We start from the raw sequence: 121896 nt of genomic DNA, 5'->3' as shown, positions 1-121896 counted from the left end.
TCCCCCCGCCACCCGCCTACACTAGGATGCAGACCGCGCGGTAAGAAACATTTACAGGGAAAATATTATTACTAAATCAAATAATGACAAGGCGATATATTTATAAATTCAACAATAAAAAACAATAATCCCTAATTCTATGGGCCTCGGTATAACGAAAACCACCCCTGAAGGTAACAAAATAAAGTCTTTATTGGGAAGGTGGCATTTCCTGTTACATATACCGAGGTTTCTATTCTATTAATTATTCAAGAGGCCCCAGGAAGGGCTGCTGAGTTTATACGACGTCCGTAACACAGACAGTAAAACAATAATTGTTTTGGTTTATTTTTTAAATTCATGTTTCCATTTTTTTTGCCTTTGGATGGAACACAATCTATTTTTATTTCTTGCACAATTTCATTCACATTAGAGACGAGCATTTTGTTTTTTTTATTATTATTAGATTAGCAGTAACAGTTACCATTTCTCAAATTAAGCTGTTTCGTGAAGGCGTTAAAAAATAACAGTTTAGTGGAGTGTATGACCCCCCTAGGTATTTTTAAGTTCTCAATTTAAGTATGTAAAATATTTTTTTGTTTTTCCGTTTATCTTATCACTTTAAATATTATGTTATGAATAAAAAATAAATAGAGAAAGTTTTTTTTCGTTGCTCAATTTGTGTTAGTTAAGAAACAGTAAATTACTAATTTTCTAAGACGTTTTTTTAATTTTTGCATTATTATTTAATGCGCTTTATAAGAACCTTATTTTATAGAATAACATTAATATATTTTAGCTTAAAACTTTTGTTAAATACAAATAGAAACCTTTAAATTATTCTTCCAGTAGACTTTATTTCAATTTAAATTAAATGTATACCCACACACAGGCCATGCTTTTGTGGGATATTTTTTTTGTGTTAAGGTAATAGTTTTTTTATATTTGTAACTTAAGTATACCTATTGTAAAATGCAAAGAAAAAATTATAATAAATGAAAAAAAAGTCACAAATTGTCATTTCATTTATACCTATCATTATGTTTTCATTTGGATTATATGCGTATTATATGTACATTCATATTAATTTAACATTTATTTTAAATTACCGACGCTAAATTATCAATATTGTTTTTAATAAATGAAAAAACTAAAACTAAAAAACTATTTTCATCTAGTGGGTAGATGATACAAATAAACAGGAATGATTATCAAAAAGTATAAATTATTATGAAAATAAAACTTTTTTACACAATTTTTACACAATTTGTTACAGAATTTTTATTATTTTACAAGAACACTTCTACAGTTTCGGGAGAGCACTCCTCCCATCGACGGGTGATATAAAACTAATATAGTCAACACAGAATATTGTTCACGATGTCATAGAATTGAAACAAAAAATAAACTAATTGATCAGTGAAACGTTAAGCAGGGGTTTATTCCACTTATCAAAGGTGTTAGCATATGTATGGATAGTTATCTAAAGTACAAATACGAAAAATTTAAAGAAATAAATTCTACTTAATGTTCTTTCCCTCATTGATCATGTTTTCATATCTGATTGATTATTATTATATTGGATCTATTATGAATAATTATTATCTGCCTATGCAGATAATGTATTTGTAATTTATTATCTGATATCACTTATTATTGGTACATCTATTGTAGCGTATCCAGAGATAACTTAGAATTATGAGCAAATCTTGATCACTTTTGTTACATGAAGGTAAGATGGTCAGTTTTATGCTTCAGGTGTCAGTCCAGGAACTATGAAATATTGCCGTGTGAAAACACCATTTTATTTATTTATTTATTTATTTATTAACGGACATTGTCCATGTATACAATTTATAAGGTTTAAATATTACAATAAAAGAGTAGTTTAAAACATTTAAAGGAAAAAGAAAGAAGCATTGACAAACATAAGGGACATCGAGACAAGATCTGGACTATTTATTTAGTGCTCGTTTAAATCGTTGTAAACTTAAACCAAAAAAGTCCAGATCCTGTCTTGAGTTAACAATACGACAAAGGCGGGTCATTTTAAATAAATATTTCACGTCAACCATGTCGGGAATCGAAATCAAGACCTCTTGCATGGTAAAAAAATGCGCTGACCATTACACCACGAGGCCGACATGTAATTATCTAGCATTACGTACCTACCTATATTATTTCATATTATTTATGTTTTGAATATTATGATATAATATAATATTTTCCATACTATTACTATGGAAGATATATAAAATTACACTATCCTACTAGTCTTTTAGTGTACGTAAACAGAAATAATTATATGTTTAGATCCCGTGGAAGTTTTTCAGTGCATTTATTAAGGCATGCACAGTGATAAACAATCAAAAGTTTTGGTGACACTTTTTTTTTTAATAGTTATAATAAATATTATTTTTATATTTATTCATTGTGCGTTCCCTTCGACTTTGATTTCCATATTATCTTTTTCTACCTCGATTTGGCCTACTAAAATTAGATCCAGAATCCGAAATTGCTTCATGATTTGATATTTCAGATTCCTCAGTTTCGGAGATAATGACATTTCCCCCAGATATATTTTCACTTACGTCAGAAGACAGACTTTGTTCTGCCGTAGAATCGTAATTATATGAAGTAGACGGAATATTTGCATTTGTGCTATTGCTAATACAAAAATCTTTTTAAAATTTCAATTGCATTATCATTGGACTCTTTTTGCAAAATGTAAAATTCTAGTATTGCATTATGGACCGTGTTTTAAAATTGAATTACTACCTGAGTGTGTGTCTAACCAGAAGAATATAAATGAGATATTCTCTATCAATTTTTACAATAAATTAAAAAAAGATCCGAAGTGAGTTGGATCTAAACCCCTTCTACAGAGGGGGTTTTGGTTGGATCAACACCGACTAGGATCTGGTTAGGGATTAGTTTGATCTTTTCTGCATATGTCCAATGAGGAAGTTCAGTGGTTTTTTTTATTTGTTAATAGACTGTTAAACTAAGTCAATTTTATTTTTTTTAAATTTTATACATCGTATTATCGGCGCTACGATTTTTCAAAGTTTTGTATTTCTGAAATAATTCCGCGTGTAACGTCAGAGGTTTATTTCCGCTTATTCTCATTCAGTTCTTCCCATTGGTCCAGAAGCGACAAGCAGACCGGAAATCTTCCATAGCTCTCAGATCATAGGTTGATTCATATGAACCAGTGACGTCATTTAAAGTAGTGCGTTTTTATCAAAATATTTTTTTTTATTTTTCCTGTACATTTTCAAGAAACTTTGGATTACAATTGAATGCTCTAATTTTTACCCCGCGTAAGAAAACATTTTTTGTATCCAATTTCCCGTAGGGCTGAAGTTCCTCATTCTCATAAATCTTTAGTCTGTGATTCACATATTACGCTTTGTCTATGATGTATTAAGTATTTTTTTAGGTTATCTTTATTTGTCAAAGTCGAACGCATTTGACATTTGATCCCGTTTGTACCTTTAATAGTGCTTTAATCGAAAAATTGCAATCTTCCTATCGTTCATTTTATTTTTAAAGATATTGAATTTGTTAAAATGTTTGGAAGAATTTTCCCATCTCTATTCAGCACTGTGCAGTAAGTTTCGCCATATTTAATTTGTATTTTATAATATAAGAACACTGTTTTATGATAAAATAATCTGATTTTTATTACAGGCGTTTCGTTCCGACGATAATTCCCACCAGTTCTTTTCATAGCCTAACAGCAGTAGCACTTCCCTCGATTTCTACACCATGGTTATTTACTCAAGTAAGAAATAAAATTCGTTGCTATTTTCCAAGACCGAGCGAGTCAATGAGAATAAAGAAACATGGTTGGAATAAAAGAATGTCTACTACCAGCGGTCGAAGAATAATTATGAGAAGAATATTAAAAGGACGTCACACATTATCTCATTAAGTTACTTACCATAAGCTGTCTTCTTCATTTGATTATTATTGTTGCAATAAAAATATAGATTTTAGGAATTAAAACATTTGAAAAACTCTTTCTTCTTTCTCTATTATATTTTATGACTGACAAGTTATGAATGAATCTTGGTGATTAGCATACCTATGTTTTTATTTGCTGATAGGCATCTGGCTACCTTCTTTTATGTCCACAGTAAAAAAAGTAGTATTCTTTGGGCCTTACTTATAAGCATTTTATAAAGTTATGCTTAGGCATAGTGATAGGATGGGAATGCCATCCTTATCTTAGTGGTAGAATAAGGATAATATTCCCATCGTAATTATACCATAAAAGGCCCTTTGAGTACATCTAACTCGTACCTTAATAAATCGCTCTTGCAGTACCGGTGACAAAACATTTTCATACAGACCCAGGAGAGAAAAGAGAGGCCCTTCTCTGGGTCAATCTCGCAAATCGGTATCGGGATGGCAAAAATATACATCTGTGATTTTCTAAATTGTTAAGGACAAGCAAATAATTCCACCCGCCACATAGCTTAACATGTGAAAAGAACAGTATAAACCCATATTAAAATATGGCCATTTTAAAAGAAGCTCTAGAGTTATGACTCTAGAGAGATGTATCATTGCCTTTTTAATATTATAAATTGCGACAGGCCTCAATTCCTTCTGAAAGGCCCTAATTCTGAGAAACACATACATATCTAAAGTGGCATTGCCAGGTACGCAACCAGTAGCATAGTTTTGGAGGGATATCTGGAGAAAAATTAAAGTAAACATTTAATAACCACTTTATTACAAAAATGTTTTTATTTGCATTACACAGAATAATTTTAACTTAAAGTAAAAAATAATCACATTGGAAAGATTTCATTTATATCATGTTTAGCTTATTATTAAGACAATTTATTAAACTTCACTTTTTACTTTCCTTTACTACACCTATTGCTGGTAAATCATCACACAATAATACATTTGTTGAATTGAATATGATACAACTTACAAGTAATTTATTCATAAAAATAGTACAGAATATCAAATCAAAACTAACAAACCCAATAAGAAAGTTCGGTGGTTTTTCATATATTTTTTCATTTGTCAATAGACTATTGTACTAAGCTTATTTTAAAAAGATATATGTATTTTTACTTTTATTTTTATTTATGTGTTGGATTATCGGTACGGTGATTGTTAAAGTTTTGTAATTTTGAAATTACTCCGCGTGTGACGTCACAAGTTCTTTTTGGTGAATTCTGATGATTGATCAGTTGGCTTCCCGTAAACCGGAAATTTATCACGACACTATCATTGGTTGATTAGGAAGAACCAGTGACGTCGTTTAATGTAGTTCATTTTTATTAAAATCATTTTCATAATTTTTTTCACACATTTTAAAGAAACTTCGCAATTTAATGCTCTAAATATTACTGCACGTAAGAAAAAATTGTTTATCCAATTTCCCGTAACACTGAACTTCTTCTTCTTCTAACACGAAAAATTAAATAAATCTGTACTGAATTCTATAAAACCAATGAGGTTTGGATTTTGTGTTTTTTTTATGAATAAAGTTAAAAAAATTTAGTGTTACTTTACGTTTGCCTCAATCTTTCAATCATTTCCTCTTGGCAATATGTATTGTAATACCTAATAACTTAATAATCGCAGCAACTTGTCTTAAAGTATATTTTGTTAAAATTCATGATTTGGTTATATAAATAATTCAAGATGTCTTCAGTACCATAGTATAAGAGCGATAACTTAAGTTAATAACCAACTGAAAAATCAACATTTAAAACATAAAATAGAATATTTAGTGCATGAAGTGTTATTTTTACTGAATTACTTCGATATCATCTTTTTATTTACAATTTACTTGCATAACATGCGTGTGATTCACACACTACCAAATGTTACACAGCAAAATGGAATTGTACCTACCTCAAAACCGGGATGATTTTGCGCTTGCCTAGTATACATTGCGCCAAATCTAAGACTGTTTTAAATATAATTATGTCTAAAAAAATATTGTATTATTTTCACTACCCCGAGGTATCTATCTGTCTATGGTTGCTTTAATAATGGTAATGGTAGCTATGGTAATGTGTCAATGTTTCAAAATAAATGTTTTAAAACTATTTTTTTTAACCTGTCACCCCGGTTTACCAGTATATTATGTATTTAAACATAGATATGAATCAAACATATGTTCGTTTTTCATTACTTACATTTTTGTATGAAGCATAGAAAGCATTAGACATTAATAAAAAAAAAAGTAAAAAACATGAATTTCTTCATTGAAAACTTAAAATCAAGTGAAAATAAGGTTTAATCCTGAATTTCACATAAAAAAAATGTATGTACCTACTCTTATTATTTATGTCTATGTGTAGCGGGTATGTACGTGTTAATAGTACCTAACTGTATAAGGAACGTACATTTTACAAGCGTTCATTTTATGAGAAATAATTTCCGGCTTTACAAAACTGCAACAAATTATGTTGTTTGAATATTAATAAATATACCCATGTATTTCAAAAGATAATTTGTATACGATAAATTTGGAGTACAATATACATAAATGCATTCTATAAGCAAAAATCAAGGAAAAATATACTAGTTAATCAAATATCTTGTCTGGCTGTACAGTGACTGTTGGGAAGAGGATGCCGTAATAGCCGGTTTCGGGGGAGGTTTTAATAATATTGTCACTTCCGTAATGAGCCAACGTGTTACTTTAATGACCGCAATATGAGCGGCAAATTGCAGAATTAGCGCTCCAAACCCCTTGTACAAACCAACGAATCCTTCTTGATTTATAGCTGTCCTATAACAATCTATAAATCCATCGTAACCTGTCAGGATTGGGAGAACAGAATACCCAGTGTCCAGGTTATCGATAATTGTTCTTGTTCCCTGTAAAATAATAATAATCATCATCATTCCCATTCCCATAGGGCACTGCATTGGTACACCAATCGCCGATATCTTGATCATTTTTGTTACATGAAGGTAAGATGATCAGTCTTACACTTCAGGTACCAGTCCAGGGACTATGAAATATTCTAGTGTGAAAATACCCTTTTAAATCAATATTTCATATTAACCATGTCGTGAATCGAACCCGAGACCTCTTGCATGGTAGGCAAACGCGCTGACCATTACACCACGAGGCCGACAAAGTACAAAATAATAATAATACTTTGTATTAATATCAGATTCGATGAATGCTACAAAATATTTATATTTGTACAAACCTGTAAATGAAGACGATGGAGTATAGTTTCCATTGGATAAAAGACAACATCGCTTATAATGAGGGCTGTGAGAGAAGCGCTTAAATTTATTTCATCATTTTTTGTGTTTTGTTCAGCAGTATTTGATATATCGCTGTGTCCTTTAGAATAGTTTCTTTCTAATGCCTGGATATGACGTTGTTGGAAACGTAGCATTTTACTTACAACACCTCGGATAGACACGCTGAAAATATGAATACATGGGTAATTAAGTAGGGGTATGGGAGAACCTTATTGTAACCTATCGGAACTAATGTGTACAAGTATCATAATTACCTAAAGAGATATTTGGAGATCCCAAATGCTACGGTGGGTATGACAATAGCCCAAAAGGGCAGCATGCGGCCTTTAGAAGGAGCCCCCCAAGACAGGAGTCGAACTGTTCCTTCCTTGAACACATCCAATATCCCGGGTTTATCGCTAGCAATATCACTTTGAACAGTTTCTACAAAACTTGCCGAATAGAAGGGTGTTACGACGGCTATACTGATTCTGAAATAAAAATTAACAGTAAGTAAAATAACACATTTTGAGATAGTAATCAACACTAGGATTTTTATCAGTCTTAAACAACGCCGTATTTATATATTACATATTTTTACACGCTTACAATTTCGTTAATGAAAAAATATCTAGATATAAATTGGAATAATAAGTTGTTGTTTTCAGCAATTCCAAAATGTTTAGTTAGCAGCTTCTGCAGGTATGTAGTCCAGTAGTTTGACCAAGTGGATAGCAATAATGTTTAAATATTTCTTGTATACTCTTGTCCACCATGTTAATGTTCGCCACGCAATAAGAGTATAACTTATTTAAATTTATTTGTAAATACATAGTCGAAATAACTTACGATTTTAGAAATATGTGCTGACAGAAAGACCCAAAAGAGCTGCAATTACTAATATCTCTGAAATAAAGAAAAAAATATTTGGTATGGTGTATATTCATCATGATATACGCACATTGTACAAATTATGTAAACTAGTTATGTAAATATTTTTTATTCACGTTTGTGAGGTATTTTAAGAAACCGAAACATACTTGGGCCAAGGCGATATTTTGGATATGAGGTCCTCAACAGCGAGGGTCATACCACGCACCATACACACAGACCCTATTCCTTTCCAAAGGGTAGTGAAGCCCTGACGCTTCTGGAGGTGAACCACCACTGGAGCCAGAGATACCGGTACCAGGTGGAATCTCTTAGACCCATGATGCACCTGCAGAAACAATACATTCTTATTATTAATTTATATTGATCTATTTTACACAAATAATATAAATTTTTATTAAAATAACTATTGTAACTATAAAATTTTTATGAAATATTGAAACTAAATTGTGACAAGTAAAATAGTAAATATTTTAAAAACACTCCCTCCACATACCCGAAAACTGTTTTGAAGACAGAGTGTCTCGCTATCGGTTTCGGTCATTCTTAAAACAATTTTTTTTTTGTGAAAAAAAATTTTTAAAGTGAATTAAACTTTACCGCTTTTACTGAGCATTCGTCAATTTGAATGAAAGCTTTGCGCCAGATATTGTCATTCATCCTCATAACCATCTAGCAATTACACAAACGGGAGCAAAAATTGTATTTCTTCACTTGTATAATCCTGTTACAAAAATAGCCATTTCCATTGTGACACTTAATATTAATTTAACATCAACAATTTGGATTATTATCATTACTTTGAAAGATTTCTTTACCATCGCCATTCATTACAAGTCACCAAAAAAATTATTTCATAACCATGCAGTTGATACTGCAGGATTGTTAATACTACATTTAACAATTGAATATTAAACAGTTCAGTTTAGTGCCAGAATACGGCGTTTATTGTCCCAAAAAAGGTAAGTTATTTACTTGCGATACAAAAATAAATAATTCAGATAAAAAAGCTTATATAGTTTTGAAACCGGTTGGCAAAAAAAAAAAAAAGTTGCTAAAAACAAAGCTGTTTTGTTTATTTTATTATAATGAATAACCACAATGTTAGTGGTTGAAAGATTTAAAAAATATATATATATAATAACTTTAATTTGTTGCAACAGAGAGGGAAAACATTTTTGAGAAGGGAATATGGAAGTCTAGGCATTTACAGGGCTTATGACCAGTCATTGGCTGGTTCAAATGGCCACCTTACACACTGTGTAAAATTCACAATTCTGCCTATGTTTGAACATCCACATTTCCTCAACTCTTCCATGTGTTGATTTTTGTGAAGTAAAAGAGCTGAAACCTTTATCATGTGGGTGAGATTCATCCGGCTGAACCAATTCACCCACTAGGCAACGCCTGAAAACAATTTGGTTAAAATTGCATTCACAACCCTGCAACCTTGGGTTAAAATTTGATACGATTTTTTTTTAAAATAAAACGATAATTTCAAATGTATTTATTAAACCATGATGAATGTTCTAATAAAAAATTGTAAAACAGAAAAAATATTCTGACAGGACAGATGATACAATATAGAGGTGACGGTGAAGAATTAATATTCCCGGAAATACTTGGATTCCCTATGGTGGTAACATGGTAATACTACAGCAATTAATTATTACTATTTCATTTTGGAATATTAAGATATTACAATTCAAGGCACAACAATTCAGTTCAATTCAATTCGTCCGGCAACACACATTAATTGTATTGTCTCATTTGTATCAACCGCCTTTGGTAAAAAGCAATATAATGTAATTTGCTCTAAAAATATTTAATGATTTAATGCCAAATATAAAAGACTCAAAATGTAAAAACAAATTTTAAAATAAAAATAACTGCACATATAAATAGTGTAGCGAGAGATTTTTTTGAGAAATATATGTAGATTAATAAACATAGTACTTCATATAATTGGTACACATATTATATATTTCATTACTTTGTATTTGTTTTTTTATTAAATATTATACTGTATTATTTGTGTCTAAGTAACATATATTCTTGGCACATATATAAACTTTATATTTGGATAATGATTATTAATTTCTTACATTTGATTAGCTAGGCATTTATAATTAAGCAGTTTTAGTTTTTTTTTGTTATTGTTACATTAGTATAGAACTACTTATGCTTTTAAAGATAAAAAATCTCCATTTTAGAACAGGCTGAGCCATGTTAGATGGAGACTATCCTAAACAGAGAACACTCCGTTTTCATTTTCTATTCACTAGTTTTATATAGATTCCCTGTTATTAAATATGTATACTTATTTTATGCAATAAATTTATAAAATAAATAATGTAGAATTTGTAGACATGGTAATAAATTTCAAGGTAAATTAAATAAGTTAAGTAGGGTAACAATAATGCTAGATTAAAGGTAGGATAGAATTATTGTAACACACAATGAAAATTGTTTTCAGTAAAAAAAACAAAAACTAAAGCGATATTCTGAATAATATTAGTTATTCCAATAATGAGCTAAGTAATGTTACAGTTATTGACATTTTTATTTGAGTGACAATTTTTTAAAATACATTTTATTATTGTTTAGGATAAATCTGACAATGCAACTTAAAGAATACCTGACATTGCCTCCTGAGTACGACAAATGGATGACTAAGAAGATTTTCTACTATTAAGCTCGCTAAGCTGACACCCGTTCCCACATAACGCTTTACGGAATCTGAAAAAATATTCATGTTAGGAATAATAACAATGTTTTAAATTATTGACAGACGTAGACAAATTCTTTGCGTATTTGCAAATTTCGCAATACTTTATATTAATAAGACGTCATTTCAAAAACCCATAAAGCAATTATTTTAGCTCTGGTATTAAACATGATTATTCGCTAACATTATAGAGCAGAAACTCAATTTTCCAACTAACTAATCTCAAGCAATTAATACAATTAGGATTTCCAGCGAAATACACCACTAAAAACCATTTGACTGAAAGATTATTTACCATCTTCCGGATTTTCTTCTAGCACCAAGGCTGGCTGACTTGGAAAATTGGAGGGTTGTGGAGGGAGTCCTTCATATTGATACATGAACTGATTATTGGCGGAATGATATCCATGAGACCGCCTATCATATCCAGAATAACCGGAATATTCACCAAAACCTGCCATACAACTGGAATTAATTTTAAAACTTACTTCACACAAACGAACGAAACGTCAAAGTCAAAAACAGAGGTTACGTAAGTGCTGCCATTGAATAAAAAATGTTATCTAGGCACCAACTTGTAGCCAGGTACTTACTATGATGAAAAAATCCACCAAAATTTTCGTAGAATCGGGAAGTAAATAATAAAAGTTTATTGAAAATGTTTTGATTAATACCTTACTTCCATTCATGACTTCAGTCAAAAACTTCTTCTTTTCCACATCCGCTCCTAAGTGGAGCATGGACATCACCAGTTGCCTCCAGGAGACCCTATCGCCAGCCAGCATTTTTGCCTCTTCCCACGTCAATCCAGCTCCCCTTAATTCCGTCGAATAAGTCTAAAGATCGTCATTGACGGCCTTCCAGGACGGCGTGAGCCCGCAGGTTTAAAAAAGAGAAAACGTGGGTTTAGGTTCTCCTGAGGCATGCGCAGCACGTGTCCAAGCCGGGTCCACCACCCAAGACGCTCGTTATAGGAGGCTGCTGCGTCCGTTCTTCAATGTTCGTTATAAAATGGAACCACCTTATGCCTAATATTCTTCTCAAGCACTTACTCTTAAAACTCAGAGGTCAAAAACATAGGTATTATCATACAAACGCATTTAGGGTGGGACGATAAGGTTAACGAAGTAAGTCATAAACTTTATAGCAGTTTGTACTCGCAGAATTTCTGCATTTTCCATTTAAATTGCAGAATTTCTTGCCAATCAATAAGCAAAAATTAGCCCAGAGCTTACTTCTTCCACTCCTTGATCATGCAGATGTTGTTACCCAGATGGTCATTCTGAACTGCTGGTTAAGTTGAAACGATTGTCTGTATTTGTTACATCCTTAATCTTCGATAATTTGACCACATAACTAAATACCACACGCAACTACGCAGCAAGCTCAGTATCAGGTATAAAAGAAACATTCACATTCTATCACATCTTTACAATATTGTTAATAATCCCACATCGTCTGTTTATCTGAGAGAGCTCCTTTAACCTCTATTACAACATGGGCTATCTCTTTGTCTCCTCTTTCACTTTTTCTTTTCCACTTTTACCCCCTCCTTTGGTCATGGTAAAGTATAGATTTTAAGTAATATATATAAATGTTCTCTTTCATAATAAAATTAGGTGATTATATATTTTTATTTTTGAATGCAATACACCTCCGCTTGTTGAAGATTCCAATGACAATTTTGTATTGATATATCTAGATTATGTCCATATACTATTTATTTTCTCAAACTGAACGGTTTGGGTGGTAAGAAGCTTATAATTAATTGCTCACCCTTATGTGACTGTACATAAAATGTATTTATCAGGACAAACATGTTTAATATTTTATGTTTTGTAATGGATAGTAATATTGAAATAACATATATATTTTCTTGAATAAAGACTTACTATAAAAAATATAAAAAAATTGAAATAGATTTTTTTAAACCTAAAATCGTAAAAGAAACAAATTGGACAGAGATCAGCAGAAAATAACCATACTATTTGCATTATTCTTAGGACAAACTATCATCAATCAATTAATTGTCTAATAATAATTAATAGGTACAATACAAATATTGAAAATAAACACTTATTCTAAATACGTTACTGATAATAAAATAAAAATAATTTTGGCCAATGGGTAATTTATAAATGATGTTAACAGAAAAGATAATTTGTTCATTCATCAAACATGTTATTTTTACAGAAAAAAAAGATGAATAATAATCATAATGAAAGTAATTATAAACATGGTAAAAATCATAATTTCTTTATCTACTATATGTTTTTGGTAATAGATTTTGCTGGATTAAGCATAGTCTGCCTAACTTATTATTATTACAAATTACACTGGCTACGTTTTCCACAGAGCGTTGAATACAAGCTCTGTTGGCTTATTTTTTTTATTTATTTATTTCTTAAGTTAGCTTATATTAAAACTAATATAAACTATTATGTACATTTACATCATCTATATATATTTACATTTCCTTACAGTAACTAATACATTTATTTTTAAATTCTTTCAGACACTTTTCATTCTTCATACATTCAGGCATCTCATCATACATTTTTAAACCCTTATACATCAAACAATTTTGCGACTCAGCTCTTTTCAATAATGGTAGTCTTATTTTATCCTTTTGTCTAGTAGCATATTCATGACAATTTTTGTTTAAGACAACTTTATCCTTGAAATATTTTGGTAATTTATTGTGAAAAAATTTATGTATAAATATCAACATATTAAATTTAAGTCTCCTTCTTACAGATAACCATTTTAGTTCATCTCTCATTTTTTTTACATTGCTGTAATATGTTTAAGTCACTGCACAACTCTGCTCCAGAATATCTAAGGGAACTCTGCATTCCAGATGAACTAGCTGACAGACGTCTTACGCTTACATCAGCTACATCTATGTCGAAAGGAAAAGTTATTATGAAAAGTTAAGTTACCTCTACGCAAACAGCGCATTAAATTCGGCGAACGCGCATTTGTGGTCGCAGGCCCTAAGGCATGGAATGCTCTCCCAGCAGAGGTGCTAAACTGTGAGGGTGAAGTGATGATTTGGAGAAAACTTAAAATGCACTTGTTCTTTAAATCATTTGATGTGGTAACCCAATCCTAAACATGTGGTAACAAAGTACATTGTTTTTCTTAAATTAAAAAAGGTAAAATTAAATTTATATCTTTATAATATCACTTTGTAAAGCACCCTTGAGGTATTATATTACAAAAATGGCGGTATATAAGTTATCCATAATAATAAAAACTGATACAACCTGTTTTAAGGCAGACATTTTTATGCATAGAGCAAAATAAACAAAACACGACTACCTACTTGTTGATCCGTTACAGTTATACAATTAAATTATACTATTTATTATTAATGAATGCGTTTTCATAAACTTTCTGATTTTTCTCTACCCCAAACCCAGCAACTATTTTTTTACAAATTTATTGAATTGAATCTGGGTTATGGTTTCGTAAAGTTCGGGTAGCATATTATTTAAAATTTTGGGACCTGCAAACCTAAAATTTCTATGCCCGAATTCAGAGTTTATAATATTGAATATTCATTGAGATCGCATGTTTACAAAATTTATATTGACATACACATTGTAAATGAATGCCTCGTCACGGGTTATGCCTAGTGAGGTGTTCATTGAAGTTTTATGTTAAATAAATAAAATACATAAGCATTAGATGCATATTATAGATATTGTAAAAAAATATTTTTTAAAGTATTTTACTGCAAAGAAAGGTGTTAAAAAAAACTTATATAGTGTTGAGAATCGGAAGTAAGGACGCTCGTTTTGGCCAAAGTGCTTTGAAAGTTTTCATTATTCGCTAAACAGAGGCACAAGTCGATTTTTCTGAAATCTAGACAGCATGTGTAGTAATGGAATGAATAAAAATAAATAGAACAATGTTTGATTATGTCCAAATGCTTGCAGACTGGATGGATTTCCTCCCTAGGGAGTTGTTCATATTTAAATTTATTTCAACAAAGAGGGAAAACATTTTTGAGAAGGGAATATGGAAGTCTAGGCATATACAGGGCTTATGACCTGTCATTGGCTGGTTTAAATGGCCACTTTACACACTGTGTAACATTCACCATTCTGCCCATGCTTAAACATCCACATTTCCTCAACTCTTCCATCTGTTGACTTTTGTGAAGTAAAAGAGCTGAAACCTTTATCACGTGGGTGAGATTCATCCGGCTGAACCCAATCACCTACTAGGCAACGCCTGAAAACAATTTTCCAATTTTTATACTTCTTCTTTTACCAGGTAGTAATTCAACAATGTTTGACTATGTCCAAATGCTTGCAGACTGGCTGGATTTTCTCCCTAGGGAGTTGTTCATATTTAAATTTATTTCAACAGAGAGGGAAAACATTTATGAGAAGTCAAAAAGTCAACAGATGGAAGAGTTGAGGAAAGTGGATGTTCAAACATGGACAGAATGGTGAATGTTACACAGTGTGTAAAGTGGCCACTTAAACCAGCCAATGACAGGTCATAAGCCCTGTATATGCCTAGACTTCCATATTCCCTTCTCAAAAATGTTTTCCCTCTCTGTTGAAATAAATTAAAAAATAAATAGTTTTAGGTACTCAATATTCTTCTGTGAATGCTATTCTTCTGCAACACGGGGAAGGAGATGCACGAAGTAAAAATCTTTAATGAAATGGATTTATTTGCTATTTGCCTAGTAATCAAATTTTACTTTTGTCCCAGCAAAGGCCGCAATCGCTGGTTTCTTCTTTTTTGCTTCCCAAGAAGGATGAAGTTTTTCTTCAACTCTAGCTGGTTGTCCTCTAAAATTATCTGGTGCGTTGAATTTCTGATTGTTAGATTTATTCTGATTAAGATTTGTATTTCGCCCGTGTACGTTTTCCGCAGTTGAATTGTCATATTTTCGTTTCTCATTATTTTGGTATCCTGGATTATTAGAAAATTTATTAGTATTTTGAGATAACTTTTTGTGACGTGGAGTGGGATCATTTCCAAACATCGCGGCTCGTCTCAGTCTACGGTTCCCCGCTTTCTCATCAATGTATGAACCCGGTTTTATATCTGGAGGTCGAGGGAGCGCAACGGTCATATAATTGTCGCCAGAATCTGTCATAAAAAAAGAGTCCACAGTTTTTTCAGTTTGCACTAAGTCGATTTCATCATCCTCCAAGTCAACAAACATTCTCCTGTCTTTCGGTTTATGTTTTGAAGAAGCATCGATTACAGATTTTTCAAAATGAACATCATCTGATTTTTTAGGAAACGGTTTTGATTTAGGCTTAAAATGAACTATTTCATCTTCTGATTTAACATCGCTACCATCATCAGAAGAATTATTGTCTTCGTGTTCATTACAACTATTTTCATCGACCAAGTCAACAAAAATTCTCCTGTCTTTCTGTTCAGGTTTTGAAGGAGCATCAATTACAGATTTTTTAAAATGAATTTCATCTGATATCTTAGAAAACTGTTTTGATTTAGGCTTAAAATGAACTATTTCGTCTTCTGATTTAACATCGCTACCATCATCAGAAGAATCATTGTCTTCGTGTTCATTATGTTCACTGTTTTCAACAGATTGCGCATTGTCATCATCTTCAGCAGAAATTTCATCGTCAACTTCATCCGAGGTTTCATCGTCTTCTTCATTAGAAATTTCATTTACTTCATGCGTAATACTATGATTTTCTAGACTCCCGTTGGAGTTGTTTGCATTGTCTTCATTTGATGGCCGCTCATTTTCTTCATCGGTAATGGCTTCATCATCACTAACTTTGACCTTAATTTTCTTTTTATTCTTCTTAGAGGGACTTTGAGAAATCCCAGCGACCTCATCATCCGCCTCACACGCTTTACTTTCGGTATTATCTTTTAATAGGGCTGCTTTTTTCTCTAACAATTTTAACTTTTCTTTGCGCTTCTTTCGCCTCATTTTTATCGGATTCACTTCCAGCAATTTGTCAGTAGGGACGTGAGAAAATTTGTCAATAATTTGTTGGAATTTAGGTTTCAGAGATTTATGAGAAAGTAGTTTGGCCATTACTTTTTCTTCAGTAACAATCGGAGTGTCCATAATTTTCATAAGATTTCCAAAATTTTTCATCGCAAACTTGCCAATTTGTAAATGTGTGATTTTCTGTAAAACATAAATATATTAAATTTTTAAGGTTTCATTAAATGGAAAAGCAAATGACCAAGTGAATATGTTTAGACCTTTTATAAGCAGATTTATAAGTATAATTCATTTTTGTATTTGACCTACTAGAGTATTCTGATTATGACTTATTGCGTTTACGTGTTGGTATTTTTTGTATGATATAATAGATATAGTTTTTTGTACTTTTATTTTAGTTATGAAACTGTAAGATGTACTCTAATCTAATTATTATTTTTAGACTGTTATGTAATGACTAAGAAACAATATGTATATTACAAATATGAGAGTACAACAGAGCGTTTAAGAAAAATATTTTTAATGATGACTTAATTGTCTTTGAATAACGCGATTTGTATTTAAAAAAATATTTTTTTATACAGATAACAAATATAAGTTTACAATAAGTATTACTACGAAATACAATTTTAATATTAATTAAATACATATATTTACATCAATGTTTCCCATTATGTAAAAGAAAAAGCAATTCTTGTGTACATAGTGGGGAGTTGATGTCTTACAATTGTTTATTTTAATTTTAATATTTTTAGGAAAACATATAAATTACAAAAAAAAACAAATAAACAGTGTTTTTAATTAGTTCTACTCCCAAAAATAATTATAAATATAGTGTAGTGATTATAAATTTGGGCGGCTTTATACTAACTAAGCCCTTAAAAGTTTCAATTTGCAGCACGGTAGTATATACTATAAATGGAACAATTACTAAATTTTTCTTCAATTATGTAATTCGTATTCAGGCGGCAAGTTTTTATTTGCTGTGTAGTAATATTTCCTATAGATAAACAATTATTTCTTCGTGTAATTCGTATTTAGGCGGCTTAAATTCGAACAGGCGCATTTCGGCGGCGGTATTACGCAATTTGTTTCGGTTATGGAAGTTTGTTAAAACCAAGTGTTCTCTATAAAAGGGGAACACATTGAAAAGACAGTCAGATAGTCGGTTAGACAAGCGGATGGTCTTAGAGAATCAAGGAAATACTTCAGACAAACAACGGTAGGCGGAGAGGATAGAACTTGGTGTCACTCTGTATTTGCACACGGACCTCGCTTCTTTTACATTCATACGTCTTATCTTCGCATTTGACTTCAATTCTTATTATACTGGATACCTACGCCCTGTTAGTCGCTCATCCGAAAAACCTACACTACTAAACTGACCCAAAGTACGAGAGAAAAATATAGTTTATTCTGTTATAAATTTTAAATGTCCCATATTATTGAAATAAAATAAATGTATGTTCTAAAAAGTACCAGAACTGAACTGCTAATGAACAAACGGAAGCATTTTGTATTACTTATGTACTAAATACCTTAATTAGAAGGATTTCTTTCACAATACTTTCAGCTTTATTGTTAAACTTAGCTTTTTCCTCGTCTGTACCCTTACGTGACTTCAATTGTTTAGCTTTTTTGGATAGTTTGTGAATTGTTTGGGTTTTGGCTTGGATTAAATAATTCTTGTTTTTAACAACCTGAAAACGCAATGAAACGCATAACGTACAAAAATATCTGTAAAGGATAAAAACAAATAATTTAAATATTCCCATAACTCACTTCATTGTGGAACTCTAACTTTAGTGGACCTAGTTCAGAATTCATTATTGTAGTTTATGAATACAATTGTTAAAATTATTCAGGTAAAAAAAATTATCCCGAAAAAAGAGACCTCGGTACTCAATTTATTGGTATGTCAAAACCAAAATATAACCTGTATTGAAATATTTTTGACGTAACATGGATAGTACAATCGCACATGTGCAATGCGCATTGGGTATATAAAATAGTAGAGAACTTCTTGAACCGCCATTTTTTGTCATAGATATCCACAGATGGCAGTAATAGTACTAGAATTTTATGAAGTATTTATTGCTAAAAACAATATTTAATTTGTTATTCTATGATGGGATTTAACATATACTCTAAGGATCTAACAGTTTTTTAAATTGGAAAAATGCAGTGTATTTATACTATGAACACACTGCATTTAAACATAAAAGTGTGAATGTGAATAACATTTTTTTTAAATACAGTGTAAAATTACAATATTTGAGTTTATCCAAATTTTCGTAGACTATAAAATGTTTGAAATATTTTTTTATTATAAATACACAACACACATCACTTTCTGTGTTGTCAAGATATTGAAATGATTTTTTGAGACTTTCCTTGAAAATTGGACAGGCTCAGTGGAAAGTCACAAGCACAATTATTTTTGTCCATTCTCAGGCAGAATGGAAGAAGTTATACGGGTCTTAAAGAAGCTACAAGCGAATGACAGACTATAAGCCTCAATTTTACTTTTAAAAAAGTTATCATCTCTGTTGAAATATCTATCAATCATAAACTTTACATTGAGTATAATTTACCTGTCATTTGAACATAGGTGCTCAATATATTATTAAGTTAATTTTTCAAATGATTGATTTATCAAATGAATTAAAGATGGAGTATTAGGTAACTTTCAGAAAAGAAAACGCAACATAGATAAAATACACGTTTTATTAAGAATGAAAATTGACATCAAAAGGAAAATTATGGTATGTATAAACAAGTAGCGGTAGAGTACATATTGTGCATTGATTTTGTAAAGAAAATTTGTCGCCTTGCAAGGAGAATTTAAGAAGAGCAATTTTAATAAGTAAATTATCCATCAGACCATCAACCATATTATGATCTAAATTACAAATATGATTATAGCAGCAATGCTGCGGAATTTTAAAAAGACAAAGTGACCAAGAATGGAGAAAGAAAGTTAATAAATTTTATTTCTTGTTTTAAAAATTATATTTAAACAAATGCTGTACAACGGAAATCGGCATTGACCTTTATATTATTTTGAAAATCAATAAATATTGCATTTGTACTTTAAACTATACTTTCCCTCCCTCGAAGAATTTATGTACACTTTGTCTCTTCCAGAATTTAAAATTTCAACCGACTTTAATTAAAGTTAGACTTATTCTTTATATTGTAGAATGAGTTTTGTAAATGTTTTCATAGACAAAACAATACGAACATATTAAATAAGGAAGTTCAGCCATACGCGAAATTGGATTTGAAAAATGTTTTCTTACGCGCGGTAAAAATTAGAGCATTAAATTGCACGACAAAGTTTCTTAAAAATGTATTAAAAAATATTTTAATTAATAAAATCGAACTGCTTTGAACGACGTCGCTAGTTCATATGAATCTACTAATGATAAGAGAGTTGCGAAAGATTTCCGGTTTACGCGTAAGATAACTTGAGACGTGACACGCGGAGTAGTTTCAGAAATACAAAAAATTAAAAAACCATAGCGCTGATAATGTAGTACACATAATGTAGTATAGATAATGTACTACACATAAAATTTAAAAAAAAGAATTTTCGGCTTCGTTTAATAGTCTATTATTTTTTTTTTTAAAACACCGAACTTGTGAAATTTATCTAAATCGTAAGAAAAATCATTTTAAATATACTACGTATTTTGTCATTAAAATAGTTCGCTAATCATAAAGGAAAACAGAATTTTTAAGAAAAAATCTACTTAAACATTGTAATCCAACAATATAATATAATACTCTCTTACACAAGGTAGTAAAAAAAAACGAAATGGAAAAAAGTAATATAAAGAAGGAACTTTAAGGGTCAAATCGCACTAGAGCATTACTGCACTTTGACAGCACTGCGCGGCAAAATTTTGTATTGAGTGCCACGCAGTAAACCGCAGAGACGCTCTAGTGCGTTTGACCTGAAGATTTACAAATAAAATAAACTCTGTTTGGCTGTTGGTAGTAGAAAAATCCACACGTTTCGTATAACAACTTCCTGGTAAATTTGTAAAGCGGGGATATTTAAAAATCTTGATATAGAAAAAGTCGGCCTCATGCTGGTTGGTGAAGCCAATTCACCAACTAGCAGAACTCACCGAAGAGAACTTGAGACGTCACTCGCGGAGTAATTTCAAAATTACGATACTTTTAAAAACCATAGCGCAGATAATACGATACATAAAAATATTTAGAAAAAATTGTCTTAGTTTGATAGTTTATTAACAAATTATTTTTCTTAAAAAAAACACTGATCTTCCTCATTGGCTTAAATATTGGTAATCAATTGATTATTGACAATGTCGTGCTTTTACGGAAATCGCGATTATTAATTTTAAATTAAGTTTTGAGTTTTAATTTTATTGACAGAATCTGCATTCTATTCGCGATACTTCACGCATTAATTTCGTAAGACATCATCACATATGAAATGAAAAACTTTACAGTGCTGCTTACTTTTATCGTGTTTAAAAAATACGACCATAGTTCCGAGAGAGAACCCTTCCATCAACGCCAACGGGTGTAACAAAACTACACCCGTTCTCCTCCAAAACCAGGGTCGTGCCCTTTACACACAATAAAAAATAGTTGAACTAAAACGAAGTCCTCAATTTCACTACAATTTTGAGTTTTCTCCTGGTACATTTTATTTGTTTTTGGAAAGAGTCCTCTGCTTTTCAGCGAATTCTACAATCTTGTCGTCCACATGGAGACCCTTTCTCCTCCTGACAGCGTCCATATAGCGCTTCGCCCTGTTGGCGCTGTCTGCTTTCTCACCAAAGTGGACATATTCCATTTCGGTAGATGGAGTCCAAAACGGGTCGATGTCGATTGTCTGAAAACAAAAGTTAATGCATTTAATATTATTCACGAGCCAGCGACAAAAACCAAGTTAATATCAAATTACGAGTGTCCAATAAATAAATACACCCCCTTTTCAATAACTCGGGAGTCTTTATTCAACAGGAAAAACATAGGTACAAAATAACATTTTCAGTTTTTTATTTTTTTTTTAATTTGAATAATCCAACAACGAAAAACAAATAAAAAGTTTACAAAATATTTTTTTTTATGTGTATAAACATATTTTACAAAAATGCAGTATTTTCTGAGACTAACATAATACATATATACTTTTATAATAATAATAGCTTTTACTTGTATAGATATACTTTTTTGGGATGAAAAGTAGCCGGTATTGATTGCCAATTATCTAAACTACCGCTGTGCAAAAATTGGATGATCCGTTCGTCTATGGTGACGTGGCATCGTTATTCAGCTTTAATATTGATGCGTTTTTCTGCTAAGAACTTTACCGAGAGTGTTTTTTTTTCCGGGAAGAAAAGTAGTCTTTGACACTTCTGAGCTCTCCGGCTATTCCTAGGCAAAAAATCACGTCGATCGGTCCATCCGTTGTGACGTGAAAGAAACACAAACAAATAGATATAAAAACGTAAAATACAGTAACTATAGGTAACTATAATATGTTTCGATAAACTGCTAAAATAACGGTTTTTCATGTAAACAACGAACGTCTTGAACAAGTAGAAGAGTTTGTGTATCTGGCAAGCATGTTTTCAAGAGATGGAAGAGTAGAAAAAGATGTTGAAAGGAGAGTGCATGCGAGCAACAAAATGAACGGCGCAGTAAGAACAATACTTGCTTATAAAAATATGTCAATCGAAGCTAAACGGGCAATGCACAACGGAGTTTTAGTCACAACACTTATGTATGGAAGCTAAACATGGAATTGGCAGAGGAAGGATGAAAGCCGAGTGAATGCGGTCAAAATGCGATCTCTTAGACGAATGTGTGGGAAATCGATGTATGACAGGGTTACGAATGACGAAATCAGGTGAGAGTTTAGGTCTGAGTCAGGTAAAATTGATAAGATTAAGAAAGGGTCTATGAGATGGTTTGGTCATGTAGAACGAATGGACGACGAAAGACGACCAAGGAAGACGTGGCATGATCAGGTAAACCAAAATCTTAAGTCTGGTCATATCAAAAGCAGACAGAACCGAAGGGCATGTATGACAAGATGTATGAATATGGAAGAAGCTAGCAATGTATGCCAGGATAGACGTGTGTGGCGGTCCATTCTCTCTGCTACCCCTATGGGGAAATGGCGTGATGGTAGTAGTAGTAGTAGTAGTCATCGAGTGCTAAGATATAGATTTGAGTAATAAATAAATAGTAGTGAAAAGCCAAAGAACACAGGCTTTCATTATAATATGATTATTATTATCATCATCCCTCTTTCTGCACCCACGTGAGGGTAAGATGATTAGTCCTACGGTTCGTTTTTACCTGAGAGCAGCCATCGAGTCGAAAACACTTGTTCTGATTCGATTACAATATTTTGTTAAGGAGGTATCCTACAACTTACCGAGTTCCCAGGCTACGATTTAAAGCAGAAGAAACTATTTTAACGTTCGAAGAAAAGGAAACAAATCAACTGAGAGAACAGAACGTAACCATAAAGAATATATTTTTATAATATCAAGGAAGGTACCTACATATTTCTTTTCTGATGTGTTTATGACGTAAAAAAAAGCGACAAAAAGTGTTCATTGAAAAGATTAATTCCAGAGTCACCTTGAGTTGGCTGGCGATTTAATAATAATAATAATAATAGTGATGATGCATGGGCCAGGTTGGGTCCAGAGATGTTATCTCCGTGGAAAACACCTGTCTCTAATTCTGTTAAAGGTCCAACTTGCATATGGGCTTTTTTCTATTATAAAAAATAATGTTCCGGGCCCCCGAATCCCAAATAAATTAAAATACACAGGGGTGACCAAACCCAGGACAAATTTTTTTAATATATTTTGAATTAAAATAATTGCAAAATATATCTTTAATAATCTCCCAATGTTTGGATCGGATTAGTTACCAAAAAACGTAATGTGTATTTCCTTTTATAAACTTCGCTGGCCATCTTTTTTTATCAGTTATATTGATTTTTTATTTGAAAGATAAATTTTACCTTCCCGTCATAATCGAGGCCCTCGTTTTAGAAGGTTGTGTATGATATTTTCTGATATTCTCGTATTATGTCCATGTTTACTACACTTTTTTTCAAGTTTTAGTTCTTCGCCTACAATTACACTAGTGGCTAATTTATAGGTTGTCATCATCATCATTCCATGTCCGCTCCCTAGTTGGAGCGTATGGTGTCCATGAAGATCCTCCAGGCATCTCTGTCGGCTGCCAGCTCCTGTGCATCCTCCAAAGTCAGGTTCGCGTCCCGTAGTTCTGACATGAACTGCCGACGAACAGTCAGCAGTGGACGTCGAGAGCCTGATGCCTTGTAAAGTAGGCAAGCGTGGTTGAGGCTCTTAGGAGGAATCTGCAGTACATTGTCAAGCCAACCGTATCGCCTCCACTCCACAGAGTTTGCTGCTATAAATATTGTAAGCCACGCAAATGCGAATACTTTTGCAGAGCTTATGACCTACGTAGTAAACATAATTTCCTTCTGAAAAAGGTTCTCCATTTCCGTTGAAGTCAATTTACATTACTTCATCATCATAATCATTCCCTTTCCTTACCTAATGGTGCATAGGGCATAATCGCAGCGTATCTTGATCATTTTTGTTACATGAAGGAAAGCTGATCAGTCTTACGTTTCAGGTACCAGTCCAGGGACTACGAAATATTCAAGTGTAAAAATATCATTTCAAATAATAATCACGTGTGAAGAAACATCTTTTTTCTCTTCTTTAATCTTTCCTCCTTTCCTTTTACCTCTTTATTCGTTTTTTACCTGGTTACGCCACATTTATTCTATGTGTGTATAGAACATTTACTAGGTTGAGGCGTTCAAATTTATTTGCTACCTACTGGGCTCTGGGTAAGATGTAATGCCTACTGTGGTTACCAATATTGTCCCGGCCTTATAATAACAACTAAACTGTAACCGTGTGTGCATGTGCTTTTGATATTCTCACCGCGATCGCGAATAAGCTATTTTTGCGATCAATAACTCATTAAATTCACTGTGTCGTGTAATCGCATATTATATTCAAGAAACCACGTTGAGTGCCCCTCCTTCCTGACCAAAGAATTTGATCTGATCCTGACTGTCTCGAGAGAAGTTCCAAACAGTAAGGTGCTAGAACCCCAGTACAAGGTAGGTAATTTCATTCATTGTATTAGGGTTCTGTGGCAAAGTAGAAAAAGATAACGCATTCCACGAACCAGACCATTTCGATCGTTTATCTGCCAACAGGCAAGTGGCGCAATAATTTACCATTGAGTAATAGTATTGATTTAAAGTAATTTGTATACAAATACCATTATTTATATTTTTGTACATCTTTAGCTTTTCATTGTATTTTCTATTGAAAACGTTTTGTAACTGAAATCATATGAATAAAACATGTAATTTTATTGGTTGGCTAAAAGAAATCGCCATTTGGCAATAAACAATTTATAGAACGTACAAAGAGTTGAATAAGTAACAAAAAATAGACTTTTAAATCGCACCTTGAGTGTAAAACCGTAGTATGTTTGGAGATACGAGGGTTTAAAAATTTCACTTTACTCAAAAAACCGGGTTTTTAAAAAAAGAATGCTTTAGTGTTTTAATTTAAACTTAATTCCTATTTACACTTTTAAGCTAGTAACGAATGTGATTTTTTTGTAGTTGAACCTCAAAAATGAGAAATTTGCAGGTATTTTAGTTTGACACTCACGGTGCGAAATTTGCCAATTAGGTACTTTTGCCATTTGAATCTGAATGTCGCACCTCTGATAAAATAGAGTCATAAAAAAAAAACTGATTTTGAGCTAAGCATACAGAATCATTTATTTTAAAAACTTGCATTTGCTAAAAAATACTATTTTGATGTTTTTTTAGATGTTTCTTGATGAAACTCCATAGATAATGATTCAGATAAAATTATCAATTAAACTTCTCGGTTTAATTAAACTTTTATTTGATTTTGACCAACGAGCGCTTTCGCCTAAGAAATAATAAGAATAAAATACTTATGTGATATTATTATACCCAAACCTTGTAACAAATATTATAAAAGTTCGAAATGTTGTAAACCATTTACCAGTCCTGAAGAAGCCTTCTTAGGCGAAAGCGCTCGTTGGTCAAAATTAAATAAAAGTGAAACAAAATCAAGAAGTTTTATTGATAATTCTATTTTTATCTAAACCATTGCTAAAAAATAGACAAAATTCAAACGTTACAATTAAACAGCTTGATGGCTTTTTGATTCACCACACTAACACCTTTAATAGTGTCATATTTTAACTGTTTTCCATGTGATTAACGAGAATTTCTTTAAAATACGTAATAATTTTTTTTGAGACAAATCTAAATATATACAAATATAACACATCGGGTTTTGAAAGGGTGGATAAAAAAACAAACAAAAAAATCAATAGAAAACAACGTGGGTTTAAGACGAGGTTTACAATAGAAATAAAAGACGAGTGATGCATTAATCCACCAATTCGGAACATTCAGTGATCAGTTTCATTGCTTTCGCGACATCTTCGAGACTAGTATCGTTATTTTACTTATCGAATGTTGGGCCACCAGGAACTTGCTGATGTAAAGGTGCCTACGAGAGTAGCTCGTTATTTGACCTAATGTCCGCACCATAAATATGTGAGCTGTACTAATAATATTACATTGTTTATTTTTTCTTACTATTATTTATGTATATTATATCTGTGTAAATTTAAGAATGAATATGTATTATTTTATGTATGTTTTTTAGACACCATAAGTTAAATAATGTAAATGAATGCTTCGACACGGGTTGCGTCCAGTGAGATATTCATATTTAAAAACAAAAGTGTTATGTAAGATGTGAAATAAAAAGAAATTTTAAAATTCATTGTATTTACACAAAAAACGAATTCAATTCAATTACTATTATACAATTTTGAAATCTCTATCCTTACTGTTTTTGTATAGATATATTGATTTTTGTAATAAAGATACCAGTCTCAAAGATGTCGTGAAAGCGATGAAGCTGGTGTTTCAAATTTTTGGATGTAAGTATTACTCGTCTTTTATTTTTTTACAAATAACAATGATATTCCACCAAGAACATTAACAATTTTTAAAAAAAATATTTCCTGCAAATAATAAGACTGTTTCATCGTATGTGCGATGTGTACATTTACGAATAAATTCATTTGCTATAGGATAGCGCCCAGTATCAAGATGTATGTATGTTAAAAAAAATGAACACAAAAAATATAATATACATAAAATTAGGCAAATTTTGTATCGTTAGTCGTATATAACCAAGCAAATCTTCCCGATGGTGTTCCTACGTTTTTCTAAAACACGTGTATGATTGAAAAATAACTGTGCCAAAATACAAGGCACGTTATTTATATGTAGGTACTTATTTACGCTTGTGAGTACATCTGCGAACAGCCAAATTGAAGGCTATAATATTATAGTGGTTAAACATTATTAAGGAGAAGATGCTCGCTTGGAGCTTGAATGGTTTCTGTGAATAATTACATAAGTAGGTAGCTATGAATGGAGTAAACCCGGTAGTTATTTAGCCCCGGGCCATGTTAAACCCGCTTATAATAATAATTAATGTATAAATCATACCAACATGCCTCCATTTTGAGAAGACATTCGATAAGTTAACAAAACAGCGTGAGCCGACGCGACTTTCACAAACAGTAGGTGAAAATACACTAACCGAATTGAATCTATACAATCAAAATTTATATCGTATTGTAATTTTAGACGATTGACTCAGAATACAGGCCCAGATGAATCTACAAACTTACCTAAACTCCAAACGAATAATTCAAACTTTACAAGACTGTTTTCTTCTTCAATCAGACATTAACTCTTTTAACCAATGGTGTAAAGTCAATAAATTAGAACTTAATATTAAAAATTGCAAAATAATGTCATTTCATAGAACAAAACATCAGATTTCCTTCGAGTACCTAATAGAAAACTCCAAAATTGATGTAGTTAAGTCCATCAGAGATTTAGGAGTTGTTTTGGACTATAAACTAACATACAACGAGCACATAGATAATACAACAAATAAATCACTGAAATTACTTAACTTCATTAACAGAATATCCACTCATTTCACTTATGTCCGTACAATCAAAACTCTTTATTGCTCAACTGTTCGCCCTCTATGTCAATAGCATAAATCACATTGAATCAGTCCAACATCGCTTGCTTCGAAAAGTAGCATAGATGCTTGGACTGGATAGAGGTAATTATTCTTATGCTGGTATAAAGTCAATGTCAAATATTTCTAGTCTACAAAAACGTAGAACTTATATTGATTCCATATATATGTTCGGCATACTAAATGGTATAATCGATGTTCCATCATTACTGGGACAAGTAAAATTCAATATTCCGACTCGTAGGTTAAGAAACAAAGAAGTACTGTTCATCGATCAGCATAGAACAAACTATGGCCTTAATTCTCCAATGACCCGTCTTTGTCGTATTGTTAACTCAAGACAAGATCTGGAATTTTTTGGTTTAAGTTTACAACGATTTAAACGAGCACTAAATAAATAGTCCAGATCTTGTCTCGATGTCCCTTTTGTTTGTCAATGCTTCTTTTCTTACTTTTTTAATGTTTTAAACTATTATTTTATAGTAATATTTAAACCCCTAAACGACAATGTCCGTTAATAAATAAATAAACTCTCCAAACTCGCAGGAACATGGCTGACGCCATTTTTATGTATAAAACTTTGAATAACATGATAGATTGCCCTAAGATTCTATCACTTATTAATTTTAGAGTCCCAGTTAGTTACGCAGACCAGAAACCAATATCTTTTCAAAATGTCTAAATGTTCCACTAAATCTTTTCAAAATTCATTTGTAAATAGAACCTGCCATATGTGTAATCAGAAATTAAATTGTATTGATATTAAAAACATATCTTTAACTTCCTTTAAAAGAGAAATTTCCAAAAATAATTCAAGTTATGATGTTGCGCCTTGAATCCGCAGCCAATATTATGCAGGTTATGTGCAGTTCTGTATGTAGGCACATAATAAATGAACACTGTATGGTCAACTATAGTTGTATTATTTATTGTAATGTGCAACTGTGTGACCAATATTCATTTACATTTCTAGTAATATTATAAGTTTTGTATGATAAGTTATTTTATGTTATGTATAATTTTTATGCGACAACATTTACAATAACAGTATTATGTGGAAGCCTCTAATTGGACTTTTTGATATGTATTTATAGTATAATTGTATCTTATAAATTTATAAATGTCTGTTGGCTTTCCAATGAAATAAAATAAAATTAAAATAAAATAAAATATAGAAATATAAGATCTAAATCCACATTTTCTTCTTCTCTTTGTCAAGATCTGTTGATCTATTCTGGCAGAAAGCTGCCACTTTTCGGACTTTGTGTCCCTACACCTTGTAGGTTATGGGCACTGGCAACACCAAGTGCCAGGCCCTCCAATCCACCAAACTAACACGTCACTAGCCGCTACGAAACGAAAATCGAAATAAGACTTTCTTCGATCAGCGCTGGTACTAAACGTATAAAGCAACGTAGTTATTGACACTCGACACAAAATGTAAATTCGTCTCATTTACTGTAACGGCTAAATTCAGTCAGTACTTTCCACATTTCTCATTATTTTAATCTAACATTTGCTTTAGTCAATTAAGTAATAAAACTCAATGCAACATGTAAGTGAATCATTCATTTTAATATATGCAATAAGACTTCTGGCAAGTCCAATTTTAATATAATCATATTTACACGAAAACAGTTTACTACAAGGTGGTCTACCAGGAAGACGATGACCTGGTGGAATTTCCTTAGCTGCAATGTAAGGAATTCTTGAGTTGTCCATTCTATTTACATTAATGTTTTAAGTTTTAAATCTCTTAAATAAGTTCTATTTTAGAACTTGACCGAGTGCCGAAGGAAGTATCTTCTTAGATTGCTCCTAATTAGTACTGGCTAGCGATAGGGTCTCTTAGAGGCGTCTGGTGATGTGCACATGCTCAACTTAGCTGCGGATGTGGAAAAAGAAGAAGAAATATAAAAATATTCTTAATAGAACATCCAAACTTACGCAGTTTTTCCTCAAAAACAATATCTCTCGCATCGCATGAAAGTAAAATACATTTTGAATGAATGGAAAAGAGAAATTGAATCCTTGTTTCTGGCGAACCATCATTTATCAGTTATCACTTATTACTTGTGAGAATTGCCAAGAAAGCATTGGGCGCCAATCTGCCAATGCCCGATCCGCTACCAAACTAATTTGGCAGTTTGTGTGGCACATATTTATACAAGATGAATGATCATTATGTATATTTGTGCGATTGCCTTGCTGTGTTGGATTTGTAAGTACGATCTCGCATTTGTATAAATCGTAGCCATTAAAGTCAACATGATTTTACTTACTAATTAAGGATTAATTTTTATCTCCGATAATTATACCAGTGCAGTACCGAGTTTTGAATACTTATGAAGGTAATCTTATTCTAATACTTAAGCGAAAAATCTCAATTCGCTTCAATTACATTCCATAATGTAGAGTAGTGATGGAACTAATACTGGTTTGGCCGGATACCGGATATCTGGCAAATCCCTAAGCCGGATAGCCAAACAGCCGGATATCCGGCCCATTGTCTAAAAAACAATAACAAAACCCCGGTACTCGAACTTCTCTCATAGTTAAAAACAAAATATTAATATCTATAAAATAAAAACCGGTAATTTTTTTCATTTGATCAAAACGTTTTATAAAATTATTATTTAAATAATTGTAATGGTTTTGGGTAGATATACCCCTTGCGCTTTTTTTCCACGCAAAAACAATATTTTTAATTAAAAAATATATTTTAATAAACAAGGTTTATTTGCCATTTAAAATTAGGAGCGTATAGTAAACACAAACCGGTATTTTTTCAAATAATGAGGGTTACTTCCTTTTTACCAAACTCGGTCGAAATCAATAAATCAATTTTTTTGAATTGATTTCATGAAATTTTCGCAGTTAAATGAATATTGAGTATCCGCTGGATATTAAGTAATAATCCGGTATCCGGCTGAACATAGAGCTATTATCCGATATCCGGCCGGATAGTAAAATTAGGCCGGATAGTTACCGGGTATTTGTTTCATCTCTAATGTAGAGATACATCTTTTAACCCTCTCCAACATGAGGGAACATTTCGCCTTGTGTAGACTCCATTTCCCCGAAGCACTCTCGACCCTGCTCCGGACCAACGATCTGTACAAGATTCTGAGTACACGTAGTTGAGTATTTTCTTTGTATTATTATCTTTATTCCTCTGTACGTGTGATCTCACTGAACTTCTCCTAAACGGCTTAACCGATTTACGTGCGGGTTTCAGTGAAATGCAGATCTTTGCGCTGCGTGTATTCGTAGATGTTAAAATTTTCAATCGAATCTGTAAAAAATAAGTTAGAAGCATAAATCTTCTTTACATCAACCTACCAGGGTTGCATTCGACGAGAATGCAAATGCAAAAAAATGGAAGGATGTTGTTTTTTTGTGTTTCAAATAAGCTTTTTTTAATGTTTACAAATAACAATCGCTTTTTATAAATCCTTATCAGATTCTTTCCTTACATTCTTTATAATTTCTTCCCATTTATTTCTTTTTACTGGATTTTGAGTAATACTAAAATAATATTAACTGACATTAAATACGTTTTTGAAAATCGCATATACGAATAAAGTGCGCCGCTGTTGGTGAGATGAGCCGAGTTTGACATTTACATAAAGAATTCTATATTTGAAAATAAATTATTTTATGTTTTAGAATTCAAACAAACAAATACCTAGGTACCTACTTAAATACAATATTAGAATATAAATAATTTTTAGTTTTGGAATTCAATCATAAACAAGTACCTAGGTACCTACTTATTAATGAAAAGTCTTTTTCCAAGGTAATAGCAGGTAACCCAACGTTCGAGCAGGTCTGTCGGGTTCACTAGTGAATAATTCATTTGATAACAAACTTAATCACAAACATTCTATCGTAGTCAAAACATTATGTTGTAAAAAAGTTAAATCGGTAACTCTACATCAGAGGCGGTTCTTTAGTGTGTGCATAAGCGCAGTGCACTGCCAAGTAAAAACATGTGTAAATAAATAACATTTATAGCAAAAATATGTAAAACAAAGAAACAGGGTTTCATTGCGATATTATAGCGCCAAAAATCTAATGAGATTGGTTCTATCGGACGATTTTATCATCTTGTCTGCGCAAGCGCAATCGTCATTGTGCGCATTCTGTTTTACAAAATATTTTACCCTGAATTTGTATGAAAAATACCATATCTTCCAAAACCGTGATTTGGGCGAGATCGGTGAATCGTGCGTTAGCGGGAGACAACAATATACATACTTAGGGCATTGCCAACTCATGGGCAGATTTGAGGTATGATGTTAGTTTCCAACGTCATGTCACTTTAAACATGCGTAATGGCATAACATTAGTACGAATTTAGTTGATTTAGTTACGATAATGTGCGTATAATGTTAGTACTATAAACGGTGGCGTACTTAGCGTCCAGGTTCCGATCCGCGTGATGTCATATTATTATCGCTTGATCATATTGTAATAATATTTATTTATTATTATACGGTACAAGTGCCTTTTACAATATAAAATATAACAATATAATGAGTTAGTTAGATTTACAAAAAATAAATATTAACTAAAAAAACAATATTAAAACATGGGTGTAAATACTCTACTTGATAGTAGCTATTTGTTAATTCATGTAAAACATATTGTGATTGAATGGATTTAATGAAATAACCTCAAGGAATAAATACATAAAATAATTTAAGTTGCTTACAATTTTTGGTTTATTACACACGAAAATACAAAGATTACACAAATAATATTTTAAAGTAAATTTGAATATTGGTGAAGACAGAGAAGGGCGAGTGACGTGTTACGCGCTCTTATATAGGTCCATTGGGCACTGTGGCCATAGATAACATCTCTCTGGTCCCCACATGGGTATAAAAAGAAAAAGAAAAAGAAAAAGAAAAAGAAAAAGAAAAAGAAAAAGAAAAAGAAAAAGAAAAAGAAAAAGAAAAAGAAAAAGAAAAAGAAAAAGAAAAAGAAAAAGAAAAAGGAAAAGAAAAAGAAAAAGAAAAAGAAAAAGAAAAAGAAAAAGAAAAAGAAAAAGAAAAAGAAAAAGAAAAAGAAAAAGAAAAAGAAAAAGAAAAAGAAAAAGAAAAAGAAAAAGAAAAAGAAAAAGAAAAAGAAAAAGAAAAAGAAAAAGAAAAAGAAAAAGAAAAAGAAAAATAACAAGAAATATTTATACATGTATGTTTGTCAGCATACAAAAGATATGAAATGAATAAACAACAGATCATTAGCATAAGTAGCTTTTGTGAATAATTCGTTAATCGTTACTATAGAACATCATAAAATATTTATAAAGATATAATTTGAATTCACAGAGACTCGAGTTAAAAATGACGATATGAGAGGTGCATTCGTTTCCTAGTCTGTGTATACGCGGTATAGGTGAGAGACAAAGATAGTTGGTTTGAGAAAGTTGACAATAATATAGACTATTTTGTCTGGTTCTACGTGTTGGTATATTAATATTGATTAAATCCAGGAGTTCGCAACAATCGAATTTAGAATTAATGATTTTGTATAGAAATATTAGGTCAGTTATTTTCCTGCGATCCTCCACAGTAGGTAAATTAAAAAAAAAAAACAAATACATAAAGTTTATTTGTTCTATAGGAATATGCAGTTTGAAATTAATGAATCTTAAAATTTTTTCGTAGGACTTTTTCAACATTATTTATGGAAATTTTGTAAAAAGGGGACCATATAGTAGAGTTGTACTCTAATGAGGAATTCCACTGTTTTCTTTTTTTTTCTATTAGCGTACTATTTAACTAAGCAAAGATATATATATATATATATATATATATATTGTGCGTTATTTTACAAAGATATGATTTTTAAAGTTATACCAAATGACTGTAATCAGTGTGTCACTTTTCAGTAGTGACGTCATGAAAAGGTTGGCGTTCTTACTTTCACTGACTGCGGTGAGTTGTATTTCTCCAGCCAATAACAAAACTGACAAGAATCTATGGAATATTGCTTTGATTACTTCATTTAGTTGATCATAATTTGCTCATTTCTATGTTATGGTTGTTTTTACGAACGGCAGATCTGGCTACGCTGTTGAAAAAACTTTTCAATCACAAATTATACTCTTTTTTTCTATGGTCAAAATGTTCCTTACAAGCTGCGGGGGCTTTAAAGCAGAAACCGGAAATACTACACGTAGATATAAGGAGTGACGTCATTATTTACGATTTAAAAATGAATACTATTTTTATTTATTTTTGCGTTCGTTTTTGAGATATTTCATCCTACTCCAATTTTTTTAAATATTCACGTGTACACGAAAACTATTTTAAAATTTAATTCCGGGTTGGGCTGGAATTCCTCATTGGCTTCTAACCAGCTTACTATACAAGCGACAAAATGTAAAGAAATGCACTATCAAGGTTTTTGGTCAGCAGCCGCCAGTTCTCTACGTATACAATATTTATTTTATTTTTGAAAAATATTTATCACTAGCCGGCAATGGGCGCATACCTCGGCTACTGTATTCACGACCACATCCATCCGTAATATAATAATATAATGTAGCATTTGTGTATGAGAGGAATAAAAAACCTGCCGTAAAGAGATGATAATAAAAAAAGAATAAGTTGGACAACGGCCGCGTAAGTCCGGTAGCCCGATGGAATTAGTCGGGATTAAACTGAACGAGTGGCAACACTTTTTCCGTTTTTTGTATTCAAATTTATAAGATCGTTAAACGTGTCTTTCGCGAGTCGTTTTTATGGTCGCCTGAAGCCGCTCCAAATTGCAATAACGAAATTATTCATTACAACAGAGACGAAGAACATTTTAGAGAAGGTAATAAAAGTCTAGGCATCTAGAGGGCTTTTGACCTGTCATGGGCTGTGTTTTTAAAATATTTTTTATTCATATATTTCATAAATGGTAAATATTTTTTTTATTCTATGCAAATCTACTGTTATACATATAGTAAATGTTATAACTGTAACTCTCACAAAAAAGAGACAAACTCTTGTGCTTGGAGAGCGACTTACATTGTTATAGTTGTTTATTTATTAGAATTTATATTATTTTGAATAAACGAGTACATGAGAAAAAAAAAACTTATGGGATGGTATAAAGAAAAACAGACAATAATAATACATTCGTACTAATTAAAATTGAATGCAGTTTTTACGCTTGTTCGAAAAAATTCTTTAGATTTACTTTGAATTTATTTTAGTTCATTGGGGAGATTATTGTAATAGGGTATTTTCACGTTTTTTTTTTACTGTCCAAAAAAATAGAAAAAAAATTACGATGGTAACTGTACAGTTTTTATTTTTTTATGTCCACGCGTTAATTTTTCAGAGCGGTTTAAAAACGTATACTTTGAATTGGCGCCAAAACGAACATTCGGATGCCGTATGGGCTTGTGACGTCACGCGTTACGAATTTGACTGACCGTTCAAACAAATTCATACGAATTTGTATAGCCTACGTGTTGTTTTTGTTGTAATCGGTTGTTTTACACTGTTTTAACTAATTAACGCGCATAAAATGTCTTTAGTTATAAGATACAAGTACTGTTTAGTTTCGATGTGCACAAACACTACGGTGAAGACGCAAAATAAAGCTTTTTTGGCCATTCCTAGTACCTAATGAAAAAATGCAGAAAAAATGGTTGAACGCATTTGAACGTTATGAAACGAGATGTTAAAAAAAACAAACCACTATTTTTTTTCCGTAGGTCTTGTTCAGTACAAAATACTATATTTTATGATGTAGACTGTAGACTATAAACATTTACTAACAGTAGGTACTGAAATTAGCACTTATAAAGCTTGACAGGTACTACAATACCAAAATAGTTTATTCTTTGAACGTTATTGTTTATATTTGTATTATATTTCTGTACTTATGTTACTTAGTTTAATTTGTGGAACTGTTGGTTTTCTAAATGAATAAAAAATAAAATTACTAAAAAATTGCTGTATGAAAACCTACTTAATTTATTTGTGAAATTTATTGCATTTACAAAATGGTAACTGACCTTGAGATGCTGGACAGTCTTCACACTTGCAGGAATCTATTATTTCCTAGACTTCATCGCAAATCAACGTCTCCGAGTACGATTTGGTTCTAACTTTATGTTCTGCTGGGGTGACTCGACCTTTTACCATTCAAATATCACCCGTCCGTTTAACTTGAATGTAATCTATGGCATTGTCTCCGTAATTTACCCTAGCTGATATATTAATAAGTAAATCACATTTAATAAAAAAGGCATTAACACGCACTCGAGCAACAGAGATGTTTACAAGCAATGGTATTTTATGGAATATGTTGTGTCAAAGTCACGTTACTTCCCTTTTGCATTAAATGTACGCGAAACAATATATTTATAGTACATGCAAATAATTAAACTATTTAAATGAATACATTTTGGAAGCAAACATTATATATTTGCTTACCTTACGGCCTTTACATTTCTATACTCGGAACTTAAAAAAATTGTATTGGATGAGAAAAAAATACCCATCATGATTATATCTATTTTGGGCAAGTTATCGAATTTTCCTTGTAAAAAAACAATTTCAGTCATAATGCTATGGATGTTTATAAATGAAAACAAAAAAAAAACAAAGGAAAAGACGAAGTTTAACTATAAAAAACAAATAAAAAGCCACAAGCCGCCCGCGTCGGAGTATCTCAGTATAGGATTTGAGTGAACGTAGGATATATAAGTCACGCGTGACGTCATCAACCCTTTTGGCCAGTTACGGGCCGTTTTATTTCTATCAAACTTTAAATAGGAAATTATAAATGAAAACATTCGTTTCAGATTTTGATAGTAATATGGTTCCAATCGTAAAAATATTCTTTAAATACTGAATACATTAAAAATCATACTCCCAGTTTATGAAAATACCCTATTTTTGACACCTTTGAAGACAAAGCTATTTTGACCATGACTTGTGTGGAATTTAGGAATTTTAATATTATTTTGGTATCTGAGTGACTTATTCATCTCAAATTCTTCTATTTTTTCTTCATTATAAATTTGTTTAAGTTTACGTGGCCACTTTACACACTGTGTAACATTCACCATTCTGCCCATATTTAAACATCAATGTTCCTTCAATTCTTATATATGTTCATGTTTGTGAAGTTAAATAGCAGAAACCTTTATTTATGCGGGTGAGATTCATATAATTGAATTATTTCACCTACATACGAAGCAACTCCTGAAAAAAAAATCTACTTCATGGACCAGGTAGATTTATCAATAATATTTTGAGTTTGTTCAAATTTTTGTAGACCAGGACTGAATTCAACTCCCTGGGGAGCTGTTAATATTAACATATTACAACAGAGACGAAGAGTATTTTAGAGAAGGTAATGTAGAAGATTGTTATTTTTTTGGACAAACTCAAAATATTATTTATTATAAACTACAATCTTCGGAGCTTTTTCGGATTATCTTTTCGTAAAACAAGAATTAGTCAAAATAATTCAATTATAAACTAGACAGACTTGATTTCCTCCCTAGGGAGTTATTTAGATCCAAATTGGTTAAAATCAAGATCTATTAATTCCCTAGCCTGTCTACAAACAGGCGGCCTCCGTGGTGTAGTAGTTAAGACGCTTGACTCACGCGCGAATAGTTCCGAGTTTGATTTCCGTTGAAAACAGAACACAAAAATTGATACTAATTATAATATTCATATAACGCGGATTGAATCGGCGCAACGTAAATTTTTAAAATCGTTAATATTTAGAATCGGATCAAATACTTTCATAAACAACTATTATGATCGTCTAGAGTACTTTCATATCTTCAGTTTAGAATTCAAAAGGATTTTGGTTGGTTTGATATTCTTGCACAAATTAATATCTAACTGTATAGATGCCCATGATATCCTGAACGAAATCTCACTAAACGGTAATGTCGATGTGTTCCTACAGCAAGGACAGGCATTTAAGAAGCAAGCGGTGTTGTCTCTCCTGACTCGCGATGTCACACTTGCCGTTTCCGCCTAGATTATGCTATATACATACCTTTTGTTAATTATACACTTTGTTAATTTAAGCAGATTTTAAGGATGTTTAGATTAAGTATTACTCATTAATGCCAATATATTAGGGCTTACTTAAGCCTGTTTATTGGCTTCAAAAAAAAAATCAATTGTGTTAACTTTTCATCGTAATCCCCAATAAAAATAAAAATGGGAGTTTCTACATAATATGACGTTAAAAACTATTTGAATTATAGCACGTTTTGTTTATTTTAGATTCATTACACTCGTAGATTATATCGCATTAAAAAAAATAGCATTGAGAAAAAACCAAATTTAAAAATGTGATGAGAACTATATTCTACTCGAGGCTCTGCATCTGCAGGTGTTTGAAGAGCTCTTATAATATGGTAAACTATAAACAGAAGGTCAAGTTCAAAATCCAAAGAGGATGTAAAAAGCCGTAAATTAAATATTAAAAATAATCCAAAGTTGTAAGCGAAAACATTAAAGTCAAGAACGGAATCTCAATCTAGAATTTCTTAGGGATTGGTCGTAAAATATGAAAAATGCCATAACTCGGTTACATGCTATTTCTTATAAAACCACGCCGTGAAATCGATTCTGTCTCCTTCTATTGTATGTGGAGCGCGTTAAGGTATTGCGAGAGGAGAATAACAAGCCATTTGGAGAATCTTAAAGAAGATTCTAGGTTAGAATATTATTCGTTTCATAACAGGATGACCGAAGGATTATTTTTATAAAGTTATGTACTAAAGACTTTGCTTTCATCCGAATAATATCGAAGCAATAAAATATTAAAAATGTAATGTAGGAGGACTGTAATGGCGAAGCTCGAAGTCATGTGAATATTATCTGGGCGTGTAATCTGTATACTGAAAGAACAAATAGCTTTACAATAATCTTAAGGTGATTCTAAACGAAAATATGAAACAAATTATTCATAGATGGCGCTTTTATCGTTTTTTATTGAAAAATGCCATTTTTACGTTTATTTTCAATGGGAATTTTACAAAACTTGGTTTGCGAAAACTTTACACTAAATTGATTGTAATAAATACCGTAACAATCTAATTTAGGTCTTTTTCACAAAATGGTGTACAAAACAAAAAATAAGATAAGTATTTTTTTGTTTTGTACACCATTTTGTGAAAAGGATCGAAATTATATTGTTATGGTGCAGATTTCTCAGATTCCGATTAATTCCAGAAAACACGTCTAATGTACCTACATGAACGCATTCAACTGAAGTCGTAATGATTTTTTTTACTACAGTGGACAAATATTGAAACGAATATTTAAAGTATATTGAACGTCATTACACATGCAAAAATGAGAGATTTTAAATCGGAAAGTATAATATTTATTGACAATTGCTTAAATTATTTATAGTTGAAGTCAAAAGCGATAATATTTTTAATCTTATTGCTAAAAACATGAAAATAACTATTAGCTCATGTTCACAGCGCGGGCGAAAGAACCGCTCCAGACAAAAGTCGGAGAGCCACTAACTAGCACCTGGGAAAAGTACTAGAAACTTTGTTGTTTTGTCTCTCTAGCTCCTGAATATACCTGTATTATCGAGAGTGAGGCGTAAAGAGTGTGTGAGACGGTTATATATGTTGATTACTCTTTTACTACGTACTCCGCAAAACGCAATTAAATGCTTTTTCTGTTCTCAATAATCATTAATTATTTATTTAAAAAAAAAACGATACTTTGATGTATAACGGAGGAATACTGAAAATCTCAATCCATAATTTATTACATTTATGGAAATATTAAAGTTATTAGATGCAATGTGTACCAGCTACACATCACCGGGAAGGGAGAGTTGAAATATAGCGACAATGGTACGCCTGTCAACCGCGTATTAAACTAAACTAGAAGTGTATTCTTTATCCGTTCGGACATTACAACACAGTTATAAAAAAACCCGAATTGTTTTGACACGACGGGGAAGGAATAACAAAGCCATACTTAAATATTAGGAAAAAAAATAATGAGTGCTTCACAGCGTGAGATTAAGGAAAATAGCTAGGTACTAATTTTAGTTCGGAGGCACATCATATCTCGTGTAGATAGTAGGTACACTCGTATCCTAACCCTTCATTAAACTCCTATCTAGCTGGTCAACGGACAAGCTGTTCGGGCCGAGTTTCCTCCAACGTCCGTAAATCAAACTTATTGCCTACTTCTTCACGCAGTGGAAACTTCATAAGCTCGATTTCGAGTCCGTGATTGGTGTATTTATCAGTAAGCTCAGCGTGTCTTGGTGGTGGGGCGCGGGGCACGGGGCACGGGACACGCCGGAGTTTAGTGCAAAAAGAGAAAAAATCATTTTATTTAAAAAAAGGTCGAAATGCGATCTCTAGAATAATTAAAAAGGAACTGAGGTTACCGAGTGCATTATAAATGTAAACAACGAATGTCTCGAACAAGTAGAAGAATTTGAGCACCTGAGAAGCATGTTTTCGAGAGACGGAAGAGTAGAAAAAGATGTTGAAAGGAGAGTGAATTCGGGCAAAAAAATTAACGGCGCACTAAGCACAGTAACCGCAAATAAAAATATGTCAATTGACTTTGCCGGAAAACGTACCCGGGACCTTCGGCATTATGAGCAAAAGCTCTAACTGACCGCGAGGCGGACTAATCTTCACTTGATTTATTCCATCGGGAGAGTAGTCAACACGTCAAAAACACTCGTCCAGGATTCTGGTTCTATTTCACACACAGAACTGTAGAACCGCCAGGTCACGGAACAAATGCAATGTTAAAATGAGTGTTCAAACTGAATACTTCTCTTCTTAGTATTTTAATGAAATAAAATCATAGATATTGGTACTTTAAGTGCACCGTATATAAATTGAAAACGCTACAAATTAATATTGTATGTATATTTAAATATCAAAAAAATGTTAGTGTGACATTTGCTGTTTTTAGACAATATTAGGACATTAATTTGTGGTTTTTAGTGCAAAATAAACAAAAATTAGTATGAATAGTTGAAATAAAAAAAGTGGCCTTTAAAAACGAGTAAATATTAGTTAAACTCTCCATATAGAAAATTAAAAAAAAATATCAGTAAACACTGCTAAAACCCTATATAAAAGATTATCCAGAACACCTTTGAACTGTCAAACAATGAATGATAGTGCCGCTACATAGTGATAGAAATGCTAATTAAAGGATATTTTTTATTCATTCGCACAAATTGATATTGCCGTTTTTAAACTCATTGGTGTGGACAATTGTTGTTTTCACAAAAACACAGCATTTTGTGAATTGAATTTGATGTATCTACGATTTTTTTTAAATATTTTTTGTAAAGAACGATTGTATAGACGCATAGACAGGGAATAATTAACAACAATTATATTGTTTTAGATTTTTTTTTTTAAAGTTGATGTTTATAGAACAAGGTCTTCATTTGTACCCATGAAAATTGATATTGCATTTATTATATAAATGATCTTACATTTGAAATTGTTCTGATAAACGTGTAACCGAATTAATCGTGAGAGACTAATTTTGCAAAGAAATTATTTGATTTTATCTTACCTTGCCACTGGAAAAAATACATCTAGAGGTGGCGTCATCGAAATTAGCAAGAAACTGCAATACAATCTGCAGAATGTGTATTGTTTATTGCGTTTGATTACGTAGGAAACGGGGCGGTCCCTATAGCCTACATAAAACACGCCATCAAACGCTACGGATAGTTTGATTTTCATCGGGAACACGAAAAACTAACCATTCGGCGTAATTATCGCAAAATTATGCGCCTTAATTACAGGGGCCAGGTTATAGAATATTAGCATTATCTAAAAATTGTAAGAGATTGTATAAAAAAAATGGCGAAAGAGCAAATTTAATAAGCACTTCATTCAGGCTTTTGATTACATGTCTAATGCCGGGAAAAAGAAAACTGGACGCAGAATCCCTTCGTTCCTTTTTTGGCCCTACACACGGTCATTATCGAGAAACTAATTTATTTTCGTAAACATCGGCTACCGGACATTAATTATACCCGCGTTGGAATAAAACTATGGTTGATGGGCGCGAGGCGTATTTGGTAGCCGACGGAGATGCAATCTCGAGACGGAGGATTAGACATCTTAAATTATTATTACTACATGTAAAAAACACCAGACGCCCACGGGAATATTAAAATTAATAAGATGAAGGGATAACGAATGGACGGTTTGACATTGTGGATTATCTGGAAATTGTGTAACGTGAATGCACTGATATATACGAGTACATAGGTATGCATCTTCATGCAACGCAACCCACGATTGTTAAATAATTACTTCAAAGATCGATTTAATACGTGTGTTAGGGGAATGCATAATTGTGTTTGTAATCAATAATTTCTCGACGTCTACGGATCTCCCGATAACTGATAAATCACAACATATAAAAATACGAATCGAAATAAAAATACACATTAGCTGTGAGTTTTTGGGGACGTTGTCTATCTGCATAAAATATTGAATAAGCTTTTCACACTCCTTTAGCTAGTATTGGGTACATATATTTTGTTAATTTTAAAAACTTTTTCCTTCTTGTAATTATGTAATTTTTTAAGATTTTATCTCGCACTTATTCAGCTTGCATTATATACAAACATGTAACTTTAAAACTCAACAATGTTTGAGTATGTCCAAATGCTTGGAGACTGGCTGGATTTCCTACCACATAATAAAGGTTTCAGCTCCTTTACTTCACAAAAGTCAACAGATGGAAGAGTTGAGGAAATGTGGATGTTTAAACATGGGCAGAATGGTGAATGTTACACAGTGTGTAAAGTGGCCACCTTCTCAATTATAAATTCCCTCTCTGTTGAAATAAATTAAAACTTTTAAACTCTTTAATTATTTTATTTTAATTTATTCTTTTATAGATTGTATTACGTACATATAAATTTGAATTCATTTCTTTACCTTATTAGCATGAATTATGTTGTATTTTTTGGAAATTTCTCATCCTCTTTTAATTTGTATTGTATTTTAATTTCTATTCTGCTTTTGAAAATAATATAATAGTTTTAAACTATAAATACGTCTGTTATTAATGTTGTTATCTGCATGTCCCTAAATGAGTTTTTTTACTAAAACTCCTTGGAAATATTATATGAAATTATGTATAATATGTTTTCAAGCATATAAATAAAAAATATAATGCTAAGTGTCCTCGGTACGGGTTACCCTAGTGAGAATACATTATTTTTATTGTTTATAATGTGACAAATAAGAAAAAAAAACAAATAAATTCTTAAAAATGATCAGAATGTAAGGTATTACAAATATTTGACATTTCAACTGCCCAAAATTATTTATTCCGAACGCTGACCCAAGTTTGGTATGGGAATGTGGCCGAATGCAAAAAAATAATCTGCGCTTGTTAGGAGAAGATCAGAATAATAGCGAACAGGACAGGTGTTGAGAAGTCCTTTTGTTGCGAAGAGACAAAGGAGGAAGGAATAAAGGACGACAAGAAGACGGGGAACACTAAACACAAGAGACAACAAACATGAGCCAGAAATATCAATCATCCTGTCTCTTCATCCGATCAATACAACCAGCCATCAACTCAGCCATTCAACAGTTTTTGCCTTTGGTTAGACGTATTATTTATTGAAAAAATGTTTTGATACTGACTTTAGAAATATAATGAATGAAATAGATCTGTTGAAAAATTTGACGTACCTTTTTGATATTCACACACCATATATGAAAAAACAGCAACTTTGAAAGAGATATGGATTGCGTATAAATTAAATGTTGTAATATTACGTACGTGTCTATACAGATATTACGTATCTACTGTAGTAACACATTTAGGTATTTCAAATTATAATTGCGGTCGGCGCGTCACATCATTGTGAATTAAGACAAAACGCGAGAGCCGAACATATAAACCTATTTATTTATTTTACCTATTTGGCAAATCATTCAAATATCGATTGGTTCTAGAGACATAAAACTAAATATAAAACCTAGGAACAATTATTAAAATAACAATAATTAAACAAGTGGTCCCCATAAAACTTAAGGTACGATTTGAATATTTTCTAAAAGTTAAAAAATAAAGTGACTTATCGATCAACATATTTTAGTTATTTTTATTGAAATACAAACGTTATATTTGATTAGGTCATTTATCCATTTAGGCTCGAGTTAAATCCAGTATATTTTTCATTTTCTTATCTAATCCGCACCAAAAGACGCATACTGCACTTTACCGGTTGCAACAAATAAATATATAATATATGATAACATGTAAGATGAATATATGATCCAGCCCAGGGACTAAGAAATACCCAGTATTAATATGTGTACAAATATTTGAATATAATAAAAATATTGCTAACAAAATGTATGAATTCACCTCGAAATGGCTGAAAACCAGCTGCATGGTAGCCAGACCAGACGTCTGCTTCCTCAGCTCGTCAGTCAGCCTGAAGGACTCCAGCACAGGTAGAAGAGCCACTACGGAGAAGCTAGATGACAGGCGGTCAGCTTCTTCCGTCAGCAGACGGCCGTGTCTTCTACGGAGCACGGAATACATCGGACCTGCGGAAGAGACAAAATCCATTATCATAAGTTGGTGATGGACAGAGATGATGTTGTATTGTAGTTATGTGCGTGTATTTATTGCATGTTGAATAAATAAAATATAAAATCTTCAATCTTATATGTAAAAAAGAAGTAAAGAGCATAAACGTTTTTTTCATGGATCTACCAGGGTGCATTCAAAGAGAATGCATTTACAAAAACAAGGAAACATGTTATTTTTTTTGTGTATAAAAAAAGTTTATTTTTGAATGTTTAAAAACAGCATTAGTTTTTTGTGGATCTCAATCAGATTCTCTACTTAAATTCCTTATCATTTCTACCCATTTATTTCTTTTTACTGGATTTTTGGTAATACTAAAATAATATCAAATTCAATACATTTTTAAAAATCGTATTCCCACATAAGTTCACCCCTCTGTTGGCGAAGGGACCGGAGTTTGACGTTTGCAAAAAGAATGCCATATTTGAGAAAATACTTCTTTTAAATTTTGGAATTCAACTATAAACAAGTACCTAGGTACCTACTTATACTCAATATTTGAATATTAAAAAATTTTAGTTTTGGAATTTAATCACAAACAAGTACCTAGGTACCTACTTATCAATGAAAAGGCTTTTTCCAAGCTAATAGCAAGAAAACCAACGTTCGGGCACGACAACGTCTTTTAGGTCCGCTAGTTATGTTATAAAAAATGACGTTTTTCCAACCAAAAACATTAATTTATTTATAAACGCTCAAAAAGCTTTTACATAATATGCAGAGGTTATAAACAATGACAAATATAAAAATACATAAAAAATAAATGAAAATACTAGAAACTAAAATGCTATTTAATACATTTAAAAAATAATTGAATAATAAAGTTATAGCAAATATATCTATTTTTTGATCATCAGTGTATTTATGTCGGCCCCGTGTTGTAATGGTCAGTGCGTTTGCTTTTCATGCAAGAGGTCTCGGATTCGATTCCCGACATGGTTAATACGAAATATTTACTTAAAAGGGTATTATTACACTACAATATTTCATAGTTCCTGGACTGGTAAACTGAAGCATAAGACTAATCCTCTTACCTTCGTGTAACAAAAATGATCAACATTTATTTATATATTTAAAAAAATATATATTTAAAGAAATATTGGCGTTCTTATAATTTACCCAAGTATTTCAATTTTGGTGGCCATTTTTAACGAGTTGTAAATAACTCACTATTAAAAAATGTAAATCAAGTTGGGGTAGAGTGGGGTTTGAACCTCGGACCTCTGGCCCGTGAGTCCGCAACACTAGCCACGGGACCACATCCCGATTCTTATTTTTATTTACCCGATTATTATTTGTTCCCGAGAGAGTGAATTCTCGGGAACAGAGAATTAATGTGCGAATTCGACTTAAATATATTAATATATCTAAAGTAAATATGATGCCTTATCGGCCTATTAGGCACATTGAAATAAATACATTTAACCAAATCAGGAACATCAAAAAGATTATTAAAAATTTTATACAAAAAACCAAATCAGATTTATTCTTCTATTTATTATTTTTTTTATTTATTTACTTAAGTTAGTTAATATTACATTGTATATTAACTAATATATTTACAATTATAACAAATACTTATTAAATATTTCTTACATAACTACATTATTACAATAAACATAACATTTTTTTTTAAATCCGTAAGTTTTCTTTCATTCTTCATACTTTCAGGCATCTCATCATACAGTTTTAACCCTTTATACATTAAGCTATTTTGTGATTTTGTTTTTTTCTTAAGTGGTAGTCTTATCCTATTTCTATTTCTTGTCCTATATTTATGTACATTTCTATTTAATATAATTTCACTTATAAAATACTTTGGCATGAGATTATTAAACACTTTATATATAAATACAAATACATTATACAATAGTCTTTTCTTTATTCCTATCCAGTTCAATTGTTTTCTCATTTTTTCAACACTATTATATTTGCTTTTTTTCAGTATAATTCTCATTGCTCTATTTTGTAGTATTTCAAACTTGTTTATGTCTCCCTCGTTAGCTAAATATAATATAGTAGAGCAATAGTTCCAATGAGGGGCAATTATTGTTTTGTATATAAGTTCTGCAATCTTTTTATTTATTTATTTTCGAATTCTTCCTAGGAAGAAAATCTTTTTTGAAATTTTCTTACGTATATATTCAAAGTGTGATGTTAAATTTAATCTGGAGTCAAGAATAATTCCTAAGTATTTCATTTCATCAACCCTTTCAATAATTTTACCATCAATATTTACATTCATTGTTATGCCATGTGCTTTATTACCTATTTCCATATATTTTGTTTTACTAACATTTAATTTCAATTTATTTATCTTTAGCCATGACGATATGTTCTGTAGATCTTCATTCAATTTATTAATTGAGTCTTCATAGTATTACTAATTTTAAGTAAATTTAATGTTCTCGTATTTAGGAGAAGATTTATAGTTTATAGTTTTTCGCGGTAAATGCAATTTAAAATTTATGAACCGGAGAAATTTATGATGGATTTTAAAAAAAAATATGACAATAGGTAGCGGTAGAGTCGTAAGTACGAAGTAGACCTTAAAGTCAGAGTTTATCGCTGGTAATATTCATTATTATGTATTTTATTAATGACAATGGTAAAATGGATGGATTGGCATGGTTTAGCTCAAAGTCTTATATGTTGATCGTGTTTATGAATATATTGTATACTATTATTTTATTGCTCTTTTTTGTCTTTGCTACAGAGTTTCACGTTCTTTTTGCAAAGTATCTTGTAGCATATACCTGTTGTAATACGGAACTTCAGCCCTACGGGAAATTTGATACAGTAAAAGATTTCTTGCGCACAATAAAAATTGGAGCATTAAATTGTAAAGAAAAGTTTCCTGAAAATGTACGAAAAAAATAATAAAAACTAACTACTTTGAACGACGTCAGTGGTTCATATGAATCAACCGTTCGCTCGCCGCGCAATGGAGCAATGGGCAGAACTAATCTAGAATAAGCGGATGAAAACCTATGACGTCACACGTGGAGTTATTTTAGAAATATTAAAAAATCATAGCGCTGATAATACGATACAAGAAAATGTTTTAGTTTAATAGTTTATTAACAATTAATAAATTAAAAAAACCACCGAAATTCCTCCTTGGCTTAGGCCGTATATAGAATAAATAAATAAATAAATATTGTATGGAAATAAAAATGTGCCTGACCAGTCAACATTGGATGGTTAGGAGTCGAGAATAAAGATTTGTTTGTTAAGAGTTAAATGTATTAAAAAGGGTATTTGGAAATAAAAATAAGAGATTCGTCCGGATGGGCGTGGCTCTTGTTTCTCTCCCACTATTTCTTCTCTCACAGCATCCGCTGGACACCTGCCTCGCCTTACCTTCGCCATTATGATTCTCAAACTTATTTATTTATTTTCTTAATACGGAAATATCACATACTACGAATACCGATAAAAATATATGCAATGGATTAAGAATAATGAATTGTATTTTCAAAATCAATATGAATACTGTAGAGAAATGTTTTCATACATAAATGTAAAAAAGAAATTTAATAAAAATACGTCGCTAGAAAAACGCGACGTCCTTTTTTTTTCTTGTAAAGAAATACTGGCGCTCTTATAATTTGCCCAAATATTAAATTTTGGTGGCCATTTTCAACGAGTTGTAAATAACTCACTATTAGAAAATGAAAATCAAGTTGGGGTAGAGTGGGGCTCGAACCTCTGACCTCTGATCCGTGAGTCCGCAACGCTAGCCACGGGACTACGACCCGGCCATGGTTGTTGTGTCGTCCAGATTTGTGATAATGTTCCAAACGAATTTCAATGGCCAGGAACAAATAAATATGACTCGAGACGTATTAGGGGCGTGGCAAATGGAATAGATTTTGTTTTTTACGGGAATTCAAAATCACAAATTAAAAAATATTTTTTACGCAGCTAATAATTGGTTTCCTTTTGGAGATCTGCCCGTTCGCTCTACATGTCCAAACCAACGCAGCACCCCTTTCTTGATTTTGTCGATAATGCTCGTCTCGGCTAAGACATAGTTTACGGATCTCGATATTTGTGCACCTATCATACATCGTTTTACCACACACTCGCCCGAGAGATCGTATTTCTACAGCATTTAATCTACTTTTATAATGATTTTTTTCAATTTTATACTTCGCTCCCATACATTAGGGTTGGCACTAGAACTCCATTGTGAGCCTAGCAAGTAATGCAAGAAATACATTTTATTTTTTTAAAGACATAAAATAAAATTTATTATTTTTAGCGGTTTGATTGTAAAGAAATATTGAAATTTTCAAATAATGTGCCCTGACGAAGAGACGGGTACGTCTCAAAAACGATAGAAAAAGAAAAGTCGGTAAATGGTTATACAGGGTGTTCTTTAAACCCCGTCACATCCGAAACCACGATGATCAGTATGGGCAAGAAGACATATTAGCATATTAAAAAAAAATAGAACGAAGAAATAAAAATAAAAAAAATACAAAAAAAAAACAAACGGTTGCTTACTTCTGCAGGGAAGAAGCAAAGGGGGCGCGGTTGACGGTGTACCAGACTCCCCGTCCCCCTTCCTCTTTTCTCCGCTGCAGAAGTAAGCAACCATTTGTTTTTTTTAAATATTTTATTTTTTAAGATTTTAGTTGTTCTAAAAAATTATTTTAATATGCCAATATGTCTTCTTGCTCATACTGATCATCGTGGTTTCGGATGTGACAGGGTTTAAAGAACACCCTGTATACAAATATTTAATATCATCTCGTAAAATGTTTGACCACAAAGTTAATGTTTTAAATATTAATAATGAATAAAAAATGTTTTAAAATTGAATTATAAATTCAATTTTCCCTTTGCGCACCTAATGGTGCAAAGGGCACTGCATTAGTACACCAGCTGCAGCGTATATTGATATAAAAAAATGTAACATAAAGGTCATGTCCGCCCCGTGGTCAAATTGTCAGCGCGTTTGCGTACCATGCAAGAGGTTTCCGATCCGATTCACGACAGGGTAACATAAATAATTTATCTAAAAAGGTGTTTTAAAACAGTTTATCTAATTAAATAAATTGATGTATTATTTAAGGAAAAGTCTTAAGACCTTAATAATAAATTAAAACGATTTAGGAAAGGAAACGAGGGCACATTTGAAAAAACCTTACAGCAAAGGTACTTCGGGACAAGTGGTTGTTGCGGTACTTCCGCCCACTGCACTAGAAGGAAGTAAGATGTTTTTCATCAACGGCCATTGGGTACATACTGCATACTGCATACTGCACATACCGGACACCGGACACTGCACGCTGCACTCTGGTACCTATCTACTGCCTACCACCTACCTAATTACTAAATGGAAACGATACGAATCAAAAATATATTTATTAATATTATTAATCCATGTCCGCTCCCTTGGTGAGGCATACGATGTCAGTGAAATCTCTCCAGCGCCTCGATTATGATGGGAAGATAAAGACGTTTTACCTTTACCTTAACGGTATAGTTGACGATAAATTGTCTCTAGCGATTACAAAGATATACTATCGACCTCTCACTTTCAAGTTTTGGGTGGGTAGATCGATATGAAACAAGGAGAAGCGTACGTCACGGTACACATATCTACGCGCTGAAATGACATAGCTGCATTATGACGTCATAGTTGAAGATAAAAGTCTCCCGACCGACTATTAAGATACACTACCGATCCCTCCACCATCGAGTTTTGATGTAAGTACGTCGGTTTATACCGACGGGTCTAGAACCCCTCGATACGCTTATCTACGCATTAAAAGTGTCAAAAATTAAAAAAAATATAAGTAGATTGTAATAGAAAAAAAACATGTACCATTTATTAAAATAAATAAAAAAGACATGTTTAAAAAAATTAAAAATATACAAGATTTCGGTTATAAAAAATATATACCAAAACCACGTACAGCATTGTTCCAAAAATCATTTCTATATAACGGACCTAAACTACAAGTTTATTAAATGATCAAGTTGTATTTTTGTAATTTTCAAATGGAGTAAATTTTATATAAATATGCAAAAAATATTTACCCTTACAATGCGAAGAAAAATGATACGAATTAAAGAGATGGCAATACCACAGTAAATCTGTTTTACTGTACAAGAAAGCACCATAATTTAATTTATAACAAAGAAGGAGACGCTGTTCTGTGGCCGATGTTTGTGCGAAAGAGATGAAAACAAAAGTCGAAATTCGTTCAATTAGTCGGTTATTGAATTATACTATATTTTTTTAAATAGTGGAAAAGCAATTATTTAATAGTATATCTGTATGTTTTTTTTTAATGTCCGAATTTCATATTATCTGTCTTTTGATTGAGGTAACACAATGTTACATCGCCGCGTGTAAAGGAATTTTGTAGCACAGCCTTTTAAGAATTAATGATAGAAAACTTAATATTAAATCATTTAAAAAAAAAATCCGCTATATAAACTTATTTTTTGTGCAATAGTTTTTTTTTCATCATTTATATTATTGCGGTAAACACACCTAAGAGGTATTTTGGTGAAACATATCGGTTCCTTAGATCAGGCATTTGCCCATAAAGGAATCGATTGCAACTTTAGGCATATTAATCTTTCTGGCTCGCCAAAAACCATTCGCATATCGGGCCTATTCCTAAAATATGCTAATTTTGTCAGGGCGTTTTTTGTGTCCTTTTGTCTCAATAATATAAATATTTTTTTTTTTATTATTTACATACAATATTACATTTTAGTTACTTTTAAAACATTTGAAAAAAAAATTTTTTTTTACAGGACTCACCAAGCCAATTAATATGGCTTGTCGGTAAAGATCCTTTACATTAAATCATATGATAGTCCTACATAGTTGGATAATAATAATTACTACTAACTTAAATATAAGGAGTGAAAAAAGTACATATAATTTATGCTTACAAAAAAAAATATTTAGAAAAATGTAAATAAAAGCAAAATATAAGTGAATGATAACGCAATTATAAAAAAAAATAAAAAATACAGAACCGGAGAACGAAAATTTAAAACAGGAGTGTGTACATATTTAATAGGCACAAAGCATTTTATTAAAAAAAATATTTATTAACACATCCATATCTATATCTATATCTAAGTCTATATCTATATCACATCCTCATTTATATCCATATGTATAAATAAATGAAAATAATGTTTCTGAACAATGCATCTATGAGATAAATACGTTATAAAAAAATAAAATTTGCTCTTTGTTTCTGGTAGGTTTCTAGTAGCATTCTAGGAATGGAATAAAAACTAAATTATAAGATCCATAATAATATATTTTTTGCTAGTTTAAAATCGATTTAGTCCGGAATAGAAAACGAGATGTAATGTACTCATATTATAATATGAATCTATGGAGAAATGGATTCCTCTAAACTTTATATGCAAAATAAATATTTGGAATTGTAAATAATGTCCCGAGTATTCGTCAACAAATAACACCTTTTAATGTTCCTTCACGTAGACTCAGAAATAATTAAATTCTATTACTGTATTATAAATTCTAAAACGGATTATTTATGGTTTCCAGGCACCTCTACACAGAATGATCAAATTTGTAAACAAAAATCAGGATATTAATTATTTTGGTTGTAAATAAAACAACTTTACTAATCAATTAAAAAGTAAATTATTCATTTATTTATTAATGTACGCGACACGCAGTGCCTTTTACCCTTCAAAGATACATATTTAAAAGAATATAAACACTTCAATATAATGTGAAAAACATGAAAATCAAATTGAAAAGTATTATGTTACAGTTAGCAGTTTCGTATAAAGAACATATTTAGATATAAAAAAATAATTAAACAACGTGTGCAGATATTTTAAAAGGCAAATATATTTATTTTTTTTCTTCAAGAGGTACAAAATATAAGTATATTAAATACAATAAAATTCTTTTAAGTCTCAAAAAAAAACAAACTTAAAAATAGTCATAATAATAACAATTAAAGTAATTCAAAATAATATTGTACAATATTCAATAAATTCCTTACGCCTAAGATTTACCTGGAACCCATAATGCTTGTCCATTATATTTATTTGTCATTGTTTTTTTTCTTTTATTGTTTCGGTTCATAGTTTCATATTACTGTATAAGATTGTTTTATTCGTTATAATATAATATGTATGTTTAAAACGGACTTTTACCATAAATTATGAAAGCATCATCATTATAAAATGTTGGGACCTAATGATGCATAGGGCAGAGCATTGGTACAACAATCGCATGGTATCTTGATGATTTTTGTCATATGAAGGTAAGATGATCAGTATTACGCTTCAGGACTATGAAATATTTTGAAGTAAATTGAAGTTGAATATATAATTTTAACCATGTCGGAAATCGAACCCGAGACTTCTTGCATGGTATGGAAACGCGCTTACCACTACACTAAGAGGCCGACTCAAATTATAGAAAAAATAAATCGGTAATCTCGAGTCACTCACCACTATCATTTAATTATTTTTTTTACTTATTTATTATTATTATATACATAATATGAAATATTTATAAAACGTTGCTTTGACTATCAACTAGAGTTATTTACCCCGTTCTGAGCCAGTCAAATATATATATATAAGAAACAGTAATCAATACATAAAAAAAATAAAGGTATTAGACATAGTGAAAAACATAGTAAAATACATAGGAAAAACGCATTTAAAAATCCAGTAAAATACATAGTATGAGGCATAGTAAAAGACATAGTAAAAGACATAGTAAAATATATTTTAAAACCTAGTAAAAAATGTATTCAAAACACAGTAAAAACATAGTTAAAAGAAAAACCATTAAAAAACATACTAAAAGATATGATAAATATTTTTTTACATTTTTTCTGTTTCAAGAATGAAACTAAAACTGCTTTAGAAATAAATAATTTGTATATTTTTACAATAGGATTATTTGGCACAATTGATTGGTAAAGGAAGTGTCGTGTTACGATGAGACAAGCAGGTGTTATGTGAAGAATTGCAGCATTAAAATTCAGGCGACTAAATTATGTCCGTTCTGAGAATTGCGAAAAGGATACCTGAATTTCGTATTTCGTGATTGGCCGAAAATGTGACTTGCTACTCGCCGTGGTCTCTAATTTGTTTGTTTATTAAAGGCACGAAAAGCACAACATTCCAAATCTCGTTAAAAATTACACCATTAATCATTACTTAGACTACTCGATCAAAGTAATGCAAATGCATTGATTCAGAAATCTCAAGTTCTCTTGCCAAATTACGCAATATTGTTAAAGATGTCTTAATAAATATCATATAGGTAGATTTCAAATAGATTGTGTAACAGAGAATCTATTTTAAATCATAAAATTATATGAGGTTTGCATAAAGGTTCTTTCATTGCTATAACTGTGGACTGTAGTAAAAGGCGTTGCTTCTCTGTATAGATTTATTGTTATAAAATTACAGTTTTTTATTATTTGATGTAAAAATGGTACAAAAATCCCTAATAATGTTTAATTTGTTAATGACGAAGTTCAGTGGTTTTCTATTTTTTTATTTTATGAATAGACTACCAAACCGAGTTTTTTTTTTTTAAATATGCATTTTTTATTGATTTATATAATTACATAATTGATACATGTTTTTTTTTTACCATACAATCTACTGTTTTCATATTTTTTAATTTTAAAGCTGTTACATTCCAAAAAAGAGACTAGCTTTTGTGTTTGGAGAGTTACACTTTGTGATTCATTTAGTAATTTGAAGTTATATGAATAAACATGAGAAAAAAATATATGCAAAACAAAAAGAAAAACAGAAAATAATAATACAGTAATATTAATTAAAATAAAACGCTGATTTTACTCGGGTTCAAAAAGTTTATTAAAATTTACATTGAATTTATTTACTGATATTAGTTTTAATAGTATTGAGTTCATTGGGGAGATTATTGTATTTATTTATTAATTTGAAAACAAAACTATTTTGACAAGACTAGTGTGGCATTTAGGAATTTAAATATTATTTCGGTATCTGAGTGACTTTTTCATCTCAAATTCGTTTATTTTTCTTTTTTGTAAATTTGTATAATATATTTTTTCTTGTTCTTGTCTACTGTAAGAACTTAATATAATTTAAATAGATTTTCCGTGTTGAAAGTTTCTTTAAAATTACTTTGATAATTAATCTTTGTACTATTTTAAGAGGGTTTGATATATTGGCATATGCGCCACTCTATCCAACAACACCATATTGAAATATATTTTTGTATGTCATATTCTCAAAGCTTTGATTTATTTAAACTTTTGTAATTTTAAAAATTACTCCGCCCGTGGCGTCACTAGTTCTCTTCGGAGTTGGCGCGACATTTCAAAGTAGAGCCCCGTAGCTGTCATAATATAATAAACGTTGATAAAAATGGCTTCACGGAAACCGGAAAACTATCACAACGCATGTTAACGCTGTAATTGATTCGTTCATTCACAAGAACTTGTGACGTCGTTCAAAGTAGTTCGTTTTTATTAAAACCATTTTTATTATTTTTTTCGTACATTTTCGAGTAACTTCGCGGTATTATTAAACGCTCTAATTTTTACGGCGTATAAGAAAACATTTTTTTATATGCAATTTCCTGTAGCACTAAACTTCCTCATTACATGCATACTAATTTCATTTACTTATTGTATGCTGTATTGATAATATTTTTAATTTCCTTATGTAAGGCGTTGTACGGTTTAAGTTCCTGATTTATAATCTTTTTTGTCCTTGCCTTGTTTTTCAACCGTGTAGGAGTATACCAGGGGCGAATCGTCCATATAATCGATTATTCGCAGCTTACCATTATATTTCACTACCAATAATAATGTTTTATAGTAGTTTTAATTTAAGGAGAATAAATAAAATAATCTTTATTTATTATAAATTAACGTCACTGTTTATATCTTCCTCAAAAAATCAATATAAGCTGCTAAATGCGCACCCAGCGCATTGCCCGGTTCCGATTATTGTAGCTTATTTTTCAATACAAAATGTATACTGTATTTTAACATTCAAAAACCCAGTGCGTATATTTTCCTTGCTAAGTTCACTTGCAGATTACAGATATTATTTAAAGCTTCTCTATTTGGAGAGTAGCATTTCGAGCGTTATTTCCTAAAGACCATTTTCGTTTGATGGTATTCTGTTGACATATGACGCCAATTTTTTAGTCCGCGCGTTTTAACTAGTGGCGCCTCGCTCGGTGTCGTCAATTTCTTGCATTATTCATTCTCAGTTTACAAGGAAACGAAGCTGGCGGCTCGGCGCGGCGCGGCGGTCCAAACGGTCACGTGACATTTTTGTTGCAATATTATTGCGAATATTTCTAATGAATGTTATTGTTATGTTATGGTTTGTTATGTAATGTTATATGTAAAGTTAAAATTATGTATTTTGGCATAAATAAATGAATTTTAATCTAATCTTGTTGTTTTTTTAATTTTTCAGAAAAAAATGTATAAATCGTAAAAGAAAAAAACATTTTTTGTGTACATAATGGGAGTGACGTCTTACAATAAAATGTTTACTTTATTTTATATTAGAACCTAAATATTTGCAGTATAAAATGTAAATTATAAAAAAAACATACAGTGTTTTCAATCAGTGCTAAACAAAAAGGAATTATGAATATACTTATTTTGTTATAATTATTTTTTAACATATTTAATTTTTTTTCATACGCCTTCACTCATTTGCGAGATTACTTATATGTATGTACATGCAGGTACAAATTATGAAAAAAATTAAAGCTTACCTATAAAAAAAGTGACCGTTCGCCACTGGAGTATACTACTCGTATAGTACATTCCAGCCGATCTTGTATTAAGCGAATGTCTGCAACTGTGTTTCGTCATATCTAATTCCGTGTCTATAAGTTCGTTCATTATTAGTTTATAAATTTGATTGAGCGTGTCTAGGGTTCTGCTACTGCAGGGACCGCAAGACTGGGGATTGCCGAACACGACTGTTGTATCGGGAGCTAGGCAAGCGAGGGAGGAATAGGAAAGAGGAAGAGAGGCTATTTCACTGCCTTATATAGCGTCGGCGGATAACCACACGCACAAACCAAATATGCGTCTAATGCACGGAAACCTGTCCATAGAGGAAGACAAATTTAAAATATTACGTATGTAAGAGTATATTGATTTCTCGTGCCCAGGGGTGATATTCCAAACGCTTTCGCGGCCGTAGAAAACGCTTTTATTGGGTAAACAAACAGTATTTATAAATACTTTTAGAATTTTTGTATTATTTTTTTAATACAGAATAATGCTCCCTTCCCTCACTGGGGTGTCCCGTGCCGAGGGAATCATTTTACACATTTTTGTACTGACAATTAGATTTTATTCTGCAAATAATTGAAATAACTCCGTCAACTATCCAATGTATTTGAGCCCAAAGTTCCGAGTAAATATTAAGTTATTTACAATTTTTTGAAAATCACCCCCAAAATATAATCATAAGAACGGAAATATTTTTTTAAATGATAATATTATAACAAAGATATCCATAACAATATTTCAGGTATTTAGAAAAAAACTGTTTTGAAAGGAAATGATGGAAGTCTTGGAATTTATTATAAACAATTTGAAAAATCGCGTACGTCCAAACCGTCAAAAACTGCACGTCATCAAACAGACTGAAACTTAATCCATCTAAAATTGGGCTTATATTGATAGCTACAAAATAGCTGCAGCGCCTTTTTGACCGACCTCCAATTGTAATCACAGGTTGTGATCTTACTTCTAGTACAAATGTCAAACAACTGGGTGTTCATTTAGATTGAGACCTTTTTCTTCATCCTCTGGTTAATAAAACGAAGTCCCGGTTTCTTCCATCTCCGACAAATCAAATCCGTACGGAGAAATATTCCAATAGATGCAACTTAAGTTCTTGTGAATGCTTGTGTCGTTTCGCGTCTAGAGTACTGTAATGGAATCAGCGCATTCAGCGAATTCAGCGCCCTTGAGGTGATTTTCACAAAAACGGCGCTATATAAATTATCCAAATATAAATAAATATAAATACACAAATCTCCCAGAACACCAAACCGATGAACTAAAATCTGTTTTCAATAGGGCAGCAAGACTTATTACGAGATTCAAGAAATATTCTCGCATCGTACAATATCTTAGAGATTTGGATGTTTAAGTGGTGGCGGCCTCCGTGGTGTAGTGATCAAGACGCTTGACTCACGCACGGAAGGTTCCGGGTTCAATTCTCGGTGAGAACACAAAAATTAAAATGTGATTTTTCTCAAGCCTGGGTGCTCTGTGATGTAATTCACCACTGTAATTAGGCCTCCTGACCTGTTGTGGTGCAAAAAAAAAAAGTAAAAAATGTAAGTATGATTGAAATGATGAAACATTTTAATTAATTTATTTATTTTTGAAACCAACACAGTCATAGTAATAAACAATACATAAATAATAACAACAAATAACAAGACCAATTATTATGGGTTTCATATAGGAACAAAAATATAAAAAACAAAACGTACAGTTCGCTAGGGGTGAAAGAAAGTGGGATGGGAAAAATAGGGAAAGAAGAGAAGAAGAAGAAATAGTAAGTAAATATAAAACAATGAAATAAGAAATAAAAATAAATGTAAATATATAACATACATACATATACATACACATACACATCCATATATATATATATATATCTATATATTAAATAAAATTCCAAAAAAAGGAAATCGAGTGAAGATAAGTCCGCCTCGTAGAGTAGCGGTTAGCGCATTTGCCTGTCACGCTTGAGGTCTTGGGTCCGATTCCTGGCAGGTTGGACGTGAAATATTGGTTTTAAAGGTGGTTAAACTCTGCAACATTTCATTGTTTCTGGACTGGCGCTTGACGCGACGGTTCATTCTGGGCCGCAAAATCGATAAGTTTTCTATGATATTTTCGAGCGAGCGCTATACGTTCAGAATCAGGCCCCCAAAGTTGTAAGCATCAGACAGTAGAAGTAGTATTTCCAAATACGATATCCTCTGTCCGTACAAATATTTGGGATCGGCATGAATGGAGATAAAGCCCCATTCATAAAGATTGCCTTTTGCGGAAATCGGTTGGAATTTCACTAGAGGAAATGGTTCTCAAGGCTGGCTTATCATTGTAATGTTTGCATTCGTTCATTCAAACTCCAAAATGTATGAAATACTATGTTATTATACATATAAGAGCCGCATTTTTTTTTGACAACTAAAATGTTTTAAAAATGTACCAGTCACTTATTTAAAAAAAAATACACAGCGTACTATAGGTTTTTATTTTTATTTGATTCAATGTAGTTTAGGAAATATAAAGGATGGTTAAAGATATATGCAAAATAATTTCGTATTTACAGATTATCAAAAATAGGTGCAAAAATAAACAAAAACTATTTCATGGTATCTCAAAATTACCGCATGTTTCCTTTATAGAAGAAAATACCGTTATATATGGAAAAATATCAAAATACAGTCCTAGGTAATGTGAAATAACTTGGATATACATAGTGTAGAAAGATAAATACTGTATTAGTTGATTAGTAGAATTCATGCTTTTTTGCGCTTTTGTTGATTTGCAAAAAGCATTTGATCGAGTTGATAGGAAAAAATTATGGATGGTTCTATCGGAGTATGGAGTGAGTGACAACCTTGTCCGCGCTATTGCTTCTTTGTACAAAGATAGTGTAGCGTGTGTAAGAGTAAATGGGTCATTAACTTCCTGGTTTGACATCCCTAAAGGAGTCAAACAGGGATGTGTAATGTCACCGTGGTTATTCAACATATACATGGATAAATGTATAAAAGAATTGAAAAGTATGGATGTGGGAGCGAAAATGAGTAATCTAACTTTCAGTTGCCTTCTGTACGCCGATGACGCAGTCCTCCTAGCTGACAGCGAAGAGGAACTGCAATCCTTGGTTACAAAGGTTTACGAAGTGTGCAAGGAGAGTGATTTGCTAATGAATGTGCAAAAGTCGAACGTCATGGTCTTTGAAAGAAATGTAACTATGACTGAATGTAAGATTGTAGTAAATGGAGATAGTTTGAAACAGGTCGAAAAATTTGTATATCTGGGTAGTATGTTTACTAGAGATGGAAATATGGACAAGGATATTGAAAGGAGGGTTAGTGCCGGTAACAGAGTTAATGGTGCCTTAAAGTCTGTCGTAGCAAATAAGTGTCTATCGCAAGAGGCTAAATTAGCAGTTCATAATGGAGTTCTGGTACCAACCCTAATGTATGGAAGCGAAGCATGGAGTTGGTAAAAAAGGGACGAAAGACTGAATGCTGTTGAAATGCGATCCCTCAGGCGAATGTGCGGAAAAACAATGTATGATAGGTGCCCTAATGTCGAAATTAGAGCAGAATGCAAGGCTAAGTTAAGCATTATCGACAAAATTAAGAAAGGTCTTTTGCGATGGTTCGGTCATGTGGAGCGAATGAATGATGAAAGAACGGCTAAAAAGATTTATGATGCGGATGTGTCTGGTTGTAGAAGTCGAGGAAGGCCGAAAAAGACATGGCATGATCAAGTACAACAAATTCTTGAAAGTGGTCATGTGAAAAGTCGGAATAATCGACGTGCGTGCATGAGAAGATGTATGAATGTGAAGGAAGCAAAGGAAGTGTGCCAGGACAGAGTGGTGTGGCGTTCTATCCTCTCTGCCTACCCCTCCGGGGAAATGGCGTGATGGTTAGTTAGTTAGTTAGTTAGTTAGTTAGTAGAATTCATAATTAAACAAAATAGGTAAGGTGTGGTGTCTTGCACCAATCTGAAACAATTATATATACTTAAGGTTGTAGTCTGGTAAAACGAACGCAAGAAATTCTATGATTTTTAGATTTTAAAACGAATGTTTTTTTTAATCGCGCAATAACAAAAAAACATAAATTGGATAAAAACATTATTTTTTAAAGGTATTGAAAAATAACTATTGTACAAAATATACATACTAGGAAAAAAAGCTTTGTATAAGAGGAAAAAAAATTATTATTCTTTTATTATAAAAATAACCATTATTTTACATTAAAAGTTCTTAATTGATTGAAACTATCTTATTTGGTTCAAAAGTTACGATGTTTTGGAAATAGCATAATCACAAGTTCTTGTTTCCTGAAAACTCCGTTCTATATGATTCCCGCGGTTTATTTTTGAGGTAGAGATTTTATGATTATTTAGTGATTTTACACGACAAATTTACATATTTATTCAAAACTTAATACCCATTTGCACAAAATCTGAAGAAAAATATCTACACAATACGTACAGGAAATTGTTATTTCAATTGTAATTTTGAAGTTTAATCGATCACAGACAAAGTAATAAAAACTATACTGGACAGACAGAGAGATAGACACATTCTTAGACCTGCTAACTTTACTATACAGATACTGGAGTATTTTATGATTTCACTATCTCTCCAGTGAAATACCTGGATATTGGATATAAAGATTAGCCTCTTCACATTAAATTGTATTGGGCAATTGGAAACAATTACCGCTCTAAGTGTCTTTCCATGATGGCTGATTGAGCCGGAAACAGTTCAATTACCCCCTCCCTCCGGTCTAGACTTGACGGGACCGCTTCCGGTATTCTTCCCTTCACACACCCATAGATCGAGACTGAGTACTGAACTCAGACACTCCCGGTTGTATGTCGTATCTAAGGACTATTGGTAGAGATAATCTATCGGATCGGATCAAAGTTTGTCGTGCGTGAGCGTACTAGTACTAAGCACCTACTAGGGCTTGATGATACAATTGAAGCTTTCCAATTTAGCACTACCATCCACACTCTGGAAAATAATATTCATATTCAATTCATGTTTAATATCAAACTTATTAAATTAAAATAAAATACCAAGTCTCGCTTCTGCAGAGATGATAAACACGTATTATACATATTACACGCAAATGTGATGTTCCATATTGCAAAAGACGCTGCCTTCTCGGTGGACTATTAATTAAACCTGAGGATAAGTATTGCCAACAAAATTTCAATTGGGTTTAAATCAAGGCAATTTCCAAGGCACGGCAATGCAAAAATTCCATATTTAAAAAAAAATTAGTTATCTAAACTTTTTTTTAAAAATGTTTTAATTGTTTTATTTTAAATATCGACATATGAATGAATATTTAAAACAGTTCTGATTTAAACTCACCCGAACATTTGTAGGAAATACTTGAGACTAAAATACAAATATCGAAATCCCAGACACCAGAGCTGAAAAAAATACTAGAAAATACGTGGGATGAAGAGATTTTGGAAACAAATATTGAATGTTTAAATATATCCATGCTGTCTCGAATTACTGCCATCATTTAGGCAAAAGAGGGTGCCACAAGATACTGAAAATTATATTATTATGATAATTTTCACTGTTTTTTTATTAAAAAATGTCTTCAAATAAAAATTACTACCACAAAACAAGGCAAGACAATATTAGGTTATCTTATTGAAATATGTCCGGACAGATCAAAAATACTGATTTTTTTACTCAAACATTTTACTAAAATTAACACTTATTGCGATTTCTGAAAAATCTCAAAATATAATGCAAAGTGTGAATAAATGCTATGATAAAATTGTTATATATAATAAAATTAATATAATAAAATTGTATAATAAAATTGTTTATTGATCTGTTTATTAAAAATCATATTCTATCGTATAGATGTCATTATATTATTTATTATTAGATGTTCATTATTTTACTATTTTACATTTATTTTTACTATCAAAATTAATTGCCGAATTGAATTATAAAATTACTATTAATTATTAATTCAGGTTCAGGTTCAGTGCCGAAATACGGCGTTTATTGGCCAAAAATAAAAGTAAATACATGCAATACAAAATAAAACAAAATAAGTATGTGACAACGAATTGATTTGCAAAAACATAATCATAGCAGCTTCACTAGATACAAAAATACCTGTTCTAAAAGTACATTTATAATATATATATATATATATATATACAGTTTACTACATTATAATAACAATTATAGCAGTACATTATAAGAAAAATAAAACACTAAAAAAATTAATGAACAACTTTAAAAATTTAAAACAATGATCAGAAAGAAATAAAATATCAGATATAATACGACAAAAAAGTACATAAAATAAAATGTTTTTTTTTTTTAAATTGACAACTAACAGTTCGAATTCCAAAAACAAAAAAAAACTGAAAATCTAAGTTAAAAAAAACTACAGATATAAAAATAATGTATAAATCATTATTAACTGTAACGTGAGATTATAAATTACATATTGCCATGTATTATTGAAGTTATTTGCATTGTATTTCTTGACATGTATAAATTTTTATTATGTATTTTTATTATTATTTTGGATACTGTTTTGATTATTTTGCATATTGTTTTGATTATTTTGTACATTGTTTTGTATATTTGAAAATGTTTTGATTTATATATAGAAGAGTCCTGACTTTATACGGAATTTTCTGACAAGTCGTGCCATAAAAAAATATAATTGTGCTAAGATGGAATTTTTAATTGTGTGCATTAAATAAATAAAAAAAAATAAAAAATGCATTATAACCTTGTAACTACAGAAAAACAAAAATATGGGTTTAAAAAAAAATCCTTTTTAGGTTTTGAAATTTGACAGGAGTCGAGAACCAGCGTGCTAGTACTAGAAAACTCGTACTGTCAGAATGCGATAAGAGAACGGAAATACTTCCCCATTATGTAAAAACACGATACACCTTTACTGAGAGTATTTACATTACCCTTAACGGCTTAAGTTCCAGTTTGGTTTATTGCCCGTATCTGCCAAAATATTTATAGCACAAAGCAGAAAGGAATAATGTTTTTTGACATGCCATGGCGCCTTCGCTTAGTCGACCAAAACTTTGTGGGTTCTAAATCTTAAAGATAAATGTAATAAACTTGTTAGGTTTGCGTATTTACGTATTAGTAACACGTATAATATGGCAACAGTATTAACCGAAAACCGTAAAAAATACATTAACCGAATTGAATATATACAATCAAAATTTTTATCGTATTGCAATTTTAGACGGTTGACTCAGAATACAGGTCCAGATGAATCTACAAACTTACCTAAACTCCAAACTCTCCAAACTCGAAGGAACATGGCTGATGCCATTTTTATGTATAAAACTTTGAATAACATGATAGATTGCCCTAAGATTCTGTCACTTATTAATTTTAGAGTCCCAGTAACGCAGACCAGAAACCAATCTTTTTTAAAAATTTCTAAATGTAAAACTAAATCTTTTGAAAATTCATTCGTAAATAGAACCTGCCTGATATTAATAACATATCTTTAACTTCCTTTAAAAGTGAAATTTCCAAAAATAATTCAAGTTATGATGTTGCGCCTTGAATCCGCAGCCTATATTATGCAGGTTATGTGCAGTTCTGTGTGTAGGCACATAATAAATGAACACTGTATGGTCAACTATAGTTGTATTATTTATTGTAATGTGCAACTGTGTGACCAATATTCATTTACATTTCTAGTAATATTATAAGTTTGGTATGATTAGTTATTTTATGTTATGTATAATTTTTATGTGACAACATTTACAATAACAATATTATGTGGAAGCCTCTAATTGGACTTTATGATATGTATTTATGGTATAATTGATTCTTATAAATTTATAAATGTCTGTTGGCTTTCCAATGAAATAAAATAAAAATAAAAATAAAAAAATATAGGAGATAAGTTTTCTTTTTGACTTTGAATATATGTTTTTTTTTAAAATTTTAATTCAAAATACAATTATGTACAATATTATAATTGTATTTCCATGAGTTAGCAAACTCATTCTGGGATTGATACAATTAAATATTATCAGATAAAACATATTTAGTAAAACATAATCAGAACAAAAATGGACAAATCTCGTCTATTTTTTTTTAAAACAAATTATAATCTATTATTTAACATTAACTTACATAAGTCAAGGGTAATCGAGAAATAATTTAAGGAAATGATTTTTTAATTGAATTTGATTACCATTCGTAGACTGGAAAGAAAATGATTTAAGGTGAATATGCAGAAGGTTATATTGAGTAGAGGCAATGTAAAGAAGAGACCTCAATCCGAATTTAGATTTAGATAAGTGTACAGGGGGTAAATGTATACAGTTGTGAGATCGTGTGCGATGGTTATGAATATCTCTGTTGAATTTAAGCGTTAAATTTGAGTTTGATTTATGTTGCAATATTTGTAAACAAGTGTAAGTTATCCATTTAAAGGTAAAATACTAAATGGAATTATATTTGTATCAGAATATGTTTCTTTTACGTTTTTATCTCTTGGAAAACGAAACACTAGTGTGGTAATTTGGAAATCAACATTTAAGAGTTGGTAAATAAATGTAAAAGGAATACAGACGTTATACGAGTACCACAGGTAATAAAAATGATATGACTGGGCTAAAAAAAGAATTTTCTTGAACCACTGCACTGTGAACCATTATTATTATAAAATACACATATTTCCTTTTTTGTTTTCTACATTATCCAGCATGTAAACAATAATATTTAATATTTTAAAACACGTATGGACAAATGCGTAAACGGGTATTTAAAAAAAATAAATTCGTTCCAACAGTAAATAATATTGTTTATTTTATTTTATAAGGTAATTCTACAAATATACATACTAGGAAACATACTATTTGAAAGTGTTCATCGATATAATTTCACATGCAATATCTTCAATTATAGAATTACACAAATAGATAGAATTACATTTGAGGGTATTAGAAGGAAACTTTAATATCTCCATTGAAGGAGATATTACTTAGATATTTGCAAAAAACTTTGAAAAAAGAGTTGTGAAATATCTAATTATGCTTCACCAACTCAATGGAGAATGCTTAGTTTGCGGTGTCAAGTAGTATAATTGGAATCAGTTTTTGCAAGATTTAGAGACGGTTTTAAATTACGCTATTAGGTAGGTAGGTTTTTATGTATAGTTTATTTTGGCATCAATAACCCACTTTCCGTTTTTGGTGGAGATATGGAGAGAGAGAACTTCGAAAAGTTTGCTTCTAATACCCTAATTTGTTGTTTTTTTAAAAAATGTTTTTAAAATTTCTTCTATAGTAGGTATACAGTTCAATGAAAAATAAGTTTTACGCGTGTAGATTTATTCCTAGAGATTATTCGCGAAAGTTGGGAGAGTATAATAAAAAATGACAGTTTTGTTATTTCGGAGGTATACATATATTATATTCTCGAGAAATGCGGGCCATAGGTGTGTCGTATGTAGCATTATTTGAAAACGAAGGCAGTTTAAATATATCCCGATGTCTGAGCGTTCTCAATGCCGCATTAATTTGTATTTTTTTGAGAGGGTTTGTAACTACTTTATAGTTTAATATTTTTTATCGAAAACAATGCGGCTTTTTGTCAGGGAAACAAAATGAAAAAGAATTAGGAGTTGATCGTAATTTAAATTTGAACGTGGGTTAGAAATTTGGGACTTGTATAAAAGATACTTTAAGAACTTTTTTGGATATATTCTATCGAGTTTATATGATTTTGATATTGCGGACTCCATACGCATAAGGCATAGGTACTCAAGATTACTGCGTATTAAACTCATATAATATAGTAATTTGTTTTTTTTAAAGGTTTGGTTACTCTTTTCAGGAATGTTAAATAAAATAGTAACATATCTCAAACTCCATGACACCAAAACAACCTGTGTTGAGTTGGGATAAAAGAAAGTGGAAAGTGGAAGCGTTTATACTTAAAAAAATAAATTATAACACTAATAACAGCATGCCGTATGGAATGTAATGCTCTCCCAGCAGAAGTGCGAAACTTCGAGAGAGAAGTGACGTTTTGGAAAAAACTTAAAACCCACCTATCATTTGAAAAAATCTGAAGCATGCGATGACATAAAAAGGTTTAGTTAAATTGTAAATACTAAGTCAAATTAAAATCAATGTTCATAGTATCACATATATGTATGTGTATGTGGGTATGTGTATATGTATGTGTATATATCGGTAGTCAGATGGCAGAAGGGACCATCTGTAATTTTCAAAAATGTTCCGGAGAGCTGAAATAAGACTTAATTTCATGACCACAAACAAAAATATTTTAGAGTTACTTTTTAATGATTAAATACCATTCTAACTAATGCTGTTTTTTTTTTCTTTTTTCCATGTGTACTTACTGTAATATTAATTTAAACTTTTGAAAAGTAAAACACAGAAAAAAATACAGATGGTCCCTTCTACCATCTGACTACCGATATATGTATATGTATGTATGTGTGCTTATGTATATGGAGATATGTAAATAAACATGCATGTTAGTCTGCCTTCGCACGGGTTTTTTCCTACTAGGCATTACCTAATAAAACAAAAAAAAGTACATTTCTTTTTTTCAAAAGCGCTCTCGAGGTAATATATTTCGAAAATAGCGCTATATAAGTTATCCATAATAATACGACCAAATCCATATCACGATCTGAATCAATACGCAGCACCATGTGTGCACCACTATATTACGATAAAAATAAGCAAATGTATGCAAATAGGTGCGAAGGTTTTCACGGTCACTGTTATCAATATGTTTCTTTTTTGGTTGATACCGTGTGTGTTAGATTTGTTCCGACGTTTCGGCTACCATTGCAGGAGCCGTCTTCAGGGTAAACTGAGTGTTTTGTAGAAAAAAGTGTGTGTTTAATTACTAGTAATTTGTACCGTGTCGCAGTCGGCAGTAGGCACATTCCTATTCATTTTTGTAGCATGCAGTGCTGGGAACCATGTTAAATGTATGCAATTTCTCGCTGCAGTCTACTGCAACGTGTGCGGTATTTTACCAGCTTGATTCTTATATAACTGTCAATCTAAAAATGTGCTATGATTAATATTCGATTGATCTACAAACTCAAATTAGAATGACATTGAAAAAAGTATTTTCGGTGTTATTCATTGTGAAAACTAATTTCACATAATGTGAACATAGCGTGTTTGACTGACTTGGCGTTTCTATTTTTAAAATTTGCCAATGAGTCAATGTTTTTCCTTTATTGTGGAGAATATTATTTGCAGAAATCTTTTATTTGATATAAATAACGAAATACGAGAATGTTAATCTATCTCTCTCGTAATCCGTGCCTCATGTCTGAGGATGGTGATTACGCCTGACTCCAGGCATGGCTCGTCCGTGGACAGTCTCCCTCCATCTGAAACGGTCTTGTGCTCTTCTATAGGCATTCGTCATTGATGATTCTGATAATTCAGTGACTAGGCTGCTTCATCTTGTCGGTTGATGTCCACGCGACCTTGTCCCTTCGATACTTCCCAGGAGAATAGTTTTCTCCAAACTATCAGAGTTCCCCCTGGAAATATGCCCAGAGAATCTATACGCCTTGCGAAAAAACTGAGTTGTTCAAAACCATCTCTGATTTTTAGCAGGTACTCCAAAGAATAAATGACACAAAGGAGGAACTCATTGTTCATCGTATCATATTACATATTATTTATTCATTCAAAACTACACTAGTTTAAATATTAATTAACTTATTAAGGCTTTTAAGGCTATGCCCTTGTCAAGCCACAATAAAAAACAATAAAAATACATAATAATATTAATTAGATTAAATTATAATGACATGTGATGCAATAGAAAAACAATCTAGAAAAAAAAGGTATAAGTAATGAATAATAAAATTCCAAAGAATACAATGCAAAAAAGATAATCAGAAATCATTTTTAAAATATAAATTACACAAATTAAGAATCACACATAATCAAATAAACAAAATAATGGTATCATTAAAACCAACAAAATAATAGTAAAATATAGTAGTATTAAAAAAAAACAAAACAACAGTATCATTGAAATAAACAGAAAAAGAATATATATATAAAAACATAATTGAAATGATAATTGAGATATGTTTTCTAGAAACACACTCAATACTATTATATTACATATTATATATTTTTTTATTATTTATTTACTTAAGTTAGTTAATATTACATTGTATATTAACTAATATATTTACAATTATAACAAATACTTATTAAATATTTCTTACATAACTACATTATTACAATAAACATAACATTTTTTTTTAAATCCGTAAGTTTTCTTTCATTCTTCATACTTTCAGGCATCTCATCATACAGTTTTAACCCTTTATACATTAAGCTATTTTGTGATTTTGTTTTTTTCTTAAGTGGTAGTCTTATCCTATTTCTATTTCTTGTCCTATATTTATGTACATTTCTATTTAATATAATTTCACTTATAAAATACTTTGGCATGAGATTATTAAACACTTTATATATAAATACAAATACATTATACAATAGTCTTTTCTTTATTCCTATCCAGTTCAATTGTTTTCTCATTTTTTCAACACTATTATATTTGCTTTTTTTCAGTATAATTCTCATTGCTCTATTTTGTAGTATTTCAAACTTGTTTATGTCTCCCTCGTTAGCTAAATATAATATAGTAGAGCAATAGTTCCAATGAGGGGCAATTATTGTTTTGTATATAAGTTCTGCACTCTTTTTGTTTATTTTTTTTCGTTGAAATTTTCTTATGTATATATTCAAAGTGTGATGTTAAATTTAATTTATTTATCTTTAGCCATGACGATATGTTCTGTAGATCTTCATTCAATTTATTAATTGAGTCTTCATAGTTTTCTCCCGCTATATATATAAGGGTATCATCTGCGAATAGTCGTACTTTGCAGTGTTTTATTATCTGTGTGATGTCATTTATATATATAATGAACAATATTGGTCCTAGCACTGATCCTTGGGGGACACCTAGTTCATTTTCAATCGGTTCCGATTCTGAGTTATCTATTTTTGTTATTTGATTCCTTTCACTTAGATATTCTTGAAACAGTTTGATAGCACTATTAGATAGTCTAAGTATTCTTAGTTTTTGTATTAATTTTTTTCTATCTATCGTTTCAAATGCTCTCTTATTATTACTCAGAGATGCAGAACACCCTAGAAAAGGGAACATAGAAGTCTAGGCATTTACAGGGCTTATAACCTATCATTGGCTGAACAATGTTTGAGTATGTCCAAATAGATGGAAGAGTTGAGGAAATGTGGATGTTCAAACATGGGCAGAATGGTGAATGTTACACAGTGTGTAAAGTGGCCACTTAAACCAGCCAATGACAGGTCATGAGCCCTGTAAATGCCTAGACTTCCATATTCCCTTCTTAAAAATGTTTTCCCTCTCTGTTGAAATAAATTTAAATATCATTGGCTGGTTTAAGTATGAATCAATCATTACTCTTAACGTATCACAACAGAGATTGAGATCTTTTAAGAAAAGGGAATATGAAAGTGTAAGCATTTTCAAGGCTTATTACTTGTCATTGGCTATTTTTAGTGCCTACTTAACACACGGCGGAATATTCACTATTCTGCCTTTGTTTAAACAACCATATTTTTTCAACTTTTTCATGTATTAATTTTTTTATAGTAAGGAACACATTTTTTGAACTTTTATTGATACGGGTAAGATTCATCTGACTGAATATTTATTCTAGAAACTAGACATTGCCTGAGAATATTTTTCAATTTTAAACAAATACTGGATTTTAGGTCCTTATCTAAAGATATTTGGAGAAACCAAAAATACTGTCGCATTATGCGGCTTAAAATTAATAATTAATCAAATTACTTACGGTTGTTAAAAAATTAGTTTTTCTTCCAGTAATTTAATTTTATTCCATTTATAAATAAATGAAACAATGTTATTATTTCTCCATTTATATTTTAATAAAATGTAAACGTATTGGCGGTAATTTTGTTCGGCCAATATTCCTTTCTAACATCAGACGACCCACACACAGATCTGATGTAATGGGTTACCATACCAAAGCAAAACATAACTCCTGTTAGCATCATTCGCCCACGGAATTCACTAATAATGCAGCCTCAATAGTTACAGTCTTAAAATAATAATGTAGTTTGTTCACATGGACTGAAATAGGTAGGAACTGCATACCAAGGGCGTGGGGTGAGGTTTTCGATTAAGGAAGCAGTCACTTCGTACTACGTACACAGGTTAAATATGTGCCTACTTGCAGTAATTTAGCATAAAAGGGTTACGTTTCATAGTATGTAGGTGAAATTTCAATTATATTAATCTCACTCGCAACAAAAAAGGTTTAAGCTTTTAAACTTCACAAACGTCAACGGATGGAAGAGTGAATTTTTAGACTTCTGTATTCCCTTCTCTAAAATGTTCTTCATCTCTGCTGTAGTATGTTATTTTTTCATAGTGTCAACCGATTCAAGTGCTAAATTTGTTATAAAACAGTCCCAATATATGAAAAATAAACACGGATTGGTTTGTTTGAATTGCTTCCACAGAGCTACTTAAGATCTCAATTTGCGCATGCGCAGACTTGTGGATTCAGTACTAAGCGACCGCATCATAGGAACCAACATACTTACGCAGTTCCTTGTTTCAGAATAAGACGAAACGTAGTAAATTTTACTGCAGTTTGCGCATATCTGCGCAGGCAAGAAGTTTTGTGTGGGTTTGTAAAAAGGCAAAAAAAATAGAGCAGTGAATTGGTATTAAAAGGATTCTCTCGTTACAAGAACAAAGAGATAGTCCATGTTGTGATTAAGATTGGAAGAGCTCTTAACAGGCGAAGTGGGATTTTCAAGAATATTGTATAAAATTGGTAGAATGAACGTTCACCATTGGCCATTGGTAAACTAGCCAATGACAGTTCAAAAGCCCAGACTTCTTTATTTCCTTCTCTTAAATTTTATTTTTCTCTATTGAATTATTAATAATCCGGTCCTTGTCTACAAAAAGATGGAAAAACTTAAAACATTATACACAGTAAATCTATTTTACAGCCCTATATTTTTTGATTTAAAGGATTCTTTATCTACTGTACATTCACGGAGACTGGGCCGCTGTACACGCAAACCACGAGCCCACTGCGTGATATCGCATGATTGGCGCATTTCACACCACGGCCAAAATTCAAACAGCAAAATAAAATACAATACGACGGATCGATATTTATTGTTTTACAACTATTTATTTATTTAATGCCTGGCAAACGCAATAACCAGTACACCATGAGACCGACTAATCTCCAGTCGATTTTCTTTTTCAAGATTTTTACCTGAGAGTACTCGCTAAATTTAAATAACGATTTTGATGATCTCACAATTAAAATCTCTTTTGTTAAGTTTTACTATATTATTTGAGTCGGGTTGTGGTCCCGCGGCTAGTATTGCGGACTCGCGGATCAGAGGTCCGAGGTTCGAACCCCACTCAACCCCCCCAATTTGATTTCCTTAAAACTCGTTGAGAATGGTCACCAAAATTGAAATATTTGTGTAAATTATAAGAACGCTAATACTTCTTTTTTAAAAAATAATATATAAACCAAAGCGTTTTTATTGATATTTTTATTAAAGTCATTAACTATGGAGTTTAAAAAAAAAACCAAAAACATAAATATTATCAAATTTAAATAGGTACAAACGAATTTAAAATATGCCAATAAACTACATTTTACCGTGCCCTTTAGATTCAGATTATATGTGTGAAATAGGCTATTCTCTGTCGGGTCCCACGCATCTGGTTTGTTTATTGGAAATTCTTGTAATAATGAACAGACTTTAGTCATCATTATTTAGAAAGCACTCGTCCGGGGTTTTGATTGAATTTCAATAAAGGTTTCAGGTTTTTGACATCACAAAATAAAAAAATTATTAAAAAAATGCATGTTAAACCTAGGCAGAATGGCAAATGTTACACAGTGTGTAAAGTGGCCACTCAAACCAGTCAATGACAGGTCAAAATCCGTGTAAATGCCTAGAATTTGATGTACCCTTTTTCGAAACATGTTTGGTAATACGTTAATAATAACTCGTTCTTCAAAGATACCTATATTTTGTCATTTTAGTTTAATACAGTATTTTGTGAATTTAAGTAAATTTTATATTATCTAGTATTAATTAATTACATTTGAACACTTTATTCTATGGTTATCTGTATGTGCGAAATATTAATGTATATGTAAAAGGTATAAAATGTAAAACATAAAAAAAACAGTAATTAGTGATCCGTCTAATTATGTATATTGTAAGGAGTTATACGATCTTTTGACAATGATGATTTTAAAAGCCGTTTTTAGTAATAATATTGACATTATGTGCAGAGGATCTGATGTGGGTTTTGATATGCTTGGCCTGACAAAACTATTTACATTTATTCGATCAAGATATCGGATAATCATTCTAGGCCAAATGGATTTGAGGTGTGAACAAGGTTAGGAAAGGGACTCTGAAATAGTTCGACCGTGAAGAGTGTGTGAGAAGAGGTGTGTTGAACAAATAGTGCGGAATAATAAAATATTGAGTGACTGTACGCGGAAGAAGTCAAGGGCACTCGCGGAACAAGTCAAGGGCACTCGCGGAACAATACGAACAAAGCACAAATATCTAAAGCAGATTTCGTCAGTCGCGAGAAAAAACTAAATTTCCGCCAAATCAGGAGGCAACCTTCAAAAATGGTCAAGTCCAAAATTGAGATTTTTTTCAGAAGATTTTTGTTGATTTATTTTAGAGTATCATTTTTACTTCAAATGTTTCAATATCACATCTATTTGCACAAAAATAAAGTGTTTTTAAATTGCCAAATTTTAAATTTGGTCAAGTCCCTCACTGTTCGGCTTCAATATAGAAATTTCAGAAACTAAAAGTCACATTTACTAAATTTTAACAAAATGGAAATGCTTTTCTGAAAAACATTACCTTCTGAAATATAGGAATACACACACTTTTATCAAGGCCTGGGCACTGAAATGATGAAAGACATTTTTGACGTTGTTAACGTCAACATTTTTTAGGTTAACTATTGGTTATTATTTTTTTTTACACAAAGTTCACCGAGGACCTATGTATTTAACTATGTTTATTTTGCGAATAGTAAATACCTCAATTAAATACCCGAAATTCATCAAGACAGGTTAAAATTTAAACAAACAAAAAAACTCGCCTTTACAGAATGGGTACCATTTTACATTTTGTTTTGAGGATTATTTACCCATCATTTATCCAAACAACACATACATTAACATATTACAAATAAAAGAACAAACGCGTATAATAATCCAATATTTCTTCTTCTATCGTTAAATTTTAACAAATTTAATGTTTTTAATGAAAAATCTTAATTTAAAAATTCATGACTAATTCAAAGTTTAAAAATTTCAGAATTTTTTTGGACTCATTCTAGAGAATTTTAGTGGAAATTATAGTCCATTTCATAGTCAATAAATTGTAGTGAGAAGTCCATATTGTCCATATTTAGTTTGTGTAAAATGTCCGCAATGTAAGGCTTTAAGCCATTTTAAACGTAAAATCGGGTTAGAGGAAAGTGTACACATTTGGACCAGATTTATAATTTCCTTTTCAATTGGGAAAACAGCCCTTTTTTACAATTTTTATACGTCAAAATCTTTCTAGATAGGCAGGAATGGTTTTTATACTAATTTAATTTTATTCTAAGGGCAATTTATCACGATTAAAGCAGAAAAACGAGAGCGAGCGGCGGTTTGTCAGGCGAAAAATGGAGGAATATATTCGCAGATGTATGAAAAACACACGGCTTACAATATAACGCATATGGTCCGTTATGGCCTCTTTAACCGGATTCAGCCGCTAGGGGTGCTTTGATTGCCAAGGTTTTTAGATCTTGTAGGCATTGCTATTATTCACAACCTTCCAATCAATCAGTAAAGTTCGAACTGGAGGATTAGTTTCCAAAAGGAAAAATAACACTTTCGAAAAATTTCATTATTCATATTCATACTGTCGGCCTTGTGGTGTAGTGGTCAGCGCATTTGCCTGCCACGCAAGAGGTCTCGAATTCGATCCACGACATGATTGATGAGAAATATTTATTTAAAACGATGTTTAAACACTAGAATATTTCATAGGTCATTTCCAAATTTGAACTAGTTCAGGAACCGTATTTTTTTTATTAAGACGTTTGAAGTAAAAAAAAAAATAAGATGTGAATAGCTTTAGGATGGTATGATGAGTATTCTAATTTTCCGTAAAAATTAGGCTGGTCCACCAAATACATAAAAAAATCTTTTTTAAATTAACAAAAATTAGTGAGTTCTGGAGAAATTTTAATATACTCGTATCTACATATTTTGCATCCCACTATCTATAAGGTGTGAAGAGTTAAACTTAATATCGTCGTGATCGTAGAACAACGACGAATGTGCAAACAATGCAACATTAACTTTATTCGACCAATTTGCGTACAAAGCACTAATTGGTCAACTCGATTCCCATTTTCTAATGGCGAGTTATTTACAACTCGTTGAAAATGGCCATCAAAATGAAATATTTGGGTAAATCATAAGAACGCAAATATTTCTTTTTTAATTTAACAAAAAAACAAAATAAGTGGAAGTGTACAATGTTTTTTAAATATGTTACTAATATTTAAACACAAGTTATTATAAATATCATAACAATGGAATGCCATCCAGAATCGTCAATAAATAACTCAAATCGAACAAGGCTTTATATTCCAGGTTTAAAAATAAATAATTATATATAACTAGCCCAAGTATAAAATGATATACTTTTGCACTTATCAAAATGAGACACAGTGTAAATTTTTTTTTAATCGCTCTCATTTAGAGTTGAAGAAAGTCACATGCGTCGTTTTTCTACGATCATGACGTACGAGAGTATGGTCGCTCTCAAGGAAAAGCTTACTAAATAAAAAACCTTCATTAATCAGATAAAGGCATTGGATTTCTCTAAACATTTCATAATAATTATTTGTGAAATATTCTCAAACCAATTACCGCGTTCTTGGCATTTTTCTCAATAGATATGGAAATTAATGAAGTGGTGGCAGACATAATAATATATTCGTAATGGATGGCAGATGACCTAATTCAAAATGCAACATGCTTCATGGTTTTCACTTTAATGAATAATCTAATTGAAATACTTATCAATTATTATGAGCGTAAGACTGATCATCTCCCTATCACGTGGGTAACAAAGAATAAAAATATACAGTACGAGTGATAAATAATAAATTGATTTAATGAAGGCTAGGCATGAATGTACGAGTATATAATACGAGCATATGAAAGTATTTGTAGGTATAAAAAATAAAAACAAAGAAATACAACAAATATCTTCTTCTTCTTCTTATCAGCCCGTTTCTCTCCACTGCCCGATATAGGCCTCTTCCAAATTTTTCTGTCCTGGACACTCTGTTTCCATCCATGGCCCACGAGTTCGAAGACGTCGTCAGTCCAACAAATATCACTTATCAAAAAACAAACAAACAAACCATCAATTGTTGGCACTAGAACTCCATTGTGAACTGCTAGCTTTGCCTCCTGCGATAAACACTTGTTTGCCAAAGTAGATTTTAGTGCACTTTACACACTAGAAAAACCTGTTCTGAGGAGGACTGTAAAGTGTTTTTTAAAAAAATATATTTCACATGTAATGAAAATATATTTTTTTTATTTCTTCAGACAGATTTTGAATTCTAATTTGAAATATTGTTTGTTATCAGTTAAGTTGATTTCGTTTGGAAACATATTAAACAATTTGGCAGAAAAATAATCCTCGGACCATTGTCCAAATGTTGCGGTAATATTGCGAGTGATATTATTTCACGCCCTTGTTAATTATTGATTGATTATTGGAAATAATCAAATTCCTGTCAGTATGTTGAAAAAAGTACATTTTTTCAACGTTAAATTTGATTCCCGCAATGTTTCCTGAAAAGTAAAGCATTTTGACTTATGTCATTGTATGAAAATAATAATTACATGAAAAATACAAAAATGCCAAGTTAGTTTCAAAATATACAAATGCAGTAAGGACCATTAGCGTCGGGTGCAGATACGGAAATTTTATTTTATTTGATTTATTATTTATTTATTTGTTTACGAAACATTTTTTGAGACATACGTTCCAATTCTATGGGACTAAAAAAACCTTGTTGAGTTGGCACAAGCGATCTCTTAGACGAATGTGTGGGAAATCAATGTATGACAGGGTTACGAATGATAAAATAAGGCGAGAGTTTAAATCTAAGTCAGGTACAATTAATAAGATTAAGAAAGGGTCTCTGAGATGGTTTAGTCATGTAAAACGAATGAACAACGAAAGAATGTTAAAACAGGTATGTATGGCGAAAATGAACGGTAACGTGAGACGAAGACGACCAAGGAAGACGTGGCATGATCAGATAAACCAAAATCTTAAGTCTGGTCATGTTAAAAGCAGGCAGAACCGAAGGGCATGTATGACAAGATGTATGAATGTGGAAGAAGCTAGAAATATATGCCAGGATAGACGTGTGTGGCGGTCCATTCTCTCTGTCTACCCCTACGGGGAAATGGCGTGATGGTAGTAGAAGTAGTAGTAGTAGACAAGCAATTAGTAGACAAGAAACTAATCGACAAGACACATGAGTATCTCATCACAAATATTATATAGGATCAGAAACATAACAATCATTAAAAAATATATATATATACGTCACATCAATATAGTTTCCAGCAAACTCGAACGTTCGGAAAATTATCGAGGAATTTCCCACTCAAATCCCCCCCCTAAGAAAAATTCATTCTTTAACTTCTCTGGAAAATTATTTTTATGTATTAATAATTATAAATACGTCATCGTTATTATATTTTCTCCTTATTAAAATAAAAAAACAAAGAAACAAACCACTACGCCGTTACCCGTAGAGGTAGACAGAGAGGATAGAACGCCATATCACTCAGTATTTGCATACAGACCTATCTTCCTCTAAATTCAAACAAATTCTGAAATTTGACATGTCCGTCTTTAAGTAATTGTTAGATTTGGTCATACAATGTATTTTTTAGTCACCCTCGTTTTCTGCATTCATCAATATTTCCGCAACAGTCATTATGTTTTTCCTAGTTTTAATTAGTGCTTGTTACTACGTAGGTATATAATAAAATGTAGTCGGCATTACTAATTAATTTTTATGTGACAACATTTACAATAACAATATTATGTGGAAGCCTCTAATTGGACTTTCTGAAATGTATTTATGGTATAATTGATTCTTATAAATGTATAAATGTCTGTTGGCTTTCCAATGAAATAAAATAAAATAAAATAAAACAAAAAATTAAAATAAAATAAAAAAAATAAAAAATAAAAATAAAAAATAAAAAAAAAAATTACAAAAAATAAAAAAATAATAATAATAAAATAAAATAAAATAAAATAAAATAAAATGAGATAAGATAAGATAAGATAAGATAAAATAAGATAAGATAAAATAAGATAAAATAAAATAAAATAAAATAAAATAAAATAAAATAAAATAAAATAAAATAAAATAAAATAAAATAAAATAAAATAAAATGAAATAAAATAAAATAAAATAAAATTACTTTACGGGTTGTTTAACCAATTAGGTAATGCAGGTCGTAAATATACGGTAGAATTACATTGGGAAGTTAATGGATAGCATGCAGATAGTTACTAAGCTGCATATATGTACCAAAAAATTAAATATTATTATTACTTCAATGCAAACAGTCATTCATTAAATGGAATCGAATCAGGAACACGCGTCAGGCAAGCGTTTTAGCAACGGGATAGGCTAAATAACACCGCGTATGGCGTAATGAAACACCAGGGTGTACAAAAGTCGAGTCTGTTGGCGCCTATCCTCCATTCCTACCGAGTAAAAGATATTTATAAATGTATCAATGGCATGCGCACCCCACCCGCCCAACCCCCGCAAGAAGGGGTGGCCACGTGACACGTGTAAGAGTACACTTCAGTATTCAGTCAAGGATCACATACATACGCGCACAAGCAATACACAGAACACGAAAGGTCGCGAGTTTTCTTTCTACAGGACTGTCTGAGATACTTTTACTATTTTCAGAGATTTTCAGGCGCTATATTGACGTCAGAAAATTAAGTCGATACGTAGTCACCCGTGCAAAGAAAAGGCTGTCTGAAGAGAGTTTGTATGGTAAAACAGCAATATGTGGTAACAATGAAAGCTAACAAAAATGTACCTACAATTATATAATAACTGAAACTATGGACATGAACAAATTATCGCTGATTTCCGGCAAATGGTGTTATCTTAGCCTTTTTTCAACGGGCAATACTACAACCAACTTCATCAAAAAACTCATTTAAAAAAAACATAAACATATCCCTTATTATTAAAGGGCGAACAAAATATATCATGGAAAAAAGTGTTCATATCTTTAGTTTGAATCCAGGATAGTGCGTGTTTTTTAAAAGAAGGAAAATTTTGAAAGTTTGGTATCAATGAAATATTATCAGTAAAAAAGAATTAAACATTTTTGGGCCTATAAAATATGCGTGTCTCTGTGCGAGCCTCGTTTTACAATGAGGTATTTCTAACATACGATTCCTTCTTTGACTTGATCTATTTAAATTACTTAAACCGTTATTGATGTCGATGAGATTCATCTGATTTAATTATTTCACTCACATGCCTGAAAATATTTTTTAATTTTAAGACTTATTCTTGGACTAGGTGGATTTACCAACAATGTTTTGAGTTTGTCCAAATTTGTGTAGACAAGTTTTGGATACAACCCCGTAGGGAGCTGTTAATATTAACATATTACAATAAAGATGGAGAATGTGACCTGTAATTGTTCTTGTCTAGTTCTTGCCTACAAAAATTTGGACAAACTCAAAACATTATTTAATATTTAATGATTAAAATAAATAAATAAAAATGTTCCTATGATAATTTTGATAAAATAATTAATAACCACAAAGCCTTTTTTAAAATCTTGTTATAATCAACAACGTTTTAAGCATATCCAAATGTTTGTAGACAGGCTGGATTTCCTCCTTAGGGAGTTATTTAGATATGATTTACATCACAATAGATACTTTAGATCTGGTTGTGGTCCCGTGGCTAGCGTCTTGGACTCACGGCTCAGAGGTCCTTGGTTCAAATCCCACTATATTCCAACTTGATCCCATTTTCTAATACTGAGTTATTTACAACTCGTTGAAAATGGCCCATAAAATTAAATATTTGTGTAAATCATAAGAACGCAAATATTTCTTTTAAAAAAATAATCAATTAAAACAGATGATGAAGTTAAAGAAATGTGGATGTTTTAACATAGGCAAAATGGTGAATGTTACACTTATATCACTTATATGAATGACACTTAAACCAGCCAAAGACTAGTACAATTTATTTTGCATATAAAAAATTTACACAGACATGTAAATGTTAAATGCGAAATGTAATTCTATATAGGTATTCTGTGATGGTATTCTATGTTTTCGAGAAATATCTACCAATAGTATGTTTTTAAAAGTACATATGTATCATTGTTGAATTACATTATAAAGTATAGAGACCTAGTTTTGAGAACATAGCCACTTCCGTTTGTGAAGAACGTTTATGTACGAGTTAGGGAATACGTACACAAGTTTTACAGTTTTACGGTTTTTGTATGAAACCACACCGTATGTTCGCCGATCCACATCTTGTTAATCATATTCCCATCATCATTCGTGCGTTTAATGTAAAGTATCGATAAAAAACGACATTAAAGTAATGCAATGTGAAAAAAGGCGAACATTCTTCGGCGACTCCCTGTGTGGTCAGTAATTTGTCTCGTTCCCGCGTATTGCGGAACGTGTAGGTACCGAAATTGTGTCTTAAAAAGGAACAAAAACACGCAATTTGACTATTTATATTGCCACGTGCGGTATATCATGACGTCAGAGACCGCAAATGTATGAAAAACAACGTATATTAGATATTTACGGTCGAAATTGTACAAGTCATTATGTGAGGGTGACCATTATTAGCAGTTTTCAATATTGCGACTGACAGATAAAACATTGTTAAGCATGAAAATAGAAGTAAATCATTTACAGGGTTTATGAACTGTCGTCGGCTGGAAGTTCAACAAGGATACATGAAGTAGTAAGTTTACATTTCTGGAAGCACATATAATCCAAATATACAGTTTGTATGTTCTCAATAATAGAGAAATATCACCTTTAAAGCAATATAGGTATATGAAATACTGTCCGTCAAAAAAAAAATTGCTTCTTATTAGTGGCATAAAAAGTCTTTTTAAATTTGTAGTTTTGAATTTCCGCAAAAACAGTCATTGGATTGGCCCACGGTCCTTATGCGTCACGATTCATGTTTGTTTTCAACTTTGTTCCTAACCATTCAAATTTTTATGAACATCGTCACAAATCTTGACGTCACAACTATCAATGCCAAATACTCGTATGTCGCGTTTTTTTAGTGACACAATTTTTAACAATTTATTTTTTAAGTTACATATAAAAACATTTCTCCACGGTATCCGTATTGATTTTGATAATACAATTAATTATTCTAAATCCATTTAATACATGTTTATTGGTATTCGTAGTGTGTGATATTATACTAGAGCAGCGGTCCAAAGATGCCCATGAGAGGGTGAAAGAGCAAATTGGTCAAATAAATAAGTGAAAGTGTATCAAGTTTTTTTAATTTATAACTTATGTTCAAATATAAGAATTCCATTAAATATTGTCAATAAATAACATAAATCTACTTCAACAATGTTTTGAGCCGGTCAAAATTTTTGTAAACAAGAGTTGGATTCAACCCGCCCCGGGAGTTATTTATATTAACATATAACAACAGAAATAAAGAACACTTTTGAGAAAGGAATATAAAAGTCTAGGCATTTACAGGGTTTATTACCTGTCATTGGCTGGTTTACCAATGGCCAATGGTGAATGTTACACATTGTGTAAAGTGGCCACTTATACCAGCCAATGACAGGTCATAAGCTATCTAGATGCCTAGACTTCAATATTCCCTTCTCAAAAGTGCTCTTCATCTCAGTTATAATATGTAAGTAAAATATCTAATTGAGATGAAACATTTATTAAAAAAATGTTATTAAACTAAAATATTTCATAGTTCCTGAATTAGTATGTTAAGTGTAAGACTAATAATCTTACATTCATGTAATAAAAATGACGCGGATCCGCTGCGGGTGGTATACCAATACACTGCCCTATGCACCAATAGGCGCGAAAAGAGAATAATGATGATGATGAAATTTCGTTTATTTTGGGTTTTGGTTAAATTTTGAACACTGATCTTTTTAGAGCAGGTTTCTATAGTTAGAACACTTAAATTAATTTTGTAAAAAAAATTCCACACACGTTGTACGAAAAAATACATAAAAATATACAGCTTATTAATATACAACAGCAGGAGAACATCTAAAATACAAAATTAAATACAAAAACATGTAAATTAAGGACACACTTAAAATATTGTTCATACAAATTATTCTTAAATTCCAGCCACCATGTCATTACAAAGAAATTAAGACACTATTGAAATTAAGTAAAACACGAGAATTAACGAAATAAATTATTCAAAATTAATAACATAACATGAAGGTATGTTTTTTTAAATACTATAAAAGGCTTTTTGTCGCATTCAAAAACATTAAGACCACTTGCTTTGTTTTACTTGGATACGGAAAACAACGAAAAGTCAATACAATTTATTTATGTGTGTGAACTTTGCGAGCATTGTCGTATTGACCGATCTCACAGAAGACAGACAATGCCGGGAAGAGGATTATAATATTTAGTCACCCTATTGAAAGAGCTCGTTTGAATGAAAAAGATGTGTATTTTCTCTAATGGTGAAGCAATTCAGTAAATATAATATAATGCGTTCCTTTACTTTATTAGAAGGTTGTAAATTTATCAGACTTTATTCAAATGTATGTACATTTCTTAAAATTTTGTTTTAAAATCCAGAGCGGTCACACGAGGGACTTTGTATCAAGGGCATTGAAATTCATACTACACGATATGTATGAACAGTGAAAGTTCGGCCAATTGGTCCCTCGGTATGGGCATTACAAATGGCACAAAACAGTTAAAATATTTTAGTTCAAATCTTACAACCAAAACCTACTTCTTACAAAACATAATTTCTCTATAAAATAGTTTGAAAAGAAAGTTTGAAATGCGTGAATGTTTTGAACAACTATTTATTACTTCTGCTTCTAACAGTGTCTGATCGGGTCCGCCTGACGTTGGCGATCACTACAGCGGAAGCATCTAGGTCCTGGGCTACTCTTATTTTTCGCCGCCAGGACAACTGGATGTACTCGCCAAAGTGATTCCTGGAAAAAGATGGCCGGAGTGGTTTCCCGTTGCCGTCTCTGGTGGATTTTTCTGTCGGGGTTACCTACCCTTAGCTGGTTGATTCTGGTTTGGAGGCGCCAGAAACTCGCCTTTCATCCTCTTGTTATCTGCTGTGATCATACTGTTATGAGTCTGATCCCATTGCCCAGGGTTCGCGACGTGGACGCTAACTTATTACTTAAGTTTTAAAAAATTATGAATTATTAGGGATTAGTAATTTGTATATAATGTAGATTTATATATGAATTTAAGCTAGGCATATTTTATAGAGTTCAATAGTAAGTAAAATGAAGTTACTTTATGAATTTACAAACTAAATTAATAAATACATCATTAAACCAAATTTAAGAAAACAATACAAATTTGTGTGTTTTAAAATGTTTGTATTTCTTTCCATAAGAAAAAATATAAGATTTTGTTTATACAACTTATTGTATTATCTTTAAATCATTAAAACAAATTATACTTAAATAATTTAGTCTTAATATGAGTACCAATGAACCTAAGTTTAGACTAAACTTTAAGGGGCGTAATCTGCTAGCCGCCATATATTTAGGTATATATTTTTTCAGAAATACATTAGAAAATAATTTATTTAGAACACATATTCTTTTATTTGTGCGGTTTTGGAATTGAAATGAAAAATCGTATGATTTCCATACTTTTTATTGAACTACTATTAATTATCCTGGAAACAAAATTATAAAATTAGTTTAAATCGTCAAGCATTTTACTTAAATATACTAACCGAACTAAGAACTGTTAAGAAAAGATCGAATAAGGAAAACGTTATATAATCGTGAAGTTTTTTTGAAAATTTAAATATCAAGGTTTCTACCAGACCCGGACATAATTATCTACGCATAATAGTTTTGTTTTGATTAGATAAAATGCATATATAATGAACAAGACTTTTACAACATTTTAATACGATTTTTATTAATTTACAAATGGCACACAACAATTCCAAAAAATAAGCGTTTTGAAAAACATATAAATGTCTCATTAATAGCGAAAAATAAACACGTGATTGGCAAAATTAAAATTAAAATTTTCTTATCAATACAGGTTAGCTATTAGTAAAATATAAGTAATGTAATATTTAACTCAACCCACAAACAAATGTTGATATTTTTTAAGAGGCTATAAATAACCATACAAACAAAACGACAGAGGAAGGATGAAAGCAGAGTGAACGCGGTTAAAATGCAATTTCTTAGACACATGTGTGGGAAATAAAATAAATACTTTCGTTTCTACGTTACAAAACGTAAGTACACGACCTAGAACAGGTGGTAATATCTGAATTCCCAAATTAAAAACAACTATAGCACAACATCATTATACTTAAAAATTAATATTTTTCTTTAATGAAATGAACAAAGAAAATAAAAAGTGTAGTCAGGAATAAAATACATTTAAGAAAGAAGTGAAAAGTTATATTTATAATTATTTTTTATGGAGCACTGATTAAAAACACTTTTTATGTAAGTTATGTGTTATTCTAAAAACATTAATAATTAAAAATAAAATAAACAAACTATTGTAAGACGTCACTCTCCATTATGTACAAAATAATTGTTTTTTCTTTTAGGTAACGGGAAAAGTTAATGTAAATATATGTATTTAATTGATATGAAAATTGTATTTAAAAGTAATACTTTAAACTTATATTTGTTATCTGAATAAAAATTTTAAAAAATAAATAAAAAATGTTCATACCCTGTCATCAGGGTAACGAATGATTAATTCAGGCGAAAGTGCAAATATCTGAGACAGGTATAAATGATAAGATTAGCAAAGGGTCACTGAGATGGTAAGGTCATGTAGAACGAATGGATGACGAAAGAATGGTAAAACAGATATAGATAGCGAGAATAAATGGCGCAAAAAGGACGAGGTTGACCAAAAAAGACGACGCATGATCGAATGAATAAAAAAATTAAGTCTGGTTAGGTCAAAAGCAGACACAACCGAAAACATATAATATGATATAATATGACAAGACGTGAAAGAAGTTAGGAATATTTCAAGATAGAGGTGTGAGGCGGTCCATTCTCTCCGCCTACACCTTTAGGGAAATGGCGTGACGGTAGTAGTAGTAGTAAACAGAATGATCGAGATAGGCTGGTATACCGGCAGATTAAGAATAGTTATGTGTGAAATAGAACTAGAACCTTGAGTGAGTTTTTTTTCACTCGATGCAATAGCTAGTCCCAGAAAAAATTCTAAATAAGGATATCGAGTGCAGTTGTTACGTTCGCCTATCATGCATGTGGTCTGGGTTCGATTCCTGTCAGGGTAGACGTAAAATATTTGCTTTAAAGTTTACTCCTATGTATCCGTAAACATGCTGCCAAATAGTCATCTGTCAAACTGGAGCGATATTTTGTTTTGATTGCATTCACTGTAGGAAATGTAAATTAGCAGAGGAAAGTCGAAAAAGGCGGCGGGCGACTAGGAATAGATACGTCATCGACCACGGTCGACGCTTTGGCCACCTGTGGAATATAACAATGGCGGTGATGAAACCAATCATTTGGAGCAGCCAGTGACAGGCAAAAAGTGTGGGTATTAAGGATTTTAACCCATGTAAAAATCGTCACATTCTTTTAGTCAAAAATATTGATCCGTCTGTGTTTAAATATCGACGAACAACGTGTTACAACTTACCCCATCGCCGTTGAAGTTTCTATAAAAATTAAGTTCGTGAGTTAATTCTACGTTGGATTTAGTAAAATGCACCAAAAATGAGGAGATCAGAGCTATTAACTTGTTCTGAAAACCACTCAATATTCCTAACAGTACAAATATTTACACTGCACTTAGAATTTCAAATCATAACACGTATAATACACAGGGTGTACCTACGAGTATAACAAACCAGCTGTTTAGGCGCATAAATGCATACATGGTGTTAAACATTTCATTAAAATGAGACAATTCATTAAAAACAAATTTTGAATATTTTTTAAATTTATTTATTTCAATCATATTTTTAATATTATTTATGTATTTATTTATTTTGTTCATTAACGCCTAAAGGCATTTACAAAAAATATTAAAAAACACGCTAACATATTTAAAAATAAAACACAAAATATAGAGCAAATGATGTGAAAATAGTTGGAAGAGTTAGAAATTAAAAAAAAAAAAAAAGAAAAGAGATGCAAAGGTTTTCACGGTCACTGTTATCAATATGGGTAAACTGAGTGATGGCTCCTGCAATGGTAACCGAAACGTTGGAACAAATCCTACACACACGGTATCACCCAAAAAAGAAACATATTCATAAGAAAATATGTTATGAAAAAGGTTTTAAAAAAAAATATTTAAAAAACATGTAAGCAAGAAAAAATAGTGAGCATAAAAATAAAAAATACAAAGATATAAGTTAGTAAAATAAATGCTGATTAGCAAACAAAGTAAATTGTTACGGTAAGCAAGAAAGAAAAATGTTAGTAAAATTAATAATCAAGCAAGCATATTATCCCGAAAAGGAAGAAATAAGAAAAATACACAACATGAGCATTTACCAATACTTTAGCGCGATTGGATATTTTAGCAAGTATAGGGTAAAAAAGTAAGTAATTTTTTAATTTATGGAATTGACTTGTCAGTAGTTTGTTATAGTAAATAATATGAAGTAAATAATATTAATTATAGTAATAAAAATACTTTGTAGTTTTATTCAACTTTTATTTATAATTAATTTATTTTTACCAGCGACCGGGTTTTGTCGTGACCGACATCGTCAGACTAAATAATATTATGTGCCAATTTAAAAAAAAATAACTGACGTTCTCTAAGGAGAAAATTGTAAAGAATAATAAAAAATGCACATGAGTACACATGCTTTTCATACTATACATACTATACTATAGTACGTCATCCAAAACACAATATTCTAAATTGAAAAAAAATAATGTTTAAAAACAAATAAAAATACTGAATGTATACATTGGCATCCACACACATACATACATATATATATGTATAAACATACAAAAACATATACACATAGTTCCTGGACTGGCACCTGAGGCGTAAGACTAACTCTTATCTTCATTGAGCAAAAATAATCAAGGTACGTTGCGGTTGGTGAATATATCGTGGGTACATTCGAAAAAAAGAATTTATGTTTTATGTTGAAATAATATTTTTCAACACTTGTAAACATATTGTAATTTATACAACATTTGTCTGCGTCCAGGCGGTCGAAGACTACAGGTCTGTACTCCACACGAACATTTTAAGGAACTATGGCTACTCTCAGATAAAAATCCTGAAATTGGAAATCGAGTGCAGAAAAGTTCGTCTTATTGTATAGTGGTTGGCTTACTAACCTTCCATGTTCGACGTACTGGAATCGATATATGGCAGGGTCGACGTGAAACATTTGTTTTAAGGGTTGTTAAATACTGCAATATTTCATCATTTACTGAAGCGTAACAGTGATCACCTTTTCTTTAGTTGAAATTTTTTGTTTTTTTTGCGCCGCAACACGTCATGAGGCCAAATTAGAGTGATGAATTACAGCCCAGAATATCCAGACTTGAGTTCAACCACAATAAAAACTAATGTGATCTCACCGGGAATCGAACCCAGAACCCTCTATGCGCTAATCAAGCGTCTTAGCCATTACAGCATGAAGAACGCTGCGTTTGGTGTTCCAATGCAGTGGCATATGCACCATAGGGTGCGGAGAGAGGTATTACGATTATGATTACTCAACAACACCATGTATATACGTGCGTAAATAGTGTACAGGGTGTACACAATATTTACGTGTGGGTAACACACAATGTAGGGGTGTGCCTGTATGTGTGCGCCTGTATGTGTGCACAACTTGAACGGATTAATAAAACATTCAACAACCGTCTGATTTGTTCAAGTGCATGAGAATGGACGGCAGTTTATACACGGTGATGTGAAAATACCATACAAATCTACATTATTTGACAAGGTATGAATATAAAACTGATCTTGAGTACATGAAGGTCTGTTAAACTCAGAACGCCGTAACTCTCAAACTCATGAGGTATTTTATTTATTTATTTGAACACTTTATATACATGTTTTTAATGTTTTTTTTTAGTTTATATTGCTAACTTTGTTAATAATAATTAGGTATAATAGATTAATTAGTTTTTTTGTTTTTTGTTATTATTTATTTTGTTTTACAATACGCCCATGGTGCATTTACAAAAAATATACAGGTAAGTACAAAACATAGTAAGTAGTAGTTTAAAAAATAAACAACACTATGCAAAATAAAAAGTGAAACTTTACATAGTAAAAAAGAAAAAAAATGGCCATAAGAAAAGTGATTAAATTAAAAAGTAAATTGTTAATAACTTGTAAAGAATTTAAACATATTTAAACATATATATACGTATAAAAAAATGGTATTTACAAATAAATGTTAAAAACGAATAATAAAAATTAGTTTACAGTATGTAAATATAAGATATATTTATATTATATTGTACACAAAAAAATTTGATACATTAATTTCAGAAAAAGATAATAATAAATAAAAGATAGAAAAAAAAATTGTATGAAAAAGAAAGTTTTATTACGACCTTAGAGTATATACAAGATTACGACATTAATAATTAGTTTTAAACAGTGCATTTAAGAACGTTTTTAAATGGATAATTGTCTTATTAAAAATGTCTATATCACAAGTAAATTTGTTGGCTAAGGAATAAAAATGATCAAGATACGCTGCGATTAGTGTACCAATGCAGTGCCCTATAAACCATTAGGTGCGGAAAGGGAACGATGATGATGATGATGTATATTTTTAATTTCTCCTTCATTACATAAAAAAAGAATAGAACAACAGTAATTTATGTGCGGACATATGATTGTTTTTTATATAAGATCACTACTCTTTACATCTATTATATTTCGCAATTTTCTTATAAATGTTTTTATTTTAATTTTTTTTTGTTACATATTAAGAATGTGATTTGAAATTCAAATATCTATTCAAGTAAACCTTGAGATACTTTATTTCGTCCACAGGATTTAAATTTAAATTATCAATTTTAATATTGTATTCCTAGGGTATATTTTTTCTCCCGAACATTTTCTCCGAAAATGGCGCTGTATAAGTTATACAAAATAATAATAATAATAGCCTGTGTAATTTCCGAAGTAGTGGAGTGATATGACTGAACTTAGAAATTCCAAAAATAAGTCGCGCTGTTTTTAGTATGCCATTAGTTTCCGTGCTCTTACCGATCGCCGTGGTTTCGGATGTGACGGGGTTTACCATAGACGCTGTGTGTATCTTCTGCACCAAAACATGACAGTTTCGATATTATGGTCAGCCGACGAGTCGACGTTACGTAAAAAAATATTTTTAAATCAAGTAGTATGCTTAGATCGTAGTCAGATAAAAAGTATCATAGGTATATGAGAAAAATGCGTAAGTGCCGATATCCTGACCCGAGCGTTTACACTGATTGGTCATTTGGCGTTTAGCACATTCGTGTATAATGCTCGGAGTTTCTACAATATCCACCTGAAGGTAGGTACCGCAGCATTTCCATTCATAAAACCAGCTTCATTCATAACTTACTCGAGTGGGCACCTTGACTCGTGAGAAGGGGGCAGGACTGGCCGTTTACAAGACACCAATACATGGACAATGCAGAGCACTAACACGTCTTAAATATTTACAGAAGCGCACGATCGAGTACTGTGACTTAGCACACGGTGGTAAAAAATGGTAGGTTATTTAATAAATTTAAAAAAATATATTAAATTTTATAAAATAAAAAAATCGTAGTAAAAACAGAAAAAAATATAAATGTTCGCTTAACTTTTTTTTATGTATAGCTGGAATTGATCGGAAACACAGAAATATAAAAGTAATAGATTATGTAATATATTGCATATTAATGATAATACGTAGTATGATAGTATGTTTGTATATATATGAATGTAAAAAATATAATATAAATACATATATAATTGATTTATTTCACAGTTTGAAAATTTAAAGAGGTTCTTTGTTTCAGGTCCCGGCTAGCTAGGAAATTCATGTGTTTAGGAAGGACCTTCTTTTTAACATGCATGTTTTTCATTTCATTAAATGATGGTTAAAAAATAAAAAAAATAATAATACGTAGTATCAAAAAATATTTATATATTAGAAAACTTACAGGTAATAATACAAATTTAATCATAAATATAAATTATAAAATAAATCATTATTAATTAGAAAATGAAAAATTAATGCAAATTAGAAAACATACCGATAATAATAAAAATCGAAGCATAAATATAAATAAGAAAATATACAATTAATAATTAAGAAATGAAACAAAAATAAACAGACAATAATAAAAATGCAGCACATATACGAGTGTATATATGTATATATGCGTGTATGTATGTTAATGAATGCAATACAAAGGCCCCGACTCAACACGGATTTTCTATCAAGTCGGGGCGAGTTCATAGGCATAGATCGTTCCTGATTGTGGCACTTTTAACTGTGTCTCTGTCCCTACTAAATGTATGTAAAATGTGATAATGAAATAAAATAACCTCCTCTGGAAACACGTATCCGGTAAAAGTAAAGGCAATCATTTCATTTCGCAGCAATTACAACCGTATTCAAGTAAATAATTGGGTTGTGATCCTGTGGCTAGTGTCAGGGTTTCACAGATAAGAGGTCTAAAGCTCGAAGTCTACTATACCACAACTTGATTCCCATATCCTAATATTTACAACTCGTTATAACGGCTCAAAAATTACCATATTTGGGTAAATTATAAGAAAAAAAATATTTCTTTAAAAAAAGGATTATTCTAAGGATGCCGAGATGATACTACGATTTTCATTCGTGTTTCGTTTGACATTGAAACCAACAATCGAAAATTGGTGGAACGAATAATGATTTGTTTGAAGCATAGTGTATGCAATTAAATTTGTCGGCCTCGTGGTGTAATGGTCAGGGCGTTTGCTTATCATGCAAGAGGTCTCGGGTTCGATTCCCGACATGGTTGAAATATTTGTTTAAATGGGTGTTTTCACACAAGAATATTTCATAGTCCTTGGACTGGTACCTGAAGCGTAAGACTGATTATCTTACCTTTATGTAACAAAAAATATCAATATACGCTGCAATTGGTGTACCAAAGCAGTGCCCTATGCAACACTAGATGCGGAAGGGAATGATGATGTTTGTAATTATCAAATAAATAAAGGTCTGGCTTGTCTTCTAAAATCAGGATAATTTACGCAAAACATTGTTCAAAGCTAATTTCATAAAAAATGTATTCAAAAATAACTGGATAATAATGTCTCACTTAGAAATCTTTTTTAAAAATTTTTAAAAATGTGTTTATTCATATAAAGATACATATAACAAAACAATAAAATTTTATCCCTAACTCTTTGAGGCCAAGAGCCCTGTATTGAGTTGGGATACAACAAAATAGAAATGGAAGCATGCATGTTGTTATGAAATAAAGAATACTACAAATAAATAAAATATTACATAAACATAAATTTCAATAAACATCTGGACAACACGCTTAATAATACCATATATAAATCTATGCAATGTCTTGCAGCAGTCTCCTGCAATAGTCTCTCCCCTTAGACAAAACCCACACTAGTATACTTCTTATTTTCTTCTTCTCCTGAAAATGACCTACAACCTATATATAGGTAAGCACATTTGCTTACTATGCAAGAGGTCTCAGGTTTTATTTCTGACATAGGCAGATTTAAAAAGGCGTTTGTTTTCACACTGGAATATTTCATACCCAAAGCTTAAGACTTATCTTCATTTAAAAAAAAAATAAACATTGAGATACGTCACCATAGACAGAGCAATGCAGTGGCCTATGGCAGAGGGAGGAATTATGATGAAATAATATTGAAGTTTAATTGAAAATATCATTTTCGTTGTAGTGCAAGATGATTCGTATGAACAAAATATTAACTAAATAATAATTTTAAATTGAGAATGACACAGGCATCATCATCATCATTCCATTTTCTTGATTACTTATGTTACATGAAGAAAGGATAATCAGTCTTACGTTTCAGATACCGGTCCAGGGACCACAAAATATTGTAGTTTAAAAAACACCTTTTTTTAAAAATAAATATTTCATTTCAAACATGTCAGGAATCGAACCCGAGACCTCTTGCACGGTAGATAAATGCAATGACCACTTAACCATGACACAAGCAGCTTTCTATTTACTCAAATACGAGTGTTACTTAAATCCACAAATTCAAAATAACCAGCAACCTAAGGCTGGTCACAAACTTTCGAAGATATTGCGAAATTGTATTTTACTTCTACATTAAATTACAATGAACTTCTACTAATTTTTTTAAACTAACAAACTTAAATGTTTTAACATTCCATTGTTTTAATTAGAATATTTACTACAAAAAAAAAAACGTAAGTTGACCATAATTTTCAAATGTATATTTTATAAAAAAATAATTTGCAATGAACAAAATATATTTTTTCTAAAACTGTAAGTTGCTATAGTTTTTATCCACACAGTACCTACATTAGCACGAGGTCGATTGGTTATATTGAGTATTAGTATATAATATTATGTAGTATGAATATAGCAAACTGCTACTTACCTACATGGATTTGTTGCAAATATAAATATCTGATCATTACATACACATATATAACAGGTTTAATATTTACATCAAGGGGAGATATGGTTAAATAGACACGTACACTATTACAGAGTACATAAGGTCCAATACTTATAGTAAAATTTCAGCCAGTTACTGAAATTCGAGTTGTTTTCTGAAAGTTCGAAAAATGGTTATCATACAAGATTTTTTTTTATTTTTTTATTTTTTAATTTTTTTTTTAATATTTTTTTTTTATACGCCTCCACTCGTTTGCGAGTGATTTTGGTCATACAAGATTAAATGATAGAAAATTACATATCGTCATTTGAAGATCATTTCGTCTTCAATGTAATTTTCAATGATTAGATTTTCAATGATCTAAATTAATATATTTTTATACCGCTGTATTTTGAATTTTGGATTTGACGTACGCGGCGCTTTTAATGAAAAATACGTTTTTTTATGAATAAATTGTTTACTATGAAAAGTTATAATCCTTAAAATAACGTACCTGCTCGTAAATACACAAGCATGCAGCCCTAATCGGGTCATAAATACAAGTAAAATGTCATAAAGGCGAACAGAGGAGGCACCGCGACCCACGACTAACTAACTGCCCACCGACTTGCCTCGTCCAATAAAGACAGAGGGTAAAGTGGAAGTTATACAATGGAATTACAAGTCAACCCTGTCGTATCCTGAAGCTTCGCGTGTTCCCTTTAATTTGTAGCAATGTATCGAGTTACTGAGAACACAGGCCAACGTGTAAGGTCTATTCTGTCAAGTTGTATCAAATATCAGAGTCCGAAAGGCCAACCCTTATATTATGAAGATTTCCGTTCGTACCTAGTACCTACCTGCCGAACTGCCTACCTGCCTCCCCTTCCGCCCCTTTCCGCCCCGCTAAATCCCCATTCAAGAACGCCGAGGAGGCCCGAGGGAGCAACGTCTTAAGAGCCAATGGGTTCTGTAGGTAGATACGCTTTGCGGCTTAACTCCCCCCCCTCCGCTGAAAGCTCGACACACGGAGTCACTCGGAGGTGATACTGCCGGAGCCTGCCTGAGGCTCGCCTGACTCGCGTTCGCCAGTCGACTGAAATCTGTCGGGTCCGCAGGTCGCGTCGCGAGCTAATACATTTCCGAGTCCCTTCGTCCGACGCGCCGATAAGAAGCGCGGGAACGTTATTTTTTCCCGATAGCCAAAAATACACATCGAACTGCCCGTGATTTATTTGTCAAATTTAAACTCTTCCGACAGTGACGTAAAATAATTTTCTCGACGTTTGATTGATTTTTTAAAAATAATAAGGTATACGGAATTTAGTATACTTCATAAATTAAAGTGTAAGATTTTATAAACATTGTGAACTTGTATAACTCGGTCAAAGACAGTATTGTCGCAAGAATTCAACTGCATTTATTGGTTACTTCGCGTAAATTCGATCAACTTCCAATCTGACAATACTTGAACGAACGTAACAAATACATAGTACTCGATCATGGGTCACGGCATCGATTGATATAATGTATCTGGCGCGGTGCCATTTTGACGTTTGATTAGCTAATGCTAGCATAACACACTTGTACGATTCGCCGATTTGCGTGAAAACAACTACGAAACGAGATTAATTCAGTTCAACGTAATATGAAATGATCTAGAATAAATTGTAGACCGCAGATTTATGAATTGTAAAAAGTATCGGAAACATCCCGAGCGTGACAAGACCGCGCACTTGTCGTATAGAGCGGTGGACGGATTCAATTCGTCGAATCGACAAACACAAAGATATAAAAATATGGTTTCGAGATAGCTCGTCGTTCAATAATTAATTTTTCGACCAAATTTGAGGACATTGACGGGGAGTTCGAATAATTATACCGAACGGGTATCGATTTCTCTCTTTTCTATCCTCCGTTATGAAGATGTGGAGCACGCTGGTGGTTCTTCAAGTGTGGGCGGGGTTGGCGGTCGCCGTGACCGGGCTGCGGATACCCCTGGAGGTGTTCCAGCAGGGCGGGGGCTCCGGGCGGCTGGGCGGGCCGCCCTCGCCGAGGGTCCGCCCCGAGCGTCCCCAGCTGCAGCGCCGCCCTGGACACCGGCCCGGCCTGCCGTACAAGACGCTGTACCAAGTCGGGGTGAGTTGAAAAAACGTACTGCGATTCCTCAACAGGGTCGGAGAAAAAATTATAAATTTAAGTCAATTTAATTTCAGAATAAATAAACTGAAACCTCACACGTATGAAAATCTAGGAACTTTCAGGATTTATTACATACCAACGGCTGGTTTAAGGATCACAAGGATGATGAGGATTGTATACACTGTTGGAAAGTTTACGTATATTTAGGGATTAAAAAAACTGTAGTAGCCTCCAAACAGAAATTAAGATAATAAATTAAAAATTGAATTAAAGGAACACTGCCAAAAAACAATTAGATAATATATAAAGGACTACTGAAAAATGACAATATTTTATATTTTTATTATGCAAATTCTAATTAAACTTGTATTAATAATCCAGTGTAAGTCCCTCTTCAAGCACAAAAACTTCTGTATTTGAAAACATCATCGTTAAATTGAATTTAAAAACATACTTTACTTGTACATATATTTAAACCTTAAATTATGTAAGTTATCATCGTAATATATTTAATTAAATAAATTAAACAAATTTATTTATCGTCAATTCTTCCTACTGTTTATTTGTATTTATATATTTGGAGAAAACAACAGACATTACAAAAAATCCAATATTTACAAATAAACCAAAATTATAAGGCCAATTATTGTTTTCTACAAAATAATAAATACAATGTCGAAAGTTGAACCTTGTGTACGGCCTGCTCCGTATCACCCCACATACGAAAAATATGTAATAGGTATATCGAATAAAAATATATAAAAACAAAAATAAAGTTTTTTAAAACCGCCAGTAATTAAAATTACAATTACTATTATTTTGACATTTACAATTTTTGTGAGTAAATTTAATCTATGCAGGATTTTTTTGCCTAGTTGACGAATCTTAACTCCAGTCACTTAATTTTATTTTTTTTACAAACAGTAATATGACTCAACGGGTTTTAAAAAAAGTTGTAAATTAAAATGTAATGAAAAAATTCAGATAAAAAATATGAATATAAAAAAGTCTAGTGTCAAACTTATTGCGAATCTAAATCAAACACATTAGTGATTTGCAAAAAAAAAATTTAATAAATAAATGAAAATTGCATAAAAAAACATAATCTCAATTGTTTTATTTTCAATATATGTAAATAGTATTTGAATTCATGAAATTATTGGGTTTATCTAAAGGTAATTGGTACGTAGGTAATTCTAACATTTTTATTTGCTTGAATAAGGCTGTAATTACAGCAAAAGGAAATGATTTCCTTTACTTTTACCGGATACGTGTTTCCAGAGGAGGCACATACTTAAATATTGCTGTATTTTCGAGTGACACTAATTACGACCGATTTTCAATTGAAAATTACGGATGTGCTTTGAAGGTCCATAAACTAAATTACAGGAAAACCTTTCTCTATTGCCTGTTTCTAATAGCGACATTACGACGTTCTCCAAAACTTGGAAATATTTTACAAAATCATTTAACTGGTAAGTATTATCAACTCAAGTATCTATGCATTTTCAATTAGACAGGTAGGCAATAATAAACAAAATTCAAATAAAATACTAAATTATTCCCTCGATTAGGAAGCTTGTGTAGCTTAGAAACCGGTCGGTAGTAAAAAAAAAAAGTGTTTTTATATTAATTTTAATTAGTTTTTTTTTAATTAAAATTTTAAAATTTACATAGTTCAACTTCAAGCAAAAATTTAAGATGGTAATAACAGGAATAACTCACCACAGAAATAAATAAATTGAGATTTGAAGATGGACATTACTAATGATTTTTTCTGGGTTTTTTCGAAACGTTGTGCGTCGGCAAGAAATACGAACAACGCGGCATAAAATCCCAGGGAAAAGGGCCATGAAAATACCGGAACTTTAGGCGCATTATGGCTGATTTTATATCTCTTATCAAATTGTTGAACTTTGCTTTGGGTTATCTTGATTCAACTGTCGATCAGTTTGCGAAATTGTTTATTTATTTAAACGGTTCGAAACACCAAAAACATTTCAATAACAAAACAGTAGTTATATCGTACGGAGACATAGTATGTAGGTAATAAATAAATACTAGCCGTGAATTTCTCGTTATTGATGATAGTATTAGTATTATTTTATATTGAATACACAGCCTACAAGGATCTAGATACATGTACGTAATATGTACAATGCAAATACTTTTTTGTTTATTTGTCAAACAAGTACGAATTCGGACAAAACTTTGTAAATATGTTTTTTTTTTATATCAAAATGCGCTGCAATTACCAATGCAGTGCCCTATACACTCTGGGGGCGGATAAAGACATTATGATGGTGATGATGATGTCGAACAAATCAATTAAGCGAAAATTCTTATTTTTGAACAGATTAGAAGGCCCAATTACAGTGGTGAATTACAGCTCAGAAATCACATTATTTTTTTGTTGTCTCACCGGGAATTCAAATATTCTTTTTTTTTTAAATTCTCATTAGTAAAATTACATACATTTAACAAAATATTTTTAATTTTTAAATTCACATTCTACTGTTAATGATAATATTTTAAACATCTTTTGTAAAGGTTGTCCGAGTCTTTTGCTTAGTTTTGTCTTGTAGTTTATTGTATAATTTCAGTCCATGGTTTATTAGTCTCGACTGTCCTTGTCTCGTTTTAGAAGGTTGTTCATGATATTTTTCTGATATTCTCGTATTGTGTCCATGTTTACTACAATTTTTTTCAAGTTTTAGTTCTTCATCTACAATTACATCAGTGGATAATTTATGAATAAATTTTAAGGATTCTAGTTAAAGAGTTTAGTTACGTTTAATTGCTTAGTTTGTTTAAAAGTTCTGTAGTTGTTGTTAGATAGGGTAGGTCGTATATTAATTTTAATATTTTATTTTGCTGTCTTTGTAGTCTGTTTATGTCATTTTGATTTCCCGTTCCCCATAGCAGTTGCATATAACATATTTTAGATTTTACATAGGGCTCGTACACTTGAATTTTTCCGTTTTTGGAACAAAGTTTTTGATTTTAAAAAAAGATTAGATTATGTCGCCACTTTGCTAATTAAATTGTTGATATGAATTGTCCATGTCAATTGTCTGTCTATTGTTATTCCTAAGTATTTAACATGTTCAATTTCAGTTAGTCGTTCATTATTTATGCAATCATTTACTTTATGACATTTTTTTTAGATTCAAAATGGATAATATTGCATTTTATTTCATTAAGTGCAAGTAAGTTTGTGTTTGTCCATTTAGTCAACATAGTAAGGTCTTCGTTTGTCATTGTTTGTCAATACGTCCGTTTGATTTTTATAGATATTTCTTAGAAATAATAAAATCTAGTTCACCGGTCGCAGTCGCCAGTAAGTCTTCTAATGCTCGTCATATCACCTTTAACCTCCGCTAATGAAGTGAACGAGGCCTATCAATGGCTGTCTAATCCACTTAACGACGCTCTTGCCGCTAATTAGAAACTGGATACTATTGTTGCGCGACCTGTTACTCTATAGTCTATAGGTCTGTACTGAGGTAAACCGCACCTCTGGGATAGCGTCCACAAGTGACTTATTACTTTAATTATAATAGATACAATGTCCATAGTGCTGGTAATTTGAGGGAAAGTTTGAATGGAATCAATCACTTGCGCATGTACGAGTCACCGGCACAGCGCTACTCGAACTGAACTAGTTGGTAATTGCTGTATTCAGTGTTCTAACGATTGCATAATATCGAAGTAATTACCTTTATTTATCCAAAGATCTACCCAAAGAACGAATAGCGCACTAAGAATCCCGAATTGTAAATCAAGACTTGAGCAAAGACGCTTATTATGTATAGTCCCATCTCAACACATGACATTTAGTCGCATAGAGTTGGGACTTATGTCTCAAATAATGTACAATACACTTATGTATGTAAATAAATAAATAATAATAATAATAGCATCAAAACTGTTAAATGCATTCCAGTTCAATGTTAATATGATAGATATTCTTTATTTACATTTGTTTCGATTTAACAAACATTGATGTTTTAGTATTAGCATTTAATCTTTATTTTTATATCTATCGTATACTTCCAGTAGCCTAAATGATTTTTTTAATGTTATCTACACACAGGCCATGCCTTTTTGAGATTTTTTTGTTTTTGCGATACTGCATTTTGCTGTTTTATTAAATTTAAAAAAATACCTACATCTAATACAAAAATTGCGCAAAAATATCTTAATCTAATATAACTGTATTTTTTTATAGATGTCTTGATAAAACCCTTTAGTTGACAACTTTGATACACACTCAATCAAACTCCTTGGTGACTAGTAACTACAAGGAAGATGAAAAAATAATGCTTGGCAATAAAACTGTAAAACAACAGATGGAAGAGTTGATGGAATGTGGATGTTTAAACGTATGCAGAATGGTAAATGTTACACAATGTGTAAACTTAAACCAGCCAATGACAGGTCATAAGCCCTGTAAATCCCTGGACTTCTATATTCCGCTCTCATTAATGCTTTCGTACTCTTTTGAAACAAACTATGATCAAAATAACTCCCTAGGGAGTCCAGCCGAAAGTACATTTGGACATGCTCAAAACATTGTTTAACCGCATATATGTACAATATTTTTATTATACACGGATTTTCAAGGCTATACCGCGAAACTTCATAAGAACATTTTTCATGATGTACTTTTAATAATATCCAAGTGAATTCTTTGTAACAGTAAAAAATAGAGATTAGAAACGTATTTGACCAATGAAACAATACGCACCTGACCGAACTATTGAAGCGGTTGGGTATGGGAGGGGTAAGGGTATGAGGGAAGGATGCTAGTACGAGACACAGGATTTTATTCATGCTCAAATTATAATTGTCGGGTTGTGGTCCCGTGGCTAGTGTCTCGGACTCACAGACCAAAGGTCCGTGGTTCGAATACCACTCTACCCCAACTTGATTCCATTTTCCCTCAAAAAAATGGCCCTCAAAATTAAATATTTGGGTAAATCATAAGAACGCAAATATTTCTTTTTTTTTTTTTAAATAAATTATTGATGAGTTAAAAAAAAAAAAATTTAGATTACTAGGAAGTTTACCATGAGGAATGCAGTGGCAAGCCGTGATTTATTTTATCGGTAATCTAGAAAAAAATCTAATTAATTTTCACCTAGGTACATATAAGTACATAATATACAAGTAATATAATTTTAAATTACTATTTTTTCTGTGGTTCTGTGAAAATCAACTCAATCAACGACTGTTGTTAACCATGCAATAAACGTAGCTTTATTATATACTATTTTATTCCAAACTTGTGCAAAAGTTTATTTAAAAATACTCAAATATCACAATAACATTCAGCAGATATTTCCATTATGATTGAAATTTCAACACCAGTACCTATTGGCCGTACCCTTTTAAAACGAATAATGCCAAAAAAGCCACTTTGAACGCCACATGTCCTTTGTGATATATAATAACAAATTTCGACAATTTTTCTAGCGCCGTTTTCGTGAGTTATCACTTCAAGGGCGCTGTACATTATACTTAAATAAAAAAATAAGGTCTATCTACAGGCTAACTCTTAATAACTATTTACTAACAATATTTTTTTTACAAATCAAGTAATACACATTAAATAGAACTTCTTAAAATTACATCTGAAAAGTAGCACTTTAAGTCAGGAAACGATTTCACAAAAAAAAGTTTTATATTTTTTTCTGAAAAGGGATTCTGTTGCACAATTTCGAACTTCTGAAGGTAGAGCATTCCACGCCAAAGGTATATAATATGTTAACGGTATCCTATAAAAAAAAAAGTCCTTCGAAAATAATGTTCGGAATACCAGTTTCTAAATAAAAAATCTTCAAATAATATTTGTAATCTGCAAGCTTGTTTCAGTAATCAAAAACCTGACTGAGAAAAGATGTAAAATATAGTTTACTTTTTTGTATGCAGAAATAAGCTGAGGTACTGGGCTAGTTTCATCGTTCACAAAGAACGGGCTGCGCGCTGGGCGCACTTCATAGTTGAAATCTAGCCTCCATTTACATTATAAAAAAAGATTATCAAGTTTCATGTTTATTGAAATTAAGAAAAATCGGTTACAAAAACAGGATTTAGATTACTATTATTATTTAGAGGTAAGATATAAAAAAATATCATATATTTGTACCTACATAGGTGATACATAATATAATGTAAGTAATGTATACCATGAATTGATATTTTTCTGTGGTTCTGTGTGATACAACAACTCTCATCCATGAAATCAACTCAAACGATGTAACTTCGTGATATATTATATTATATAGATATATTATCCATTATTTTCATATATAATTTATTAAAAAATAAATACCACTATGAATTCAGTCGATATTAAGTATTCAATTGAAATGTCGACTGGCCGCATTGTTCTAGTAATTAATAGTGCTAAAAACGGCCGCGTGGAGCGCTATATGTCCTGCAATATGACGCATGAAAATAATTATGGTCTTATGTCAAAAGTACAATCTCAAAGAAAAATAGTCCTTAAGAAACAATGTTTGAAATACTGTTTTCCAAATCAAGAATCTTCAAATAATTTGTGTAATCTGCAAGTTTAATCTAGGAGAAAAAACCCGCACTGGGGTTAATACATTCAAAATATAGTATACTTATTTGTATGAAAAATAAGCTGGAATAATCGGCTAGTTTCTTGGCTCACCGTTGGCGCTGGGCGCGCTTTATTAAAATTTATATTTATATTAGGATAAAAATACAAACGGTGGAAATGATTTAAAATAAATGTTAATTATTTATTCGTTTTTTTGTAAATAAAGTTACAATAAAACATTATTATGGTTAGTCAAATATAATGGTAAGCTGCGCATAATCGCTTCTATACACGGTTCGCCCCTGCCATATACAACATTTAGGTATTTAATAGTTGGTAACATTAACATATGGAAGCTAGATTACCAAGCGCATAGACGAGTGGAATTCTAGCAACTTAAAATACACCCCTGTATCGGTTGGTGAAATTCTGTCAATCAGCAAAGTGAATTCATTGGTCGGTACTTGGTACCCAATGCACATGCGCATAGTGCGCCATATAACATTAGGACCGTGAGAATCGGTCAACAACGATTCTTGGAAATCCAATTCAGTTACTTCACAGACCAATCGTTTCTTATGGATGGACCCCACTGGCTCTCAAACTGTTTATTCTTACAAATTAAATATTTCAATTCAATAATTCAATTAGATAAATCTCACTCGCATAAATAAAGGTTTCAGCTCTTTAATTTCACAAACATCAACAGATGAAATAATCGAAGTAATATAGATATTAAAATATGGGCAGAATGGTGAATGTCACACAGTGTGTAAAGTGGCCACTCAAATCAGCCAATGACATTTAACATTTTTTTTTTTAACATTTTTTTTTTGCACCACAACAGCCCAGGAGGCCTAATTACAGTGGTGAATTACATCACAGAGCACCCAGGCTTGAGAAAAATCACATTTTAATTTTTGTGTTCTCACCGGGAATTGAACCCGGAACCTTCCGTGCGTGAGTCAAGCGTCTTGAGCACAAAAGGCATGACATAACATAAGCCCTGTAGATGCCTAGACTTCTGTATTGCCTTCTTTAAAATGTTCTTCATCTCTGTTGTGGCGACCTCCGTGGTGTAGTGGTCAAGACGCTTGACTCACGCACGGAAGGTTCCGGGTTCGATTCCCGGTGAGAACACAAAAATTAAAAATGTGATTATTCTCAAGCCTGGGTGCTCTGCGAGGTAATTCACCACTGTAATTAGGCCTCCTGGCCTGTTATGGTGCAAAAAAAAAAAAAAATATGTTAATGTTAACAGCTCCCCGGGGAGTTGAATCCAGTCCATGTCTACAAACATTTGGGCAAACTCAAAATATTGTTGATAACAAATTGTGATTATTATACCAATGCCGTATGTATTGTTTATTGTTTGTGAACCATAATAAATAAATAAATTTGTTGCTAAACAAAGCCGTACAAGTAAATAGTTTCTAATTTGTTCGAGGAGGGGACGCAGAATAACAGTTGAATGTTTGCAGCGGCAGAGTATGTAACGGTTGTGGTACCTCGGTGTATCTATGAATGAACCATTGAAGAAATTCCTCGCTCATTCACTTCATTCTTCCAACTTGCCCAGTCAAGGGTCAACGAACAAAAATCTCCACTCTTTACTACGTCACATTTTGTTCATTTTTACATATTGATAATTTTACATTAAAACATTTGGGTACTGTCGACAGAAACACTCAAAATATCAAAGATGATACTAATAAAATAAAATCTATTTTGATTTACATTTTTTGAACTGAGATCGCGGCGGAACAAATCTAGGAGATTTTTATTTTAGATGATGGATGTTTGATGAAATGAAATAAAACATATTCTAATACATATATTATAACTGAAATTATTACAAAAAACAAATTGAAAATTTTTAGATAACTATTGAAATTTAACGATTTTTTATTTGTGATTTATTTATTTTATTTTATAAGTTAATTCAACAAAGATAAATACTAGAAAACATACAATTTGAAAGCATTCGTCGATACAATGTTACATGCATATATATCTTCAAGTATAGAATTACACAAAATAGATTTATATATTAAGTTGTAATACATATTTTTAAATATATATTTTTTTATACATGATACAATGCAATAAAAAATAAGTTGTACGTGTATACTTATTGAATAAGATTTATTCCTAAGAGATTATTCGCAAAAGCTGAGAGAGTATCATGAAAATGTAAATTTTTTTGTTTCGGCAGTATATATTATATTCCCGACACATGCGGGCCATAGGTGTGTGGTATGTAGCATTATTTGAAAACAAAGGCAGTTTAAATATTTCCCGATGTCTGAGTGTTCTCAATCCCGCATTTATTTGTATTTTATTTAAGAGGTTAGTATCTACTTTGTAGTTTAATATTTTATACAGAAATTTTATATCGAAAACAACGCGGCGTTTTATCAGATAATTAAAATGAAAAAGATTTAGAAGTTGCCCGTAATTTGAATTTGAACGTGGGTTGGAAATTTGGAACTTATACAAAAGGTACTTTAAGAACTTTTTTTGAACAGATTCTATTGAATTTATATGATTTTGATATTGCGGACTCCATACGCATGAGGCATACGTTCTATTTAAAGTACAATTTGGCGTATATTTCAATTTTGTACATCTCAGGCATTTTTCGTATGACCGATAAGTATTCCCTTTTATATGCGGAATGCCGACGTGTCTCATCTCTGAAGAGTGGTGCCCCACCTCTGAGGCGTTATGCTCCAACAGTGGGGCGTACGCCTCACCGTGGGAAACACTGCGTTAGAGGGTATTAATTTAATGATAGCTAAATTTATTTTAACAGAGAGGGAAAACTTTTCGTTTTGTTGAAAAATGATAACGCTTATTTTGAATTAGGTACCTCGCATCTACTCTTAATTTGATGATACTGAACAAACCGTTCTCATTTCTGCATGAACCCATAAAATAAAGTGGTCTAGTTTGCGTTTTCTAGTTTCCCATATTAAATACCACGTGCTTATAAATACTCCAATTAGACACACAGCCCTGATCAATTTACGCGAGAGAACTAATTTACTAGTGCAACTTGCACATTTTAAATTGGCCAACTCTATGCACTCACGTTAGCTTGGATAATTGCCTACATAATATTGCACATTTAGATATCTGCATTTATTTCGCTGTTTTGCAATGCACAGAGGTTCTTTGCTTCAGGTCCCGACTAGCTAGGAACTTCCTGTGTTTAGGCAAGACCTTTTTTGTTACGTGAGTTTTTTTAATTGAATGATATTGACTTAATATCCACAATAAAAAAACCTTTTTTAAACATTTGTTTTTCATAAAATATCTTCATAAAGGCGTCAAAATATCATATGTCACCAGACGAACATTATTGAGTAGCAATCATAGATTATTAATTCAATTAAAAATTATATATGGGTAACAAGGGCGTGCGGTGAGGTTTTCGTTAAGGGAAGCAGTCACTTGGTATTAAGTACAAAGGTAAAATATGTACGTTCTACTTACACAGTAATTCGAGTTTAGTGTTTTTAAATAAATTACAAAGCAATTACATATCATAATTACAGCAAAAAGAGTTATATTTCATAGTTTCATATTATAATACCACAGTGTGGACTGATTTCAATGCTAAATTAGTTTTAAAATAGTCACAATATATGAAAAATAAACATAGATTGGTTTGTTAGAACTGCTTCCACAGAGCTTAGAAGATCTCAAATTGCGCGTGCGCCGATTTGTGAATTCAGTACTGATTAACCACCTTATAGGAACCAACAGACTTAAGCAGTTCCTTATTCCAGAATTAAACGAAGCGCAATGAATTTTACTTGAGTTAGCTTATAACTGCGCAGGCAAAAGGTTTTGTGTGGCTTTGGCGCAATTTTCACGAAGTTATTGATTAATGAATATCGAACCCATCTCAGATCGCTACGAGTAACAACAAACTAATAAAAAAATATTTTGTTGTTACTAAAAATACTAGTTGACTTCTAGCAATAAAATGATTAGATAACAAATGTAGATCCTACTGATAGATTAGAAGTATTTTTTTTAGGGAATCATACGTTCCATCCAATCTATGGACGGACTGCGCATGATGGGTACATTTCTTATTTCCCTAAAGCTTCTAATGCTAGTTTCAGGCTACTATATAAATACTAAAAAAAAAGAAAAAAAAATGTACAAATAAATAAAAATCACCTTTCGTGCATTGGTGCATTAGTTGATTTTTCCCGCGCCCGCTCGAGTGCTTAATATTTCATACGAACGGGCCACACTAGGGCGATGCGATGGTTTTGTTTATATTGCGCATAAACAGGAAATCCTATTTTCACTGTTAATAAATATACAAAAGTCGAGCACCAGCTAGAAATATTAATTTCTGACCGTAATCTCGAGCATCGAGTATCAGCGGATGTGTGATGCGTAGGTGTCGGTTGTCCGTACAGGTAGCAGCTAGACTAGGTGCATAATTCACGAGAATAAATCATAATTATCACAGAGGGGGGGGGCTAATCAAGGAGCGCTTCTGGTTAAATTAATTGGTAACATAATACTACTTAAAACATTGTATAATTCTCGTCAAACCAAACATATTTTGATAGGTTGCGGGATGAATGGTCTTTTGGGCTTCGCTGTTGACTATGGCAACAGCAAAGCCCAAATAATCAAACACGAAAAACTCTTAGAGCTCGGTCATAGAATCGTCAGCACTAAAAGGAGGGATTTATTAAGGAACACAGCATAAATATGTGGACAAATATATACCTAAATGAATATGAATGAAAGTCCATTAGCATTAACGTGTCCTTTAGTCCTGCGAAAATGGTACGTGACGCTATGTTACACCGTCACACGTAGCGAGTCCCCCCTGCGTTTGGATCGCTCCTGAACTGCCAGTCGCAATATGAAAGTGATATTAACTTCTCCCGAGTGCAGGCGATTAGTATTTAGCTCGCGTCCTTCGCTCGCGAATACGAACGCCGCTCGGCGTCCCCCATACGCGATTAGCCCGGTAGCCGGTCGCGGAGGGAGTTTTACGATGCGGCTAACTCGAATCGAGATTGCGACGATTCTCGCCTCGAATAAGAGCCCGTATTATGATACTTCTCGCCGGATGGTCACGTCGCTTGAGCGACATAAAAACCCGCGCCGTCCGCGGCGCAGCATGCCGCTAACTACTGACTACCGACTGCCGTCGACGGTCAGGACCGTCAGGAGCGCGGTCGTTCTGCGGAGCTCGCGGTATTGGCGAAACGCACGGCGATATGGCGGTGCCCGTGGCAGCAATGAGAATAACAAAATGTTTTATTTATTTTATCGCGGAATACTTATGGTAAGTGAGCTTGGCGCCGGATATCGCCGTTGCGTTCCATGTGCGTTGGAAGTACCGAGTTTGCTGACAAGTAAACCAGTTTGTGCGCACGTGAAAAACGACAACAATGTTCGCGATGAAAGCGATTCCCGTAGCGAATAGACTAACGATAATAGTCATTTCAAAAAATCATTACTTGATGCAGTTTTCATGAGTCAATGGAGCGTGTTTTCCTTTGTTTACCAATTTCGACAGAACTGCTTTATCGGTTGAACACCGTTAATTCATTTCGGTGAGGAGAGCACAAAATAAAAAGAATCGGTTACTTTACAGAACCTTTGGCTATCCTTTTTACTGATTTCTCGAATCAACCTTGTCTTATTCGTATCCACTATCCACAGATCCACAGATCCACACCTGTGTCCGAGTCAGTCGGGGATAAAGGAATCAATATTCGGATCGCGCAATAGTAACGATATCAAGCTTTCGTTGTGGGAGTGTCAACAACGGCTTGTTCACAATTAATATTAATATGCGCACTAACCACGTGCGCGCGCGTAGTGAATATTATATATTATAATGATACAACGCAGATTGCATAAAAAACAAAACATGTTTTGATAAGCTAGGTAGTAGGTGTTGCAGAGATACAATGTATCCACAGCGTAATGTAGAAATGAGCATTCATTAAAAATAATAAATGTCTCACAGTAAAGGTATTTGGATATTTCTTTCGAGAAAAAAATACTGAAATCATTAAAATTACGCTTTAGTTCGAATGCTGCTAAAATTCACTTCCTGTTTACACTATAATTTGCTCGAGAATTCAATGTTTGAGATCATTTTAACGAGTCATCTCGAAATGTTGTCGATTCAGAGAAATTTGTCGCAGGAAATGCCTGGCTATTATTAATTAACTGCGGAGAATTATTTTTCAATTACGTATGTGGGCGTTCGCCGCACACCTTGGCTGGGTAAGGCAGAGCTCTGTGGATGCCCATATTCTGGACATATTCTCCGAAAATACGCCCGGTTGGAGATATTCAATCGGAAGAATATTAAGGCGCATAACACAAACTAGCCGGCCGCCGACGCTAGGAATTTTATGTACTTTCACAGTCCCACATCCCGCCTTATATTTTTCAAACAACTATTCGAACCGACGCGCGTCCAGCTCAAAGTGTTTCTCCGAACTGACAAATAAATTAACGTATTGTTAAAATTATTTCGGCACACCGCCTCCGGCCACGCGACAAATCTCTAATATAAATTTGTCTGGAGACAGGTGACTCCAGCGTTCCGAAATATTCCTAAAGTTTGATTTAATGACAGTGAAAATTTAGTTACTTTGAAGTGGATTTAATACATTAAGAGTATTTTTAAACTTATTTTATCTGAGACAATGAAAGGATTTTTTAGTAACATGGCGTACGGAGCATGACAAAAAGGCCACTTTCGCGTGTTTTAACGTAAGTTCGAGCATTTATTTATTATGAGAAAACAGTTTAATTCCTGACGATGAGGTAGTAACCTGGAAACCGGTCTAAGTGTAACGCAAAATTAAAATGGTTTATACAAATTAATAAACATATAAATGCAATAAATAATCGTTTACAAATAGAATCTAGATTACATGTCCTGCAGCTACAGAGCGCATGGGCGGTTGGATATCTAGAATATGTTTACAATAGAAGTTTAAATTATAGACAATTCTTTGTAATTTTATTTATATAATATGTATGAAAGTTGATATCACCAATCTTGCAGCGCATGGACGAGTGGAATTCTAGCAACTTAATATTTTTTAAAGGTTTACAACAAAATTTAATACCAAAAGGTACATTGAGCGAATTAGTACTAAGGCAAACGGCACAAAAAAGCAGTCTGACCCCTAAGGAAAGCTCACAGCAAGAAATAAATTAAAAGCAACCTCAGTTCGTTATTTCAAAATAATCATTATTATTATTTATTATTTGAACACTTTATATACATACAGTTTACATACATATGCATAAGGGCGGGCATATTGTCTTAAAGCAATTTCTTTCTACCAACCCAATCCATTCGATTTGAGCAAATCAGTAATATACTCGTATATGAACAAATCATCATTCCCTTTCCGCACCTAATGGTGCATACGGCCCTGCATTGGTACACCAATCGCAGTGTATCTTGATCATTTTTGTAACTTGAAGGTAATAAGATCAGTCTTACGCTTCAGGTTCCAGTCCAGGGACTATGAAATATTTAAGTGTAAAAACAATTTTAATTTTTAAAAATATTTTATGTCAACCATGTCCTCTTGCGTGGTAGGCAAACGCGCTGACCACTATACCACGAGGCCGACAATATGAGCATATTGTTGGTATATTCAAATGTAATTGCCTAACTTGAAACGGGGTATGTACTCTTGTTAGCTGGGCAAAGTTTCTATTAAAAAAAAATTATATACTGTTTAATGTATAAACGAGTAAATAATTTAAAATTATTACGTTTTTATTATTAAACAAAATATTGATAAACATATATTTTTTTATGAAATAAAAATTGACTTAATATATACACTATACTATGAAGAGAAGAGGGGTAAAGAGGGAAGGAAAGAGTGAGGAGACAGGAAAACCTAAAATATTCAGGAAGTGACATTTCATACGCGATTTAAATGTAAATAAAGAAGGGGCGAATGTCAGAACATTAGTGGATAGATAATTCCATAATCAAGCAGCTACTACAGATAAAAAAGAGGCAAAACAAATAGAACGGTGAGTGGGTATTGAAAAGGTTCTCTCGTTACTAAAACGAAGAGTTAGCCCATGTGGGTAGATTATTCCATAATCGAGCAGCTACTACAGTGAAAAAGGAGTCAAAAAAATTAGAGCGGTGAGTGGGTATTGAAAGGGTTCTCTCGTTACTTCAACGAAGAGTTAGCCCATGCTGTGTTAGAGGTTAAAAGAGCTCTCTCAGATAAACAAGCGAAGTGGGATTATTCAAAATATTGTGAAGATAATAAATTTTGTCCCTAATGATCCGATGTGCCCCATTGCTCACCCAATATTCCCATCTCCGTGATGTGATTTCTTCTCCGAGACTCGCCCATCGCGCCGTCTCCCTCGCTCCCTCCCCGTCCACCGGACGGGCGAGGAGGGAGGGCGGCCGCGGCGGGGAGGCCGGGCGCGCTGAACACCTGCGCGCGAGTCCGTATTTCGTGTGCCGCGCATTTCTTATTTTACTATTTTCTTCTTTTAATCTCGATTAGATTCGGGCACCCGGGGCCGAAGGCGCGCGGCCGGCACGGAATAATACCATAAAAAACGCCATAAAGCCCACGAAGAGTGTCGAATCCAAGAAAGGGACAAAATTAAAAAGCTGAATTAAAGTTGTATTAAACATTTAGCAGTGGTTATCTCCCGTCAAGAAAAAGGAAAAAACGGTTGTGAATTTGGAAAAAAAACAACAGTTTTTACATATATTGCATACAGAAAATAAGAGTATATATAAACTCAAATTGAAAACCAGTCAATATAAATTTCCCACAGTTATGCAAGTTATTCATTAAGTACATTTAGGTGTAAGGAATTCAGAAATTGCAAAAAATATATATTTACATAAACAACAAACAAAAAAAGCAACGAGCCGTTTCACCGTAAGGGATGGCAGAGAGGATAGAACATCACATCGCTCTATCTTTGCATAGGTGCATATCTCCGAAAATATATATATATTTTTTTTTATATCTGAGCATGTTTTTTACTCTTAATTTTAATTCTTATCTTACAATTACAGATAATATTAAAAATTTCTTCATTTTTAATATAATTTCCTTTTGTAAATACTAACTAGAAACTTTTAAATAACTTTTTAAACTTAAATTTTTATTTTTAAACAACTCCTATGGATATGTTTTTTTACTTCCCTTTTTTGTACTTTCATTGATAACCTTACATAATATAATTATTATATAATATGGAAACTTCACTGGTCCATTAGAGTTAAGTCTGTCTGTGTAAAATATAAAACTATGTAACCGTACTGTATGTTTCCTGAATAAAAGAAAAAAAAAAGAAAAAAATTCTCCCTTTCTCCTACATTCAATACTTTATTATCTTACAAGTCCACAATATCAAGTTTTTTTGCAGCTGCTCGTCAAACTATTATCGAGAATTTAATTCCATAAACGAAAAAAAATACTTAATTTGTTTATTTTTGGGGTGATACCGTGTTTATTAGACGTATCCGTTAGTATCACCCAAAAAAGAAACAAATTGATTAAAGTGACCGTGAAAACCTTCGTACGTATTTAAAAAAAAAACTTGTTTTTATTTGCCATAATATCCAATCGCTCTAAGTATTGGCAAATACGCGTTTCATATATTTTTCTTATTTCTTTTTTCCCAATAATATTCTTGCTTGATTATTAATTTTACTAATTCATTTTCTTGCTTACCATAATACTTTATTTACTTAATTTACTATTCAGCATTTATTTTATTAACTTACATACTTGAATTTTTTGTTATATTGTATTTCAATGTTTTTTTTCCTTCGTAAAACCCAACGTAAATACAGTCGAACTTGGTTATTACAAGGAAGATGGGACCAATTTAATTCGCTCGTTATAAGCGTTACTCGTTATACCAGAGAAAGGTTTTTTTTTATACAATCGCTATTGCACATTGTCACTAAGTAAACAAGTAAATACATATGTGTACATATAATTCATACAATTTTTTTTACATGGTTTAGGTTTTAACTGATCTGGTCTAGAACTCATTTGATATCACCCACATGTAATGTTTATTGTGTATTGAAAAAAGCCTAGAACATTAAAAATCTAAAAAAACTCGGTAAAAACCCCCGAAACAAGCATGTCATTCATAAACTACAGAAGCAGCTGTAAATTGTAACAATGTGCCGAACCGGCACATACTAAGTTCACAAACCTTGGATTTTTTAAAAACCATGTGTGTTCATTTTTCAATATTGTCGGCAAAAAAATCAATTAGGTACTTAGACACTTTCCTAGCTATCCTTAAAAAGAATCTTATCCTAATGTTCGGCAATATTTATCCCTTACGTTAGCTGACCGTTTAGAACTTATTACTAAGATTCTTATTTCGAGAATTATGTTTTTAACAATTTAAGATTTTGTATAATTTTAGACAATACTTTTGTTCGGTATGTTCGAGAATTAGCTCGTTATACCAGTGAATAATTGTATGGAGAAAACCATAAACTAAAGTGTTGACTAGCGTTTCCTCGTTACATCCGAGATCTCGCTATTTCCGTGATCGTTATAACCGAATTCGACTGTATGTTTATTTTCTGAAGCGAGACTTCTGAATGAATGTCGACGTAATATTATCAACACATAGTTTGCCGTATCTCAATGTTGACCGCTGTTATCAATAAAAACACATATAAGAAAACATTACAAAACTACACGTGCAGACACTTGACGGACTTGTTTACGTCTCTCTGTAATACTTTGGATTATTCAATATACAGTTCAGGAGCGATGACTCAGTTTAAGTCAGTTGTAGTGTTCAATAAATAAGAACATTAGAATGAAAACAAAAATAAAACAACTTTGTTTTTAAATACTATATACTACATACTTTACCAGTAAACATTTTCCTGTTTTATTTTTAACAGTGTTTTCTAAAGAATCAGGATGTTCAGTCCTATGGGAAATTGGATATAAAAAAAAAAAATTGACACGTGATAAAAATTAGAGCATTTAATTTTAATTAGTATGAATTTATTATTGTTTTATGTTTATTCTTTATATATTCTTTGTTTTTATTTTTCTTTTCATGTACTCGTATTAAAATTATATAGGCTCTTATAAATAAACAACTAAAACAGTGTAAGTCACTCTCCAAGCACAAGAGTTATTTATTTTATTGTGGATAACTTATATAGCGCCATTTTCGTAATAAAATACCTCAAGTTAGTCTCTTTTTTTGGAGAGTTATAGTGATAAAATTTACTAGATGTGTAAAAGTAGTTATGTTTAAAATTTTACAAAAACTTGTAAGTTTTATAAAATTTATGAATAAAAGAAAAAAAAAATTGTACGTCGAAGTTTCACGAAAATCAATGAAAAAAAATAATCAATCAGTAGAGCTTACGTATCACGTACTAGAACATGTGACGTCACGGTCGGAGTAATTTTAAAATTACAAAACTTTAAAATATCATAGCGCTGATAATACGATAGATATAAATACATTTTTTTAATTGGCTTAGTTTATTAGTTTATTGATATAATAATAAATAAAAAAAACCACCGAACGGTTTTATTATCTTATTCCCCACCATCAAACATTAAACCTGCACTTTACACAACTAACAATATAGGTACATTGTTAAAAAAATCACAAAGATAAAGCACTCAAATATAATAAATCTGCCATTTACCAATTAAATTGTAATGATTGCGATTCATTGGAAAATAAATTTTAATATTGGAGTAAAAAGAACACAGAAAGAGCCTAAATAATAATTATAAGGAAGCAACAGTCGACTGTTACCTCAACAATATTTTGAGTTTGTCCAAATTTTTGTAGACAAGGACTGGATTCAACTCCCTGAGGAGCTGTTTATATTAACATTTTACAACAGAGATGAAGAAAATTTAAGAGAAAGCAATATAGAAGTCTAGGCATCTACAGGGCTTATGACCTGTCAATGGCTGGTTTAAGTGGCCACTTTACACACTGTGTAACATTCACCATTCTGCCTATATTTGAACATCTATATTCCTTCAATTCTTGACTGTTACCTCGTTTTGTCGGCCCTTGTAATAATATTTTCTTTAATTCGCAAACCATCTGATGGGAAAAAATCATTATTCATAAAGACACTGGGTAAAAGGTTCTACATGCCAAAAAAAAACATTAAAATTCAACAATTTAGAAATCCAAGAAATTAAAACAATATTTCCGTGAAGTCCATTCCTGTCTAATAGTAATAAGGATCAAACTCCCCTCATCCCGCACTTCCTCGTTTATAAAGACAAAACACTACAGGACAAAAGGGTTTATAACCTCCATGTCAATTGAGTTCCACGTTGAATAGTTACGAAAAGAGACTTCAACACTTTCACTTCAAAACGTTAGAAACTAGAAGAAAGTTGGATGACTTGTTGTATTTTTATAAGTTTGTTAATGGTAAACTGCAAAGTTAAAGATGTTTAAGTAATTTAAAAAATAGTGTTCCTAAAGGTCACACATACCTTATGGAACCTAAAAACATTCTACATAGATTCGTTTAAGAATAATGTGTCCTTCAAACCAATATCAAGAATGTGCAGATTTTACAACCACATTGAAAACGTAAAAATTGTCATTTTTGACACTGGATTGTTTAAGTTTAAGAAGTATCATATACAATATAAATTAATATATTCATTTTTACAATAATTTAATTTTGATAACTTACATTTCTAGTTATTTCGATACACATATTATTTATTGTTTATATTGGTTTTATATCAATTAACGATTTTTTTACAATAATTTAAATTCAAACATTTACATTAATAATTTTATTTAAATGCGTATTTTATTCGTGTTTACATATATTTATAAAGTGTATTTTATATTAATGAAATAATTTTTAAAATAATTCAATTTAAATTTTGGTAATTTATCTTGTTAATTTTATTTAAATATGTATTTTATTAGTGTTTACATGTAATTGATGAAAAATAAGTAGCGTCTTTTTTTATTTGCATTTTCTGTATATTAGGTTTGTAAACCAAATAAATAAATGAATAAAAAACAAATATCTTTAGATTATATTTAGTATTTAGTAGTAATAACACTGGTAAAATAAAATATAATATTCATTAGAAAAGTATACTTTGATAAGGAAGCTTGTGTAGCTTCGAAACTGATAGGTAAAATATATATAATTTGGTTAAAAACCAAGCATCATTTGAATTATAATGAACAACCACAAAGTTAGTGCTTCAAATAATAATTTAAGAGAACATTATTATTTGATAATATATATTTACAACGGTCGCGGTCGTGCCTAAACATCAAGATGGCGGAATGTATTTTTTTTTATTTGGCCTGGATCGCGTCACTTCCGAATTCCTTATGCGGGAGACTTACGAGACGAAACAAGATTACACCACATGGACGGAACAGGGGTATAATATGTAATAATGCACAAAAATATGGTAGCATCTGTTGGTTCGTCACACAAACAACACCCATTAAAGATATTTACACACTTGTCCTTCGACAGAAATGAAAGAATTCTGAATATGTGGTGAATATGAAATAATGCGCAATGTCACTTGTGGTGACGCAGCTATTGCACTGATACGCATTGCGTCGAATTCCTCTTGCAAAAATATTAACCTTGTTTACATAGAAAGATATTGTACAAGTCCCGAGTGCAGCTTAGTATAAACTGAGGGAGAAACTAGTACTGCGTAGTTTCTAAATAACAACGTTTTTTTTCTGGACTTAACATAAACACTTTCTTATTTATTAATAAATCATTTAATACAAATTATAATACATTCTAATTACATTCCAAGGAGTTACTAAAACTCAAATTGGGACTTAAATAATATAACCGTTTTTTTTAAAGCACATAAGAACAACAAAAAAATAAAGCAAGTATAACACCTTTATAACTAAATATATCACAACAATTCATAATCCAAAACACTTTTTATGTACAAACTGAATAATTATATAAAAACGTTTTCAAGAATGAAGGGGTTGGTAAATTTAAACTAAGGAATAAGGTCTTTTCACACTTATTCTTTACATTATTTTTTTTACGATCTTTACGATCCATTACGATATTCTTATAAGATACCGTACCACATATCTGCAAAAAAACATTTTTACTATTAATTTTATCTTCAATTTATCCCCACACACTTATCGAGTATTTGTAAACTGTCGGTATTAATTTATTGTCATATTTTACAGATAACTTCACTCTTCCTCATAATCATTTCATTTCCGCACATAATAAAGCATTGGTACACCAATCGCAGTGCACCTAGAATTTTTTGGTACACGAAGGTAAGATGATCAGTCTTACGCTTTAGGTGCCAGTCCAGGGACTGTGAAATATTCTAGTGCAAAAACATATTTTAAAATAAATATTTGATTAGTCAATTCATCACACGACTTGGAATTTTTTGGGATAGATCTTCCGGCTTTTCGTAGATCTCTTCGCGACTAAACATTGTGGGATGAAGTTGGATTGGCATGGTTTAGCTCAAAGTTTTAGGTCTTTCGTTTTTTTGAAAATATTGTATACAATTATTGTTTTGCCCTTGTTTGTCTTTGCTAAATAGTTTTCTGTTCTTTTTGTTCAGTTTCTTGCATTTATGTTTCTTGATGTAACTGTTGTAATTGGCTTAGGCCGTATATATAATAAATAATAAATAAATATCAAACATGTCGGAATCGAGCCCGAGACCTCTTGCATGGTAGGCAAACGCGCACTACTACACCACGAGGCCGACGACTCTTCTTACGTGTATTTACCTATATATTAAAAATGTATTTTGATCTTAATATGTAATAGGCACGAAGTTCCGTTTGTTTCAATTAAATAAAAACAATAAGATAAACTAGCTAGGTATTATTGCGTAGGCAAGTAATTTTAGGATACTAATTTAGACAGTTGATTTACTTTTCAAAAAATCCCAAAAGTTAGTAGTAAGATAGACGGGTCGCTCAAAAGAGACATACCGAATTAACTTCTAGTATCCACAAATATTTGGGCACTGAAAAGACCATCCAAGTCATGCACATGTCCGGGCGAATACAGTTCAATGTGTGAAATATAACCAGAATTCTGGACGATTGTTTTTGACTTTTGATCCGCCTGCGCACAGACAGAAAATGGAATTACGCAGCATTTAAAGACAACGAGATACGGCAGTTTATAAATCGCGTTGCACTTTACAGCACCAGTGCTCAATGGAATGAATAATAATGATTATTATTACTCTCGGCTACTGAGCGTGACATGTCCGACAGCCAATTAGTAAAAACCGCGACACGTCACTGGTGCAATACAAGAAACTAGTCATGCTATCAAAATCCGTGGACGAGGCGAGGGGTCAATAAAAATCACACAATGTAACTATAGTCCTTAAAATATAGCTTGATTAGTGTTAAGTAAATAACAGCATTTATCGATACTATTCCTGGCCGATTACCTTTCGTTCCCATCCTTCCTTTGACCCATCCTTATGGTACCTACCTAACATCAAGATAGAAGATATTCAAAATTAAAAGATTCGGATTTAGAACAAAAACAAAACAACATTTTTGATTTCACATAAAATCGGATAAAGAAGTGGTTGGAATCATCGCGCGTCGTGGAAAACATTGTTATATTTTATAGTTCATTTTTTGATCCAGTGCCAGAAATTGAAGAACATTCAGATCATATCCATTCCACGTTCCTATCCTTTCTCAAATATTTCCCAATCACAAAACTGAATGAAATTCGATTTTCATTTACAGTCCGTCTTTTCGTTAACAATTAGAATGACAGCTGTCAAACTAACTTCATTAGTGATGGGAAATTACTGATCACTGATCTAATCGATTTTATCAGTTATTTTATGCAATCATAAAACTCTGTTTCCGAAAATTGATATAAAAAACGCAAAAACAAGCCTATTATAGTGTGTTTAACACAATTATTCACCAAAAAATTAAACATTTATACTTTTTTCACGAACAACATCAAATGAATTATTTTTTTATTCGATTAATTTACATCGATCAATTTGTCCCATCTCAAACGTTTTTGCAAAATGATGTGACCTTGTAAGAACGTCGTTAATAGTTAGGTTTATTTCAGTTTTGTTTTAGTTTTTTACCGTGTGTAAGCGGAAAAAAATCAAATTTCCCGTAGCACTGAACTTCGTCATTTATGTAAACAACAAAAAAACAAACCACCACGCCGTTTCCCCGTAGGAGTAGACGGAGAGGATAGAATGCCACCTCACTCTGCATCACATTATTGGATACAGACCACGCTTCTTCTACATTTATGCATCTTCTGATGCACGCACGCCGATTATTCCGAGTTTTGGCATGTCCCTCTTCAAGTATTTGTTGAATTTAGTCATGCCATGTCTTTCTCAGTTTTCCTCGTTTTCTTTCACTGTCCATTCGCTGTACATGTCCAAACCAACGCAGCACTCCTTTCTCTTTTTTTGTCGATAATGCTCACCTGACCCTTGCGTTATGTACAGATCTTGACATTTGGGCACCTATCATATATATTTACACCATATATTTCAATTAAAAATAAAATGTATACCCACACAGAGACCATGCCTTTCTGTTTTTTTTTGTGCTAACGTAAAAGTTTTTTTTTCTGTAGTTGCAACTTATGTATTATTTTTGTACAATGCAATTAAAAAATTAAAATAAATAAAAAATAAAAAATGTATATATATATGTTTACCACACATTCGCCTGAGAGATCGCATTTCGAAAACATTCAGCCTTATTTCATCCTTGTTTTTCCAATACCATACTTCGCACCCATACATAAGAGTCGGTACCAGAACTCCTATAAAAATACCGAACTTCATTTTTGTTTTCAAAAATTGATTGATGACCTGTAATACGTAACAGATTTTCCAGGGCATTTGGATGACCTTTAGAGAAAGCGATTTATAAAGGTCGTAAATACATAAATAATATGGAGGAAAAGGTCGAAGGTACTCCAATAAATAGGAAATAAAAATTAACAAAAAAATTCTTAATCTTTTAAGTACATAATGATATAAAGAAAAACAGGAAGCCTTTCATGTTCGGTTATTTATGATAAGGCCGTTGTTTTTTTTCCTTTTTTGTGATCTATTTAACTGTCAGTTAAAGGTTAAACGAATTTTTAAAGTACGGACTCCAATCCTCGAAGGTTTGTATGTGGTTTGTATTCCAACAATGGGGCCATTTTAATTCGTGACTACCTGCGAAGGATAAACATAATATTATAAGGATACACCTGTGTTACGCACTCAGGACGTGCCTTAAATGAAAAAAGGGACGAGGAATAAACTCGAATCAGATATGAGGATAATAACGAGTAAAAAAGGCGTATTTAATAATCAAAAACATAAAGTGAAGATTTTATCGGTCCCATTAATTTAAACCGATTTTACGATAACACGTGCGAAACGTTTTGTTTAAAAATGAAAAAAATATTTTTAATTGAATTTTCTGAATGAGGAAAACGGTAAATTTTAGTACCTTCACATTTTAGGACGAAACAGTAAGTTTATAATATAATATATGTATATGTATCTACGTATAATCGTTGGGTATGCATGACATGTATCTTTGAATTTAATGCAGATATCTGTTTCGTAAACATAATATCAAGTACTTAATAGCGATTAAAATAAATATAAGACGTAACATTAATGTTTATATTTTGAGAGCGTGCTAGTGATACGTGGGTGTTTTTTTATTTATAAAAGAGATACGAATATATTTATAAACTACACAACAACTCGTATGAGATAAACGATGAAGGTGAAAATCACTTTAGTTTCGCATTAAATCTATTCCAAAACAAATTGCTTAATAATTGTTATTGAATTTAAACGATTGTGAAATGTATGTTTGTGGTAAAGACGTTGAGTGAGAATAGTTTTTTCGATAACTTCAGTTACTCATTTGGTTCATTTTTGCCCGTATTACAATGCGAAGTTACAAAGAATCAGAGGTGTCTTGTTTTTAGGGTAAAATCGAATCTTCCGTATGAAAAATTTAAGATTCATAAAAAATAATTATTGAAGCATAAAATTAAAGGTCTCTAACGAAACTACTTTAGTTTTCAAACAAATATACACATTAACATATTACCACAAAGATGAAAAACATTTAAGATTAGGAAATATAGAAGTCTAGGCATCTACAGGGCTTATGACCTGTCAATGGCTGGTTTGAGTGGCTACATGTAAATGTTACACAGTGTGTAAAGTGGCCACTTAAACCAGCCATTGACAGGTCATAAGCCCTTTAGATGCCTAGACTTATATATTATCATCTCTTAAATGTTCTTCATCTCTGTTGTAATATGTTAATGTAAACAGCTCCCCAGGGAGTTGAATCCAGCCCTTGTCTACAAAAACTTGGACAAACTCAAAATATTGTTGATAAATCCACCCGGTCCATAAAGAAGTATAAAAAAAAAAAATTAACATATTTAGGCGTTGCCTAATATGTAGGTGAAATTATTCAATTAGATGAATCTCACCCGCATAAATAAAGGTTTTAGCTCTTTAACTTCACAAACATCAACAGATAAAAGAATTGAAGGAATATAGATGTTAAAATATGGGCAGAATGGTGAATGTTACACAGTGTGTAAAGTGGCCACTTAAACCAGCCATTGACAGGTCATAAGCCATGTAGATGCCTACACTTCTATATTACCTGCTCTTAAATGTTCTTCATCTTTGTTGTAATATGTTAATATAAACAGCTCCCCAGGGAGTTGAATCCAGTCTTTGTCTACAAAAATTTGGACATACTCAAAATATTTTTGAAATATACACATTTTTATACAAAAAATTCGATTTTACTAAAAAATATGTTTGAAGATAATTAAAGAAACATGCCATGAACTGATATGGAAAGAACAAAAAAAGGTTATATTCGAATTTGATAAATTTAAATTCGAAGAAACATAATTTTTACCAAAATAATAAATTCTGGGGCAATTGTTAGGTAACCCGTGTATTCTGGGTAAAGTAATGTTGTCTTTAACATGTTTTTAAAAATTATAAATAAATAACGGTTAATACGTCGAACTTGAACGCATTTACATTTATATAAATGAAGCTGTTCAATCCATCGCCATCGAGGCACACGAATATGGACGTGGAAATCAGAAGTAATAAGGTCCCGTATATGAGAATACCAGTTGACTTCCCATGCCCCGAGTGGACTCGAGTATCGTATAAGGTCGCTCTATAGACACAGTAAGTGGAAGCAGTAAGTATACATTGTGTACCCATCGCATAAAATGGAACTTGCACTTTTTATTTGTACTGTTTTAAAGGCGTAGAAATTTAATCAAATAAAAATTTAAAGATACGGAAATTTGATATTTTCGGAACTGGTCCCCTGGCTTCATAAAATTCACTTTCATGTATTTACTTATAACATTTTTTGTGTGTTTTTTTTACAAAAAGCTTTACGTTTTCTTGTTGAATGGAAAAGTCTATGTACTCGTAACATACCTCCAACATAGACATAGAAAAATATATTTAAAAAATGTAATACACCGTTCTCATAACGAACAAGGCAGGTTTTCGATAAAAATCAAAAAATGAGTTAAATATGAGGTAATATTCTACAATAAATAAATAAAATAATGTAAGTGTAAATAAATAAAATATACGAGTATATTAAATAAAATAAAATAGTGTAAGTCACTCTCCAAGCACAAGAGCTTGTCTCTTATTTGGAAAGTAACAGTTTTAACATTTAAAAAAAATTAAAAGTAGATTGTATAGTAAAAAAAAACATGTATCAATTTTGTAATTATATTAATCAATAAAAAATAATAAAATTCGATTTATTTGATATAATGTAAAAAACATTAAAAAATAATTAAATACAGAACCATATACCTAAAGTTTTTTAAAAAATAACACAGTATCTAAAGATTCGAAAGTAAAAACACATTTTACTTGTATATGATATGAAACAAACTGGTTTTATGCTTAGAAATAATTGGCATACTGCGTTTTTACGTATGTTTTTAATAATTTGCATAAAGTTTATAAATACCAAAGTGTCGTATCTCAAAATATGACTTTTGCACATTGCTGCTGTTTTGGTTACGAGGGCAGTATACACATGAATAAAACTGACGTATCAAAAAATATTGATACAATATTACTTCCCTTGATCATCAAGTAGTAAAGACGATGTACTTATTTTTTCACAATTTTATACTTTAAAAATCAGTTAAATTGCATTTTTGCATCACATACTATACTTACAATTTTATGAGTTACCAATAAAATTAAGAAATTTCACTAGACAAGACTAGGCTACCAGCTCCAGGACATTTGAATCTGGAGGCATCCTGTTTCCTTTGATATAATTAGTAAATAAGGTGATTTTTTAAATCATTTTTTTCTCAGATGAACATATCAAAATAATTTTAAGCATATGATAATGCCAATGTCCCTTCCGGACACGCGTTTTGATCTATCGAATAACAAATTAAAGTAAAAGAATTCTTCCAAAATACAAGTGAAGAGAATAGGC

At 31.7% G+C, this 121896-nt stretch overlaps 4 protein-coding genes across 4 annotated transcripts; 1 reads left to right on the top strand and 3 right to left on the bottom strand.

Annotated features, from left to right (window-relative positions):
• Positions 1–3418: 3418 nt before the first annotated feature.
• On the top strand, positions 3419–4004 carry mRpL34 (mitochondrial ribosomal protein L34). The gene is made up of 2 exons (XM_088242481.1): positions 3419–3592; positions 3673–4004. Exons 1-2 carry the CDS (start codon positions 3552–3554, stop codon positions 3914–3916), a joined length of 285 nt encoding a protein of 94 aa, XP_088098607.1. The 5' UTR covers positions 3419–3551; the 3' UTR covers positions 3917–4004.
• A 698-nt stretch (positions 4005–4702) lies between these two features.
• On the bottom strand, positions 4703–11394 carry LOC148285643 (mitochondrial outer membrane protein SLC25A46-like). The gene is made up of 7 exons (XM_088242466.1): positions 11136–11394; positions 10751–10851; positions 8262–8440; positions 8071–8127; positions 7497–7712; positions 7182–7404; positions 4703–6840 (listed from the first exon to the last, which is right to left on the bottom strand). The coding sequence occupies exons 1-7, from the start codon at positions 11299–11301 to the stop codon at positions 6541–6543; spliced, it is 1242 nt and encodes a 413-aa protein (XP_088098592.1). The 5' UTR covers positions 11302–11394; the 3' UTR covers positions 4703–6540.
• Positions 11395–15515: 4121 nt separating this feature from the next.
• On the bottom strand, positions 15516–18748 carry Rlb1 (lysine-rich basic protein Rlb1). Its single transcript, XM_088242453.1, has 3 exons — positions 18588–18748; positions 18344–18505; positions 15516–16988 (listed from the first exon to the last, which is right to left on the bottom strand). The coding sequence occupies exons 1-3, from the start codon at positions 18630–18632 to the stop codon at positions 15546–15548; spliced, it is 1650 nt and encodes a 549-aa protein (XP_088098579.1). The 5' UTR covers positions 18633–18748; the 3' UTR covers positions 15516–15545.
• Positions 18749–19516: 768 nt separating this feature from the next.
• On the bottom strand, positions 19517–49228 carry LOC148285641 (elongation factor-like GTPase 1). Its single transcript, XM_088242447.1, has 3 exons — positions 49135–49228; positions 44395–44579; positions 19517–21678 (listed from the first exon to the last, which is right to left on the bottom strand). Exons 1-3 carry the CDS (start codon positions 49226–49228, stop codon positions 21490–21492), a joined length of 468 nt encoding a protein of 155 aa, XP_088098573.1. The 3' UTR covers positions 19517–21489.
• Positions 49229–121896: the final 72668 nt, after the last annotated feature.

Source organism: Micrasema longulum, unplaced genomic scaffold (genome assembly GCF_059751315.1).
Source record: "Micrasema longulum isolate JH-2025_06_02 unplaced genomic scaffold, ASM5975131v1 h1tg000017l, whole genome shotgun sequence".
Classification (NCBI taxonomy): domain Eukaryota; kingdom Metazoa; phylum Arthropoda; class Insecta; order Trichoptera; family Brachycentridae; genus Micrasema; species Micrasema longulum.
Note: the sequence above shows the minus strand (reverse complement) of the source record. Positions and strands in the feature narration are given on the sequence as shown.

Coding starts and splice junctions, on each gene's coding strand:
- mRpL34 (XM_088242481.1), top strand. CDS start 3,552: ATGTTTGGAAGAATTTTCCCATCTCTATTCAGCACTGTGCA. Junction 3,593..3,672: donor TCTCTATTCAGCACTGTGCA/GTAAGTTTCGCC, acceptor TTTTTATTACAG/GCGTTTCGTTCCGACGATAA.
- LOC148285643 (XM_088242466.1), bottom strand. CDS start 11,301: ATGGCAGGTTTTGGTGAATATTCCGGTTATTCTGGATATGATAGGCGG. Junction 8,128..8,261: donor AAAATATCGCCTTGGCCCAA/GTATGTTTCGGT, acceptor TCTTTATTTCAG/AGATATTAGTAATTGCAGCT. Junction 7,713..8,070: donor CAGCACATATTTCTAAAATC/GTAAGTTATTTC, acceptor TTTTTATTTCAG/AATCAGTATAGCCGTCGTAA.
- Rlb1 (XM_088242453.1), bottom strand. CDS start 18,632: ATGAATTCTGAACTAGGTCCACTAAAGTTAGAGTTCCACAATGAA. Junction 18,506..18,587: donor AGTTAGAGTTCCACAATGAA/GTGAGTTATGGG, acceptor TTGCGTTTTCAG/GTTGTTAAAAACAAGAATTA. Junction 16,989..18,343: donor AAGAAATCCTTCTAATTAAG/GTATTTAGTACA, acceptor TATGTTTTACAG/AAAATCACACATTTACAAAT.
- LOC148285641 (XM_088242447.1), bottom strand. CDS start 49,228: ATGGTTGCTTACTTCTGCAGCGGAGAAAAGAGGAAGGGGGACGGGGAG. Junction 44,580..49,134: donor TTTGCTTCTTCCCTGCAGAA/GTAAGCAACCGT, acceptor TCTCTTCCGCAG/GTCCGATGTATTCCGTGCTC. Junction 21,679..44,394: donor TGGTTTTCAGCCATTTCGAG/GTGAATTCATAC, acceptor TTTTGTTTTCAG/ACAATCGACATCGACCCGTT.